The sequence below is a fragment of the Conger conger genome, chromosome 8 (assembly GCF_963514075.1).
Source record: "Conger conger chromosome 8, fConCon1.1, whole genome shotgun sequence".
Lineage (NCBI taxonomy): Eukaryota > Metazoa > Chordata > Actinopteri > Anguilliformes > Congridae > Conger > Conger conger.
In genome coordinates this window covers 8994011-9138189 of record NC_083767.1, presented here as the reverse complement: position 1 = coordinate 9138189, position 144179 = coordinate 8994011, and the positions used below count along the sequence as shown (strand labels likewise).

General features: G+C 42.2%; 6 protein-coding genes across 7 annotated transcripts in view; 3 read left to right on the top strand and 3 right to left on the bottom strand.

Moving 5' to 3' along the window:
• The window catches only part of slc7a2 (solute carrier family 7 member 2), a 23804-nt gene extending 1836 nt beyond the window's left edge, over nucleotides 1-21968 (bottom strand). The window contains exons 1-9 of one of the 2 annotated variants that reach the window (XM_061251467.1): nucleotides 21929-21968; nucleotides 9277-9660; nucleotides 8284-8439; nucleotides 7316-7481; nucleotides 7048-7184; nucleotides 6372-6594; nucleotides 4763-4902; nucleotides 2441-2543; nucleotides 723-940 (exon numbers count right to left, since the gene is read on the bottom strand). In XM_061251467.1, the coding sequence (XP_061107451.1) occupies nucleotides 723-940; nucleotides 2441-2543; nucleotides 4763-4902; nucleotides 6372-6594; nucleotides 7048-7184; nucleotides 7316-7481; nucleotides 8284-8439; nucleotides 9277-9646 (1513 nt within the window). In that variant the 5' untranslated portion in view covers nucleotides 9647-9660; nucleotides 21929-21968. Of the gene's footprint in view, nucleotides 1-722; nucleotides 941-2440; nucleotides 2544-4187; nucleotides 4325-4762; nucleotides 4903-6371; nucleotides 6595-7047; nucleotides 7185-7315; nucleotides 7482-8283; nucleotides 8440-9276; nucleotides 9661-21928 lie in introns of both variants that reach the window. The other variant, XM_061251468.1, reaches the window with a different exon arrangement.
• A 3428-nt stretch (nucleotides 21969-25396) lies between these two features.
• On the top strand, nucleotides 25397-42851 carry mtmr7a (myotubularin related protein 7a). Its single transcript, XM_061251700.1, has 14 exons — nucleotides 25397-25620; nucleotides 26602-26724; nucleotides 27587-27749; nucleotides 28101-28258; nucleotides 29175-29303; nucleotides 31233-31367; nucleotides 32347-32479; nucleotides 35960-36069; nucleotides 36260-36385; nucleotides 38891-38940; nucleotides 39392-39592; nucleotides 40069-40203; nucleotides 40689-40815; nucleotides 40914-42851. Exons 1-14 carry the CDS (start codon nucleotides 25597-25599, stop codon nucleotides 41256-41258), a joined length of 1959 nt encoding a protein of 652 aa, XP_061107684.1. The 5' UTR covers nucleotides 25397-25596; the 3' UTR covers nucleotides 41259-42851.
• A 1653-nt stretch (nucleotides 42852-44504) lies between these two features.
• cnot7 (CCR4-NOT transcription complex, subunit 7) lies at nucleotides 44505-50960 on the top strand. The gene is made up of 7 exons (XM_061251998.1): nucleotides 44505-44634; nucleotides 45801-46009; nucleotides 46286-46479; nucleotides 47139-47300; nucleotides 48148-48292; nucleotides 48785-48895; nucleotides 49388-50960. Exons 2-7 carry the CDS (start codon nucleotides 45893-45895, stop codon nucleotides 49517-49519), a joined length of 861 nt encoding a protein of 286 aa, XP_061107982.1. The 5' UTR covers nucleotides 44505-44634; nucleotides 45801-45892; the 3' UTR covers nucleotides 49520-50960.
• A 1003-nt stretch (nucleotides 50961-51963) lies between these two features.
• Nucleotides 51964-77957, bottom strand: zdhhc2 (zinc finger DHHC-type palmitoyltransferase 2). Its single transcript, XM_061253244.1, has 13 exons — nucleotides 77831-77957; nucleotides 69050-69076; nucleotides 66414-66508; nucleotides 65426-65546; nucleotides 64749-64818; nucleotides 64619-64651; nucleotides 63744-63864; nucleotides 61917-62049; nucleotides 58652-58778; nucleotides 58112-58204; nucleotides 57431-57546; nucleotides 56634-56703; nucleotides 51964-56233 (listed from the first exon to the last, which is right to left on the bottom strand). Exons 1-12 carry the CDS (start codon nucleotides 77955-77957, stop codon nucleotides 56663-56665), a joined length of 1104 nt encoding a protein of 367 aa, XP_061109228.1. The 3' UTR covers nucleotides 51964-56233; nucleotides 56634-56662.
• Nucleotides 77958-78774: 817 nt separating this feature from the next.
• On the bottom strand, nucleotides 78775-103248 carry LOC133135178 (calcium uptake protein 3, mitochondrial-like). The gene is made up of 15 exons (XM_061251988.1): nucleotides 103026-103248; nucleotides 99941-100088; nucleotides 97310-97341; nucleotides 96985-97063; nucleotides 94262-94309; nucleotides 93665-93747; nucleotides 93484-93555; nucleotides 92174-92221; nucleotides 89091-89186; nucleotides 87411-87505; nucleotides 86447-86618; nucleotides 84070-84178; nucleotides 83656-83813; nucleotides 82601-82669; nucleotides 78775-81442 (listed from the first exon to the last, which is right to left on the bottom strand). The coding sequence occupies exons 1-14, from the start codon at nucleotides 103116-103118 to the stop codon at nucleotides 82601-82603; spliced, it is 1302 nt and encodes a 433-aa protein (XP_061107972.1). The 5' UTR covers nucleotides 103119-103248; the 3' UTR covers nucleotides 78775-81442.
• A 2044-nt stretch (nucleotides 103249-105292) lies between these two features.
• fgf20b (fibroblast growth factor 20b) lies at nucleotides 105293-107497 on the top strand. The gene is made up of 3 exons (XM_061252903.1): nucleotides 105293-105569; nucleotides 106300-106403; nucleotides 106816-107497. The coding sequence occupies exons 1-3, from the start codon at nucleotides 105293-105295 to the stop codon at nucleotides 107059-107061; spliced, it is 627 nt and encodes a 208-aa protein (XP_061108887.1). The 3' UTR covers nucleotides 107062-107497.
• Nucleotides 107498-144179: the final 36682 nt, after the last annotated feature.

Here is a 144179-nt window from a genome sequence, read left to right as displayed (position 1 = left end):
CTGAACAGGGTCGCAGGGGGGCTGGAGCCTATCCCAGCATACATTGGGCGAAAGGCAGGAATACACCCTGGACAGGTCGCCAGTCCATCGCAGGGTGCACACACACCATTCACTCACACACTCATACCTACGGGCAATTTAGACTCTCCAATCAGCCTAACCTGCATGTCTTTGGACTGTGGGAGGAAACCGGAGTACCCGGAGGAAACCCACGCAGACACGGGCAGGACATGCAAACTCCGCACAGAGAGGCCCCCGGCTGACGGGGATTCAAACCCAGGACATCCTTGCTGTGAGGTGGCAGTGCTAACCACTGCACCATCCGTGCCGCCTTATTATACCTCTTGCCTTATTTATTTTAATTTACTTAGAATTTGTATTCTTTGTACGAAGTGCCAAACTACAACATTACGGACTTCATCCCTTGAAGAGCAATGTCAATGTAGGGTAGGAGAGAGAACCCAATTTACATTTTACGACAAATAAATACACGTGCGCAACATTTGCATGCTGTAACTTGTCAATTTGGGCTGGGAGAGAGAGAAAATCAACAGCCACAATTTACAACATAAATTTAGATACATGCAAGTCTTGCACACACGTAACTTATTTAATTCGAGTGCGGTCCACAGTAGCGTATTTGCTTCCCGTGGGAATTTAAAGCCAGCGCGGTTCCTAGCGTTCCCTGCGAGGGACGAGTGGTGTGCGGTGAAGACGCAGACCTATGGCGGTGACGGCGGCGTTGACCACGGTGGAGGTTTGCTCGGTGGGCAGGATGGAGGAGGAGAAGACGCAGCGCCGGGTTAGCCCCTCGGACTTCAGCACGCTCAGACACGAATCCGACCCGGTCGCCTCGCACTCCCGGTCGCGCTCCTCTAAGGTCAGGGCGTCGGTCTCGCCGTTGATCCTGGGCTTCTCCTGGGTGTAGTCTGGCTGATACCTGTCACGGGATATGAAGTCATACGCGTCACATCACATCTCCAATTTACTCCATGGCTTAGCTCAATGCTAACCATATGCTTGACTTCACGCACAGTTAAAAGGTTAAAAGCATGACTACCTTGCATTAATGGCATTTGGCAGACACTCTTATCCAGAGTGACTTAGAGTTGATTACAATGAGCAGGGGACAATCCCCCTGGAGCAATGCGGGGTTAAAAGGCCTTGCTCAAGGGCCCAACAGCTGTGCAGATCTTATTGTGGCTACACCGGGGATCAAACCACCGACCTCGCAGGTCCCAGTCATCTACCTTAACCACTACGCTACTGGCTGCTATGACTATGGTGCTGTTTCTATGCCCTGCTGTCAAATCAAATGATGACCAGCTTGATAAATTAGTTGGTCAAGCTGGTCATAAGCTGGTCTAGCTGGGTATGAGCTGGTCAACCAGCTACTGCTGGTAGCTTGTCTGAGCTGGTAGCTGGTCAGCAATGCTGAAGATTAAGAAGTAATAATGTAATAGAACAAATATTAGATGAAGTTGGATTTGGATTACTTGAGTTACACATAAGTTACACATGTAACAGGAAACTCCAAAACTGAATGAAAAAAAATGAAGTTCTCATAACCTTTTATGACTACAAACACATATTACATGTTACAACCACTAGGGGGCATGCAGCTCCTGCATGTGCAGACCAGGGTAAACTGGAATCAGTCCGACACTCTTGGAAATAAATGAACCTGAGTATAACACAGTATAACTTTGTTTGGGCTTAATGGTGGCGTGGCATTCCATAGCACACACACAGTCCATCGGATGGGTGACCACATCGGCTGATCCACGGTCAGCCACCGAGGCAGACTGAAGAAGGCTTCCAAAATCTATTAAAAACTTGATTTACAAATGATATTTCAGACCATTCACTACCCCTCACATAGAGCTGTGTTGTCCTTTTCTCATTCCACATTCCCCACATTCTTGTAATTTCTGAGCATTGCATATTTTTGGGAGGTTGTGGGTTTCGAAAAAACATAAATCACTTCTCTCTATGTAGTCAAATGTGACTGTCCTGGATCAAACCCAAATCTAAAGATGCGCACGCAGTCCGTGCAAAGTCAGGTCAAACCAGCATCACTGTGTACTCAACAGGCCACTGAGATCCACAACGCCTTCACGTTATTCAACAGGATTGCATCATAGGTCTAATTTCATTAACAAGTAAAAAACGTATTTCCGCAGTAGTATAAGGATATTTGCGTATACATGCCAGAAATTCCAGCCTAAACTGGTCACGCTGGTTTAAGCTGCGCATTGAACACTTTTTTGTGGTCAACTGTTCGCCCTCCAGTTTGACCACCAACTTACTCTGCCAGCTAGAAGTGTCGAAAACACAGCTTCAGCCATTTTAACCATCTTAGAATCCCAGCTGGTCTTAGCTTCAATGTTTCAGCAGCGATTACCACAAGCACAGGAGCCATCCCTCCGCCCGCACTCACCTAAGAATGAGAACGCACACGGCCACCAGGGAGTAGGCCAGCAGAGTTCCAATGGACATCATGTCCACCAGGGCTTTGAGGTCAAACAGGAAGGCCATGATGGCTGTAAATGGGACAGCACACAACACAGAGCGTTCCATTACAGCGGCCTCCATCAACTCCCCCAAGACAGGTTTCCACATTAAACGTGCCTCAATCCCCAAAGCGTTCACAGATCACATGACATCATACTAAACCACATACATGAGAACAGAGAAACTAATCAGAACAGGACCAACCACAGAGAGTGACAAGCATGCAATGGTTAAATACATTCAGTGACCTCTTTCTTAAGTATTTATGAGACTTATTGGTCTTCTGCTGCTGTTGCATAACCGCTTAAATGTGTTGTAGGTTCAGAGAAGCTCTTCTGCATGACCCTGTTGTAATGTGGTTATTCGAGTTACTGTCGCCTTCCTGTCAACCAATCTCTCATTAACAAGGCTTTTTTCACCCACATAATTATTTGAGGTTTGAAGGCATAATTATGCGGGGCAGGCAGTAAGAGCAGTCGTCTAGCAGTCGGAGGGTTGCCGGTTCGACCCCCCTCCCGGGCTGTGTCGAAGTGTCTCTGAGCAAGACACCAAACCCCCTTTTTCTCCTGACGAGCTGGTCGGTGGCTTGCATGGCAGCCAATCGCCGTTGATGTGGGAGTGTGTGTATGAATGGGTGAATGAGAAGCATCAATTGTAAGGCGCTATATAAATGCCAGCCATTTACCATTTACCATATTTGTATTAACGAGCTGGTGTATTAGTACCTAATAAAGTGGTCAGTGAGTGTATATGGATCCCCAATCATGTCATTAACATTAGGCTAATAATCATGAAAACATGTCTGCGTCAAACAATACTGTGTACTGTAGTATCTTTAGTTATCAGCCTGAACAATCACTGGAGCAGGAAATGGTGAAACATAGTTCAGGACCCCCTTGAAAACAAGTGCCATCTCAAGGGGCTTATCCTGCTAATAAAAAAAAAAATGCCGGTGGCCTTGGATAAAGATGTCTCGTCAATAAAAAAATAATTCACCTTTGAACGATGAACTGCAAAATACAATTGTGTTCCGTCTTCTATAATACTGCAACACAATAAGTCTAAGCTTGGAGCAAGCTTGGTGTATATGAATGCAATAGGGGTAATCAAATCGGGGACAATCGTACCCCCAAATTCGACACACAATTCTCTGAGCGTGTGCACCCACTGGCAAGAAATCAACAGCTCTATACTGCACATCTACGGCAGCTGCCGCGGTTCCACTACCTATCCTAACTCTATCCAACTTTTCATTTCATAAGGAAATGAGAAATAGTCTCACCAGTTACAGTAAGGCACTGAGAAGATATATTAATACGAATGAAGCTTTGGTCCAAAAATAAATATTACATATATTATTTTACTTTCAAATATATATTTCCCAAGGACATATAACACTCATCTAACTGTAGTTAGGGCTAGCTTTATTGCTATGTAGTATAGAAAGCAAATTCAGCTTGACCAGTGCTTGACTGAATGCCCGCTGGAACCCCAGAGATGAATCTCGGCACACATGAACCGCACACCCCAGGCTCTGATTGGCTCAACCACCTCCACCAATGACGTGCACCCGCTCCCCGATCGGCCCGCGCATGCAGGGGCCTCCTCCATCCAGGGACACACAAGCAGGGGGGGCGCGGGGGCCGTGACCCCCCTCCCTCTCTGGAGCTTACCCGCTGTGGTCCCTGCGGCCATGGTGGCCAGGGCGGGTGACTGGCGCTTACTCAGTTTGGACAGAAAGGTGAACAGTAAGCCATCCCGTGCCATCGCATACAGAATACGGGGCAGCGGGAACATGGAGCCCAGAAGGCTAGAAGGAAAAAGTCAGGGTTCAAACGCAGACATTCCGCAGCACCGTGGCAACCCGGGAGATCCTAAAAAAGCACAGCTGTGAAGGGTACCTGAGTGAGTGAGCTCGAGAGGAAAACATTTAAAGCTGTCTGAGAGCAGCAAACTGAATGTCAGACCAGGGTCAAATACATAACGGTTTTGGATTTAAATATGTTTGCTCGATTGATCTTCCCTGGTCAAGACAAGCTCAGCAAAGCGTAGAAAAGTATTTGAATCCAAAACAATTACATGTTTGACACAGGTCTGCTAAATGTCACAGCTAACATGCTGATGCGAGCAAGAATCATTTTCCTGTGCGGGAAACTAAAGGTCTCTTCTAGCTGATGCTTTCAGGGTCCCAGGTTGTCACAGGTGAACATTTCAACAACGGTCGGTCATCATTCCCCCACAGTCTCACCTGCGACTATTCCAGAGGTCATTGTGGCAATTAGAGGGGTCTTGGTCTTAGGATTGATTCGGGCTAACACTTTGAAAAGCACCCCGTCCGTAGCCATGGCATAGATTACCCGTGGCATGGGGAAAATGGAGCCAAGCAGGCTGTATGAAGATCAGAGACATGCAGATCAGATACAGGTTAGCGGCCCACACCCACAGGTACACACACCACCCAGACCTGGGGCGAATGCGTAACTGTTTTGGACTCAAAAATGCTTTTTCTGTGCTTGACTGAGCTCCCTGGTACAGCTCAGCCAACCAAGGTGGGGTCTGCACTTTTCTCAGAGTATTTAATAGGTTCCAATACACTAGACAAGGTCGGTATAGCAGTGAATCCAAAACAATTATGTATTTTGACCCAGGTCTGACACCATCACAGGCAAAACAGGCTTTCTTTTCAGGCTAACATCCTCTGAAGCAGCAGCTACAGTTACTGTAGGGGCCGGCCCCAAAGGATTCATTATGACCAATTATTTTTGTTTCGGAGAATTGGCTATAAATGCCATTATGTAATCATTCCATTTCCTTTTCAATAAAAAGGGATTAATGAGCACTGCTCTTAAAATAGCCTGGAGTCCCAGACGACTCGGAGGAGAATCGTCAGGAAATTGACTCCATTGTTCCCACCGATTGGAAGAGGAACCAACAGGAAATGTGCTAAATGCTGTTCCACCATGTCTTCAGTTCCACGGTCACCTCCACCACTGGACTGTAAATGAGGTCAATTGTGGTCAGCCAGGCGTTCAGTAATGGAGCCACTAGTACAACCACTGGCCTATGGCTAATGAGACCCTGTTGAAAGGAGTGTTATGCTGCAAAATAAGTTCATTTGCCAAGGAAAGGAAGCCTGTGAATGGAAATATTTCTTCATAAAAAGATCCAGCCCCACAAAATTCATGCATTCAACAATGATAATCACTCCATTACATTAATATTTAATATCAAGAAATGTGAACTCTGTCAGTGCATCACATGTATACACTCAAAACATGATGGACAGTGGTTGCACACAGTATTATTAAGCATATGTGACTTTAACTGATTAAGTCCCATATACCGTGTCTAAACACTCTCCGTCATTTTATTAATTAATCATTAGCGTAGGCTGAAATACATTAACATAAAATAGCAGTAAGTTACTCAGTGGTTCAGGAGTGGCATCACAAAAGTCACATAGTTTAAAAGCTTAAAAGACTGGCTCAGTTTGGAGACAAAGAGAATTTGAGAATTTATACGTTTTTTATTTTATTTGATTTGACAGAACTACCGTGGTGGAAAACTGAGAGAACCGGTCATAGTTTTTCAGCACAGGGCTGTCACAAAACCCAGTATGTGATGGTAAAATTTCATGCCAAATGCACATTCACTTATTTATTAGAATGTGCACAGTAAAATCAACTCTATTGGACTCATATGTAGAGTTGAACTAACACTGGTGATTTTACTGTGTGACTGTTTTTTGTGACACTTTGAGATGCACTCCTCCACTCCAATGGCCATAGTGAGGTAGGACAGAGCCACAGAGCGGGACACAGCGGAGGGGTTTGTGGGTGCGTATGATTGGCTCTCACCTTGTCGACAGGGCGCACAGCGACCCCACTGCCACCACGTACTTGGCGGGGCCCCACCCGACATACTCGAAGGCCATGGGCAGGGGGCTCTTGGCGTCCAGCAGGTAGTAGGGCATCATGAGGGTGAGGGCGGCTGACACGCCGAAGTAGGCCAGGAAGCAGACCAGCAGGGACACCACGATGCCCACAGGGATGGCCTTCTGCGGGTTCTTCACCTCCTCACCTGGCACGGGAAACACCTGCCTCTTTACCTGCGTCTCACTCTCCTTCTCTCTCTATCTTTCTGTCTGTCCCTCTCTCTCGATCTCTCTGTCAGTCTCTCCCTTCTGTCTCTCTCTATCTCTCTCTCTATTTCTCTCTCTGTCTCTCGCTGTCTCTGTCTCTCTCTCCATTTTCTTGGTTTTTTTGTCGGTGGTATGAAAGTTGGGGTTGTTTGGCAGGACAGGATATAATGTGATAATTCGTTTTCTATTTTTTATTTCTAGAGCCCTTTCTTTAATGTTACATGTTTAATGTTTTTAGCAGTCAGGTCTCTATGTCTGTCTATCTCTGTCTCTTTTTTTAGACTTATATATGTGTTTTGGGTCTCACACACTCCCATTTCCCCCCATTGTATAACAGGAAAATCTACCCACTGAGAACATGAGGTGACATGCAAATATTAGCAATAGCATACCTGTGGTTGCGATGCAGTCGAACCCAACGAAGGCGTAGAAACAGGTGGCCGCTCCAGCCAGCGTTCCTCCGAACCCGTACGGCATGAAGCCGCCCACACCGTAATCGCTGGTGACATTATCGGCAAATGACAGATTCCTGGATGGACAAGAAGGCCAGTAATATAATACGCCGATATTGCACAAGCGACGTCAGCACAAGAGAACACCAATTACCAAGGATCTGGTCTTAACTCCCTTTGACTAGTTAAGACCAGTTCTGCCGCATACCTTGTCACGATTGTGACATTGATGAGAGATTCTTCGGAGATCTTCCAGTTGAGGGGGTCACCCTTGACAAATCCCGAGATGATCACGAACATGAGCACAAGCACGTTGACGGCGGTGAAGACCTTATTAACCCAGGCAGACTCCTTTACTCCGAACGACAGAAGCCCTGAGGAAAGAGTGACACAAATCAAACCCCGTCAGAATTCTTCACTCACAAAGTACAGGCACTCAGTGGTGCTGTCAAGAGTATCCCAGGTCAATCGAACTATAGCAGGTGAGAAGAATTAACCAAGACCTGATTTAATGGGAAATATCTTATTCTAGCCCAAGGCACAGTTCAGTTGTGTACTACCGTTCCATGGCTGGGTCTTAGACATGAATGTCATTACATGCTTTAGCTTCGGTGCAAACTCTCCTCAAGAGAGCAGTAAGCTGGAGTACATGCAGCCATAGTGCAGAGTATTTTATTTTCGTCAATAAAATGTCCTTCTGGTTGCTTGACAGAAATGTCTTGTTTACAGCAGCAAAATGTTCTGTGGGAAGACTGAAGCCATTGTACAGCGTGGGACTACATCACCATTTTGGAAAGCCACCAAACCCTCGCCTCTGCATATGAGTGGAGAGGCCTGTTGGCCACCTGATTCCTAATGCTGAAACAATCCCATCTTTTCACTGTCCTTTGGCCTTGTGACATGCCCTCTCTACCATGTGACCAGTACGTGAACGTATTCTGTTGCTTCTTATTAAAATCTGATTTTATTTTTATATCTGCAATGCCAAACCCGTAATATTTAAATTATGAAAGATATTTATGAGCTTGTTTATATTTGCTGTCAACAGAAATTCAAGAGTTCGGAATGTCCCCATAAAGTAACATGTGACATTCGTTCATTTCAGTTCCAGCCTATGTGGTGCTCTGGGGAGGCCATTTTGTAGAACTTCAGGTGACCAGTAAAGATGCGCTGTACCTGAGAGCAGTAAGATGAGGCAGACGGCGAAGAAGTCTGGGTATTCGGCCAGGCCAGGAGAACTCATCCTGAAGTAGGTTTTGCAGAAATGCTCGATGTGCTCGCCGATGAGCTCGTCAAACGTCCCGCTCCACGCTCGGGCCACGCTGGAGGTTCCTGTACGGAGAGAAGCCGATGAGCAGGACCCGGTTTCACAACTCTGTCTGTCTTCTGTCACTAAAAACTGGTCCTTTATCTGACGGGTTATTAACATGAAATTAACAGCGGCTCAGAAACTTCACTTGTACCCAAGTAAATAAAATGCACAGGATCCTTTAACCAAGATCTTTAAGGACTCTATCAACATATTCAAGTTAAAAATAAGGACCTTGGTAAGATCCTAATTAAGATATTTACCAGGGTAGGTATCCAACACTTTACACGCAGCAATGCAGTGGCTATTCAATACTGTATACACATAAGGGCATTCCCAAACCCTGCTCTTTTTAGATGATGGGTCTATATAAGAAAAGCTTTATTTGTGTAAACCAAATTAGACATACATTAGATAATTTTTGAAATGGGGAAATGTTAAGAAAATATTCTTTCAAATGTTTTTGCAGAGGAAAGTTTGGGATTCCCAGGGGATCCCTAAAACCCAAGCTTTATAAGCCTTAAAGGGCATTGTGGTGCCTGGGGACGTATGAAAAAAGTCCTGAGAAATCCCAGAAGTTCATCTGTAGTACATGGTAACACATTAAGGTCACATGAATTGGCATTAACTAAAGTAGGTCCAGACCAATAATTTTTACAGCTTTATTAATATAGTTTGCTAATGTATAAACATTCATGTAACAAATACATTACTTAGAAGTCATTAATGAATGAAAAGTTATTTCATGCTTAATGAATGTATTTTTACATCATTAATTCATGATTAACATCTACAGTAGATAATGCCAGTTCATGTGACCTTATTGTAACGTGTGAGCGCATGTTTTCAGACTAGCTCACCAATGACGTAGGAGAGGATGAGGTTCCAGCCGGTGATGAAGGCCCAGAGCTCCCCCACGGTGACGTAGCTGTACAGGTAGGCGGAGCCGGTCTTGGGCACACGGGCGCCGAACTCGGCGTAGCAGAGCCCCGCCATCACGGAGGCCAGCGCGGCGATGAGGAAGGACACCACGATGCTGGGGCCCGAGTTGCCCTTGGCGACCTCGCCGGCCAGCACGTAGACCCCCGCCCCCAGGGTGCTGCCCACGCCCAGGGCGATGAGGTCCAGCGTGGACAGGCAGCGGCACAGCTTGGAGTCCTCCAGACTGTCCATGTTCACCACCTTCCTCCGCACCAGCGAGCGGCCGAACGAGAGCATGTGGGCCAACATCCTGTTCCGAGGTCCTGTCGGGAACGCCGGGAAAGGTCAGTATTGTCCCATAAAACGGACAGGGAACGCTCACCGTGACACAAAAACCATGGGTGGACAGGGAGACGGAAACCATGGCTGGGAGCGATGCAAAAATCGAGACCTTAGAATTATAAAGATCTAACTGGTGTGAAATAAATGTGTGCATGAAGATTTCCCAAAAAAATCGTTTCGAAGTATGAAAAGATGCTACATTTCAAAGGTTCCATCTGCTTGGAGCCCATTCGTTTTGGTACCTGTGAATAACTCAAAACCCCTCAGAATGCAGATAGAAACATATAGTTCCAAGGTCACGCAATGATGAGGAGAATCACACTTCAAACTCTGTGGTTGGAGGCTTTATTCTCATGCGAGTCACTGCCTCTGTACCGGAAGGTACTTAACCCAAAAATCTAAGTCAGTGTTAGAACTCCATTGCTTTCAGGTGCCTCACACCTTAGTGTTAATAATTTCAGTAAATATGTATAAAAAATTGTGTATAAAGACAGAAACCTGTGCATGTTGTTCTTCATAAGTACTACTGAAACTAAAAATCACAGGCGTCAACCTTTCTGGTGCCTCTCTTCACCTTAATCTTTGTATTTATGCCTCGCTACCTGCTCAACAAGCTTTTTCATTTACTGTGATGGAGGTAAGGAAAGGAACACAGCTAAGCCCTAGCCTAATGATACTCTGCTGCCGAACTCTGAGATACATTGTGAATGTTTGTTTTTCTTTAAGCGGTCTACTTGTTCACAAGCCAAAGCTTCACTTGCAACTGTTTTAACAACTGCCGTCATTGGCCAATCACAACAGTGCCTCCAGCAGGTATTACATAACGCTTCTGAAACAAATAAACCGGACACAAATAGGAAAACAGCTTTAAAACACAATAATGGGAAGGGTATGGCAGATGACCCACTGCTTTAAAAAGATCTACTGTACGTTTAAAAAAAAACCAAAAAAAAAAAACACGTTAAACATTCCACTGTGTGATCTGCTGATCAACGGGACAGGACTCCAGGAGGGAAGTATTCTAAAGGCTTTCTGCAATAATTACACAAACCTCATTATATCCCAACTTTTACTGAAAGGCTTTGTGTGCATATGAAGGATAAAATATCTGCATTCAAAGGAGTGCAATGAGTGTTTACAAAATGAAACACAAAGCCCTTCTCTCTGAGAAAATGCCACTGCAGTTGCTTCCTGCACTAATTGCATCACTTCCAATGGAAAATGTAAATTAAGAGGCCTTCACGGACATAAAGTTTTGCTTTGTTCTTGACAACAATTCCCATGTGCATTGTTTAGCTCACTGGCCTGCATCCAAATGAATTGAAAAACTCATCGAAAGTATGCGGAGATCACCATCTCTGTGGTGACCTTCTGAGACAAACTATTGCACTGGGAAATATGTTAAGCTTGTGACAGCACTGATGCAATTTAACTAAAAGCTTCCAAGGACCAACTATGTTATACAGGCTGCAAAACTGTCTGCACATTAATATCCATTTAATCAAGTCTGGTTTTAAGCCACAGGAAACAGAAAGGCTATCTCCTATGTAACTATGCATTACCATAGAAATTTGAGTTATATAAACACATTCTGGAGGACTGCAGCTGAGCACCACAGGCGGGTCAGAGGACTCTCGTATCCCACAATGCCCCACAGCTGGAATCAGGGGTCACGTGAGTCTCTGGCCGTGAGGCCTGGGTCGAGCCCAAAGGGTTACCTTTCACTTCCTGATGAGTGAACCCCACACTGAACCCCGCCCAGTGATGTCTACTTGGAAGCAGTTACTGCAGCAGAATTTCAGGAAGGTCTTTAATATGGTTTATTTTCTCATACAAAAATACTGTAGGTACTGTAAATGTGCACGTGTGTGTGTGTGTGTGTGTGTGTGTGTGTGTATGCTTATATGTACATGCATGGGTGCATGAGGCAGTGATGTCAAAGGCTATATAGGTCCGTACCACTACATGCATAGTGTAACTCCTTGACGCAGAACCAACAATTTTGCTATTTTGTTTAAGTTTGTCTTTCTGTATAATTGTAAGTGCATTATCGTCCTGACGACAGTAACAAAGAGCAAATCTACATATGTGTTCAGCACCTACCTGCAGAGGATTCTGGTGAGACAAAAAATATTGCGTATTCTGGAGTCACACACAATGGCTGCCAAAGCTGCACATATATTGTACACACAAAGGAGGAACCACCACTGAACCTAGTAAGCTCTCTCTCTCTCTCTCTCTCACTCTCCCTCTCTCTCTCTCTCTCTCTCTCTTTCTGTCTGTGACACAGAAATGGCCGTCAGAAAGGTAAATCACAGTCCAAGATCCAAGACAAGTCTCAAGTTCGTTCAACACTTCTTCAACCAAAATACTTTCTGCTGACATCCCACAACCCAATGCAGCTATATTTACTCTGTCGGTAGAATCTGGCTCTGTCTCAACATGCTCTTCCCCTGTCCCCCAGACCCAGTGACCCTCCCCAGCACTGCTGTGAGAGGAGGGGAAAGGGGAAGAGGGAGGGAGGGAGGGAGGGAGAGAGGGAGGGAGGGAGGGGGGGGGCTGTCAGGGGGGGCCAAGTCGCTCCGTACAGCCTCTGGGCTAGGGGTCACACGAGGGCCTGCACAGCCAGTGCACAGAGAGAGAGAGAGAGAGAGAGAGAGAGAGAGAGAGAGGGAGGGTGAGAGAGGGGGAGGGAGAGGAAGAGGGGGAGAGAGAGAGAGTGAGGGTGAGGGTGAGAGAGGGAGAGGGAGAGGAAGAGGGGGAGAGAGAGTGAGGGTGAGAGATGTAGAGAGAGTGAGAGAGAGAGGGAGGGTGAGAGAGAGGGAGAGAAAGAGGGAGAGAGAGAGAGAGGGTGAAAGATGTAGAGAGAGAGGGTGAGAGAGTGAGAGATGCAGAGAGAGTGAGAGAGAGAGAGAGAGAGAGAGAGGGAGGGTGAGAGAGGGAGAGGAAGAGGAAGAGGGGGGGAGAGAGAGGGTGAGAGATGTAGAGAGAGAGGGTGAGAGAGGGAGAGAGTGAGAGATGCAGAGAGAGATCTATTCCATCCCTCTGCCTCGGTCAAAGCCCCTTATAGTTTATAGTTGTTGCAGTTGATGTGTGTTTGGGCTGTGCCAATAAAGCCATTGACCTTGAATATGAACTTCATGAGCGAGATAGAGAGAAACGGAGAGAGATAGAAAGAGACGGAGACAGAGCACATGAGAGAGAGAGAGAGAGAGAGAGAGATATAAGAGAGGGATAGGAGAAAGAGAGAGCTCCTGTCACTTAAAAAAAAAAAAAAGAAGATTTCTAATGTACACACAGGCCAAACAGCCCCAGCTGCCGGAGTGCTTGCTGAGCACAGATAAACGGTTGGGCAACGTTGACAAACATTGAAACAGACAGGTCTGTTTGCCCAGCTCAGCCTGGAAGAGCTCCTAAAAGCATGGACGCTGATTGGTCCGGGAAGGGTGGAGGAGCAGCGGCCTTGCACAATGTTCCGCTGAGGTCGCGGACATGCGCGATCGGACGCGATTCTGACGCCTTTCGCCTCCCCCCTTTATATCGGTGTCACAGGATACCTTCTGAGAACACTATGATACAAAACATGGTCAGAAACAGCAGCGGCAGACCTGAGCCCCTTTATGGTACCCTTCTCTTTTAGGATGCCGATGGCACGTGACAAAGAGGACTCGCCACAGGATCGCCTGCGATTCTCACACAGAACAGCGACAGGTGACCTACGAAGAACCCATGGGGAAAAAAACCGACCAGGTGTATCTTGAGAATGTCAAATCGTATTCAAATCAAAATGGCCGCCCGACCACAACCTTTAACCAAAACCAGCTTTATGAAAGGAAAACACGTCCGGGATAAGCACAGGCCCCTTCGGGGTAAAAAGGATCAGGGGGCCAGGTGCTGTCCGTTTGTGTCTGCGTTACACTTGGCTCAGGAGGGCCTGAGACACCAGAAAAGGGGTCTGGTCTCCTCTGAGAATGACACCCCCCCGCCCACCCGCCAGTGCCCCAGCTCACCTCTCAGCAGCCTGGCCCCCCGGCCCCCTTTGCTGGCTCAGACACTGGAGTACGAGTAAATGCCAGACGTAATGAATGGGAGGTTTGGGCCACTGATGCCAGGTATCCCCCCCCAAGCCCCACACCCCAACCCCAACCCCCCCCCCCCCCCCCCTGTTCCTTACCACAGCCCCATCAGCTTACTTAATCAGTCTGTCCATTCTCTAATATATCTGCAGGGCCATCGGGCTGAGAGCAACACAGAGTTTCTTTTGCCTCTCAAATTAAGCCAAGACTTGGAGCCGAACTGGGAGATCGCTCTCGTTGAAACATGCATCTTTCAGTCAAGTATTTAGCCTGAAAAATGCGCCGGACAGGAATAGCAGTCCAAACAGTGGTAAAAGAGATCTAGCTTTGGCACCAAACTCAAATTTATTTTATTACAGCCACAGCTAATAATAGTCGTCTGTGGTCACGGCTCTGTTCTGCCTGTGCGGCGGCATTTTCATTTTTCCCTAAATGACCAAAAACACACATACTGACATAACAGTCTGTCCGCCCACCTTTTCCATTCAAACTCTGTCCGTTAGAATCTAAACCTCACGCTGACCCAGTTCAGCACAGCCCTGTTAGTCTAGTAATGTGAGAAAAATGGCAAATAAACTGATTAAAGCATATGACAACAAGGAATTTGAGGGCACTGCTATCATTTGATAAAACAAACAAAATTTGTCAAGGACCTAATTCTAAACCATGCTTAATCCTCCAGAGAGATTCTCACATAATTTTACACAAAAATGTTTGAGAAAGAACATTATCATATTCGTATTACTACAACATATTTTAAAAAAGAAAAAGAAAAAAAAGCTTATAATGAAATTAATTACAACACAGGTAGCCTTAGGTAACCTTAGGCAGCTGCGAGCCTACCAGTTGGTCTGGCCAGAGAGCCAAATTAAGCCTTTTCAGGCCAAACAAACGCCATGGTATCACTCAGGACTTGCACAATACCAAAGCGAATGCTGACGGACCGAAAGGCTGCCATTCGCCTGTGCCAAACTGAGTACGGAGGGGCCAGACAGATTCCACACAAAGCCGGGATCCTTTGAGTAATGTTTTAATCAAATCAAGCAGAATGTCCGCAACTTTACAGGCAAATCAGGGATGCTCTTTTTACATACATATATGAAATGTATATATGTAAGGTTCCTATCTTGGTCACTGATAACCAGGGGCGTGCACAGGACTCACTGTGTTCCGAACAGAACACGGGGGGCGCTTCCATCAAAAATTGATGTCCTTTCAATTGTAGTTTTTATCCTGAGGAATGTGGTTTATTATTATGGTTGTTTATTGACTATCCCAGACACTCAAACACTTTGATTTACGTGAACTGGACCAATAATTAGGCTATAGCTTCCCCACCGCAGTCACAGGGGAGCACCATTACCTTGTCACTGTATGCTGAAACGGATCATGTACGTGACTTTATCAAGTTTTTATAAACACGGAAGGAATGAAACACGTACACAAACAAAAACCAACGCATTTTTGTGCTTTTCCATCCATTTGGAAGTAATCTGTTATTTATTCATCATGAAAGTTGTTCGGAACATCGTGAGGCAACGTGGTGTTCGGAACAGTGAGTTCACATTACTCCAGCACATTGGATAAACATTTGCTACTTGAAAACACAATGACATAAAATACTGTCGTATTCGACAATCTCAAAGGACAGCAATCCGACGGAATTCAGACTTCATTATGGCGATAATTTTAATTTATTGTTGACAACCAAATTTCCCAATTAGCACACCCTCACGCAATGAAAGTAGTGCCATGCGGTTTAGGCTACTAGATGCAAATAACCGGCATGCAAAACAAAACATTCGGTCGCATTTGTCTGAATATTCGATTCGGATATTCATCGCAATTATCCTGGTATTGCGGTTATTGCAAAGCCGCCAACCTGTCCTGATGCATTCTGGAACATTCAGTTTTAAACTGTAGACTACTAATACCGGCAGTTTTATTTTTAGTTGAAGGCTAATACTTTGTGGATTTAATGTATTATGGCAAATGGCCATTTGTCAAAAAGGTTTCACTCGGTCTTTATTCATGTTTTGCCATGTCCCCCCCCCCCCCCCCCCCCCCCCCCCCCCCCACAATGAGCGCACGCCCCTGCTGATATCTAGTGCTTAAAAAACATGTTTATTCCAAACAGTCAGCACAACTCAATATTGTAAGTGAACAGAATCTGGAAAACATGAAGATGGAGTGGTTGCAAAAAGTATTGAACCTTTCACAAATAGGCTGTGAATGCAGATTTGGTCACCTAGTGACCCAAATGACTTAACACAGTAATCTCCTAACACCTATCAAATATCATATCTGCAAATTGACTCAGCAAAGCAGTTGGACAGCAGTGGAACCTGTTTGTTCCTATTACCAATTTACCAATAAATGTTTGAGCTTCTGTGGAGTGATAAGAGGAAAAATGTCAAATGGTCTACGGATCACAAAACAGCGACAACACCACAACACTGCTATGCGCTATGTGTGTCAAATCTTTACAATGCAATTCATGTTTCTTCAATCCAAATGTTGCAAAATATAACAGCTGATTATTGTGGAAAGGCTCAACTGACACCACACTGTTAAAAAGGGTGATTTATCATTCTAAACATTAATATCCATCAAAATACCAATGAGGCAATGTGCCTAAAATGACAACGCACTAAAGTGTAAAGTGTCTCACAGCAGTTTCCTAGTGTGCTGAGAATTTACACACCTTGTGAAAGGTAATACAAGATGAAAGACCGTACCTTTTCCAACAGTAGAAAGTATTTTCCACAGAAGTTTTAAAAAAAACGTCTCAAAAAAAAGTTCCACCTTTTTAAGAAATGTGACCGTTTCAGAAACAAAATGGATTTATTGTCCCACTTCTCTCAAAGCAACTGTTTATATACAATTCTAAAACTGTTGCTTTGTTGTAATTGGTCAAAGGTAGACACAGTCAAAACGGGGCTCCAATCCAACTTAACTGTTTTGTTTAGCAAAGAAAATAAAATAAAGTCCAGCTAGTCCAGATTTTTCACCAAAGACACCATTCAAGCAAAATGCAAACAATCGAAGTGTAACGCCATAGCACAAAGTGACCACAGTGAAGCAGTCTTTTATGAAAATGTCATCGCCAGATTAGATGTCTAGACTTAAATCAGCTCTTCCAGGGCTTGTACAAATTTCACATCCAGACAGATTAGTTCCAACAATTTGAGCAAACTCTCCAAAGATGTGCTATATTGTGGCAGTGCCTTCAAAGGCTTTTATGCATAGCAAGAGCATGCACAGGATCGAGTCAGCATATATCATATTACTATGAGTCATTACTAAATATTTTACAATGTGGACACCAGAAGACATTAAATTAATGTCAGTACATTTCTGGAGGACACTGAGGTATCCTTCCAGTAATCATGCAAAATCATCTCAGTCACTTAAAATTCATATTCCATCATATTCCATCATATTCATGTAATCCGAATCCATGTAGCCTACAGAAATGAATTAATATTGCATTTAATAAGATGGAAACAACTAGACACATTATACTGAAGACACACAATACATTGACAAATGTTGACATAGAATTTGCACAGAAACTCAAACTGACCATTATTTATGATTACGCTTTCTGCCAATTTGTTGAATGCAGAAATAAGCAAACCCCCCCAAGTAACTATTTAGGATGCATTATCAGAACAACCAGGTCAGCAGACAAATCCTCAAGAGTATAAACAACTGCAGGAGCACAGTTTATATTCTTCATAGTAAATCCCTTAGCCTGGGGTGGATGGTGGTATAAGCACTCTTAGTTAAACCTAATGCAGTGTCTATTAAAGGTATTAGGCAGGTAGCTGTATGTCCAAGAATACCTTCTGCATTATTGATATGAATGTCTCCCAAGACCTTCCACAATTTCCTGTATTTACCTGGCCCGTTCACTACATTTCCTGGAATATCGGTCTCCTTTATTAAAGATTATCTCTTTTCACTTAAATCCCAATGGGCATATCATTCAGTTAACCATATCCATTATAACCATATCCATGCATTCGGATGTGGATGCTGACCTAACTGACTGCCCTTATTACAGCCTGCATATACTGTATGTACATGACAGGTTTATTTTTATTCCCACAATAATGTTTACTCCTGAAATAAACATCATTTGAAAGAACAGACCATGTATTCCCTCTTCTGAAGGCTTGTAAACATCCCGAATTAGAAGCATCTCTCCAACAGCTGCACACATATGTGCACATAAGATGCTCTACAGCACGTGCTGTTTATCTAAGAACATTATTTCAGGAAGAGAAAAGCGAAATGCATGGAGTAGCAGTCAAGCACAACAGGACAGAGCACTTGTACTGGGCGAGATTAAATTAAAAGTGTGATAACCCTGAAGCCAGCGGTAATGGGGACACAGAGGACACCGTATAAACAGCAGGCCCAGGCGCGTCACTGATGTGTTCACAGTTCCTATATTGGCTCTTAGATCAGCCTGCTGGAGCAAAAACAACTGAGATAGTCAACAGGTCCAAGTGAGCAAACAATATAAACGTCTTATTAAAACACCCCATCAAGCAGAATCTCCACACTCTGCGGGTGCAAACAAACTCTGAGCCAGGACAGTCCAATATCTATTAACAGAAAACTGCTTCTCTGGCAAGATACAAGACACCACAGTTTTTCAAAGTATTGAGAAGAAAAGATAGCAGCTAGGTGTTTACCTGGTGCAACATTATTGATAGGGAAACTGGCTTTTTGCATTCAAGGAGGTTCAATGGCCTATCATCACTTGCATGTTAAAATATATGTAAAGCATATTAAAGCACATACAGAGTTGCAACATTTTGATGGGATCAAACTTCTTTGTGAGACTTCTTCACCTTGAAATCTTATGATTATATTATATTATATTATATTATATATTTCAAAATATTTGAGTGCCATCATGCCCATCCCTGACTGACAAGCATCTAAACTAATTTTCATGGTCAAATTCATATTTCCCAGAGTAAGGCAATTAAATAAACAGTGAAGACAACATTCAAATCCCTACTGAAACTACAAGCATTTAGTTATAAAATAAAGAATTGCCTTAAGCAATTTCACGCAGTAATTGTATAACTAAACTATTGTTCTTGGTGGTCTCACATGACATCCTGTTTGAACCCTCTGTCATTGAAGAGCATGAAACATCACAGATCTCAAACAGTGAGCTGTTTGCACTGTCATTGATGAATTGATCTCTCTGGACCAAATACTGTTACTGATCAGCTTATTGAGTGGATTGGATGGGTCTCTCGGTCTGGTCTCTCACAGTTTGACGTGGCCTCTGTCCCTGATCCCACACAGATGGTGCTATTTGCAAATGATAAAGCAGGAGCTCGACATCAACAACTTTATCTACTGACCACTTAGGAAGCAATTCTATCCTTCTGAATCCCACTCTTCCTAAAAGATATCATGGCATTCTTCAAAACAGCAGAGGCATTGACCCTAGTATATATTGCCTAAACTGGCTATGCACACATTGATGACTAATCATTCCCAGCACAGCTCTTGCATTCCCCACCTTGATTCCCCAAATTTGGACTTCACTAAACCAAACTTGATGAATAAATATGAATGGAATTGTGAAAATACAATGTCAGCTGCCAAACCTAATCATGTTTCACAAAGGGCCCATAACAAGCTGTGCTTTGGAGGCTCCAGGGGACTATAGACAGGATTCCAGATTTCGCTTACTACCATACTCTGGTCTGACGGTCTCATCACATGATGGTCATCATGAACTGTAGCTGAAGACCATGTACTTTGGATGCTACCAGACCTTTGAGACAATCAATGGCAGTAAGACTATTGGCAAGATGTGGAAATTTCACAGAAGTCTATGAAACTCTTGTGCTTATTTGAAAGCAAAGTTATTTAAACAAAAGTATTTTCCAAAATGAATCATATCTGAATTATACTGGATAAAAGAATGCTTTCTGAAATGCATGCATTATCCCTGCCTTGAAAAATGTCTGTTGAAACAAGCTGCAATCGCATGGTTGAAAATTCTTGGCTCATTAATGTATTAAACTAGTATTAGTGGGAGGTAATGCAATCATAAATGACAGCTTAATCCCAAGAAATATTAAGTTCAGTGGTCCAGAACCAAGGGACTTCATTGAACTTAATATGCCACAAGTTTTTTTCTTCGTACTGGCAAATTCATTCTTTGAAAGCAAGAAGTCCCTGGAGACATGGCTCACAGCCCCTTTTTCAGATTTTTTTTCCTGATCTAATGTAATACAGAAAACCCTGTTTATTATCCGGGTTTTGGAAGAGCAGTTTGGACTTAGGATGTATGAACACTGCACAGTGGGACAGAGGAGAGACAGCCCAGCATCTGTAAGTCAATCACTTTGACTTAGTTTAACTGAAGGCTTTTATTGTCCTAATCTCGCCGTGTTACTCTGTTACACCGCAACAGATGGCTCTTCATTTATTTGGAGAATCTTTTGAAACTGGGAGAAGACGTGTGTGAAATTTTTGCCTCAAATGTCTGATGTCAATCAAGCCACTTGGAACAACAATAGATTTCTGCTGTCCATGAAGCCCTCATTAACTTTCAGTGCATAATTCAAGCATCCTATCACTATGCTTTACACAGGTTCATTTTGCACTGTTATTTTAAATTAAGAACTAAAACTCAAAAAACAAAATATTGGATTATATTATATACTACTCTGTTGTCTTCCCACAAAAAACAATCAAGAGACTTAGACTCTGAGCAGCCACAATAAAGATATCAAATCTGCATATGGTCTGTTTCCAGGTCAGTTCTGCACAGATTTGGCAAGTGCATTCAATTTAGATATATCACCGAGTCTATGAAGGTTGTTTGTCTTGTTGGTCGTAAATTCAAAGCGTGCAACTCAACAGCATGCCTGCATATTTTCCCAAATGTACAGGTACCAGCCATCAGTGCAATTCATGAATATACATTTGAACTTAGTTGTGACTCAAGGTATGGTCTGGTCTGGTGAAACAACAAGATATGAGAAGAAAAATAAATAAATAAATATGTTTTATTTCCCTGAAGTCATAATACAACCCCGAGACAATATTCACTCAGTGAGCTCTTTATGGGGTATTAACTTATTTTTTACACTTACTAACCCTTCTGCTGCAGCCTACCCACTTGGAGGTTTGTCACTGGATGTTTTTTAGTTTTTCACCAGCATGGTCAAAGTCACTTTGATCACATTTATGACATTTGACAGCTGAACCTCTTGATGACATGCTTTTATGCATTTAGTTGCTGTGTGTGTATGTGTGTGTGTATATATATATATATATATATATATATATATATATATATATATATATATATATATATGAATTGATTTTTTTCCCTGGTATTGCATTGATATAAATATATTTGAGATCGACAGCTGAAGAGTTGAACACGACAATCAAAGAATATGAATTTAACTGCAGTATTCACGTATTAACATTTTCACACATCCAGTTTGTATCTGAACGGACGGTGAACCATCTCGTTTATGAGATATTCCTGCGTCTCATCCCCTGTGAAAAATAGTATATACTTCATATAATCTCTAATTATACCAGAAGTATTCTGCATAATCAAAACTGATAACTTACACATGTAGTTCCAACTAGCACTTGTCTGTACATAACACTGATTAAAACGCTATCATCCGAAACTCCTGGGAATGTTATGCTTATGCGGGTTATGCATCCACGCATAATAATGCTTCAGTGTTCGCTTTGCAAGCCGCGAAGCCCTGCAGCTGCCGCTAGAGTCTTTGCATGCAACTTAATTCCTGTGCATGTAAAGTTTGCATGTATATTTCAGCACTCGAACAGTGGATAACATTAGGTAGGAACTAAATATGATTTTTGGATAATAATGATAATGATTTTAGAAAGTAATACAAGTCATCAAGAATTACCAAACCACGAATCACCAAAATTAGAATGGGAATAATGACTCATTTAATGTATTACATTAATGCAACCAAGTTAGACTGACTAGAAAACTAATAATAAGAAGAAGAACATATCAATGCGTATGGTCAAACACGGTCTATTCTACGCTATACCGTTTACGCTGTAACTTCACGAAAACCGACTCGGCAGTATATAGGTATATGCATTACCTTGCCACGAAGCCACTTACTTTGTGAGGATCTCGAAGCGGAGGACAGCGGCGGTCTCAACAGCGGTTCTGAACTCGATTCAAAACTTGTATTTCGCAGCTGTTAAATACTCCCTCCACGTGCGTTCTACTTCGACATCTAAAAAGAGGGTGGGTTTGGCGCGTATGCGAGCGGGCGCAGTAGATAATTGGTAAATATCTGGGCAGGGATCTACAATGTAGCCTATCTGAAGACGACTGAGCATTGCCTTTCACATATTTGGATAAAGGAAGAAGACTTGCGCAGAAAGTGGTATGTAAATATCTTAGCGAAAAGGTGCGACTTGGAGAGGCTGCTTGCTTAAACTTGCTCATTGTTCGCTTAAGTTTAGGGGGAAAGTTATGTCTTGCAACGGGCGGTGGGGGAGGTTACATTATAATGTCAAAAGAAATGGGTTTAGTAATGAAGTGCCAAGCTATTCACTTTAATGTTGTAAGCAACATAAAACATTTTCTTTTTTCCCTTTTACCGTAGGCAAATTGAACCAATTTCCCTACAGTGGAATGAATAGAAATATTTGTATTACTGACCGGAAATTTCCCGGCCAAGTTCCTTGTGTTGGGTTACCGTAGATTCAATATTTTAATCCTTTTGATTTCAATCTATTAGTTATATGTTTAATGAATGCACTGCAGTATCATCAGAGTTTGGTTTGGTGGTGAAGATTAGTGAAGTTATGAGTAAATCAGACGGGTGACAAATGGTAGGAAAAACCTGAATAAATTAGTGGAGAAGCATAACGAATGCAGATGCTTCCAGACAGGTGTACTGCATGATACGATTAAGCAGTTAACATTTTAATGCTCTGTGGCATGTCTAAAAATGCTGCGCACTTGACCTAGATTTTGGATCAAGATGATGAATGAATCATCCTACACCATATTCATAATATGTGGGCGAGCGCATTTGTTGCATACACCAAGAGAACGGTACGGGGGGGGGGGGGGGGGGGGAACCCACTTATCTCTTTAGATTATCTCTTTAAAGGGTCGCTGCACATCAATACACAGTTATTCTGAATGATCACCTTTATCCTTATCCTGTGGTGAAACATTTTCATCCTGATGGGAATGGTCTCTTCCAGGATGACATTGCCCCCATCCACAGGGTCACTGAAAGGTTGGATGAGTATGAAAATGATGTGAGTCATATGCTATGGCCTTCCCAGTCACCAGATATCTCAACCCAATTGAACACTTATGGGAGATTTTGTACCCATATGTTACAAAGTGCTCTCCACTGCCACCATCAAAGCACCAAGTGAAGGAATAACCTTTGGAAGAATGGTGTTTCATGCCAGTCCCAGAGATTTGTGGAATCTATGCCAAGGTGCAATTAAGATTTTCTGGTGGCTTATGATGGCCTAATACCTTAGTCATTATATGTTGTAGGTTTTATGGAATGATTTTAAATGTAAGCCCCATCCTCTCCCTATTTGCTTTCAATTTCCTTAATCCTAGGTGTTTCATTTTGGGCATTTTGGGTAGTAACAGTTTACACACCACACATCAATCTCACTATTAACCTTCTGGAGAGATTATTTCTCTGTTTGTAATAGGGTCAAATGTGTGAATCTATGATGACTGGGTTAGCAGTGACTCACTCATTTGAGCCAATCAAAGTGTCAATCCATTCAATTTTGAATTGTAAACATGCAAAATAAAAGCTGAACTCCTGCAGAATACAATGATTACAAACAAGCAATACAAAGACCAGGACATTAAACATAAATAGATTAAAAAAGATTAGTGGAATGCAACCAAAGTATTTTTGGTTATCATATTTAATTATGAATTGAAGACTATGGAAGAATGACTATTAAGAATCAACAGGTAACTGAGATCTCCTAGCAAGCTGGTCTGTCCTCTACTAAAGAGCTAACTCTGAGAATGATTTGTTTCTGGTGACTTTGTGTCAGGTATCAGCTCTTGATTTTTAAAATAATACAATTTTATTTTAATATCCAGGTATAATCTGATGTGTGGACTGATGTGTATGGAATCTTGTACGTTGTAGCGTTAACCAAAGCACAGTATTCCTGATTTTACAAATGCAAATACTGATTGACAAAGATTCATTGCATCCAACAAGTAATCTGATACATTATAGTATATCTTGTACCGTATTTCTTTTCTATGTACAGTCAGGGTCACTTATTAATGGCAGTTACACTACATCACTGAGCTCAACTAAATTGACACGTCAAGGGGTTTTAGACAGCGCATTACTTGGTTGTGAGACTCGGCATTAACTGTTAACTTCTTTGCCATTATTACTCTGCAGTTTTTTATTCGCCACGATCAGAACTCCTAAGTGCAAGTAATTTCATTGTTTCCTAAGTGATAAAAAACCGCTTCACCGCCCCCTGCTGTTTTGGAACGCTGATTGTCGCCTTCGTGTTCGTCCAGAGGTTTTACATGTTGCAGTCGCGCTCACATTCGTAAACGTCGTGAAAATAATTCACCGATGTCCTCGTGGGGAATGTGGAGTCAGAGTGCAAACAGCTTGTGATGACATTTTACCCCCAGAGTGAGCGATCCTGTTTCCCTCATCCATGTCTTGGGTCCCGGGAATTCCAACAACATTAACTAGCAAATATGGAATCAGTGCGGGTGCTGAGCTGGCACATATTTAAGGGAAAGCATGCACTTTGAGACATTCCGGTTAATGGTGTTTTTTTATTGTTCTGGGCCACTGGGCCTGTGTTCATGTAAGTTCCAGGAAGCTCTGATCCCTGATGTCCTCTCCAGTCCTGACCCTGCAAGCATTGCCAATGTGTCTGTTTTTTCTCAATTTATACATCAGCGAGCTCTCGCAGCAGAAAATAAACATTCCCCACAGTATATTTTGACTTTCTCATAAACCTCATTGGTGAAATATTTTGTAACTATTTCTGCTTCTCATCTCTTTTTCATGTGTTGCCATATAGTTCTCACTTAATAGGTATCCATCGTTTCCAGTTTCTTGCATGCCACCTGAAAAACCGTACACCTGTAGCCCTATCCCCTGCTACCCGGGAAAGGTCATGAACAACATCCACCTTGTATCACTGCATCCCCCACCCTGCACCACACCTGTAGCGATCCTAAAAAACAGCCTCTTGACCTCTTGATTTACGCAGTGAAGCGATTTTGTTCAGTCATTTAGCGATGCAATAAGTCAGGTTTTTTTTTTTTTTTTCAGATGTTTCGTTTCTTCAGATGCTTTTTTCTTTCACTGAATTTCTTTTCCAGGAGTGTTAATCAATCTCATTACGTACACTCAGCATAATAGTGACATTTTTAAAGGTCTACTCTAAAATAAATACGGCTACATTTTTATTATGTGTGCTTTATTACCAACGCTAAATTGACGGCTGGAGAGTGTTCCGAGGGCTACTACATGGCAGGCTTTAGGACCGCGCTATTTCCGTCTTCCGATCCGAGAGGCTGATGGGTGAATCTCACACCGGTGCAAAGAAACCATGGACGAGTTACCTGAGACTCAACCATGCAATAACAAAACATAACAGCCTAGATGACGTGGGTTATTTGATTAAGTCCACAATTTGTACAGTCAAAAAATGTTCACCGTTTGTTTCTTTTAATCAAATCATTGCGTCGAATTCATTTTCTGCGGTCATCTTCCTTGGCTGGTTTGTTTTTCAGTGATGGAGCACATCCGAATGCCTAAGGTAAACTGGTTTCAATAAATGAAAATTAATTTATCTTGTGCCCCTGACGAAAGCTATATCTCCACGCGCATGTAGATTTCTTTCTGCGCAAAATGTGCCTGCACATCTTGCGCAAGTAGGCTATTTAACATTATTTTATATGCTTATACTTTCGTGCATTTTTAAGAGCAATAGCCTATTAAGAAATCAACCTATTGTTTATGAAGTTCGCGTTATCTTTTGGCCGATTGTAATAGGCCTAGTATAGTAGTATTGCTATAGCTATTAGAGATATTATCGCTGTGTGCCTTCAACCGGCTGACGTCATCAGTTCAGGCAATATCTACTATTGCGTGTTTGGAGATGTAAGATGCAGGTTAGCTAGCTAGCTGCCAACAGAAAAGCGAAATAAATATTTGCATTAACAGGCATGATGTTACGTTTTACGCCTGACTGTTGCAGTCAAGTTAACATTACGTAAACCGATGCCACTTTTGTATGGGTACATTTGCTTTTCCTGATGAAGGAAATCCAGTTGCATTCTGTAGCAAACGGTTGGCCTTGCAGTATAACGACAGTAAAATAAATGCGTGTCCATACTAACCATGGTTTTACCTGTTATGCACTTGGCCTACTACGGTAAATACAATTCTGTGTCCTAGCCAACTCGGTGCCCTGCACAGTCCATTCACTATTATTGTACTAATACAGTAGATATTGAACTATGCATGATTTCTTTCTTTGACTCGATACATTCCCCCAATAAAGTATTTTGTCCCATAAAGCACTTTGGTAACATTCCCTTTAGGCAATTTCAACAGAATATATTGTCTGCCACGCATGACATTTGAGAAATGAAACCAAAATCCAGTATGCCAGTATTAAATTGTCATATAAATGTAGAATTAATGATAATTTTAACATGGGACAAGTCAGTGCATGTTTGCAATGCTGCTTTATGAACTAATATGCACAGTTTGAAGTGTTCGATAACATTTTCAGGTGGAGAATGTCCATCTGCTCGACCGGATGAGCTCCAGAAAACTGTGTGTTGGCACACTGTACCTAACAGCAACCCATACCATCTTTGCCGAAAATGTGTCCGAAATGCGCAAAGAAACATGGGTAGGCATTGAGACTGATTTGGTACAATTTACATTACATTACATTAATGGCATTTGGCAGACACTCTTATCCAGAGCGACTTACAGTGGATTAGACTAAGCAGGAAACAATCCTCCCCTGGAGCAATGCAGGGTTAAGGGCCTTGCTCAAGGGCCCAACGCTGTGCGGATCTTATTGTGGCTACACTGGGGATTGGGACACCGACCTTGCGGCTCCCAGTCATGTACCTTCACCACTACGCTGCAGACCGCCCAAAAATTTAACGTTTTCATTTTAAGGGTCTGATATTTGAGCAAGTTATTGTATCTGAATTTTGCTGCTCAATAATTTCAGGTTTGGAAATGTTTTATTTATTTTTTCAAGCAAGTTTCAACCAGCTTTGTCTACATAAATCGTTTGTAATAGACAACATACATTCATCCTTTTCCATTCCTTTCTAAAGCACTGCTACTGTTTCAGAGATTTTCCGTTTGCATTTCCTTCCACCGTAGCATCAGTCGTGGTTGTAAAACATGACTTATTTTCTGAATCCTCCTGATTGCTTGTTTTGAGAGCAGTTTCTTGGTGAGGGAGCCTGGCACTGTACAGGCTGTAAATCTCCTGTCAAGGTACCCCTCGAGGGCTAGTTCACACACCCACCCACCGCCCAGAGCCCGTCGGAGCTGCTGCTGTGATAAACACTCTGCAGTCTTTAGGGCCGCAGTGATCCCAAGGCAGCATGAGCCTATTGTGTGATTTATGATGGGGTCCTTTGGGGTCACAACAACATTCTTGTTTAGTGCCTCCAAAACCCTCCACCTGGCTCTGTTGTCTTGGTTTTTGGGGAGTAGGGAACACCCTTGTCTCTGTATATACCCTTCAGGTGCTGCACAGCCTTGTGTGTGGTGTAGAGAAGCAGTCGACAATCGCAGCGGGCTGCCCGCTGCTCATCCGCTGCAAGAACTTCCAGGTCATCAAGCTTGTCATCCCCCAGGAGAGAGACTGCCAGGATGTGTATGTGTCCCTCATGCGCCTCACCAGACCAGGTGGGTCCTCCTTGACACGCCAGAGCAGAATATTTCATACTCTTCTTTGGTGTTCCAATTGCAGTCACAACATGGGGACAGCCCTTTAACCCTTTAAGGGGTGAGATCACAGATGTGTGGTTAGAATGCTCTTAACTGAACACTCTAATGCTGATGTAACAATCACTATTGGTAACATGGATTTAGAATTTTCAAAAATAAAAACATTCTAAAAAGCCTTCTGTTCAAAGGGTTTATGCGATGTTTATGGAACTGTGACAGCTATTCCCTGGCGTGTTGGCTTCCTGCTGGTTTGTTTTGGTGTGTGCCATATTCACCATGCTCTGTCTGCTTGTGTGTAATATCTTCCAGAGAGATATGGGGAATTGAGCTGCTTCTCCTTCAAACCCAAGCTGGACAAGGAGGCGAGAGGGCTGGCCTGGAGCTTTATAGACCTCAAAGCCGAATACAGTCGCATGGGCTTCCCCAACAACCTGTGGCAAATCACTCACGCTAACCACGAATACAGGGTGAGGACAGCCCTCATACTTCAACCGTAGAAAGTTTAGTCAACTCTGTAGTACAAATTTAAATATTCCTATATATCTTATTTATTCCGAAAGAAGTCATAATATTTTATTTGTTGAACTATTGAACTGCATCTTTAAATAACACCTTTTTTGTATTGTAGGGCAGAGAATATTTTAACTGCAAAACCTTTGAATTCATAGGCCTCTAGAAGAAGGTAAAGCCTAGGAAGAGAGACACTCCCTGGGGAGGCCTCAGAATGTTCTGCTCTACGTGTTTCTAGGGAGGCCTCAGAATGTTCTGCTCTACCTGTTTCTAGGGAGGCCTCAGAATGTTCACTCTACCTGTTTCTAGGGAGGCCTCAGAATGTTCACTCTACCTGTTTCTAGGGAGGCCTCAGAATGTTCTGCTCTACCTGTTTCTAGGGAGGCCTCAGAATGTTCACTCTACCTGTTTCTAGGGAGGCCTCAGAATGTTCTGCTCTACCTGTTTCTAGGGAGGCCTCAGAATGTTCTGCTCTACCTGTTTCTAGGGAGGCCTCAGAATGTTCTGCTCTACCTGTTTCTAGGGAGGCCTCAGAATGTTCTGCTCTACCTGTTTCTAGGGAGGCCTCAGAATGTTCTGCTCTACCTGTTTCTAGGGAGGCCTCAGAATGTTCTTTATTTATGTATTTATTTATTTATTTATTTATTTATTTATTTATTTACTTATTTACTTATTTACTTATTTACTAATTTGATTACCTTTTTTTGTGGATTATGCCATTTGGTCACCGTATGTTGTTCAAGAGGGCTATCAGGTGTAATTATGTTGAGAAAACATTGCGTTTGAAACCTGTTACCTGTGTGGTGTGTGCGGTAAGGTCCAGATTCTTATTTACGTGTCGTGGGGTGGGGTTGGGGGGTGATGTTTTTACAGGTATGCGATACTTACCCCTCCGACCTCTACGTGCCCACCTCGGCCACTCCGCCCGTTATCGTCGGTAGCTCCAAATTCCGAAGCAGAGGGCGCTTTCCCACGCTGTCGTACTACCGCCAAGATAACCAGGTGAGTTCTGCCTCAAAACCGCCTTCCAATCGTTCTCTACACACTGAAGTCCTCCCTCCATCAGCTCCTGTAGAGGTTCACACTGCCCTTTTCAAACTCATGGCAAACAGTTTTAAATGCATTTATTTATGGCCGTGCTGCTGGAGTAGCATATTTCCTGGTGGCTGCCAGAATTGCGTTAATCATATCTTTGAGCGCTGAATAATGTGAACCGTGTGATTTATTGTGCTTTTTTTGGATGCGGTGTTATTTCACATTTTATTATAACCTCCGTGTAGCCCGTCTCTGTGACTGAGTTAGTGACTGAGTGCGTATCCTCCGTGGACCTGGAATGAGCACCGTATATTACTGTGAAGCGCTCTGTGGTGAAATATTATGATATGCAGTTATAATAAGGTTCAGGCTGGGTTCTGCCGGGTGGGGTTTTTCTGGCACAGGCTCTGCTTCTCAAGGAAAGAAAAATGCTCCCCTCAGAAAAATAATATTTTCTTTTAGCTGCATTGATACGGACAGCATGTCAGGAAGATGAAGAGCGTTTGACATGAATTTGTGACCGTGAGTCTCGCTCATATCAGCAAGCTCAGGAGTAAAGTGCATGACATGACTCTACGAAATCACGTATGCGAATAGAGGTCCGTAGACTTGGTTTCTTTAAAATAATTGGTGGTAAAAAATCAAGGTTAGATTTTAGGGTTGAGTGTTGGGTGAGATGCAAGGTCGCACTCCCATGGATGTTAGTGCAGGCTGTGGATGTGTGTGTGCTCATATCTGCACTGCTCTGTGCTGTATTCATGAGCCGTGGGAGGAAGGCCCTGAACGGGGAAGACACAGGGGTTTCATCGGGTTTTCATTTGGCTCTTTGAAATATTAAAATACAAAGTAGCATGGTTTATTGATTACAGATTCCAGTTCGTTTTTGAAAATACATTTCTTTTTCCTTTCCCAACATAGAAATTGCATTAAACATCCTGTCATGATATACTGTATACTGCAAATTATTTACGAGATTATGATGAGAGTGATTTATGCTGTCCTTTTATCTTTATTTTACAAATCCTTTCTGGATTTCAGGAAGATCCATGCATGCTATAGGTGCCTGTATGAAATATGATTCAGTAAAAGCATATAGATAACATACTGTAAGTGGATCTCATGTCACTTTAATATGTGAATGTTTGTTTTCTTAGCTACAGACCTGAACCCAGGGCTTCATGGGCAGAACACATGTGTAACTGACCTACTTACCAACTGGCTGAAAAAAAAAAAAAAAAAAAAGCCCACGGTCAAGAAATGACTGTGCACAAAGACATGGAGCGTCTGTCAGTTTAGCCTAGCTGCACATAAAGGCATATTTCAGTTTAGCCTAGCTGCACATAAAGGCATATTTCAGTTTAGCCTAGCTGCACATGAAGGCATATTTCAGTTAAGGTTAGCTGTGCACAAATACATATCTGGGTTTAATCTGAGTGTACACCAAAACCTCAGTTTAGGCTAATTTGTCAGTTTTGGGAAATTGCACAAATACAAGTTAACGTTTCGGAAGAAATTACAAAAGGTAATTTTTCACTTTATTATGTCAATTATTATTAATTAGTTAATATTATTACTGTCAATAAATATATATTTTAGTTAGGCTGACTGTATGAACCTTAAACTGTAAAAACTTTAGATGTTTCGTTTTATACTGGAGTTCTATTCTTTGGAGCCACACATATGCCCACGTGTGCGGTATGGTTTCTAGATTGAGTGAGTTGCCAAATTGGGAATGAATCAGAGCCGGGAAACACGCACAGCTGGAAGCTTAATTGCAAATGAGGTGTGGCGCTGTCGGAACCGACGGCGAATGGTCTGGTGGGCGGGGACTGAATACATGGCGACCCTAATATGTGGTAGCATAAAACCTGTGCACCGTTTCTCCTTACCCCCCAGGCTGCGATATGTCGCAGTAGCCAGCCCCTGTCTGGCTTCAGCGCCCGGTGCATGGAGGATGAGAGCATGCTGCAGGCCATCATGAAGTCCAACCCTGGCAGCGACTTTATGTACGTGGTCGACACCAGACCCAAGGTGAGGATGGAGAGCCTGGAGTTTGGAAGGGGGCAGCCTGTATTGACCAAAGTACATGACTGGAACCCAGAAAGTTGGTGGTTCAAGCCCTGGTGTCATGACAAGATCCATGCAGCTGTTGGACCCTTGAGCAAGGCCCCTCACCCCACATTGCCCCAGGGGGGATTATCCCCTGCTTAGTCTAATCAACTGTAAGTCGCTAATAAACTGTAAGGGGGCGGGGAACAGGGGGTTATTTTCTGGTAGAGCAACGTTCTCCACATTCTCACACAAAGGAAACGCCCCCCACCCCAAATGACGTCTGACAGATGGTAGAAGTGAGTCACATGCTACCTGTAGGAAATGTATTTTGTATTATGCACTCATTTCTCACTCAAACTAAACTGCAGTTCTGGAATAGTGATCATTGGGTTCTTGTTCTCTTCCTGGCAAATTTTCAGCTGTTTAAAAGTTTTAGATTATTGCCAGAAAAGTGCTTGGCGGCATGTTTTTTATCTTTTTATCGTAACCATCCCCTTGAGTGTCTAAGCCAACAACCATCCGTCTCATCTGTTTCCCCTCCACCATACCACACATTACAGTATGGTTACCCCATTATCTGATGCCTGTAATTAAATGTTCATGTCAATGTCTGATTGACAGCCTGACGTACATTGAAGAACTGCATTAAGTGCCTTAACAGTACAGTAAGTACGTGTCTGTGCTCTTGGGTCAAGCCAGGTTGTCAGGACCTCCTCTGCTCTACATCATTGCTTGTATGTTCACCACACTGTGGATACAATAACAAAAATGTGAGAATGGGTTAATTTAAGGTTCATGCATTGAATTAATTTTTTAATAGTCTCATATATAATCTTGCCAGTTGTAATTTTGCATATTCTTTAAGGCACCCGCTGCGTCTCTGGTTAATGTATGCGGCTGTCAGACTGGTTAGTTGAATTCTCATCTAACTGTGATATACTTTTCTGGGTGTCTCCAGCTGAACGCCATGGCCAATCGGGCTGCAGGGAAAGGCTATGAAAATGAAGACAATTACTCCAACATTAAATTTCAGTTTGTTGGCATCGAGAATATCCACGTGATGAGGAACAGTCTGCAGAAAATGGTAGAAGGTAATACTGGACCTGCTTTCACTCCACTGTGTAAAGGGCATTTTAAAGATTTATTACCAAAGTACCAGACATAAAAGTAATGGACATAAACAAGTGCATTGGTACATAAGAACTTATGCAAGTTATTTGGTAATACAGTAATACTACAAAACCTCACAGAAAGACTCAAAAGGTTAATGTTCTCTGTTGCACCTAAAATGATTGCCACGGGGCGGGGAAAAACATGTGAAACATTTTATACATATGCAACCAAGGTATGCGCAACATTCATTGCATGATGTGAATGTGCTTAGGGCAACAAAGAAATGTATCTGTCTATAGCACTCCCACCACGTGTTTGCTGTTATGCAACATTTAAATCTATCAGTACTAGTTTATCATTCTGGCTTGTTTATATACAAATGTCCAAGGTTATTGTTTTGGATTTTAATGTATTAAAAACAAATACAAATGGGTTGAAAGAACAACATAGTCAGCATAAAGGTGTAAATTTGCTCTCTGACAATTTATAATTTTCTCTGAGAAAATACTGAGGACAACTGTGAAAGTAAATGTTCGGAGGACAACATGTCAGGTGTATTACATGGAAGTTGGAATTTCACTAAAAAGAAGGAAAATGAAGGTCAGTTCGCTGCAGAATTTGTACAGAATGTCTTTGTGCGGTACATGTACGCGTGACACCGGGCCACAGCTGTGCAGGATCTCTCTGCTGTGTGCCAGTGTTTACTTTACTCTCAGCTTTCCTAGCTGCTCCTGCTCTTCTCCCTTCAACCAGAGGAGCATTTCTGATGCCTCATGCTTTCTGTGTTTTTCTTTTACAATATTGAAGACGGGAACAGTCAGCAGTTATCATACCCCAGGAGCATTTCTAGGAAAATGTAGTGCGGAGAAAGAAGGCTTTGAATCCATCTGGATACCATTTCTAGTCTATTTTTGTTCCCCGGAGCAGATGAACAGGGACATGTCCCCCCCCTAGGCATGGATGGAGGGCGTGAGAATGATATGATTGAGTGTTTGAAAAATGTAATAGAAGTGGAAGCTGTGATAACCCCTGACCTCCAAAGCTCTGGGGACCCCATTGGTTGGCCTCAGACCTGGGCATTTATTCAAAATGCTTTAACCCCTTAGATTATCCTTAGATTTATTTCGATAATGTCTGCATTATTAATGGAACTTTAAAAGAAAAATCTATTTTTAGCCAAAAGCAACATTGAGAAATAATAGTTTCACATTTTAATTTTACTGGCAGTACATGTATTTCAAATGAGCGTTTCAAATGAGGCATATACGAGTCCATACTAGTTTATACTAGTGTATACTAGTCAGTCACGGTATATTCATTTGTTGCTCTCAATGCTTATTTGTGGATGGCCCCAGACACCTGTCTTCTTGGTTCTTTTCAGCCTGCGGATAAAAGCAGTACCGTTTAAAGTCCTGTTGGTACAGATCATCAGCATAACAGGCCACCTTCAGTAGTTCTACAGGGATAATGTGAAATCTAGTGTCGTTTAACACTTCATGTAGTGCTGAAGAATCGTAGCATTCTTTAGCAGACACTACCTGATGCAGCCCCGTTGAGATTTGCACCCACACTGTACGTCACACTGTATGTTCTGTCAGACTGTACGTCAAGGCCCTGACAAAGTAAACTGTCATCTGATACTTTGTTCCCAAAGGTATCCTACAAATATTGATTTGAACCTCTTAGGTAGTAAATTACTTTCCTGCTCTGTATGTGTTCCAGGAAAACAAATTAAAAATGCATTTAGCCATCTCAAATTAACAGTACATTTGGACACTTGTTTTCTCGTTCTTCAAAAAGTGTCACATCATGCAGCACAGGGTGAATTCTACAATATCCAAATCAAATATTGATCTAGTCCAGAACAGGCATGTGCATCTCAGGGGGAATGACTCAAGATATTTTAAGAACAATAAATATTTATGAAATATTTGTCTTCATTATACCATATCCTATTTTGGCTAGTGTTCTCTCTGGTTTAAATGCCTGTCATTTTTTCATATGTTCCTAAAATCTGCTACTCACTGTTATTTATGCTGTGATATGAAAAGAGTGTGTGTGCGTGTGCATGCAATGTTCTGTGTAGTCATTCATTGAAATAGGTAATCCCTTCTGCCAATAGAATAAGATGGTAAAGATTTGTGAATGGTAAGTGCTGTCTGCATTCAGTTGCCATAGTCCAGAATAATAATATACTGTTGCAGCTTAAAATGCTTTGATCTCGACAGCCTAGAGATTGGATTTGACTGTGAACAGATTATTTTGACAGTTGTATTTCCTTGTGCCAAGAGATTTTGGAAAGATTACCTGCTCAGTAAATCTGTCATGATGTAGATCTGCAGTCAGTGGTTCACTCCTCCGGTGGCTGGGGGTAAATTTAGGGGAATAGAGGTAATTAGCAAAGAAACCATGCCGGTTACCAATGCATGCCAAAGTCAGGTGATTATTTCAGTTTTTTATTCAGTCCCTGCCAGACACCTGCCTTTTATTATATTGCTTGCTTTGCTGTTTATTTGGGGTTTTCAGTAGAGAAAACCCCCAAAAAAGTAGAGAGTTGTTATTTTTTCCCCTGTTCAAATGATCTATTTGTAGGTTTGTTTCATAGAGTTACTCACAACAGGTTAGATTAGGTGAGGAGGTTAATGGAGGTCAAGTTGTCCTGGCTCTCTAAATATGGCAATGATCCCTCAGTTAATTATTCTCATGATTACTCATAACACTGGTGATTTATCATACTGCTTATTAGAACATTCTTTCTTACCTTGTGCCTTTCCTCAACTTGAGGCTAAAAGTGAGGAACACGCCCATAGCACATATGATAGTGTTACCTCAATGGTACTCTGTGTTTTCTGTTTTCTATTTTCTGATTAAAGGTATAGACATTGAATAAAAATAAACTACAGTTCCCAGAGTTCATTGACACCATATAATTTAGATGACATATTTGTTCATAAGGTGTTCTTATCCAGACCAAGGTCACATTTTGCACATTGTCCTTGTGCAAAGCTAGGTAGGTACTGAAAAGAGTGAGTTTAAGTACAGGGTTAAAAAGTACTTAATTCTGCTGAAGTTTAAGTGATGTTCAACAGCAGGCTATTTGCTTTGTAGTCTGACAGTGCAGCTGTAAGACTACATGAATCTGCATGGGGCCAAAGACCAGGATAAGCCCCTCCAGCGCATATGCTGCACAGTACTGCTTCTCCATGGGCAATCTTTGTGTATCGTTTGTAAACCACGGGGGGTAGGAGTTGGTGTGCACATGTCGGCTCTCTATAAAAAATTCCCCTGAGGGTACATCTGTCTCCAGAATAAACTTATGAATAGTTATTTTAATTTATCTGGCATTTATTTCGTTTGGTTTGCGATTTTGTCGGTTAGCACGGATGCCATCGCTTACAGTATACCTGCATTATTTTTTCCCCCTTTCTTCCTCTGCCAATCCTGCTCTATGTCTGCAGTGTGCGAGCTCAAGTCTCCGTCCATGGGGGACTTCCTGTGGGGGCTGGAGAACTCCGGCTGGCTCAAACACATCAAGGCCATCCTGGACGCCGGCATCTTCATAGCCAAGGTGGGCCTGGGGGGGCTGGGAAACCCCCTGACCGTCTGGCTGGGGAGGGGAGTGGAGGCTGACGGGTTCTCTGTCTCCTGTGTGCGGGCAGGCCATGGTGGAGGAGGGGGGTCAGTGTGCAGGTTCTCTGCTCGGATAGCGGGGGAGGGAGCGGAGGCTGACGGGTTCTCTGTCTCCTGTGTGCGGGCAGGCCGTGGCGGAGGAGGGCGTCAGTGTGCTGGTGCACTGCTCGGATGGCTGGGACCGGACCGCTCAGGTGTGCTCTGTGGCCAGCCTGCTCCTCGACCCCTACTACAGGACTCTGAAGGGCCTCATGGTACACGCTGCGTACACAGGCACATCTGCCACATCACACATGCACGTGCTGTACACACACACACACACACACACACACGTGCTGTACACACACACACGCACACACATACGCACACACATACTCGCACACGCATACACACGTGCTGTACACACACACATTCTCACACACACACACATACACACACGCGCTTGCTGTACGCACACATACTGTACACATACTTACACACATTCACACACACACGCCGTACACACACACATGTACTTGCACATTCACACACACATGATGTACACACACACATTACTGTACACATACACACACGTGCTGTACACACACACATTCTCACACACACACACACGTACTTACACATACGCACACACACACGCACATATACTGTACACACACACACACACACACACACTTACACACGCACCCACACATACACACACACACAAATTCAAATGTAATTTTAAATGGATAATTTTTTTTTGCCAGTGACTCAATAACCCATGATGACTATCTATTAAATCTATTAAAAATCTAAAACTGAAATCCCATTTATATACGTATTCAGACCCTTAATTCAGTACTTTGTAGAAGCCCCTTTGGCAGCAATTACAGCTTCAAGTCTTCTTGGGTAAGTCTCTACAAGCTTTGCACACCTGGATTTGGGCAGTTTATCCCATTCATCCTGGTAGATTCTTTCAAGGTCAGTCAGATTGGATGTCTGTGAACTGCCATCTTCAAGTCTCTACAGATGTTGGGGTTTAAGTCTGGTCTGGGCTTTGGCTGGGCCACTCAAGGTTGGTCAGCGGGTCATTGTCATGTTGAAAAGTGATGACAATGACCCTCTGACCGACCATGAGTGGCCCGTCACCCCATTAATCCTTACCTTAATTCTGACCAGTCTCCCTGTCCCTGCCGCTGAGAAGCATCCCCATAGCATGATGCTGCCACCACCATGCTTTACTTCAGGGATGTTATTAGCCAGCTGATGGGCAGTGTCTGGTGTTCGCCGGATATAGTGCTTGGAGTTCTACCCAAAGAGTCCAATTTTTGTCTCATCAGACCAGAGAATCTTTTTCCTCATGCTCTCAGAGTCCTTTAAATGCCGTTTGGCAAACTCCAAACTCAGGAGTGGCTTCCGTCTACTCTACTTCCAAACCTCTGTTAGATTGACTGTTGGGTTCTTGGTCATCTCCCTGACCAAGGCCCTTCTTGCCTGGTTACTCAGTTTGGTCGGACAAACTCTAGGAAGAGTCCTGGTGGTTCCAAATTTCTTCCATTTCACTATCATTGATGCCACTGTGCTCCTGGGAACACTCAAAGCTTTTATAGTTTTATACCCTTGCCCTGATCTATACCTTGCCAGAATTTTATCATGGAGGTCTACAGAGAGTTCCTTTGACTTCATGGCTTGGTTTTTGTCCTGACATGCAGTGTGAATTGTAGGACCTTATATACACAGCTGTGTGCCTTTCTAAACAATGTCCAATCTATTCAGTTTGCCGCAGGTAGACTCCAGAAATTTCTAAGAACATGTTTTCGCTTTGTCATTATGGGTTATTGAGTTTAGATGGATTAAACCACAATTTTAATCAATTAAAAATGTAATCTACATCACTGTATCCCCATTTGAAATACGCTCCTCTTTTATTTTAGGACTCAAAACATAAAATATGTGTTTTGATTGTATATTTGTGGTGTTTTTTGTATATTTTATTTCTCTTTACAGTTGGTTGTATGAATCAGTTATGCAGTTATCATGATACCAGAATTTACACACATAAATGAAGTGCCCTCAACAGGACTCCATTCCATTCCATGCCATGTACAGGATTGCTGACGTTTACTGACATGCATTCACATTGATGCTGTCTTATTGCTCAGTTACCAGGAGAACATAATTGAGGTCTGATGTTCATAATGTAATGTAAGTGGTCCCTTGCTGTGCTTACATCTTCTTTCCTTTGATCAAAAGGATTACTGTGTCTCACTGGATTTTTGCCAAAGTTCACATCACATAGAGAATTAAATCAATTTAATGAAATGCCTTCCCTTTTATAATGCATGATGGTGTTGGAGTTATCACATAATACGGACTCATCATTTCAATTAACCAAATTAACACTTATACATCATTTTCTCTGTTTGAAAGTGCACGTAATCTGGCAATTCAAATGCTTAGAAGTAGACATTTTATCATTGGATATCACTGGATATTCAGTGGACACATTAAGAAAAGAATCGTGAAGTATACAGTAATTATACAATAACAAAGAATATATAGTATACAAGTATAAACAATTACTGTAAAATCTGGTAGATTCGACCCAGGTTTAATATAAATGATCAGTAATCTATACAAACTTTGTTTCTTTGTGCACTCATTTGGTTATGTGAAGTAATGGCTGGGTAATTCAGGAGCTGAAGTCCTACGGTAGTCCTCCTCCTCCTCCTCCACTGAGTACACTCTCACTGTTAGCTGTTCTTTCCCCCTGTGTGCAGGTACTCATTGAGAGAGACTGGGTATCATTCGGACACAAGTTCTCCCACCGGTGAGCTCACTGTTTCATGTGAACTGAATGTATTTGAATACTTTATAATATTTGGATATTATTGCTGATGTACAACATCAGCGTAGCTATGGTTGGGTGGATTTATATATTAATATCTTTTATATGATTTTTTATTTAAGATTGATATTATCAGCACTTCTCCCTGTTATTCAGCAGTGGTTGAACACAAGAAGACTGCTCTGTTGTTCTCATTTATGTTATGCACAATCAGAACATACAAAAAAATATATAAATACAAATATTGACTCATTCTGACTGACTCCTGAAGCTGCATTGGTTTTTGCTGCAATATCTTTATTCTCTTCAGTTCTGGTAATGAACTATTTCTACAGCTAACCCGGTAGCGAAAGGCCCATGCTGTGTCTAAATGTGCTTCAGACTCCTGGGTCAGGTTCTGCCTTGTTAAATCACCCTTCTTCTGGCCTCTCAGGTATAACCATCTGGACGGAGACCCTAAAGAGGTGTCCCCCGTCATCGACCAGTTCATCGAGTGCGTCTGGCAGCTCATGGAGCAGTTCCCCTGTGCCTTCGAGTTCAACGAGAGGTTCCTCGTCCAAATCCACAGCCACGTCTACTCCTGCCAGTACGGCAACTTCCTGTGTAACAGTCAGCGGGAGAGGAGAGAGCTTAGGCAAGAGAACTTCCTATTTCAACCTGCTGTGCTTTCATCTTTCATTCCTTAAGCATCTGGGCAGTTTGTGGGAAATTTGTGGTAAAACTTAACATTGACGTGACTGTGAAGGAAGAGTGTGATCCATCCCTATGGACATCTCAGTCAGTGGTACACAGTCCAGCTTGTTCATGTGTGAATTTTTGGATAACTATCTCTATGGAAAGGACTGCAGCTCCTTGTTGAGAACATACATTAAAACTGTTGGGGAGACAAGTCCTGTCTTGCAAATGTGCTGTATGTCCAGTGGAGCACGTAGAAATGCAGACATGCCGGTCGACCCAATTTTGTCATTAGCTTGGACTTGTTCATGAAAACAAAGGGTAAAAACTGTGTTGGTGGTTCTGCCTGAGGGTTGTACTTGACATGGTGTGTGTGTGTTTGTGTGTGTTTGTGTGTGTTTGTGTGTGTGTGTGTGTGTGTGTGTGTTTCCTCAGGCTACGTGAAAGGACTCACTCTGTTTGGGCATACTTGTGGAAGAACAAGGCTGACTTCATGAATCCTCTGTACAGACCAGACCACAGTCAGGCTCAAGGAGTTCTACGGCCAGTTACCACCCCCTACTGTTTTAAGTGAGTTACTACATATGCGCACCTTGAATTACTGTTTAACAATGTAGAATTCACCATAGACAAACACATGCTCATTATTTGCTTTATTTTACTTTTAGTTCAAATGAGAATAACGATTAATTCTACATTTTAAAAAAAGATCACATTTTTCTATAGCTTACCGTGTGTACTTGCATAAGTGCCTGTGTGCGTGTGCATGTATTACAGTGTATATATACTCAGTAATTATATAGCAGTGCTATGCTTCATTTTTATTAATATTTCATTAAAATTAGATACGTTTCCTACAGCTAGTCAAAGTATTGTAGCGAATAACGTGAGCCACTGTACATGATATCAAGTACTGTTGTTCACATGTTCATCTATTTGGACTGACTGTAGGAAACTGTCCCTCGTTAGCTGGTTGCTTCGCATAGAAGGGCTTGGGCTGTGGTGCTAGGTCAGTATCCTGCTGACCTAGTGTCCTGCTGCTACCCTGTACACAGGTTCTGGAGGGGCTTGTATAACCGCTTCGACAAAGGCCTGCACCCACGCCAGTCTGCCCTGGACTGCCTGATGGCTGTGGCTGAGGAGACTCAGCAGCTAGAGGAGGAGCTGACCGTGCACCAGGAGGTAAGTTTATTATAATAGTTATTACAATAAACTATTGGTGTTAAATTAGCTATTTGGTGTAATTTTGTTGTGTTGTTTTGTTCCCCCATTCTTCTCAGAGAATAGAAAAGCTGCGAAAGAATCCAGGAATGAAGATCGTCATGGAGACAGATCCAGTGGAAATTAGCAAACATGTCCGGGCTCCTTCCTCGGACAGCACCGTGGCCAACACCCCTCAGGACTACAGTGGCAGCCTGGGCCAGCAGGGGGAGCCAGAGAGCGCCCTGCTGATCCTCCCTCGGGACACGCTGAAGAGCTCAGACCCTGACCTCTCCGCCAACAGTGACCAGGAGTCGGGCGTGGCGGACCTGAGCTGCCGCTCGCCCGGCGGAGGAGACTCCCTACCCAGCGAGGATAGCGCCAAGGACCCGGACTCGGACGAGGCCGTCTACTCCGCTGCCTGAGCACAAATGGGTGGAGCAAATATGCAATGTCAGGGGCGAGCTTCGCTTTGCAAACACGGCTGTGAAATATAAACTTAAGACATAAACTTGGGGCCAGTATGACTTGAATTCACAATTAGAGGTGAGTGGTGTGTATAAAGTTGTATCATTTTATGTGAAATGTAGTCCCCCCCCCATTTCTCATTGGCCATTTTATGTGTATGTGTATTTGTCTTCCATGCAAGGAGAATGTGAATCATTACAGACTGATGTGAATCTGTTTTTGAAGACACAATTGCTCTTGGCTGGGAAAAAAATATATTTGGTCCAATGTCAATTCATTAAGCATTTTTATCATCCACTGAAGTGGGGAAAAATAAATATTGAACAAAGAAGTATTAAATACCCAAATCTTAGAATTTTAATTAAACACAAATAAATGATGACAGAGGAAGACCAAGTTGTGCATTATTTTGTATTTCTTCTGAGGCAGTGCTTGGGTCATTCTACGAAGAGCTAAAACTTTAGGAACATAAAATTTGTGATGAGTAAGTCTGACTAAGCAGTTTCTCCATGGTTAATCTCCATTTAAGTTTCATTTAAAAGTGCAGTTAGAAAATAATTGTCAGGTGAGCTACTATGAAAGAGCTTGTGTTGTGCTTTCACTGTCCTCTTTAAGCCATAGTGTGGACACTGCTGCTGCTCCCACCTGGAAATTTCCCTTTCATCTGCTGACAAAATGTAGCCTAGCCAGGATAGCGCTTTTGTTACCAAAGAAAATGGTACTCTGACCTAATTCTACCTTTCATAGAGGAGTAAATGCAGGACAGGGTGTGCAGAGATTATGCTTGACCCTGCTGTTGTCATAAGCCAAATCAAAGCAGCCAAAGGAAGCCCATCTCTGCTTCATCGTCGCCAAAAAACTAAAAACATATTTTCACTGAATTAAATCAACTCTATGGCCATGAATCTCTGTTATCATCAATGAAAAAGCAATACAATGAGTGTCTTTTTTTGTCTGTTTGCATCTACAATACCTCTTTTACACTGAGGGTTACATAGCTTACATTATTGTTCACTTTTGCCTCTAGAAACTTCTGTATATTGAGGTATGTTATGTTCAGAATACCAGTACCACCGAACAACTATAGAGTCTCTTTGAGAAACAATCAAGGAAATACAACAGAAAAATCTTACTTGCTTATAAGCAAATATCGTGATTTATTTAAATTGACATTGTATGTTTATATGTATTTATATGTAAAGTGGAGAAGTAATATGTTATGCACCCTGTGGTATGCTGATAGTGGATGAGATGAGGAGCATTCTTTTGACTATTTTGAGGTCCTTTCAGAAATATCACAAGTTTAATTCATGTATTAGCAGTGTTTATGGTTGCTCTGGCATATACATGTAGAAACGGCAACAGACTTCCAGGGGTCTGTGTGAATTAATAGAAGTAGACTTGTTATTTTTGGACATACAATGTAACATCAGCCAAGAATGTCTGAAATGTTTACTACACATGCAGGATCAAACACATATTTGTATATAATGTATGCAACATAATTTGTCTGATTATGTATATAATTAAATAAAATGAATACCTGTTAAGTTTGTCTCAGACTTTGCAATATGGTACACTTCCACTTAAACTTCTTTCCTTAAATATGTTTCAGCGCACACACACTCTTAATATTTGTCGGATTCAGAAAAAGTTTGACATACATGGGAATATCATGTTATTGCTGAGGACTTTTTGGAATTTTGACATTCTTTTTGAAATAGCATTCAGAAATAAATTGTGGCGTTTCCATAGTACCTCCCGCCCCCTGTGCTAACTCTGTATCACATTTCAAGGTAAAATGGCATTACGTGTATTCATACCTCAATGCTCACTCATTGTCTAATTGGGCGGCCTGTAGCGTAGTGGTTAAGGTAAATGACTGGGACAGGCAAGGTTGGTGGTTCAAATCCCAGTTTTGCCACAATAAGATCCGCACAGCCGTTGGGCCCTTGAGCAAGGCCCTTAACCCTGCATTGCTCCAGGGGAGTATTGTTTCCTGCATAGTCTAATCCACTGTAAATCGCTCTGGATAAGAGTGTCTGCCAAATGCCATTAATGTAATGTCTATATGATCACCAAAAAATGAGAAACCACTACAGCAACATTCTCATTCAAGACATTTTGAATTGTCTTGGGTATGGCATACACTTTGAACAGACACAAAAAAGAAGAAGCCTCAGTATGTCTGTTGTATGTATAGAATCTAAGCATACTCTGATGATTTCACTGGTTGAACAACCACATTCAATTCTTAGGAAATACTATTGAACTTTTGTAACTGAAGAAAATTGGTAACATAAAAAAGCTTTGAAAGTATTTAGGCATTGTTAGAACAGTTACACGTTAGGACCCCTTAAACACAGACTTTTATTGGACAATTGGATTTGATTCCTCTGTGAATGATCTTACGTACGTCTGTTCTAACACAAAAATAAGGTGCAACTAAAGGTATAAAACACCTTCATTTAAATTTAAACTAAGCTGAGGTATGAGGTACATTCAAACTTGCTGCTAAGATAAGGGATGAAATAAGGTCTTTATTTAGGGATTGCATTTTCCTACAGAGTGCAGTTGTAGCCTACTTCGTGGGCACTGCTACAGCGAATGACAATGACCTTGCCTTTTGTGTTATTTAGAACAACATATGCACGATAAGCAAATTCTCGTATGCTTAGATCAGTGCTGCAAGGACATTACATTATTCTCCAAATTCAGTTCAACCCCTTTTTCAAACCTGTTCCCAAACCTCAACCTATATCACCGACTAAAATAGTACATTTTACTCGTGTCAAAAACATTTGGGACCACGCCTCCTCTCCTGGCAACGCTATCCAGCGATTTGTGTAAAATATGCATTCTGAGATAGCTGTCAGGTATTAGCATTTAAGTACCCGGTCAAGTAAAAAGATGATTTTTTGAATTTGCGTAGTTTTGACTAAATATTCCTCTGAACAAAATAACTAAATTTAAAGTATTTTCTTTCGGAGCATAATGACGTAGTTACTGTCCGATTTTCACATAGGTTCGACGTCATTCTATTTCTAAATTACATTGTAAATACATGCACATTATTAAACAATTTAACAAAAGTAGCTTACGTTATTTTTAAAGACAATCCAATAACAATGAAACCGCACCAAGAAATTCGAAATAAATTTTATTTAACATTCCTGCAGTTGAAAGGTCAATGCTTACAAGTTGCTGACGTCACAGACTTTAGTGGTTTTGGTGTAATGGAAGTTCAGTGGTGGAAGCTGAATGTTGATTTCGTGATATACACAATAAAACTATTTAAAAGTTAGATACCAGACCCGGTCCTATCTAGGCAAGGTAACTAATTATTTATTGAAACTGCATTTAAAGTTACATTTAAAATGCCATTGTTATGTTTGGCAAAGGTAAGTTACAGTGAGCAACAAGCTAGCTAACGTTAGCGAACGTTATCTGCCTTGAGCTCCCTGTCGCAGCCACGCGAGTTCTTTAGCTTGCTAGCTAACTTAGCCAAACAGTGCATGGCAACATTACAAGCAACATTAGTTTGCTATTTAGTGCAATATGTCGTTGCTTGCTCATCTCAGTATTGTTAACACGACTGTGTTAGTTTACGCTAACTATTTTAAATAAACCTTTAGAAAGCTAAACGTTTATTTGCCATATTCGTTGTTCAATGGATCTATCCAGCTGCCAAGTTAGCTAGCTTGCATACCTTGTCAACTTAGCAAATTATTCTGTATGAGATGAACACTAACGTCATGTAGCATTCACTTATTTCAAGTAATTTCCTGCTAAGTAACTAACATGTCATCATAACATTAGCGTTGGATATTGCCCCGACCCTTAGCTAACGCGTGTTGACCCCACCCATTCAATAGACCTAGCTAGCTCTCAAGCTGCATGATCATCTTTTGTTGAAGGTAAAAGTTTCTAGCCATCTAATAGTGTCATTTGATCACGATCAGTTAGCTAGCAAGTTAAGTGACAGACTAGATTGCACGCTCGTTTGATCTACTTGTCATTTTTGTTGGAGCTGCTGCTTAATACGTTTCCATAATCGCAAAGAGGACTAAAAACAGCTGCAACTGTTTCATACACACCCACCCACCCAGTTAGATGCTACGGTGATGCTTGCGGTTGCAGCTGTTCATAACTATTTGTCGTGAATACCGTGCTATTATGTGACTGCAGTTTTGTTGATACGTCTGTTTCTATGGAGCCCGACGAGATCAGTAGTTGGTGTTAATAAGCGTTGTCTACAGGTATTGAGAAACGTGAGTGCTGGTTTGTGCGACCTACTATCTTTGTGCAATATATTGGGCTAATATGATGCTTAATATTAATCCGTATTCATGTCTGATGCCTGGCAGGTTGACATTCAAGTTGATGAGTGTGTTTATCTTTTATATGTGGGCTGTAGCTGTTATTGTGGACGATTTATGGAGCTAACGGCCTACTGCGAACAATGTATGTAACGTAGTTTGTGTTCCCCCCCATTCAAGGTCGTAAAGAAGGATCGGGGCCAATAATTCCATGCAATTGTCCAGACCAGAAGGTTTCCTGTTTTTGATGCCTTGCATCTGAACCTGGCATTATGCCCGCAGCAACTGTGGATCATAGCCAAAGAATATGTGATGTTTGGGCATGCAACCTAGATGAAGAGTTGAAGAGAATCCGGCATGTCATTCGCAAATACAACTACATTGCAATGGTGAGTTGGAATATTCGGCATTAAATACAATATTCCAGACTGATTTATGAGTTTGCTCTGGAAAGGTAGTGGGTGGATATCTAATGGGATTGGCTACATATATTATGATTGTGTAATGTACAATTTAGCCTGTCTTGAAAAGAACAAATATTCTTTAGATGTTGTGAATCATTTTCTGTTTCAGATGTTCTACTATCTTCTTGACCTGATTTCTTGTATCCAGTTATTTTACATTTATGAAGTAAATATACTGTGGATTTCCCATTTTGTTTGTAGGATACAGAGTTTCCAGGTGTAGTTGCGAGACCGATTGGAGAATTCAGGAGCAACGCTGACTACCAGTACCAGCTGCTCAGATGTAATGTAGACTTGTTAAAGATAATCCAGCTGGGATTAACGTTCATGAACGAAGAGGGGGAATACCCACCAGGAACATCAACATGGCAGTTCAATTTTAAATTTAATCTCACGTAAGCACCAAGCCTTCTGTAATCGTGTCTGCTTCTTAGTTTTCCTGTTAGGGCTGAAAACGGGTGCTTGCTTAGTCTCACTCATTTGTTTGTAGTCTCATAACTGAAGTAAATGTTTGCAAAGTCATGGTGACCATACTGGATTGAAATATTTCATCATTAGTTCATTGTAAGTGCCGGTACTGAAACAGAACATACATGTCTTGCAAAATGATATTACTGAAGTAAACTGATGTTTCGTACAGGAATTTGATGTAAATAAATAAATAAATAAATAAATAAATGAATAAATATATGTCTTGCAGTGCATAGGCCGATGAGAAATCTGTATGTATCTCCACCACTTCAAGAGTTATGTTTTTTCATTCAATAACTATACAGGTCATGTCTAGATTTGCTGAGAAACAAACATTATAAATATTTAGATGATTGAATAATTCCTTTTTAAATTTATGATTTACTTTGTGGGTGCTGTCTGGACCTGTCTCCCTTGAAAAAGAGTTTTTTTTTAAAGCACAACTTTTGAACTTTCTGGTTAAATATATATGAATGCATACTTGCAGTCTACCATAGGCGGAGTTTGCAGAAGTAGCTTTGCGTGTGTGGCGCTGCGTTTGGAGTGTCAGTCTGGGGATGCGTGTTTGTTTTCCCTCCCGCAGAGAGGACATGTACGCGCAGGACTCGATCGAGCTCCTGACGACGTCAGGAATCCAGTTCAAAAAGCACGAGGAGGAGGGCATCGAGACGCTCTACTTCGCTGAGCTGCTCATGACCTCCGGGGTGGTGCTGTGTGAGGGCGTCAAGTGGCTGTCTTTCCACAGGTACGACGCAGTCACAGCGCTTCACTGCGTTCAGCTGCCTGTTTCAGAGACACGCACCCACAGACACACACACGCACACACACGCACACACATACGCACGCGCACGCACGCACACAAGCGCACGCACGCCAGAGTCAAACACGTCATCTGTCTCCAATCCTCAATGCTATTTTACATTAACATTCCTTTCCTAGTAGGGCATTTTTATTGTTTATGTTTCTGTTTTAATCAGGCACTGTAATGGAACATAAACTCCAACTGTCATGTAGTTGTTAATCCTGTGCGGTGTAAGAGCACAGATATTTGTCTATAATGATCTTAACCGAACATTCTAATACTGATCTAACACTCCCTGCTTGTAATTAAAAGCAATAGAGTTCTAAAACAGTTCTTTAGAAACAAAAGCCTTCCAAAAGACCTTCTCTTCTTAATATTAACATATCAATTTCCTGATTAGAGGGAATAGAGCTAAACATAGCCCAGAGCACTTGTTTTCTGTAGTGTTGCATTAATTAGTGCAGAGATTTCAGCAACGCTCTTTTGACTGTCTGTTCACACCTCAGCCCCCAGTTTCCTGTCTCTGTGTCTGAAGCTGTGTCCAGCTAGCCACACTTTCAACACATTCTCTGCCAGTTCAGTTAAGGCTACTAATCCACTGAGACTTTCTTGTCGTTTTCCTTTTTAAGGACATATAAATCCTTTACCCTTTGTGTCATTAAGTGCTCTAGTGTAAATGGCCAGATTCTCTTACTGTAGTTTAATGCATTACAGTCTTCTGTACATTTGTGTCGTTTTCCTTTCCGCGTGTTTATGGCATTTTCACATGGTTCCTTCTCTGTCGTTGCAGCGGCTATGACTTTGGGTACCTAATCAAAATTCTGTCCAACTCCAACTTGCCGGATGAAGAGGTGGACTTTTTTGAGATCCTCCGGTTGTTTTTCCCCATTATTTACGATGTGAAGTACCTCATGAAAAGCTGCAAAAACCTAAAGGTGACTTCAGCTCTCCCCTTATATGAAGATTTTTATCAGTAATAATCTTGGTGAAGACTCTAGGGTCTTTGTTGGTAACAATTTACTTGAGCACCTCACCATAAGGCTGACATAACATTGTCATACACCTGACATAGCAGCTGTCACAAGATGGCGTAACAGATGATGTCAGTTGATGTCAAATGATATAAAGCTTTTTATCGGTAAATGTTATGACATGTTACTGTCATAAAATTTACCAATAAAAGTATGCCAGTTTTATATAATTTGACATAACCTCACATCATCTGTTATGCCATCTTGTGACCGCTTTTATGTCAGGTGTATGACAGTGTTATGTCAGCCTTACGGCGAGGGGTTCAAGTGTAAAGTGTCCTTGCAGAGTGCAGAAATATGGCATCTGTTTGTACCCGTGGATTGGTTGTTTGGTTATCATTGATAAAGATCCGTTTTCCGTTCTCCACTCATGACCAAGTGCTGTTTGGTGGACAGGGCGGCTTGCAGGAAGTGGCAGAGCAGCTGGAGCTGGAGAGGATAGGGCCTCAGCACCAGGCTGGCTCCGACTCCCTCCTCACCGGCATGGCCTTCTTCAAGATGAGAGAGGTGACACACAAAACTAATAACACTGCCTGCCATTGGTGCAAAAGAGATATCATGACCAATCATTGGTCATGTTATTGGTTTTGTGTAGCAAAAGGCTCACATATGCACTTCCGCTGAAATGATAATGCAAGCCTATTTGAATGCCACTTTTCATGTGGAATTTTCTGGAATGAAAACCAAAGACTTTGAGAATTCATGCACATTTCTGTTTACTGGATCAGTGGACGATATGGCTTGCTGTATGTTGTTTTTCGTAGTAATTCTTACACTCTTTAGGGTTTTAAATGAGTTCACACATGGAAGCAATGTAGTTAGCAAGGACATTTTTCCTAAAATTACACATTGGCTTTCTTTTTCTGGAGAAACCGACTCGACCCAGATACGAATCCTGTGTGTCCCACCACAACACTTTCTGTACTGTGAACCTTTCAGGAAAAAGAAATAACAACATATTTTAAACTTCCTGTCTGAACGCGTTTGATTTTTCTGCAGATGTTCTTCGAGGATCACATCGACGACGCCAAGTACTGCGGGCACCTGTACGGGCTGGGGTCAGGCTCGTCGTACGTCCAGAACGGCACGGGCAACGCCTACGAGGAGGAGGCCAATAAGCAGCAGTCCTGACACTGTGCAGAGCCGCACGTGCGTTACGCTAGAGCTCTCTGTTCCCCCGGCGGTGCGTACGGAAGCAGAGAGCAGGGGGGATAGGTAAGCTCTTTCTGGGTCTCCTGTGGGAGAAGGGCTGTGCCACAGCCTTCACTCGTTCAAGGTGTTCCATGTTATCTTCTGTAAAAAACGAAAAAGGAAAAAAAACCCCAAAGAAAAAACAACATGAAGTGACTGGTTGGTTAATTTATATATATTTAAATAAAAAAAACTTGTGTGTAGCTCTTCAAGTGTGACCTGTAAAACGGTTTTTAGTTTTTCAGGAAACAGACGGTGGAAAAATTGCACTTTAAAGGCCGAGGCAGACTACCTTCCGGAGCAAAGCTAGATCGTTATTTCTTCCTTGAGAAAGAAATGTAAATTGCAGATTGCAGACCGTTCACCCCTTCGTTGCCTTTTGTACATGAACATTTTTTGCTAAATGCATATCATTTACAGGTGGAAAATGTTCTCGGGCTTAAATTTAATTTTACTACAAAACTCAGCCTTAATATTACCTCGTCTTTTACGTTTTCTCCTGTTTTATTTTATTTTGATGGCTTAAGCTTGAGATGGAATGGTTGGCCCATTCAAATGGTAATATGCCAGTCACTGTCGTGTACGGTTTTTCCCTGGTGAAAAGGGACGTAAGAGTATGGTTGATTTTTTTGCTCAATCCATAAAATGAGCATCTGTAGCTCACCTTGACACAGGCACAGGTAAACATGTGGTTAGCACAGGAGATCTGGTCTTGCACTGATTTTACTCTATAAGTTTAATGTTCACCAATTTTACCATTACAATTAGGCTAACTTAAGAGAAGAAATGCTTACTGCCACTATTAAATTGAAATGAGGTAATCCGGAATGTCTTTATGGAGTTTTTCATTTGCATTGTTTTAAAGTGACTGGAAAATTTGCAGTGTTTTAGTAAAAAGTAAAAGAAAACAAAAGTCTAGAGCTTTTATTCGTTGAAGAAACGATGGTTCTTAACGTAGCCTAAAATCTTAACCAACTCGAGCACCTAATTTCAGCGGAATTATTTTTACCTGTAGTACTGGTTTTCTGAATGCACAGTTGAGTGCCGTTTGTTCCTTTGTATTGTATTGCTTTACAATTCCTGTCCGTTTCCTACAGCTTGTGCATGTACTCATTGCGTTTAATAATGATTTACACTTGCTGTATAGTTTCATAGTCGCTTGAGCTTGTATGGAGATGTGAGTTGCATGAACACAGGTTGTGATCTGCTGTTGAATGTTTTTTTTTTTTTCATTGGAAGATTATATAGGAAATATTTCCCATTTTGGTTTCATTTTATACTGCTGTGTAGAGGATTCCCGTTCAAGACCATGAGAAATTATGCAATATATAGGGTGTCTGTTTTTAGAGCTTTTGTAAATAAAGGCTTCAGACTTTTCTTACACAGGATTGGATGGCTTGTTTGTAATTGTGACTAATTTTCCTGTAGTTGCACCAGCTTTTTGTGCGCATGGACCTGGCTTCGCACACGCAAGTTAAGAGAAAGTTTTTGTAGATTACACATTTTCAACATTGAGATTTAAATACTTTTTCTGTAAGAGTTTAATACACCTGGAATCCATCTGTTCTCCGTGGTAATGTTTGAAGCGGTTGCCAGGTTTTGTTTGCACTTGCATGGGAAGGCCTTGCTGCCTGTTTTGTACACACATAATTCTCCACTGCATTGGGGTTCTGTTTGGGTCATCAGCACTCTAGCAGTGGAGTGCTGTCTCAGCTGCTTGCACAGTTATTCAATGCTGAAAGCCACAGCAATGCACAACATGAGTCAGACGTGTAAGAAAATCGTGAAGTTATGCTAAAGGCAGCGTACCTGATGTCACCGCCCATTTCCTGTTGGAGACAAAGAGCCTGATTGGCTATGCCAGTGATTATCACCCTTCCTGCCCCCAAGACCCCCTGTGTCCATGGAATATTCCAGAGCCCCCTCAACATTGGAGACATGATAACCTGTCTGCCTGTCCTCATCACCACTGCATCTATACTCACTCCAATGTAGTTGGTCAAGCTTATTCCATTCAACCCTATACAGCGATTCTAAAAATGCCATTGTAGAAATCTCCAAATATTTACAAAGCAAAAAGTATTCCTCTTCCTCATTCATAGCAAACATATGAGAGTGGGACACCTACAGAAAGGAAAAAGGTTATTATATTTTATGTACTATGAATTGCTTGCATTGTGTTATTTATTTAGCTGAATAATTACTCGTAGGCGGATGTTTTGTGACAGAAGATTTCAGTAATTTCCCATCATCTCAAGGCCCCCCTGGCAGCTCCCTGAGGTCCTGGGCCCCTGTTGAGAACCTCTGGTCTGTACCAACTCGGAAGGAATCTTTATTTTTTTTTTTCACACATGGTCTATTGAAGAAGCCTGGTGAAAACAAAAAGTTTTTAACGCAAACTTTATTTATTATCTTGACGCAGCATTCACATTTTACACAGTATTCACATCGTATTCAAAGAGATAAGCATATTCCATATCGCCAGCAAATTAATATAAAAATATATATATGCTATACTGTTTACATAATACATGGGTTGCATCGATTAAAAGCATACACTGTAAGACATACATTTCATAGAGATAAAATGCAGCATTCCCAGTCGACAAAACGCCAATTAATTTCACCAGTTACATTTATGCTGTACATTAGTAAACTTTCAAATACAAACGTTTTGGGCTTTTAAATCCCCAGTGTTCATTTTTTGTTTACATTTTTATATAATGGTGGAGCAACACTGAAATAATTGTATTCAATTTTTTCTGCTTTTCTCTGACAGTCCCTCAGCCTATTCTGTCAGTTGTTACCATGACACCTTAAAGCCCCAAATGCACATATATGAAATTAGCATATCTAACTTCTGCTTGGAGCCACACTTTCAGGTATGCTTAGAATAAAAAAATAAAATAAAATAAAAAATCTGTCATTGCAAACACTTAAATTCATTATATTGGAACAGTTGTCAGATTGGTTGTTTGTACTAATGATGTTTGTATTTCTACAAAATGTTTTTTTTTTTAAGGCTAAATTCAGAATGTCTATTTATTTAATTACTTTTCATATTCAGCTACTTCACAATGCCATTTCATGAGTCAACGTTTCCCTATTGGTTGAAAAACAAGCAATTGGCAAAGACTGTCCCAATACTTTTGCATTCATGCTGAAATGGACTCGGTCTTAGATGTTGTATCATGCTCTTCGGCATTAGGCTGTCACTGGAACAACAGCAGGACTGCTGCCCTTACAGTGAACTATATGAGGCAAGCCACTCCCATCGTGATCTTAAATCATGATCCAGCCCCGACCATTAAAATATAGTGGCAAATCGAAGGCAGTTTTCTAAACCCTCCTCCCCACTAAACTACTGCGCGTGAAATTGCTACATGAAATGCATAGAGGATTGACCTCCTACACGTGCGCCGGATTACCCATTTACTGGGAGGTGTACACTCACTGAGCACTTTATTGGGAACACCTGCACGCCTACTTATTTGTGCGATTTCTGCCTCAGAAACTGCTGATCTCCTGGGATTTGCGCCCATAACACATCTCTAGAGTTTGCAGAGAATGCTGCGAAAAACAAAAAACATCCAGTGAGCAGCAGTTCTGCAGGCAGAAATGCGTTGTTAATGAGTAGTCAGAGAAGGGCCAGACTGTTCGATGCTGACAGGAACGTAACAGTAACGCAAATAACCACACATTACAACAGTGGTATGCAGAAGAGCATCTCTGAACAAACAATGTGTCAAACCTCTTAAGTGGACAGGCTACAGCAGCAGAAGACTTATGTCTCATAAATACCTAAGTGCTCACTGAGTGTATATCGTTCTTACAGGGCTGTAGGAATGGTGGATTTGTCATACAGGCACAGTTCCCTGTATCCATTGGTATTTTTTTCCCCTTAAGTACCAGGTGATTTCATTCAACATTTCCTGGCAGTAATAAAAAATAAATAAAAAAAGATGACTTCATAAAACTGAATCACACAAGGCCGTTCTTCCCGAAAGAAAATGAGATCACATAAGGGAAATGAACAGCATTTTCTTGAGATGAAACATGAGTCACAACGTGCTGCAGGTTTGGTAACAGTCGTCAGATGACAGTGCTTCGGCCGTGTGTGAGAGGAAGGTGACAGGAACCTGGGCTGAAATTCTGAACATACTGTATGCAGGTAACCAAGGAAGGAGGCTCTGATGTGGGTCTTAGCCTCCATCTGTCTGCATAGCACACAGATGTAAATGAGCATAGATGGGGTTACTCAGGCTAACGCTGCATTAGCCGCAGGAGTGGGTTAGCGTGGGGTTACTCAGGCTAACGCTGCATTAGCTGCAGGAGTGGGTTAGCGTCAGACACTGGGGTTACTCAGGCTACCGCTGCATTAGCTGCAGGAGTGGGTTAGCGTCAGACGCTGGGGTAACTCAGGCTACTGCTGCATTAGCTGCAGGAGTGGGTTAGCGTGGGGTTACTCAGGCTACTGCTGCATTAGCTGCAGGAGTGGGTTAGCGTCAGACACTGGGGTTACTCAGGCTACCGCTTCATTAGCTGCAGGAGTGGGTTAGCGTCAGACACTGGGGTTACTCAGGCTACCGCTGCATTAGCTGCAGGAGTGGGGTAGCGTCAGATGCTACCTCTTGTTCTAGGTGTGGTTGGCACGGCAGCAGTTTGAGAGGCACAGTTGGCAGTTATAGATTGGGGAGACAAGGGACCCAAGGGGGGAAAAGAACACATAAATGACCAATTCAGATTCTAAAATTATTATTTTATTTTAATGACCTTTGACCTTGAAACCTTAAACCACTAGGGTCATGAGGAATAGAGGTTGACAGGAAACCCAATACAAGATCGGCTGAGTTACAAACTCTAACCACAAAGGGCTAAGCAGGAGGAGCCTCTGACTTGATCGGATTCGGAGGATTGCTGTGGGCGAGCTTAGAATCGCATTTGTATTGATTTCAACATATTTCTGACCGTGTTTCAAACTGAAAACCGCTTTTCATCCATTGGAAGGAAGACCCAGGAGCGCAATTCCCCTTTATACCCATTTCATCTGTCAAATGGGCAGCGGTGTACAAAAGTGGAAAGGAATAATTTGTTGCAGTGCACAATAATAAGAATGAGGCTAGTGTATCAGTTAGCATGCTACCCTTCAGTGTACTAATGTATTTCTTTGCCCTAACTTTACTGCAAAGAATGAACCCTATTTCATTCTTCACTTTTAAACTGACCATTGTTGACAAAAAGCACACTGATGAACTGTGATAAATCTCTGACATCAGGTTTAAACCTGGGCTGCTGATATCCCTCACGGAAGTATAGAGGGGGATTGTGTCAAGAAAAGAAAAACACGAGGAAATCTAAATGCAAAAAATGTATTTTTCTCATTTAGATGGTTCTTTGTCCCCCTTGGCCCGGTGCGTTAGACAGCTAATCCATCAATCACAGTCTTGTGGGTGGGTGTTTTCATTCTATCCTTCACATTTCATGGCATTGCACTTTATTTCTAAATTTGACATAACTCAGCCACTGCAGAGGAGGTTTAGAGGCTAAAGTGACGTATAGATTTGCAGTGAGAGATTCTAACCTCTGAGATACCGACATCCTATTTCATACTGCCACCTTATTTCATTCAAATACATAAATCATAACGCAGCCCTTATAGTTCACAGCATTGTGTGCCTGTGGGTATCCCTTCAAAGCGTTAATGCTCACTGACGAGATCAAAGCCTGTATGTCACACAGTACTGCATATACTGATAAATACAGCATTGAGAAAGTGCTGTAAAAAAGTGCTGTTTATTACCGATTTAACTTTCATTCAAGTCTTATACTCATACAAAATGTTTTTTAGGTATCTTTTGGCATGCCGTATAAAAGCATCCCAACTGCATTATGTACACCTCAGTAGTCACAGAATGCATAACTTACGGTCAACTGTACAGTTATCTTAAGTATATTTTATTTTTCTGACAAATACTGTAACTCTTTAAATTGTTGGTCCAAATAAGACTCAGATATAGTGATAACTTCAATGTGAAAGGTTCTCTTTGCAATATTTGTATGTATTTTTCTATACTCAAAGGCAAATCATAGACAAAGGCACAAAAAGTAAAACTTGGAAACCTTAATAAGAAGCGTATTAATGGGAGTTATTCAATGTTCCACAGGTCAAACACTCAACTTCAGAGCTCTTTTGGTAAGAAAAAGGTAAAGGTACATTCTCAAAGCTATCACCTTATATCCACGTTACAGCAGCAGACACTCAAATATATATATATATTTTTACTTTCTTGCTGTGCTTTTTTCAGATACAAACTTTAAAAACAGTATGAATACTTGGAATGCTGCTTTGTCATTGTAACTCTGCTTAACTTCACATAGTTTTTGGGCCACAAAACGGCTGGGTATTTTTCGACGTGATCAAGTATAATTCCATATTTCTCAGGTTCCCATGTTTTCATAAATACACGTTATCGATAGAAAAATCAGCTCTTTCTTCACAGGGTAATGGACTGCACCGTTTTGGTTTTGAGTCATGAGGTGGATAATGGGGTTTGGCTAAGACAGCACACCCACAACTTCTTAATCAAGGCCCCACTGAGCTCAATCAGAATATGCAGGCCAGACCTGTAGAAAACAGAGAGGGACCATCCAACCCTGCAACAGGGGGAAAGAAATCAAAATCAGAAATGAAAAGTAGTGACTTGCACTAGAGGATTCATCCAGTGTGGGCACCAATCTTTACTGTAGACAGTAATTTCAAACATAAAAAAATACAATAAACCATTTTTAATGTCGTTGGGTGATCAATCATTTATCCTGCTTAGTTAGAGTTAGTTAGTTATAGGCTGTATTACAGTAGTAGTACCCAACCAGCAGGTGGCAGTATCTCCAGACGAGACTTGGCCCATTCATAGCATTACTGCTGAAAATGCTATTTCAATGAGTTTAACTTATCAAACAGACACATGGTGATATTACAAGTAATGCAGGACAAAGTAACATTTTAATAACATTATATAAACATATTTAAATGTAAGTCAGATTAGTTACCAACCTTTACTTTTGTATGTAAATCCTTTAACTTTAAGTCTCATTTTCTACAGTCATTCCCGGGTTGCTTGTGCCTAAAAGAATAAACAAAACGATGATGTAAATCTCTTCATTTGCCTTTCAAATAGTTTCTTAAGGTGATCATTTTTGTAGCAGCTGAAGTTATTAATACAAGTGGCCTACATAATATTTAGTGCGTACAACACTGTTGGGGGATTAACTGTGATATTCACTGAAAACTTTTTTTCAGAGCATGAGGATTGTTACCCATTATAAAATATGAAATACAGTTTGATATTATTTGACATTATTAACATTATTTGATATTATTATTTAAGATCACATTATTTGTGATCTGAAAAATGTTGGTCACATGGGAGGGTGCTGAGATCTAGTTATGACTAGTTTATCCATCACATGTTCCAGGAAAGGTGCTATAGAACTGTATTTGTCCATCACATGTTCCAGGACAGATGCTAAAGGACTGTATTTGTCCATCACATGTTCCAGGACAGATGCTAAAGGACTGTATTTGTCCATCACATGTTCCAGGACAGAAGCTAAAGGACTGTATTTGTCCATCACATGTTCCAGGACAGATGCTAAAGGACTGTATTTGTCCATCACATGTTCCAGGACAGATGCTAAAGGACTGTATTTGTCCATCACATGTTCCAGGACAGATGCTAAAGGACTGTATTTGTCCCAGGCAGAGCTAGGCTGATGCCACAGCCCGTGCCAGCCCTCTGCTCGAGTCGCGGATCGTCTGCGTGTAAACCGAAGTGCCTCGTCGTCTCTCACCTTGCGTGTCCTTGTCTCCGACCCCTTCGCTCTCCGGCCAGGGCGGTCCGCTGTGCAGCAGCCGGCTCTGGGACTCTCTCAGTGGCTTCGCTGGGAATGCATTCGGTTCTCCAGCACTGCCCAACACACAAGCACACGCTACACGCTATCCTGTCTGCTAATCGGGTATAACTGACCTGGGCAAATTACGTGTTCCACATGCAGTATACCTACACAACAGCAGGCAAGCACACAAGACACGCTACATGCTACCCTGTCTGTTATGACTTGACATGGCTGTCCTGGGCAAATAGTATGTCCTATTTGTCCTTTAGTATGTCCTATATGTACCTACACGTATGTATCTATAAACTAGGTTCTTAGTGAAACAATTTCAGTGAACCAAAATAAAAATAAAAAACTAACAGATTGATATGTTGTCTCCTGTATGTCAAAGATTCAAGATTCAAAGATTCATGATGTAATGATTTTGCATACCAAAGAGGAAAAAGTCAAGTCATTCATCCAATTTTGAATGCAGACGATGCGCATTTTAGGAGCCTCATTTACACTTCAGGTGAATTAACAGTGCTGTTTGCATTGCTGGCAGCCTCCAGTATGGCTCAGGGCACACTGGCCCTCAGCATTGACGTAGTGCAGTCACCCCTGTTGGGAAGACAGGCTGAGTAAGAGGTGACTCACGTCTTGTTTGGCGGGTTGTATCCGCCCGGAGCTGGCGGCTGCTCTGGGTCCTGGTTCACGAGGCAGGCAGGAAAGGAGCAGCCGTCACCCTGACTGCGTTCCAAGCGCAAAAGACAAGAGAGGAGGCTCAGTTCCAACTCTTCTTCTGCATTTTCCTCAGATGATGTGTAAAGCTCCAGCTCTGGGGACTGACAGGGTCCTCCATCGCTGCCAGCTGGTTATTATTTATTTCTAAAAGATATGCTTGTTTCCACTGGATGGAAAGCCACATACTGTCTGTGTATGTGCTGTAAACCAGGGCTGCCCAACCCTCTTCCTGCAGATCTACCGTGCTGTAGGTTTTCATTTCAATCCTAATTTGGTTCTAATTTGATTCTACTAATTTGCAGGATGGTACATCTCCAGGAACAGTGTAGGCCAGCCCTGCTCTCGAATGAGGCTTGCTTTGTTAGGGTTGGAGTGAAAACCTACAGGACGGTAGGTCCCCAGGAACAGGGTTGGGCAGCCCTGCTGTAGACTATGAGCGAGTGGTCGTTCTACCTGGAGAAAATGGGCAGGGGCCAGAACTTCTTCTCCTCGCCAAAGACTTGTCTGAAGTTCTTGCTGAAGCCCAGGCTGAAGCCATTTTTATCTGCTCCGTGTCTGAAGGCGGGAGCCCGGAAGGCCTCTGCAATCGGAGATAAAAGACTGATCTTCCTCTGCTGCAGTCAGAGATGTGCATAATAAAACACTGATCTCACTCAGCACACAGACCCACACTGGATCACTATGTACGGCCTTGTACTAACAGCTATATACAATCCTGACTATCCTGCTGGCTCAGCTGATGAGGGGCTGACCTTAGCTTAGCTAATTAGTGTCACAGTATACAGTAATGATGGTCTTTGCAAAATGCATCAGTTAATGAAGCAACATGTTCAGAATATAATTGTATGCTTCAGTTAAAAATAATCTTATCAGACAAACTGTTTCTATCCTGTTTCTGTCAACCGAAACCTCCAATTTGTGAGATATCGAGTCTTGACAGTGAACTCAACAACCATCTCTCATTTCTCGGACTCGGTTGTTGTTCGAAGGTTGTTAGCTAGAAGTGGAGCACAAATGCAGTCTGTCATGTTTACAAGCACAACAAAGAAATTGAATGCATTGGTGAACTGTGCTGTGTTTTTCAAGGGGACATATGGTCATTATTATTTTATTTCACTGCAAAAATACCATTGTGTGACCATTAATCTTCCATTACATTATCTACAGTTCTGGAAAAAAAGAGACCACATCAGTTTTCATGTGTCTGTACAAAAGCTTTTGATATTCAAATGAAAAATGTTGTTACCCATTGAATAATGCAAACTAAACAAGTTTAAACATACAAATATTAATGTCTTCGCTGAGGAAGGGTTTAACAATCAATATTGGCAGAATAACCAAAGAATGATTCTTTTTGGTTTTTTAAATGTGGACATTTTTTCCAGAACTGTATATACTGTATGCCTTTATTTAAAGGTACAATAGGTAAGATTTCTGTGTTCAAATATTGTTACAAAACCAACGTGAATCCCTTCCTATCATTGAAAAAGGCTCAATGACATGTTGACTTGCCCTCTACCTGTGTTTATAGTCCGTAAAAACGGGTTTCAAAATATGCAGTTGACGGGCCGGCACTCTACCAAAACATTCTATAGCTGTACAATAATTCAAGTTGGTTGAAAATTGGTTCTAATTGGCACAGCCAATGGCGTTTCAACTTCAATGCGTTCACAGAGAAGGAGTGGGATAAACAGTGTTGTGGTTTGAGCGTATTTGTTGCTGCAATTCCTCTCTTAACTGTTACAAGTCCAAAATTACCTATTGTACCTTTAATAATGTATAAAAAAAGAAACAAGTTCTCTCACTATTTCATAACTACAAGGAACCATTTGTACTGGCCACCTGGAAAACTGGAATGTTTTGTTACATATTAAGAGATTGCCTGTAATGTGTTCTTGTTGGAGAAAACAGATGCTGTGGAGAAAAACATTATCTACAAAAATGAGTGCCCACGCACACAATGAGGAAGTAGCTAACAGCATCTGCTATCTTCAGACTAATATAATGGAGTTCACTTATTGTGTACTTTTGACTATATGGTAAAGCAATCTTAACTTATTCTGCTGTTTTTAAGATCTATAAGAAATGCTTCTGCGCAGTTCCGAAAGTGAGAGCCTATCTTTCCTTTGAATATGCAAAGCACCCAAAATAAAGTGTAGGAAAACAATTTCTAAGATAAAATAAAAAGTCAGGCTTGTGAGGAGGAACAAGTGACGAGGAATCAACTGATATCAGCAGCCCAAAATCATTACATTGACATTATTATTGTGAGTAATTATTCTGCTTCCCGAAGCCCTCTTCCTGTGGAAGACATTCCGCAGTCTGCTAATTGTGCATTCAGGTGTACCTGTTCTCTCCCATCAGCTGTCCTAGCTGCGCACCGGTTATCGTCCAATTACTAAGCAGCTTACTGCTCTGCGCTCCTTTGTGACACTGTAACCCTGTACCTGGATAATCCAGTCCGAAACAAGACAAGGATCGGCACTGTGCATGCACAGTGACAGCCTCCATAAAGAGGGCATTAATATGCCATATAGGGACGAATCCACAGAAGCTTTAAATAATTCTCCCATATTTTAACTATTTAATTAGGAAAGTGATTAATTCAGTCAGCTGTTATACTATAAATTAAATGATATGAAATGTGAGTAGAGATTACATCTGATGCTCTTCCACTCAAAAAGTATTCCAATAAGTTGCATCACATTTCATTCATTACAACAGAAATCACGGCAGATATTTTACTCAAAGAGTAAAATCCGTTTTCCAGCCGACTTCAGCTTTAGCCATCGGCAGTTTGTGTTCTTTCCATTTATTTCCCCCCCCCCCCCGTTGGCTATTAGGGAATTATCCCCATGTAATAATACGATATTGTTGCATACATAAAAAAAGAGCACTAACACATAACTCATAACATTTCCTGTTTTCACTTGCTAGGCTCATCTTGACAGCAGACAGGCGGATGGAAGTGCCACAGGGATTCTCGTGCGGAGAACAGCCCGTTTGACTGCGTGCAGTCGCGCGTGACGCCCTGCCTCGGCTCGTGAAAGCTCGTCCGAGGAGACGGCGATCCAATCATGCGACCGGAGGCTCGCTCACATTTCACCCTGGCGCCGTCGTACGAGAACACGCTCAATTCAAACAGGCCTCGCAGTCTACACACATCCCGTGGCCAATGTTAGAGGATCTCTGGACTGTTACTGCTATTGAAATAAGCCCGTAACATTAAAGGGTAGTGATACGAAATCAACATGCAGCATCATTATACATAATAATTTACACAGCAATAACATGGTTACACACAGTGCAAATATAATGGTTCATACACCAAACTAATAAAGCAGACTAAACTGGTGAACCATGCAGACCATTTTAAAGCTTTTAATTTTTTGATTGTCCACTCAATTTTATTTCACTTTATTCACTCCATTAACTGAGCTAACATAACTCCCTAGTAACCCACTAAGCTAAATAAAATTAATTGTGGTTAATCTAGGTAGCTAATTATACAGAGTAGCAACTAATTACTGAACATTAAATAAGACAATCAAAAATGGCACTTTTCCAGTAATTACAGTGAGAGTACAGTGAAGAAATTTACCGTTTTGACTGCTGCGGTCAGAGTAGGGACTATCACTGCATGGCTACAGCTCCAGGCAGTTCACAGAGACAGTAATGACACAGCTCAGTCAGCAGGGGGTGGGAGAGAAAGGCTCACCCAGAGTGGATCTGTTCTTGCCGACCAGCCAGCAGTGGTACCCGAACAGAGAAGACAGGCTGACCGAGAACATGGAGGCCGCAAAGAACAGGAACATGATGTGAAATTTAGCCTGGGTGTCAGGCAGGCCGTTCTGAGGAGTCAATCACACAGAGGAGACAACCCTTTACACACGGACAACAAATACAGGGAACAGTTTCACAAACAGAGACCGTATAACACAGAGCAAAGAGACAGGCACAGAGGATATTTTCACACATATGGGAGACGTTGTCACAGGGTACTTTCATACACATACACACACACACAAGACACAGTCACATGCATAGGAAAAAAGGATAGTTTCCCCACAAACAGTCACACACTATATTCTTACAAGCACAGAGAAAATCTTCACACAGTCAGACAGTAATGCAGTCAGGAGGCTTTCACACCTATGAAGAAACCAACTAACTTTGCAGCTCTAAGCAGCACACAGTATACCATAATTGCTGCATCTGTACACTTCCCACAGAGCTCTTTTTTTACTTTATCTTTTTTTAAAATTAATTTCAATGCCATCATTCATCCAGCCATCATCACGCATACTGGCTGTTATAATTAGTCCCTCCATAGTGTTATAGGGTATAGTGGTATATGGTATATTTATATTTGTTGCTGGTCTGGAATCAAATTAATTTCACTGTAAAATGTTGGCATACACTATCTCAACAAAGACACATAGTGGAAGAGAGTCAATGCACATAGTATTCCCTCCAGGCCTGTTCAGTCATTTTTACATAAAAATATTCTCTGAGCAATTTATGAAGTGTTCAAATCGGAACACTAATTGGACGGGAGCATGATTTTTCTGATATTATAACTAAAAATGTGGATATCAACTCACTTGATATCCTTATTACTATTCTGTATTGATTTCCTAGCCAGAAATGTTCTGGAAGATAGCTTCCTCATTAAACACACTTCAGCTGCAGTGAATCCTCGTTAAGCTGTTCAATTTTATCCAAAGCACGCTAGCTGTACAAAGCACATACTCCAAAAACCACATACATGTACTTCAGCTGAGCTCTCCACATTGACAGCCAGCATTAAGGGCCTATCAAATACAATGTCACTGATTGGCTAAGGGCGCTGCCACCTGTTCTCTGAGATGCATGTACGGCAACATTACCTTTGACCAGATTGGTCCATACACTGTCAAGTGAATTCATTCAGATGAACCCTATTTGAAAGGCTTAACTGAAAAGTCAGTAATCCTATTTTGTCTGATACTGCATGTAGAGAAATAAAAATGCAAAATGAGGTGAACTGGAGGCCCCTACATCCTCTGCTAAACACTAAGGGTCAATTGCAGTGTGCTTAGCTGGAGTTTAAACCTCCAGACCACAGATCTGATCACAGATTTCAACTGGAATAGCTAAATCTTAGTCCAAATCTGCTCCAGTTGGCATGCAGATCTGTGGTCTAGAGGTTTAAACCTGCAGTTTAAACTCCAGTTTAAAGCACAGTGTAATTGTACCTAATGGTTTATTGCTCTCAGTGACTCCTTTTTTGTTTGGAAGAGTGCCCCCCCCCCAAAGCTCCCTTCCCCAGCAAAGTAATATATCACAGGAGTCCTGCGTGTTTTTTCTTCTTCTGTCCAGGTATAAAGATGGGTGAAAACTTAAAAGGTTTCAGAGAATTACAAGTGCTTGTACTTCTCTCCATGATCATGTAATAAAGCCAAGATTTAAGTCTGCGTAGGCCTGAACTATTCTGAACTAAATTATTCCTCGACACTGCATAAAGAATGTGACAATTAGCATTAAGATCTAAAAACAAACTCACGGTCCAGAATTTAATGAAGTACTGTAAGTCTGTAGCAGCAATGAAGAGGCAGTACAGCAGAGAATACAGCAGGAAAAGCATGAAGAACTTGTAGTTGGAGAAGCCCACACAGTTGTTTACCCTGGAAAAAACACAGAACAAGACGGCATATTTCATTATGCGAATAATAAATTACAATATTTCACCAGCATTAAACAAACTCTGCTTGTACTGTAAGGTCTGTTAATATGCTTTGCTCCGACCACGGCCTATGTAATGCAATAAATATCTACTGGGACCATTTCAAATGAAACCTGACCTGCCTCACTTTAGTAAATTCAGGTCCTGATACGCATATTATTACACTGTCTCCCCCTCTCGCTCCTGGTCGGTGCTCACCTACCACCTATATAGAGATAACAGAAATAATGCTATTTCTGTACAGTCTTCTGGCAGACTGTCTTTAGCTGGATTCAGTCACTAGGCTCTGATACAGGAAACAGGATATACCACACGAGTGCTTCCTTTGCAGGGAATTACTACTGTTGTAGTTATTATTGCAATAAGAAATTCTCTCAATCATGTGGACAACTACAGGCCAGTTTACAGTGATGGTATTTACTCTACAGGAAAAAGACCAAAGTGTTTGATGAGATGCATCCAGTATACTGTACAGTACAGCACTCGTGCAAACACACCAATATTATAGATACACTTAGCTTCAATGTCATCTCATTTGCTGCCATTTGACAAAAACATTCTGTTCAGTATATCAATATCATACAATGTAGTTTCTGTGTTCTCTTGTTACTAGGAAACCACAGCAAATCTGCACCTCTCACAGTAAAAAAGAGGTTGAGCATGATCTAAATGTAATTAAACGATGGGCGACATACCAGGGACAGTGATGATCCATCTTTAAGATGCACCTGTAAAAATCACCAGGGGGTTTAATTAGGCTGCAGTTGCTGCACTCCGTCGTAAAGGTTAATAAGAAAATCTAAATTAATCAAGTGCAAGTCATACTTATCGCAGACTGAACAATGATGACATCGATCTGGCTTCACCAGCTGACAGCGGTCACAAAAACGAATAGCTGTAAAAAGGCAGTGAGAAAGTGCTCGCTACAAGCACAACACGAGAGCAAGGCCAGACTCTGCACAGCAGAGCCTGCCATAAAACAAACTCCAATAAAAGATAATAGTCTGTATGGATTCTCATGACCTGTGTGTTTCACAAAGATTACTGTAAACCTGTTTATACCTGTCTGCCTCTTGGGTGGAGCGATTGAGCTTGTTTTAGGTTGGTTATTTACTCGATTAAAAATATGTTCTCATCATACCTCATCAGGTTCAAAGTGCTAATTTCATTCTTGTTTCTTTTCAAAAATATTTTATTAAGTACCTCCAGGAAACAAAAACAAATCATTGAGATTATGATTACCATCTAAATCAGGTGTCAGACTCCAGTCCTGGAGGACCATTGTGTTAGCTGGCTTGGGGTTTATTTGGAGCTTGAGTACTTAATTCAAGTCACTCGTTGCCTAAAGAGTCAACATACCTTGTTTGTTTCCAAGGTGCTGCTGATTGGAAGAAAAGCAGAAAATACTTTGCCCTCCAGGACTGGAGTTTGAGATCCGAGGTCTACCGAAAAGTCCTACTGTAATCAGACTGAAAGTAAATAAGCGTCCTGTTCACACGCACCTCCAGACATTGTCCTGGTGTAGATGGGTAAATCCTTAGCTATTCTTCTCAAAATCTCCTGCTGCGATTCTCCTCTGTCTTCTCTCTCCAGCACTTCTTTGTCGACATATGACAGGTGGAACTACAGAGAACACAGAAGAAACAAAACAAACACAACAGTACACCCAGCACAATTTTCTAAAACGGTAAAGTAAACCCATTCCAGAAAGCACATTATATTGTACAGTATATCACATTTGAATCTTTCAGAAGATTTATAGCTGATTCAAGAAATACTTTTGGGCAGTGATCTCAAACAGCAATCCCAAAGGACCACTATTTCCGCTAGTTTTTCATGCGCTTAATTTAACTGCTTAATTTAAGCCATTGATTGGCTGAAAAACCCACACACCTGGTTTCCAAGGCCTATATTTGCTTCTGCTTGAAAAGCAAGCCCAAAAACCTGCAGTCACTGCAGTCTTCCAGGACTAGAGCTATCCCTGTTTTAAAGATTTAAGCAGGAGTGAAGTATGGCCTTGCTATTGCTAGGATACCAGCACTGGTCTGTAATAAATTCCACCCTAGCAGAGATAGCACATAGATAACTAATTTTATTAGACTGATCTTTTTCATGATTGAAAACTGAAAACCAATAAGCATGAATATTACTTCTGCTTCCTATGTGTCTGTCCTGCAGTACTACAGTACAAATTTATACCTGCGGGGCAAGAAATGCATTTTGTGAAAAGCATATGCTACATACATATTATACAAACTTTGATTAAGTATGAAATTTGAATGTGTCGAGACTATCAACAGTACTGTATTCTGGATCGGCTGCCATGAAAAGAGACTGCAGAAACCCCTCCATCAGTTCTGTGTAAAAAAAGTCATTCAATTTCCATTGAAACCGCAATGGTTTCCAGAATCGTTTAACCGGAATTGGAGGCCTCAGGTTTAGCTGCTCTGAACTGTGTATCATTGCAGTGCACATCTAGCAGATACTCACCTCCTTCAGTGGATTCATTGGCTTTGTGAAAATGGTCTGCCAGTAGGCCCAGGCAAACATGAAGAAAAAGATATGATATGCCAGGAGACAAACGACTGTAATAAACACAGACACAGACAGGTCAAAACCCACATTTGTCTGGGGTTAAATATAACACAGTAGCACACACTGAGTGGGTCCCTGGGTGTCTCGAATTCTTTAGCTGTAATAACAAGAAGCAAAAAAAAAAGTAGAAATAATAAAATGGTGAGTTATATAAAATGTAAATACAGACTTCTCACAAACTTTGCCTTGCTGGCTCACTTTAGTTCACCTGAGAACTGTCCTTGCAGAGTGCTGGTAGAAAAGCCTGCTCTTCAGACTCTGCATTCGGCCTCAGTCCCCTGAGAGCCCTTGTCGACCTTGGGCAGACGTTTCTTTTCCTTTGCTAAATCTGATATTCCTTTCACTAGGCTCTGCGGCTGTGGAATGAACTGCTGGATGACTTTAGTACTGCATTGTCAGACACTTCCCAAAATATGTCTCCTAACGGCACGGCACAGCACATTTTACTTCTACAGTTCTTGTGCTAGTTAGAGTATGCACACCTAGAGCTAGACTTTGATCATTTTCCATTATATAAAATTATTTTATTTTTCCTTTTTGAGATGTTTCAACAACTTTGTTTTAACCTTTATTTAACAAGGTAGGTCAACTGAGAACTCGTCTCTCTTTTGCAGTTACTGCATGGAGGTAGGGGTGCAAGGGAGAGTTTATCATCGCTTCTCTTTCACAAATTTCCATTGGATCTTCCATGAACATAGTGACAGTGCCAGAAGAAGGACAGTGGCTTCTACAGCATAGTGCCCACATCACTTTGCGGGAGCACTGGGCATTCTATGTTGTTCAAAGGGACGAGTCACCAATACGTTTTCCAGCAGCAACTAAGTTCTCCTTGGTCTCCCATCCATGTAACAGCCAAGCCCACACCTGCTCAGCCTCTGCAGTATTAGTCCTAGTATTAGTCTGGCTACCACTGCTTACTTTAATAATGATTAGTCTGTAGGAAAAACCTACACACTTCCCACAGACTGAAATATGGAACTAACAATGCTTCTCATTAAATTACACCGGCAAGATAATACAAAATGTATTGTACTGTATTGTACCCTCATGAATTAAGGAGGTCTTTCTTTTAGGTCTGTCCAATAACTGAAAAAATTAATAAACTGACACATTTACACCTTGAAAATGGAGACATGTTGTTTAATAATGTCACACTTGAAATTAAATGCATCTCTTCAGGTAACACTTGCTAATCAGGTTGCACGGAAGAGGGGCATTATTTCATGAGGAAACGCAAATGTTTTTGACTCTGAGGAAGACGTTGTTTGACGTTGAAACGTCCGTTAAACAGAGCTCTGTGAGCTCCACCGTCTCTTGTTTCAGCCTAATCCCTGTGGAGTTGTGCGGATAAGGAGTCTCATGAAGCCTATTTGTCCTGGATGTAGAGCATCTATTTGATCCTCCTCTTCTTAGCTGGCTTGCAGCACGTTGGGTATTTTCCTTTCTAAAACGGAAATGATGTCATGGTCATGGAACACCGGTATATCTATTATTCATCCACAAAACCTTCTTTGTTTTCAGAGCAGTAGTTCATTTGTATGAGGAGGACAAACTGGGAGAAACTGACTAAGACAAAAGGCTCAGGGGAGCTGTCCGCACAGTATCGATGTCCTTGAGGATATAAACGCTGTACGTAGTTCTGGAGAAGCTGCTGAAACAGGAAGCATCTTGTCACAGCACTTTGTGTGAGGGCCCTGGAAACTGTGTGGCTAGCTCAATGCTGACACCCAGCAAAAAACACAACAAAACAAAAAAAAACAGCTGATTTGTCTTTCCCAGCATCTGAAGACAGACTGTCAGAGATACCGAAGGATAATTAGTTGCACATCCAGGAGAGACTAGGCTAGGACGAGTCAGCAGGATGGCAGAATCCTGTTTATTTGACTTAAGAGCTCAGATTTCCACCCATGACATTTTGGTGTGTATAGTAGTACATTCTTAACACAAGTCCTGCCAGCTGCCGGCCTGAACACAGAGAATAAAGGCAGAGGATCAAAGTGCCCTCATAGCAGCTAGACAGACGCTTGTCCACACCATTCCTCTCAATTACAATGACAGATAGAGGAAGCACAGCTCCGTGCTGTAAACCTGCACAAACGTAATTACAAGATGGCCGCCATAACAATTACATGAAGACACCTGTCCCCCCCGGGGCCTGTTTGTCATATATCTGCATATTGCGAGGTTTATGATCTCTCCGGGTCTTTCCGCCGCCGCCCAGGCAGACAGGCCCGATAAGAGCCCTGCCGCTGGCGGACAGGATGATTTATCGATCAGCAGATGGGTTCACTATGCCTGACTTCCCCCATGCAGGCTGAGGACAGTGACCTTAATGGAGGCTGAGATATGGGCCTCCGCTGCATCGGCAAGAGTGATGATCTGAGAACCCAAACTCCAGCCCTACCAGTTATAGGCCTATCCTTTCTCTGCAATAAACAATCTGCATAAGTGCGACGCAAAACAAATCACTTCGGATAAAGACTGCACAAAGCTCATAATTAATACCCATGAGATTATCGTGCAGTACTTACTTTTTTCCCAGATGTTCTCCACAGACTCTGAAAAGGAATGGGAAATTGTGATTAGATCTCTGTAATGGGGTCCTTCCTACCCATGTCTGCTGAGTAACTGAGGAGGCTTGTTTCTGTCTGCATATCAAACCGTGTTTGTCATATTCTGTCATATTGCTCTGTCATAATGAGCAAAGTAGATGCTCTTATGAAAATAATATCTGTCTCCCTGAAGTAATTGTTATGCAAGATATTCATCCCACTCAAATCTTCAGTTGCTTATGTTTATGTATTCTCTCCTGCAGACAATCCCCCATCTATACACAAATTTGATTAGACCTGTTCACTCTCTGGAATCCTGTCAACATTTCCATCCAACAGTCCGCCTTCTCTATGTGATGAATCAGAGTGCGGAAAATGGCGCACAAAACGCACTTCAAAGCTATGATATGAAGCGGAAACCCGACATTCTCAACTACAGAGCACAAGCAATAACATGGCATTCATTCTTCATTCCATTTTTTATTGTTTGATACAGAGAATGAGCCATTACAGTCCTTTTGTCGACATGACACCTTGAAAAATATGCCTTATACCAAACCCATCAGATGGCTCAGAAAACCTGAAGCCATTATAAAATTGTGTCGATGTGAATTGTGACAGAGAACACCGGAATACAAGGTAGTATGACAAAATGTATACCCGTAGTGTGCTGAAGAAATACACACTGTTTTTGCTGAGTACATTCTTTAAGATCTGTTTCTTTAAAAAGACTGGGGCTATTGAGAAGCAGCTGCTGTGCTGTCCAGAGGGAGCTGAGCTACTGACCAGCTCCATGGATCAATGAGCCAAACCCAGGGCACTGTCACCTCCTCACACTGCACAGAGGACAAAGCCAGCACAGAGAATGCTGTCAGCATACAGAGAACACTGCCAGCACAGAGAACACTGCCAGCACACAGAGAACACTGCCAGCCCTCATAGAACACTGCCAGCACACAGAGAACACTGCCAGCACAGAGAACACTGCCAGCACACAGAGAACACTGCCAGCCCTCATAGAACACTGCCAGCCCTCATAGAACACTGCCAGCACACAGAGAACACTGCCAGCACACAGTGAACACTGCCAGCCCCCATAGAACACTGCCAGCACACAGAGAACACTGCAAGCCCTCATAGAACACTGCAAGCCCTCATAGAACACTGCCAGCACACAGATAACACTGCCAGAACAGAGAACACTGCCAGCACAGAGAACACTGCCAGCCCTCATAGAACACTGCCAGCACAGAGAACACTGCCAGCCCTCATAGAACACTGACAGCACACAGAGAACAGGTCAGTTGAGAGAGGCTCTGTCAACACATTGTCAGTTAAACCTAACCTAGCCACAGACTGTAGGCTTGCTCTATTGTGGAATAGAGTGGACACATTAAGAAAAAAGGCTTTTAGTACCAAATGGATGAGTCTAAATGCTTGGTTCAGGGCAATTTAAAGTCCCCAGCAGCTTTGGCATAGTGGTTGGCATGAGTGTAATTATACCATCAGGGGAATAAGGCAAGCACATACGGCACCCAAAATCCTTTTTTCTTTTGGTTAAATAAATGGGTCAAGCACCCACTGGTGTGAGGCACTCAATCCCTATGCAGTAGTTCACATTTATTTCCAATACATTAAACGATGGCTTAGAAATGGCATATGATTCTCAAAAGGCAAAATTAGTCATTTTTAGAGGGCAATGGTCCACATCTCACACATTAGCAGGTCCATTTGGATATCCGTTGATCATATTCAGCAGCAAGGCTCAAAGCTTACCCAACATCCTATTGGTGTTAGCCTTACATGCCCTTGTGAAAATTCATGGAATGGGTTTTCTGATTGCTTTTATTGTGGCTTACGCTACGCAAACTTTTAAGTGCAGATGATGCTACCATTGCAACTTCCCATTCACATCAGGCACCGGATCCACAAATGCATTCAGCGCTATAACACGAACCTCTTAGCCATATCATTTGGTCAGGCACCGTCGTGAATCACAGGCAGTGGTGATGGAGTTTGCTAATGGCTGGACTTTGCTGATATACTTTGCTCCTGCTCGTGCAATCGGCTGACTTTGCCACTGACATCGGACAACAGAAAATGGTGTCATGACCTGGTGGCTGAGTTGAATTGAGCTGGTGGCCTAAATTAACTAACATCCATCCAGCCATTATCTGGTCAGGGTATTGGGGGGGGGTTAGGCTCTCCCAGCATGCATTGGGCAAGAGGCAGGAATACACCCTGGACAGATTGTCAATCCATCTCAGAACTAATAGAAATGTCAAGATATATCCAATAAGCAATACATGGTGCTTAGCAAAGAAAATAAGGATCGCAAGGGCAAAAAACCTGTGACTAAATGCATTTCTCTGCTGCAATGACCATCTGAGTAAATCGATCAAGTACCTTTATTTTTCTCAAGTTCTCATTAGGACTCAACCAATGACATCGGGACTCACTTATCAGGAATACTGAATACTGAATTCCATAAAGGAAAACTGTTCAAATGGACAGCACTCACTGGAATATCTGAAATATTTTAAACTGATGTGCGGTCACGATGGGAACAGAACCTTCAGCCGACGCCTTCTTCTCAGTTTGACATATGTATTCTAAGATGGTCTCTTTTTTGTTATTTAAAATACAGTTGAGAGGCCGGACCCTTTCTCTCCACTCCTGGCCCCTGCTAGTGAATGCTGAGGAAGGCATTCGCCCAACTGTCTCTCTGCATCATGCTAATGTATCACTAACTGTTAATAAAAAAGTTCCATTGCCTGCTTTGACATTTATCTTTAATAAAACAGCCATAATGCACATGAATAATGGAGAGATGGACCAGTCAGCAATGCTAAAGGATTTCACACATTTGCTTTTCTGCTTGGGTCAGTTTGCTAGCTACGTATGTTTTTTAATGAATCGATTTTTGGTCTCTACAAGATGTAACTCCTCAAGGACTGTAGGTGCAGGTCAGTATGACACACAGTATGGATCCAAAGCCCCTTGTCTCTCACCATAACTGAGAATATCGGGTGGTTATGTTTTTTCATCATCATACATGACAACACTAAATGATCACAACAAACGTTGCAATTTCTGCGGAAGAATGCACATGCTCATTATTTCTTCTTCATAAAATTGCAAGTGTGCTTTAAATCTAAACACTTATGAGACACTAACCATGTGACTGTGCTGTCGTTCAATGGTGCCATAAATTATGCACAGTGATATCCTATAACAGGGCATCGTATGATAACACAAATTTAAACACCTGATGGACTTCTTCTTTATTTTGTAAACCAAAAAAAAAACTTTCCTTACTCATCATTACCATGAAAGTTCAGAAAATGTCTGCAGGAAATATTTGAAAAGCAGTCTTTAACTACAGCACAGGGGGAGTCACCTACAGGCCCTGTGCAGAGGTGAGCTTTAGTAACAGCAGATATTCACTGCCAGGCTCCACTGGTCAGACAGAGCAGAGACAGCATTCACACAGACAGGATGTCATCTGTAATGTGAGGGGAAGCTCTCTCCTCTCAGCGTGTGAAGACGCACTGCAGCCCTGCTCTCAGGAACCAATCAGAGCTGAGCCCTGCAGGTACACCAGTCCGCTCATCACTCATGTCTGTGCTCCTCTACGGGGTTATTCTGCATGTTAGACGAGCTCACTGTCACACACTGGGTATGATACAGAGAGAGGATGGAGTGTGGGCGTGTGTCATGTGTGTGTTTGCGTGTGTGTGCGCATGTGTGTATATGTGTGTGTGTGCCTTTGTGCGTCTATATGTTTGTGTGTGTGTGTGTGTGTGTGTGTGGCTGTCTATATGTGTGTCAACATGTGTGTGTCTATATCTGTGTGTATATATATGTGTGTGTGTGTGTGTGTGTGCATGTGTGTGTGCGTGTCTCTGTCTGTCAGGGTGAAGTGTGGGTGGGGATTTGCTTGGGAAACAGCTGTCACTCCAGAGCTTGCCTTGGTGCTGAGGGAGTGTGTGTGGGCATCAAACTGATTATAGAAATGTATCTATCTTAAATGTATCTAGTTGATTATGTCATGTTCTAAATCGATTTGAATGGTAAGGTCTTGACACGAGCCCCATGGGGTTTCTGTAACCTTGCCTGCACATTCTGTTTGCTTGTATTTCCTACATATTTGAAGTTTTCTTACCTTTTATTTTGTGTAAATAAATGAGCCAAGCCAAATCAAATCAATAATAAAGGTTTTAGGAGATTAGGTCTTATTTTAAATCCCCTCTGAATTTTACACTATGACAATATGACTAAACGTTCTGTCTTACTCTTATCTTAGTGCAGGATGACAATCCAGCTAGAAGCTGCACTACAGTTCCCAAAGGCAGCGTTTACAGCCTAGGGGGAAGCTGTCTGTGTCTACAGCGGAATAAATGAGTCCCGAGATATCACAGAATGTAAAGGAAAGTTTCAGCTGGGGTTGAAGAAATAACTTTAAAATAAAGTGGATAACAATTGTCATTTAGACTGCCATCTTGTTGTTTGTTAAGAGAGGGGAAAACACAATTGGCATCTCCATTGTCAATTACCCCTCGCCCACCTAAAACACCCACACCACAAAGGAAATTCACCAGTGCCAAGCGCGTAAGACTGAAATCGAGGAGGCAGGGCAGAACAGGGGTCACCATTTTGAAAGGCTGAGAAGAAAGAGATGATTGTGTTTTAGAAAACGAATTCAAAGACATGGAAGCAACATAATTAGTTTGCAAAACTGAACTAAAGACTAAATAAAACCTTGTATGTAAGAACAGGATAAAATTAACTTACTTCCATGATTATGGAACGCTAGTTGACTGGCTGAGGGAAACAGTAGTTAATGTAGCACCACGCATTTCACTAAATGAAGTCGTTTACTGTAATGTGTATGAGCCTGAGTGTGTACAGTAATGGTTGTAAAGAATCCCTTGAGCTGTGAGAAGCCGTGTGGGTAAGTCAATGATGAGAAAAATACGTTAAAGATTTTCAGAGCCAGAGAGACACCCAGCACAACTGCTGCTTTTACTACAAACGCTTCTTTTTTCTCGACAGGCCTCAGCTACAACACTGGGACTGTGGGAAGGAATTTCAGCAAAGACCCAAAAAAAACTGTGGGTGCAATGCGGGCTCAGAGACAGCACAAAGAGATTTTTCAGATTCTTAACCTTTGGGAACCATGGCCAACTGTTTAACGACGGAGTTGTCGGTTTCAGCCGAAGTGAGAAAAAAGAAGATGGCTGCTGAAACAGTCTGACTGAAGCCCAGTGGAGGCTGGGAAATAGCCAGGGGCCTGGTGTAGGTGCTCCGAGTCCAATAGCCGGTGACACATCTGACACATTACTACAGCGCAATACCCTGCAGGCGAATTCTCCATTACCACTCACGCGGGTCACATCCCATTCAAGATCAACATCAGAGCGTGGGCCAGGCAGCTCTGAACGGAACAAAGATGTATGAATATAAATAATTTAAGTATAAGAAATCTAAGCGAAACAGCTGTGATTTTAATACCAGCGCTAATGTCACCCATTAAATTAGATTGCCGAAACCAAATTAGAAGAAGAAATAGCTTCTTTTTATCTGGAGTCTGTAGCCATTATCCACAATGTTGTCACATTCAGCTCAAGGCTTTATCAAACTACAGCGACAGCATAGTGGAATGATTGCTGTACTAATGTACTAAAATATTTGTAAACTTTTTTTTTTTTATCGAGAACAAATTATGAAATGAGACCTGCCATTCATTGTGGCCTTTAATATCGCTGGGTCAGTGCCCTGCAGAAATCGCTTCAGTTAGGTGTACATATGGTTATACTCAGAATGAAACGACCATTTCACAGCTATGAACACATTTGCCATTCATTATTTTTCTCCTCCATTAGTCAGAACTGATCAAAGCCAACATGGTTGAGGAAACGATCGTGTTCCACTTGATTTACACCGTTTAGTACCTGTCTGCTCCCCATGTACTGAGACTGTCCATAAATCTAAGTCTAATACGGAAAGATGTGTGTAATGTACGATATAACTCAGTATAGACCCGCCTTGCAGTTTTATGCCTCGCAGTGCTGACTATTTTCATTTTTGATATTTGCAATTACAGGATGTTCTCAGAGCTGCCTGAGGTTTGTACAGGCAATAACAAAATCTATTTCTGGACCAGTTTCATTTAAAAAAAATATTAAACTCCATCAGATTTCAATTTGCAACCTAGATATGCAAAAAAAAAAAGAATTAATCTTGTGCAGTACTAATGTGATTTCAATATCATTTCAAGAATGATATGAAGTTGTCAACATAGGTATACAAATGGACATTACTGTAGCTGTGAAAATGCATGGGAATTACATTTAATGGGCACAGAAACACTCAAGAATAATTACACTATTAATAATTTACTTTGAGTAAAAGTTCAAGAGCAGGCACTAGACCCAGCCACAGGAGAGACAGAAGAAGCATCTTTATCCAACATAATGTTTTTAAATGTTTCATGAAAGCATATTGGTCATTTTCCATTGAAAACATTCTACAAAGGCCCCTAATCTGTTTGCAGTTAACAAACCCTGGGCTTGATGCATACTATATATTAAATTGCCATTGCCAAAAATAATGAGAACATTAATGCAACCCATTTATTTGTCCATAATGTTTTGTATTTTTACAGTCATATTATCTCTGGTCTCATTCTCACACATCAAGCCTTCAGCTTACTGTCTGATTAGATTTGCTGAACAAAGGGTGAGAGCTTTTGATTACTATCTAGGACCTCATTGGCTGTCTGTCAGAGCACCCAGCAAGCACATGCCCCTGTCTTATTTCCCAAAAGTGCTTCCATGTTTAACCCTTTGACCTGTTTTTTGGTGGAAACGACTTTAAATCAGTATTCTAGAACATTAAGAATGGTCTAATCACACATTTGTGATCTTACACCTTAATGAGTCCAAACAGCTGCTAACGGGGTTCTCACTACACAACACGAAAGAAGATGAAAATCTCAGAGGAGTTGTTTCTTTTCCCTTTATTACACATTAATCCCACATTGGCTTCAAACACAATTTAACACTTTAAAACACAGCACTGCTCTCAAATTTTAAAACACCGCTCTTGAATTGAGACATATTCATTTGCCTGCCAATGAGATCCATCCATACTAAATATTTAACAGTTGGGATCCAACAATATAGGCAGCCTCTCTCCAGACACAGTGTTTTAATAGTAATGCATAATACCCTCTATGAAACACACATTACTGGAGAATACTGGACTGTCACTTGCACTGGAAATACTCACAAGGCACCACTGCCCTTGCACCAAACAGGAGTGAAGGACAAGTGTAGCCATTCAGCTACAGAAGACCGGAGTCTATCTGCCTGCCGTGTCTATCTCAATTACATCTGGAACCTCCTCACAACGGAAAGCGCCGACTGGCCAATGCCCTCTTTAATCAGAGCGATGGATCCACATACTACACAGCAGCCCCTGATAATGCTCTGAGCCGATTCCACAGAACATCCCAATGACGTCCTTACACTGGGGATATATCGACCCATACGCTGGGATCCCCTGTCCCCTGATGACCTCACCTCCACAGCGAAAGTAAAGGGAAGCCACGGTTCCTGTGTTTCTGTTCCAGCATATTTTAGCCAGCATTATGTTCTTACATTACAGAACAGGTGGAGTTGGCTTGAATGGATCGTTAACTGGAACCCATACTTAAATAAAATCATGTTAGAAGTTGTTGCGGCCTATTGGTTGATTAGACAAGGCCATTTCCAGGATTTGGGTGATCTCACATTGGTGAGTCAGCCTGGCCAGGCTCAGAGGACTATAAAACTATGAGGTTGATAACTGACGCTATCAAATTGGACACCTTTGATACATTATGCTATGAATGGATTAGTCAACCATATTGTAATATACACTTGAACTGTAAAACCCCCTTGGAAAAACATATTTGATTTCACATCAAACCAATTAACCATCAATGTCAATTACAGACTTAAAGACATAGAACCATCGGAACGGTTGTTACATTTTACAAACAGAATACTTGCAAACAGGAAATTACTAATATTCGAACTTCCCAATTACACCTACGTAACGAGGAAATTAACATACGTAATGAAATACACCGCCACTGGATAGACATCTGCATGAATATTTCACAGTCACTTAGGTTTATTACTGGCAATATCCTCCATTCTCATGAACAGGCACAAAACGCGCATAATCTTAAAATAAAACGTCACATTAGGTACTTAAGAGAACGAAGTGAGACATATCACATCTATCCACGTTTACGCGTTTTGTCATTAAACGCGCCAATTGTTCCTGAAAGAAAATCTTAAAACCTTTGCAAGTTGTTTACACGACTACTGTTGCTATGACTCAACATTTCTGCTCCCTGTCTTCCCTGGACCTTTAATTTAATTAATAGCCATGACATGTCAGTTCATTGAGAAAAAAAAAATCAATTTACACAGTCTGTCGTATTCAATGAGATGCTGATTTCATTAACACCTTATGCTACGAGGAACAAATACAATTTATCCGTAAATAAATAATGCACTGCAATAAGCCACACTACTTTCCCCAAAAGCACACACGCGTAAGGCTGAATTTAGACAGCTAATAATCACTACAACTAAACAGCACGCAGACGGCGCAGCAGGGAGACCGTAGACAGCTCGTACTATTCCACGCTATTCCAACACAAGCGGGCGCAACAACGTGACTGATGTGTGGTATTAGTCTTACCTATGCAGAGCTGAACAACATAGGCGTAGTAGGACCAAGCCACTATGATGGTAATGAAAAGGACTGGGATCCAGTATAAAACTCTCTGACAGCTCCTTTTGATACGGCCTGAGCCTGACGGCGCCATCTTCTATACAGACACCATAAAATAGAGCTTAATCAGAAGTTTTTTTTCCTCCCCTTCACTGCATTTGTGCCGGCCAACCGCGTCCAGGGAGTAGCGGCGCGCAGTACATTGGCTGGCGAGCTTCCCCACCTCCGTCCGCAGCCTCCGACACAGGCAGCGAATGTGTTTGTGGTGCAAAAAAGCAGCGCCACCCCTTCTCAACAGACAGGTTGCCATGACGCTTGTGAGATGCTGCCCCTAGCAGACCAAAACCTTGCTTTGCCGTGTGCTTTATTTATGTGTCCACGATGGGAAAACAAACGAAAGTAAAATAGCATTCACCAAATGAAAAATACCGTATTAACCCAACGCACTTTCCATGGGCAACGTGCCAGTGAAATACGACGGAAAATCTTTTATTTCTGCAGTCAATATAAGTTTTCAGAACAGTCATTTCTTTTGAGGTGATTTCTATCAATACTGACACTGACATTTTCACCGTCCAGACAGTAAAGACGTGCTTATCATACTGCCCAGCAAATCAATCTAATCGTTTATATGGTTTTGAGAATTATCGCGTAGGATACTTGTTGAATATGAGGAAAATGAAATGAAAATGAATTATTGTATAGCTTCGGCCTGTAATCCGATGAACAAGCCAACGGATCCTTCTTGTTGTTTGAATTTGCAAAGATGCCCACAACCTTTTGGCAAAAGTACAGTACTCTTCTGGTAGATTATGGTGAATGTATTTAGTGCAGTGCAGGTATCTCTTCATAATGTTATGCAATCTATATTGTATACTGTGTTGCAGACAACAGTAATGAGACAACAGCAGTAGAATAAATCATTTATTTATACATTTGTCATTGTATTTGTATAGTAACATTTCATACCACTCATTCATATTTTCCCTAAACTGTTGCACTCAACAGTTTATGAAGATCTACGGACAATGTACCGATTTAAAGGTTTGCTACAAAACCTGAGTTTTAACTAATTTAATATTTTACCATAATTTTACTTGGTCACCATAAAAAGGTTAATGCCATGCATACAGACAAATAAATAATTGAATCAATAATTTAACCTGGGAAACAAAACACAGAGACACAGTTTTACTCTTGAAGGCTACCCATAATCCAGAGTAGCTAAGTGAGGAACAAATAGGATGAAAGATGATTTTCTAATTTAGGATCATATCTACCTATTATCAATGTCTATCTACTTTTTAGGTAAACTAAGCATTAGGTACAGTTTAGTGAGAGGAACAAAAACACGCATTGCAGGGCTGAACGGCCTGTTGTTATGTTATGTTATGTCAATAAAATTATTTATATGTGAAACACACACAGGCATATCAAAACATTTAATAATTAATCAGCTGCTAACATATCATCATTATTTAAATTACATACTTGCTGATTATTCAGACTGATAATGTCTGTCAGAGTTTATTCATAATTGAGAATTTTATTGTATGGCTATCAAGTAAAGCAGAGACACCGCCATACTCTAATTCTGCTTCTACACTTATGTCTACACTGAAGACACAATTGCTGGATTGTCATTGATTTCAAATGACTAAACAATGGATGCTCAAACCTGGCCCTGAACTCCAAATCCAGCCCTGGTTTTCTTCCCTCCCAGGTAACTGAGTGCTACTGATTGGCCAGCCTATCATCACACCTGACCCCCAGGTAAAGGGATGGTGGAAAACCAGCAGCTCTTGGTCATTGAGGACGATCATTTGAATAACAGGGGACTACATGTATGCTAACTGAAGTTGAACACAGGGCACAGATACCCGTGGAAACTGTAGAATACCTGCTTTAAAAACTATAATCTATAAACTATAAACTATAATAATAATCTTCATAATAATCTTAAAGTAGTCTATCTCTCCTAATCACTCCTGAATCACCTTTCAAAGATTACCCACAATTGTTTCTTTAAACACAAGACAGCACAGCTGAATGAATGAATGAATGCCACAAATACTACAACAATCACCTTTAAAGTTAATAATTTAATAATTCCAACTAAGCAATCATACTAGTGAGCTGCTCTTCAAGATAGGTATGGCTATTCTGAATTAGAGAGAAATACAAAAGTGGTTAAGAGGTATCTGGGGAAAATTAGATGACAATGTCCGTATGTTTTTTGTCCCTGGGTAAACTGATCCTGGGATAGCAGAGGGCCAGTAGGAGAAACTATGTTAGCAATGTGTTCACTGCTTAGGCAGATTATATGGCTTATTCCAGTCTGTCAGCGCTAACAATACAACACCACCATTGAGCAGATACCAAACAAGAATAAGGCAAAAGCACAAACAGGTTTGGCCTCTTTTTAAACCACAATTAAGACACAAATAAATATATGGACCAAATGAATTCATAAATACAGTATATGATAAATAGCAGCAATAGGAACCAAATAAAACAACAACATAAATATGCAGCCCACAGTAGGTTCATGCAGGCATGCAGCAATACTTTCCCTGAACATTTAGCTCTAGCAGTACTGTCAATACAACATTTGTAATCCTCCTATGCATTTAACTTGTATAGAGCTGAAATAAATAAAACATATTTCAAATGTATAAATACAAAGCAGGACATCACAATTCCTACATTAATGTTAAAGTTGAAGAAAACTATGGCATTAATTAGTGTAGCTTCCTGATTACACGTCTGCCCTGTTCCTATATGGCTATCAGAGGGTCCATACTTATTTATAACAACATAACCAAACAATATTTTACTATAATTGTATTTATAGTGCATAAAGTAAAACAAATAATTTAATCTGTGAAAACACTCTTGAATAAACTATAGGCTTCCAGATTAGCCAGATGAGGAACAAATAGGATCAAATTTCTCATTTAAAATCATATCTCCGGCACATTAGGTACACTTTAGTGGTAGGAAAAAGGCAAGCATTGCTGGGCTGAATGGCCTGTATTTTTGGACGCTTATGCTATTTTCTTGCTATAATTTACTTTTACTTTCATCATATACTTGATGTGTTTGCACAGGTGTTTGGACAGAATTTGTGTTATATTTTTGGTATGAGGACTGCTGCACCTGGTAGCAAGAGGGAAATAATCTTTTTTATTTGTCTCTTGCAAAGAAAGGCACAGGGAAGATTGATTTTGCAGCATTACTGTTTGTGCCGATGTGCATTTGTGTATGTGAGTTTGTGTGAGTGTGTGTGTGTGTGTGTTTGCGTGGGTGTGCGTGTGTTTCCGTCGGTGTGTGTGTCTGCATGTGTGTATGTGTGTGTTTGTGTGTGCACGTGCTCTGAGATGCTTTGTGTTTTATGAGATGTCACTGAGTTTAGCTGTAGATCCTGAGTGGACAGATTGTGCCATGTGCCGTCCTCACTTCCTGTTCCTTCCCTCCTGCAGCAGAACCCATGAGCCAGTCCCTGGGCTCTCTCCCCCAGTGTCTGCAGGTGTTTTCCAAAATGGACTCCCATAAGGATATGCTGACGACGACATTCATCTGTAATGCGGAAACAAAACCCTGATTAGGGCCAGAATGCAAGCTGAGAGACACAGAGCTCCAATCTACACACTGTAGCATATTGTAGCCAAATAAACAAAGAAACATGTCTCCATTTTTATCATAATATCACATCAGGACATCTCTGCTGCAGGAATACTGCATAATGTCCTTTTAGGAGGGCCTCCAGCTCCCCAGCTGATGAGAGTAACATGAAGCTGGCAAGAGAGTAACCTCTTAACCACTTTTGTGTGCACTAATTTGTCTTCTATGTACTTGTGTACTGTAGTAACACTTTGAGGAGTAGATTTTTTGGAATGGGTTTTCAAATCAGTGTTCTCAAACCCCATTCCTATCGATTACCAGCAGTGATTGTTACATCAGCATTAGAATGTTCAGCTCAGAACATTGTAATCACATAACAGTAATCTCGAACCTTAATGGGTTGTAGTTTACAACAGACTGGGAGTAACATAGATATGAGAGTTGCTACAATACATACAGCTTCCACATGACTTTAGCACAGCGAGGACATCATAATACAAGCGGTCTCTGTTCCTTTTGGGTGCTATTAAGGCAATGGGTTGATACCAGATACCAGATACATGCAGGTCCCATTCAGAGCCACACAGAGCCAGGATGGCCTAGAAAACACAGGGTACGCTTCAATGAGTAGGCCCACTGTTTGCCTCTCACAGTGAGTTGCTGGGGAGGCCTCCAGATCCAGGTAAACATGCATAGCCCTTCCAGCAGCACTGCTCCCTGCCATGGAAGCAGCGCTGAGAGCTAAGCTGGTATCTGGTATCAGATCATCGTGTGTTAATATTACAGTGTAACTCAACACTCAAGGAAAAGAGCAAGGGCCCCAGCTTATTTTCCTCAGCTGAAATACCTCAGCACTGTGCTGTGCACACCCTGAAATTAGCCATTATTGCTCAACCTGTTATTTTTTTTAAATGTATTTTTTCCAATAAGCTTTCACACTCTGTTCAGAACTATTGAGGCCATGTACACTCATTGCTCTTTGGTAGCTACAGCGCAGTACTAAGCTCTGTGTGATTTTTCACATTTCGTGGGAGGAAAGTGGCTTCTGGGAAGAGTGACATATTTGCGTTTACTGTACACGGTTGGGTAGAAGTTTTGGTGAGGAGAACATACTTATCTGCTGGAGAGCTCCTTCTTCAGGCAAACTTTAAATGAAGGTATCTTCTCCTCTGTTCTGTATCCCTGAGGGACAAAAAGGGAGTGTGAAAAAGAGAAGGAAAAAAAGCACTATTTCACAGAGGAGAGGAACGAGAAACCTTTATTGGATGTCTCTGAGATCGCCTCACCATAAGCTATTTTATAACCGGGCAAGGAGAGGGGAAAATGGCCACTTTTAATTCCAAGCATATAAACTTTGTATGAATACTAAAGATGAAACACCTGATCCCTTTCACCCTGAGATGAAACTTTAAAAAAATCATCCATGCATGAAACAAGGAAGTAACTAGTTTGGATAAGATGTCACTTCCCACTAGGTGGCAGTATTTCACTTTGGACCGAGGTATTTGACACCCAGTGCGTCTCCTAAGCCTTTGGGTCTGCCTCAATCCTGCTGTCACTTCAAAGCACCGCATAACAATAACTAAATCACAGAACTGTTTTTGACCTGCGTGGCACAAATAAGGAAATTTTCTTTCTGTCTACATCTTTCCCAGGATTGCCTGGCCTTTCATTCATTTTGTGGAAACCAGGTCTGACCAAATATTTACATTGTTAAAGTAATAGTAAAGATAGCTGAAACTACCATTGCGTGTTGCCTTTACAGCATGTTACTCTTATAACATGTTACGAGCAATAATAAAAGTATACATTTATAGTGCTTTCCTATAAAATGTTGCCATATTGCTTACTCCTTGACCAGCGGTTAACGGTTTCTGAAGAAATGTGCCCACAATGCAGTGCGGCGCACAGAGTTTAAGTTGCCTTGAGAGGTTAACCATTCACAGAGTGTCTATCAGATAAAGCGGCCGGCTCTGACAGAGATGGGCAGCGCTACTGTTCGGCCTACAAGTCTAGGCTTCTGGGCTGTCCGGTGTCCCCATAGAAACGGAGCTGTGCCTCTTTCTCAGGCTGATTGCGGCTTTGCGCCCCGTCCTGTCACCTCCGCCGGGGTAAACAGGGAGATACAGGGCATTGGCACAACCCCGTGCGCCCCGCCCTGCCCTCACCCGAGCCCGGCGGTGCAGCCGGTCCTGCATGATGCCGATGAACTCCTTGTAGCTCAGCTTGTCGTCGTGGTCCACGTCGAAGATCTTGAAGACCGTGTTGACCAGGTGGCGGGTGAACTTGTGCCCCGTTGCCACGTAAACCGCACGTGCAAACTCATCTATGCGAGGGGGGGGGGGGGGGGGGGGGTACAAAGGGGAGCGACGGTCATTTAGCGTCCAGGGGCACGCTAACACAAGCTAAAAACAGTATCAACTCATCCCAGCCCTCAACAAAACTAGGCGATAATTGCCACTCATTCCAACCATCAACACAAACTAAGTAACAGAGTCAACTCATCCAAACCATCAACAGACAACATGCAGACCTAGGTATGGGTAATGACTCAATAAGAAGCATTGGTAAAGACAACAAACCTTGACCTATAGAACGGCTGGCAAAGTTGTACATCTTCATGGCAATGGCAAAATCCTCCAGGTTGTTCAGGAACTGGAAAAAGGATCTAAACTCGTCGAAAGTAATCCCCTGCAGAATAAAGAAAATCATTCAAGTTCATAGTCAAGGACCATAAAACATCAATGGCGAAAATCTAATCTAAAACAGCCCAAAGGCAGTTAGTGTATGTGCAGCAAATGGCATGATGTACGTGCCTGTTTGCTCAGCTAACTGGGTTTTTCGTATTAAACGTACACATTGTCATTTTCCTTCGTTCAAGGTCTAATGCATCATGGGAATGAAAGCCAACAAGAAGATAGAGCCAGCAATGCATTCTGACAGTGGCACTCTGCCACCCAGCGATATTAGTGTTCCGGTCACAAACCTGTTGAGTCAGACTTTCTGACAGCTTATTAGAGACTTACTGATAAAAGCCCTTAGACTGGACTGTTCCAGAAGGTTCTGTTTCACTTTATTAGAATACCTTTTGAGTTAGACCAAGGACGGTAATTAAATCTCAATTTCTCACAGTTAAATATCAGATAAAACCAAGTTAGTTAGTCTTTCCTATCCCCATGGGGCAATTTGTTCTGCAGCATATCGGGAGAACCGCATTACAGTAATTGCACCCATGGCAACAGAAATATTAAGTGAGTTAATTAATTGAATGAAGTAATTAAATAATAAAATCATGAAATGTGTGAAAGGAAAGTTACCTCCTTAAAGCTTAGATACATAGGGAGTAAGTCCATGCCAACCTCAGTTGTGCTATAGCTTATTTAAAAAGCCAATGACACTTGGGATAAAGGTGTTTGGTCTTATTGTTTTTTCTTATATTTGGAGCTGGAGTTAGACCAGAGAGGGTAATTAAATCTCCATTTATTACAGTTAAATATCAGATAAAACCAACTTAGTCTTTACTATCCCCATGGAGCAATTTTGCAGCCTATTGGGGGAATCACATAACAATAACTGCACCCATGGCAACAAATAAGCATTGAAAACATTAAATGAATGAATTAATTGAATGAACAAATTACATAATAAAAGTGTGCAATGTGTGCAAATTGGAAAGGAACAGAAATTGATTAAACATGACAAAGCAGCACAAGCGATTCTCTGTAAAGGGTGATTAGAGGAAGAATATAATGCTATGTTTCATACAAACTTAATTAAGAGTGAGGCTAAACTAAACTAGCTAAACAATTCCAAGCAGCTGCTAATTACTTGCCGTACGTAATGCCAACTCCATTAACTCTAACACAAAAAATCTTTTTATCGGATGTCATTTTTTTTAAGGATGAGTCTATAATTTACATTTTTCATTGCATATCTGATATATAATGACAAAATGCTAAATCCAAAATTGAAAAAAGATACTTTTTATTCACCAGAAGAACAGTGACGAGCCGAAGAATGCGTAAAGGATGGAGCAAATAAAGCAGTTAATCTCAGCCTTTACCAGCCAGATAATCTGTTCCACACTTAACTGTGAACATCAGAGGAAGCCCGTAGTGTCTGCAGGACCTTGAAGATAACAACCCCAATGACAGAAAGGGCCTTAGCCAAACAGCCAGAGCACACACAGCGTTTTTTTCCCCTTCTTTCCCCTGCTATGAACAAGTTGAGCTGTCAACACGGTGGAATTGTAGCCATTTGGAATGGGTCAACCTGTTTGCAGTCTCCTCTAAAGCAGATTAACCTGATACCTGCATAAACACAAACAAAGGGGATGTATCCAAAACATCTCAGGGGTTGAGGATCGCTCTCCCCCCGGCCCTTTTGATTTTCACTCATGCGTTTCTCCCACAGAAGATCCTTCTTAGGCTGAGGGGCCCTTCCGACAGCCTCCGCCGCAGCGCAATACAAATGAACTAATGAGTTATATGTGCTGCTTTGCTGTTTTTACTAGGTGAACCCAACGATAAGACCCACTTCATTATCAATGCCAATCCACCAACAGGCTCCTTGAAGGGCTGAAAAGCTGGCAGCCTGGCCTCTTCATGTGAAGGCCAACATTACGGGGAGAAAAATGCAGCTTTTCATTATGGACCAACCTCAGACTTCTCTCAGTGGATGTTAAAGAAAGAAAGGTATGTACAGTGTATTCCACACTTTTGAATTTACGCCATATCTTTTAGTGAGTAGAAGGCTGGACAGGCTTCTGAAACCCAATATTCCAAGAGAGTATCTTAAGAGTATTCCAAGAGAATGGCACTAGAGCAAGTGTGTGGGTGGCGATGTGTGTGTGTGTGTGTGTGTGTGTGTATGTGTATGTGTACATTTGCATGCATGCATGACGGGGATCGGACGGTGTGTGAGAGAGGGCAACAGGAAACGGAATTGGGGAGGGAATACCTTCTCGTCGGGAATGCTCTGCCGCACGTTCTCCAGGTAGCTGCTGATATTTTCCACGTTGGTGTAGCGTAGCAGGATCCGGGCGAAGTCCTCCTCGCTGATGGTGGTCATCCCTTCGGAGTAGGTGAGAAACTCAATCTCCAGAACCTCTGTCTGCAGGTTGTCCATGAATCTGTGACACAGGGAGAGTGGGAGACGAGGCGATGACAGGGGCTGAGCGCGGCCACCTCTCTGAGACTAACACAGGGACGTCTGGTGCTAGAACATTCTCACGTTCCACCCCAAATTAAAATCCTTCTTAGACACAGTACCAATACACAATAGTTACCATGTCATTGGAGAGAGTGACACAGCTGCCTGTTAGTGTTTTTTTGTTTAAATACAAATCTTTCATAGCAGCAAAAACAAAAAAGTCAGGTTTGTGTTTATATAGAATTTTGCAAACAACCTTAACCAGAGTCACTTACAAAAGTACTTCAGTATGATAAGCTAGCTACCCATTCAAGTAATAAGCCTGTAAAATTATTAAAGTTTTTATTTCCTATTTTTAATTGCAAGTGTAATCACGGTAGGAAACATTAGAGGTCGGGAGGTTTTCATTTTATTGAGGATAAGTGCTGGGCAGGTAAGTGTGTAAGGCCCTGTTCGTCATATCACAATCCTCAAGGGCCGAAAACTGCCACCCGCCCTATACCTGGGAGTCAGGTGTGACGCTGTCTGGCCAAACAATAGGACTAACTGTTCAGTTAATTACCTGGGAGAAAAGACAACCAGGGCCAGATTTGGATTCACGGCCCAGATTCCCCGAGTGAAGTGATTTGTGGGAGTCACATATAACAGAAGCTTTTCTGTGACAATGGTGTGATGTTTATGACAAGTGTGTTACGGAGCTCTCCTACAGCTCACCACAAACATAAACATCGGCAGTTATTTTTATTCACGTGACGGAATTATGAAAGCTCACCTGTAGAAGTCATCAAATGTCAGCTCAGCTTTCCCTTTCCTTCCGAAGAAATGCACCAGGAGCGTTGTGTCTGTGGTCAGGGTCTCATCGGCCAACTGCCCAGGAAAAGCATTTACACCACTTCAGCTCCCATTTTTCACTTTCTCAGAAGAGGGAGATAGACATTTGGGTCGTGCCACAAGCAAATCAACGTAAATTTAAAAGACTGATTCACGACGCTTACAGAAGCAAGGGTGCTGGCATCTATAGAGGACACACACACACACACACACAGATTTACAAACGCACGTGAACACACAACTGCGCAGACTGCGTGACAGAGTGAACGTGAAGCCGACACACCCACGCACATCCATGCTCAGACACGCGTGAGACATGACAGCAGACCACACCACCTTTTTCTACATACTACACAGTCTACGTCTTTGGCTTTGCCTTTGCCGTATGTTTCTCAGTGTTGCAGCATATCTGTCCTTGAGTGGACAAAGCCCCACAGGATGGATGAAGGTCAGGACCATCGGTCAGAATATGGAGGCTCATTGCCCACTGTGAGCCAATGACAAGACCCATCAAAATTTTGACCAAACTGCCCATCACAATATGCAGCCCCCTTGCAAATGAAGGGAAAAAAACCCCAGCAATTAAGTCATTTTCTTATCAGAATTATGAGGTAATTTCCAATATGTCCTATTTGATTACAGGTGTGTCAAATCTGGAGTGCTGAAGGGCTGCAGTGTCTGCAGCAGCCATCTTCAACCTGAAGGATCGTGTGAAGCCAAATAATGAGTAAAATGGCAAATCACACCCAAAGCCAGTAGACACTGCTCCCCTCCAGCACTGGAGTCTCCGGGATTACAATTTGGTTCAAAATGTGGCCTGAATTCCAACGACAAACAGAGAAAGAAAGAAAACAACAGTTCGTAAGTGATCCAGCACCAAATCTAAGGGATTAAATTGTTTATTTGCAATTGGTTTGTAATCTGGCAGAGAGCGGGGCCTTAATCCTTTAGAAAGACATCACGCAGCTCAGAAAAAGGTGTTTTTTTTACCATTTTAATGAGTTAATGGCGTTAATCTGCACTGTTAGAAACTGAAAGCCAGTCATTTCACATTGTAGAAAGCATGGGTTGAGTGAGTCCATTCAACACACTGGTGCTCCAGATACCTCTAGTCTATGGTCCCCATGGGTGCAGAGCTTAAAACAAAAAGAAGACATTGGTCCTTGACTGGCTGCTCATCTAGTTCATCTGGACTGAAACGGTAAGGAAATGCAGCACAGGAAGAAAATTCAAAAGTTTGCCTTCAGAGTACATATTTTTCAGTGTAACACGTTTTGTACCGTCAATATATATGTCCCAATCCACTCACTGTACGACAAATCAACAGAAGCCACTGCCACCCATTCACAGAAAGCAGAGATAAAACAAACAGTCGGAATAGAAAACACGACACAGCACAAACACGCAGATATGGATGGGGAGCGGGGAAGGAGGGAGGGTTACATTTAACCTCATTCATAAACACAGAGGAGTCCCTATGGAAGCAGCAGAGGAGTCCCAGTGTAACGGGTTACGGCAGAGAGAGAGAGAACACGACCACGGACTGGGGAGGGATGGAAGGGTCGGTGAAACAAAATGGATGCCCGTGTACTGAGGGGGACTGGACTGACGGCACAGCTACCTCGGCCAGGTCTGAAAAGAGCACTTTACTGGTGCTGTGCTTCACAGCCTCCCAGCAGCTCTTGGGCACAAAGTCCTCAGGCTCTTTTTTTACAACCTGTAAGATGTGTGTAAAAATGAGCACAAAAAAAAAAACAGCTATTAGAGGAAAGTGGTAAGAGCCCATTCTTACATACAGTACGTACATTATTAATAAGATACTTTACCATTGAAAAGCAGAGGTGTGGATTCAATTAGCACTCGTCCTTAACGTTGCCTCACGGTTGAACACAAGCTCTGTTCGTGTTTGCTGAGCTGAACCAAAATTAACACACTAAAAGTGTTTGCGATGCAAAAAACAAACATTTACGTGTGTCAAGACCAAGATAAATTATAATACATAAGTATGAGGTCAATGTAAGTCAGTGTTACTTGTCATGTTTTATTTTGTTTTTGGGTTTGAATTAACAAAGCAAGTGAGCCAGCATCCATTATTGAAGATTGAGGTCAAACCAGAGATAGGACATGGAGTATGAAACTGCCATTGTGAATGTACAGCCATATGGAGGATACCTAGTAAAATTATCCCCAGTGCTACGCAGAAACACCAGTGTGACTCTGAACACTGCACGGTGTGAGGCTTAGAGAGCAGGGGTTACAGCTGAACTGTTGAACTCGCCGTCGATGACAAGGGTGCAAAAAAACCGGCAACAAGCAATACCAGTCAGTCAAAGCCCACCCCGTCCGCCGCCCCCCTGTGTGAGATGATAACCGTGTGTTTGCGAAACACAGCTGTACGAAGGCCTCCATCAAGCACCCGGGCACCTCTGCAATTGAGCGTGCAGCCTTCAGCAAGGAATTCCGTCAGATCCCGCTCGGAGACAGCTGTGTCCCGCCAGACTCCACGGGATCCTGAGGCTCGCAGCTGAGTGATGACATCGCCAGGTTAGCCGTGTCGCTACACCGATAGATCTATATGTGCGTGCAAGTCCAGTCTGTCGTCTGAGGCCTGACGGAGACACCGTTTTAATATAAACACAAAGCTTATTCGGTTTCCACATCTGATTTATCTGCCACAGGTGCTGGGATTGTTTTGAACCGAGTAGCCCTGTCGAACTGGAGGGTCCGCGGTTCGTTCCTCTGTCAGAAAACCCCCAAAAAACCGATACAGTGCATGAGCTCATCATGGAGTCTCCTAATTTATCATTCTGGAATATTCTACATTCTGAAAATGCCACAGTGTAAGTTTACCTGTCCATTAAATTACATAACTGAAATTCTCATGTTAATTAAACAGACAAATAAATGAACCTGTACATAAATAAATAGCCCTGGAACGTTACAATAGCTCAGGTACTCACAGGTACTCTCTTTCCTTTCAACACCCCCTTAAGCAGCTTCACAGGTAAGCTAAATACCTGAACACCTTTTTACCCCAGCCCGACGGAAAGCACTCTGGTCCGCACCCTGAAGGGTACGCCACTGTGATCTGTTGAAGGCTCCGTCGTTACGTTATTTTTTTTGGCTTGCAGCAGGTGAGCCCTTTCACGGGGAGAAAGCCCCTCATGTCTCAACACTACTTCACACAGATCATCAACAGCGGCCAGGCAAGCTAAGGGGCTGGTCCTCCGACATGTTTCTCTGCTTTCTTCGACAACATTTATTTATCTTTCCCTCCTTCCTCCTATCCCTCCTTTTTTCGTCTTTCATTCCTCCAGGGAGAAGCCGAAAGCTGAGACACCGGATAAAGCAGGGCTCTCCCTCCTCGCTTGGCGGCTCGAACTAGAGACGGATTTACAGCGCAATCCCACAGCTAATTAAGAGAGCTGCCGTGAGCATGCTCCACTGCTCCGGCTCAGCCTGTAAAACGCTGCGCGGTTGGGATAGAACGGAGGTGGAAAACCCAACCGCGCTACGGAAGAGGAGCTCTGAGCGAAAGCGCTGCCTTCGCCCCGCTAGCCTTCACAGCGTACGAGGCCCTGCCGCTCATGCACCTTGACTAACAAGGCGCAAAACCAGAGCGCTTCACGCATTAGCGCTCCAGAATCTTACACCGTGAAATGGAGGAGGGGGGGCGGGGGGTGCCACCCTGCCTCGCCCCCCTTCACACGCAGACTCCCGCCCCCCCGAAACAGACCCATTCCTGAGGGGTTAAGTCGTTCTCGCTGGCATCATGCTCATCATGGTCCAAATATCACGAAAGGTAACCTGAGCCTGAATACCACTTTTCAAGTAACTGTAAAAATAAAACATGGGGGTCTGGTAGAGCTGTGTCAGTCTCAGGCAGAGGAGCCTTTTAAAGCTGAAGTTTGGGAGATTGTGCCTCAAAGGGCCTCCACCTGACACAAGACAAGTAACATAAATCATCTTCTCCTGGCAATAGGACAGTCCTGCTCCCTCTCAGACAATGGGCATGTGTTTCAGAGGGTGTTTCAATGAGCCCCATTAGGACCGCATTGTCCTCTCCCTCAGGTACTGAGGCACGAATGAGGGTCGGGGAGTTTTGCTTTTATCCAAACATTACACATTAAATGGAAAAAGGGACCTTTGACTCCTGCTTGTCACAAAAGATGAGGGGAGAAATGAGAATATAATAAGAGATCCAGTAACCGACAGTTTGACGGCTACCAAAAACACAGGGTCATCCTGATGTTAGCTTTTTGTTCATCGTAAAAAGGGACTGAAGAATATAATTACTGTCCATTATGAAAGGCATATTTAGAGAATTATTCTGGAAACCTATTTGCCTAATGTTGCGGCTTTGTAGCTCCAGTGTTTTCACAAACATTCAGTAACTAAATCCAATTTTTCCCCTTAAGGCCTGCAAGTGAACAACTCATTTTATACCAAACAATTGTTGATTAGTAGTCATTGTATTGAAGTTGTGGGTGTCTGCAAAAGCTCAGATAGTCTGAGTGTTTTTGAGAAGTTGTGACGATGTTTCCCTTACGCAGGGTAAGAGCCTCCCCTATACACCCTTCTTTTATCTCTGACTGACTGAATTAGCATGGAAAGCAACAGTAACACAACTCCTCACCGATATAAAAGTGATCCATACGCGTTACACACAGGAATAAGTACATGCACTGTGGATGCCATACGTACAGGTATGCTGCTCACAGGAGAAGCTTGGGATCCATAAAGCTGCAGAGTCTTACACCCACAGGGAAGGGAGGATGCAGAGATGAGAACAAGGGGAGAAGAGAAGAAAAGAGGAGTAGAAGAAGAAGAATCAGCATTAGAACAGGTAGAGAAGTTCTTGAATTCAATTTGCACAGGTACAATAGTCATACAGATTCTTTGCTTAAAGCAGAGATCATCAAATCATGGTCCTTGAGGGCCAAGAACTGCTGGGTTTCCACCCTCCCTTTACCCGGGAGTCACGTGTGAACACATTGTTCCGCTGATTCCCTGGGAGAAAAGAAAACCAGGGCTGGATTTGGACGACACGGCCAGATTTGATGATCCCTGGCCTGAAGATCTACAGAATATGGAATAGTTTTCTATGTTTTCCCATGTTTCTGATGGGTTTCTTCTAAGCTGGTTGCCATGGGAATTACTAAAACATTAAAACACAGTAGACAGAGGAATGCTGGACAGCTCAAGATGCATGTGAAATGGATGGAAATGGATTCCCAAAATCTGTACACCAGGCTCTGGACCATGCACAACATAAGTATGTAAGTAACACAATTGTTTGGATGCTTGAAATTAACTCTGAGGTGAGGATAATAAGCTGTAGCTAAAAATGTAATGAAAAAAAAAGTACATTGTTCTGTGCCTTGGAAAGGCTGTTATTGCATACACATGAATAACACTAACATTTTCTGGTTAAGAACTTTAGGTTACAATACAGGTTGATGAATGGCGGATCATTTTTTATCCGAAGGCCTAATTTACCCCGAGACAGCCACAGTGCATTTCCTGTTATGTAAGAAACCACTTGATACAACTTTAGGGCCAACAGCACACCAAGGTCAGTAAGACAGTCCTGTAACAGTGCTTTATCCTGTATCGCTAACGTGATAAAAAAAAAGACGTTGAGGGCCCTTCTTCTCTCTTCAATCAGATGCGTTTGTTAACACACGCCTGCATACGCTGCTCAGAGATGAAAGCTGCTCCACCAGCACCCCCATCCTGCACACAATTTGGGTCGTTCAAATGGAAACACAAACACCCAGCGCACACACGTCACAGCCAAAAGGCCATTACAGATCACCTGCACAGACTGCCGTCGCACTATTGGGTTCCGTTCCTCACCGTGATCGCTTCAAATCGAGTTCTCTGAACCCAAAGCTTTGCTGTCATTTCTACAGGAGCGCACAGCACGCCAAACAGCAGCAGCCACACTTGTGTGCAACGCTCCTAAATCCCGCTAGGGGACCGGCGTTGATCGAACATGGTGTCAATCTTACCAGCAGCGCTGATTTCTCCATGTCTCCTTTCCTCTCCTTCTCCGCGTTCTTCTTGCGGAAGATTTCCTGCAGCTGAGGGGAACAGAACCGTGACCCAAATTATTTCAGGTGATGACAAACTGCAGCTGGACTACGTTAGAGGTTTAGAACATGGCCGTGCACAAAGCAGGAGGACCCATACCACCAGGAACTCCCTCTTGTCCACTACTTGGTTCCCGTCTGCGTCAAACATGTTGAAGGCGATCTTGAAGCCAGCGTGAGGCTCTGGGGAAGGACATTTCGTAAGAATCAGTACAGAAGCACTGAACATGAAAAAAAGATTTCTTGGCACAACATTTGGAGAAGTCTGATATTACATACTGAAGACCACCCATCTGGTGAAACATTTACACAGTGTGTTCATGCACACAAAAAACACAACAGATATGTGTTGGGTTCATTTATGCATTGTTGCGCTCATGCAAAAAAAAAAAAATTCCTGCACTATGCTCAAATTGTCCAGTCTCAAATCTACAGAAAGAGCCAATTTAATTTGTGGGAACGCCATTTGATTTTTGTTCGTCAATACTTCATAAACATTTTGCCACAGCATAGAATATGTTATGTTATTACTATGTTTGTGTGTGTGTGTCTGTGTGAGCATATATGTGTGTGCATAAGTGTGTGTCAGCATGCATGCGTGCCTGCATGCGTGCATGTGTGTGTGTGTGTGTGTGTGTGTGTGTATGTTTAATGAGTTCAGAGTAACAGGTTCATTTCTGAATAAATGTGTACTCACTGGTCAAAATGCAAAGCAGGAAGAGGTATTCAGTGTAAGCGATGATGCCTGGAAGAGAGAACCCAAAGGCTGTGTTTAGAGCAGGTTTCTGATGCACAGTGTCAGAGCTGCCCAAGACATTTCCTCAAGCCAGCGTGTCTGAGGCCAGGCTTAAAATGTTTACGCCAGTTTAAAGCTGGGCTGTGAAAGATAAATCTAATTACCAAGCTTACCTGGGCATGGTGCATGCACAAACACCACACACACACACACACACAGACACACACATACACAAACTAGACACACACACACACACATACAAACACACACCACAAACACCCACACACAAACCACACACAGAGATACACACCACACAGGAGAAAAGCCCGGTGATCCTCGCTTTGGGAATGATAAAAATCTAAAAAGGTGTCTCTTAATTCACGCTTGGCGTTCTCTCCACACAAACAGAAACTTTACAACATAAGTGACCTATCTGGACACAAACCCAAACAGAATTAAAGCAGGCCCACTGGCTCCTGGGCCACTGGCTCCCGCGCCTCCCCCCGTGTTTGGATAAGGAGGTGTAAAACATTCTCCAGCGATCTGTCACTGATTCCCGATGCCTGATTCGGGTTTGTGTTTCTCTTTGTTGTGCCCGGCCCGCTTTGTTGTGTGACGGGGTGGGGGGCGGAGGGGGGAGGAAGGGAGACTGTCAGGGAGCATTTCGGTAGACTTAGGGAAGCTGTCTTGCAGCCACTGAAAGCATTCCCTGCCCTTTGTCTGGGGAGGAAGATAGTGACCAGAGTGCAGATAGTTCTGGGTGACTGCTCTGAGTGTTATGGGAGAAGAATCCCGGAATGGGGCTTGCTCCAGGGAAAGGCACAAAAAGAAGAAGAAGACACTCGTGGTAAAGAGGTATTACATGGGTATCGATAGCCAAGCAGGAGAAACATAGAGAGAAGCACTTCGTTTCCGCCCAGACATAATTGTATCTTGCATGTGCTGCTGTACAGGTGAGCTTGATGCCTGAGGACCTGAGGATATTATTATTATTATTTTTTTTTTTTTGATTTAAAATAAAATTTTCGTAGAAGTAACAAAATAAAAAAAGGAAACAATTGAACCATTCCATTTGCAGAAACTCCACAGCAAATTTGGGCCTAATCCGGCCTGAACTGTTCATCACTCTCCAGAGAACCACACATTAAGCTTTCTGCAGGAAAATCTTTCACATTCCAGGCACATTTCATTAATGCCACACACCTTCACTCTTGAAGAAACAAAAAAAAAACTTCACATGCCCAACCCCAAAGCTCAAATAAATGTTGTCAGACAATACAAAGAATTCCACAGAAACACTTCATATAGAGTGTCAGTCACGGAGATGTAATCCAATGCCATTCTTAGAATTCATACTGTCCGCAGCGAACTGGGGAGGAGGCTTGGGACGTGTCTCGACATCGCAGAGTTCAAACAGTCCGGTGCGTTTTCTAAAGCGCAGCTTTTGTTCCGAGATCAATCCAATCCTTTTCTTTCTTTCTTTTTTTTTTTTTGGTGGGGCTTCGACATTTAACAGCAGGATTAAAAGCCTAAATCCCAGCATTGGCACTTAGCTAAAGCAACAGAAAAAAAGACGAAAGAAAACATCCATGCCAGAGCACTTCAAATGCAGGAATGGACTCTTCAGGCTAGCAGTGACTCCCAGCAGCCAATGGACCACCACTCCACCACATCGTTCAGTCCAAAATGACACATGGGATACAAATGGTCAAAGAGGGTGGCATTCATAAACATAATAAAACAAAGTCAAACAGACCATTTTAATTCCACATATTCAGGAATGAATAACCGTTGTCAAAAAGGTGTCCTGATTATTTATATGAAGGGAAGCTATGGTTAGTTAATGTGGTTATTTAAGAAGTAGGATTGTAAAACATGCATTAAAATGAATGATGTGGGTATAAATATCAGGAGTGCCCTCACACTGCCACTGTGCTGACAGCAGAGGCTGTAATTGCAGGCCTGTTTGCTGAAACACACAAACACAAGAACACTGAAGAGCAACGTTATCTTCAGGATCGTGCACTATAAGCTTATTCCCCTTTCCAAAGGCACATAGAGGATACATATCATGTCCATTCACACCAGCAAATGATCTAGAAGAGACAGGTCCCAGAGATTATGCAAGAACACAGTGATCTTACTGCTAGATTGGGGGAATGCACGCAATTGCAAAATGGTTTCCCAAAGTGTTTTCATGTTTTACTTCTGGAGGAAAAAAACCTGGAACCCTGAAGTTAGCAGATGAAATGTTCTTGTGTGACTTCCTGTACAGTAAGTACATATCCACTGACCCAGTTTTCAGATTTTGCAAGCTGCTCCTAGAAATTACACAGATGTCATCTTCACCTATTTATACACTGAAGTTGTCTGAAGTAGAAACTTGGATAAGTTTGTGGAACACATATATTGGTTTTCATTGTTTAAACAGCAACCTGATCATCATATTTTTCTAATAAAGCAATAATTTAATTCTGAGATTCTGTGCTGGATACTAAATTCTGTAATAATGTGCCATGTAGCTGTGGACTATAGTTCAGTTGGATGCATATTCACTTGTTCTTGACATAGACCACTTTTTAAAATATACAGTATACTCAGTATTTACGTTGCCTCAAATGAATAATAAGATTGTAGAGTTTCCTGGTGATATTCAAACATAAAATGCATTGTATATACCTCACCTTGGTTGTTAAGATTTCGGAAGAGTTTGGATGATCCCTTCCAAACAGGAGGAGTCTCTGACAGAATCTTCTCCAGTTCCTACAAATGTATAATGTATTCAGTGGATTTGTATAAACTCCTATTTTACATTTTATTCAGCACAGATAAAATTTACATAGAAAAACACATCAACGTGTGCATTTTATCGCAGCAAACTGCAGTAAACTCTTGCCATGTTTTTGAAAATATGTATGTCCTTCCCAGAAACATCAACAGGAAAGTGATTAAATTACAGCCGCACATTTTTATATGAACATTGTGACACACACATAGCTTTGATCATACCTGCTTTGTAAGAGGCTTCCATGGCTTCTTGTCTGGAGAAAAAAGGGAGAAAGAATGAATTCATTCATCATTCGTTTTATCTGAAACGTGGCAGCTTTATTACTGGATGTGGCTGTGTTGTCACTACTGTGCTTATTATGCACTGCAGGAATGCTATTTGTTGACCACGTGTGACTCAGATTTATTGAATGTATAGAGGAGACAAAACTGGCTGATAAGTGAAGATTCTCAGACAGGAACCCACTGAAGCCCAAGTCCGCACATCCAGGAGTGCATTCCACCATTCAATAAAAGCCTCGGCCCACAAGATAAGAGATGAGGATTGTAAAGCTGGCTGGATACTTCAGACCTCCACTATTGCAGCAGGCTGATAACAGTGACAATGACCCTTCACTCCACACATTGGGAGACCCGTCCAGATTTATACTGCTGAGCTGATAGTCACACACACACATCAAGCTGATCACCATCATAATACAGGTGTCTGGACAAAGGGTAAAGACCAGTGCACTTCATGCTGAACATAACAATTCCCCATCGCAGCTCTTTTTTAAATAAGGTTTATATTTACAGACATTCATTTTTGATATGCCGCTGTAGCTATCTTGCAATCTGTGAGGACGGACCGTCCATTTCATAACTGGTTAACCTTTATTTAACAGTTTAACCTTTTTAACCTATTTGTCTGCTGAAAGGGACCGCAACAAACCACAATCAGTCTATTGCTACTCAGGTAAAATCACAAGGAGCGTTAACTTATTTTGGTTACCTCAACATAGTTCTCTGACCAATATCATGGAGCATAATTTAGTATGCAGTTAAAATTATGATCATAATTAACAGACAATTTGTTTATAGAGAGAACTTCAACCCTAAAATATCTGCACAACCCCTGCACAGGGGTATATAGGCAGGTTCAATCCACAAAGGTACAAGAGAAGTTCCAACAATCTCTTCAGCATTCGATCTATGTCTGACAATGTATTCTGCTGCCTTTCCCAAGGCCATTTAACCATAGTCTAAACCCTCCCTGCATTAGCTCATTTGTTGCGGCTGGTGCTTTGCTGAGAGCAATCCTTTAAGAAACCAGAAAGCAAGACCATTTACACTGGCAAAATTTAAACCAATACTATTCCAAGCAAACAGATGATTCTCATGGAAGTCCTTGAAATGTCCTCTTTCCTCCACAGCAACCGACTTGAAAAGACTTCAGAGTCTCCCAGCCTTGTCTTACAGGGGAATTACAATAAGATCCCATAAGTGAACCGGTGAATATAAACTAATTTAATCTTTTAATCTAATTTTGCAAATGAACCTGATAAAATATAACCTTTAGTTTCATGGGACATGTGCAGATGTGAAGGATAACCCTAAATAGGAAATTAAATAGCAATTTAAACAGCAAGTCCCCTTCAAAATCTAATAAGAGTGAAACCAGATTAATTTCAAAAACATGCTTTGCCTCTTTACATAATAAATGACAAGGTCTTATTTGGTAGTAATGCTATTTCAGAAGGCGTTTCCTGAATTCACTGAGTACACAAAAAGAAAACACATTTTACAACCTCAACATAAAACCATAAATTTCATTATCCCATTTCACAACACATTAGTCATTAAAGATGAGCGGAAGTGAATGATGGTGCAACGCAAGCTATTTGCACTAATGCTCAGAATGTTTCTCTTTTAAAGGATGCTCTCGGAAATCAATCTTTCAAGAGTACTCTCAGGCAGAACTGACTTTTTTACTCAATTTGAAAAAGTTGGAAAATCCAGGTTCAGAAAGTAAAGGTCCACCACAGTATTTTGTTCCAACCACCTGGACTTGGTAATCAGCACAATTCTTCAGCCAGGAGGTAGAATAAATTAGTGAAATCAGCTGGCTGAGTTTATAGGTGGAAGAAAGACATGGCAGGACTTTAATTTCTGACCCCTGGACTTTCCACCTCTGTGTGTGTCTAAAAAGAAACAGGAAACCCCCCCCCCCCCCCCACCACCACCACCTAATTTTGTTTCATTAGAAGGGAAAAACCACACCTGAAGCAGAAGGCCTGTCCTTTTGTCTGTGTGTATCTTTCTGTCTGAAAGTCTTCTTTCTAAAGAAACGTGCGGTAAACGTGATGCTGGTGTAGATGGCTCTCTCCATGCAGGTGTTATGACTGCTTGGGTTCTGGCCAATCACAGCTATTTTTATAACACTCATGAGGCCTTCCCTTTTTGAGATAAAAGGGAGCCGTTACGCTCCATAAACGCCACCAACAACCACCTTTTCAAAACTCACTATTAGATGCAGGGAACAGAACAGATAGATTTGCTCCGCCAACAGAATCTGGCTATTTTTAATCTAAGAGACAACAGTAAGTAAAACAGCTCACTTTAAAGCTCATTTTGCATAAACACAGGGTGTTTAGTAATCGTCTTATAGTGAGCATTACTAATGTCAGCACTGTTATTTAACTGAAAAGGAAATAGCTACTGTATTACTGGTCCTATTCCTGCAGGGATTCTGATACCTTGTTTCAGTGACAAATAGTATAACTTTTATTCAGTGAGGACTCAAATAAACGATCTCAGAGTTGAATAGGCATTTTCACTGTATAGCGGCTGAAATGGTTTTGATATGGTACTTACGTTTGGGCTCGTTCATGGTGACGGACTCTATGAAGTTCTGAGGAGTCATGTACAGCTGCCCTTCGTACTGCACCGAGCTGAAGAGACGAAATCTGTGCTCCTGAGATGACATGAACATGTCTCTGTCTTCAAAGTCAAATTTTCTGGCCTACAACAGAACATGAAAAGAGCATAACATTTTTCTTTCTGCTCGGAATTCCCTGCATTACAGAGAACAACTACGTAAGTGTAATCTCACTCGAGAAAACAGAAAAGAGACAACAAGCAACACAACATTTATCTCCAATCAATTAGCTTGGGAGGCAGAGCCAGTCTTTTATCTGACAAGATCAAATGAAACACAAGTCAAGATCCACACATCAAAAAGGGGTACTTTAAAAACGGCCCTGAAATCTGATATGCATTTGTTGTGTAATAATTTAGTGCTGTTTTTCCTGGACTGCCGTGGTTTTGTTTGTATGCATGTATGTCTGCCACATCAATGAGCAGATTTAACACGCTCCTCCTCGTCAGCCCATGCGTGCAGGAACTGAACTTTGCTTCAAAAAGCGTGCGAGCGCTTATGTCACCGCGGATATTTAATTCCAGCCCAGGGAAGATAGTGTCCCAACAAATGTTAAAACCTGGCGATACCAGGGTCTGACCCTGTGAGGACAGAAAGCCTCTCTCTCGGTGATGGCGGGCTGCCAAGCCCAATGGGTACGGAGTAGACACCCTGGAATGCGTGCCGCGTCTACTTATTACCCTGATCAAATGTCAGCCCCGCTGCCAACATACCGTGTCCTGTTACCTCGGGCCTGGATTCCTTCGCCTCAATCCGCAAGTCAAGGTTACGTTTTCCCCCCCGAGTAGATAAGAGTGCTCGGACAGAGAGGGACACAGAGCCGGTGGAGTTTTTTGCGAGCTGGAGGAGGTCAATTCCCAGCGCTTCGCTGTTCCATTAACGTGATGAAGGCATTTCTCCCGGGATCCCACGGACCCCCGACCCGCAAACTCGTCGGACAGGTCCTCTGCCGACGTTCAGTGACTCTGCCTTCTGTTTCCTCGGCTAAAACTGTGAGAGCGCTCTGGAAAAGTCCAGCTCTCCACCTGAAATTCCAGCAGTGCGAAATCCTCCTCTCGTTCTGTTAAACATGCTTGGTCCTGGTACTTACATTACTGTGTATCAGATCATTATTGTTTCTTCAAACTGTGTCCAATTCTGGTGTATATTGCACAGGGGCCAGAACCCTGTGATTCCACAGAAGAACCTTGTCTAGTTAAAGGGTTCTTTGTCAGGCAAAATGTTTTTTTTTGTATATGAGTTTTCACACGCCACACTTATGAGAGATGATTCCATAAAGAACTACAAAGGGCTCCCCTATGGAATCAAGAACACTTTTTTCCAAGAGTGTATAGCTTAGCACTGGTTCATGACCTTCATAGAAAAGCATGCATACATACACATTAGGGCCGTAGGTAATCGGACATTAACACAATTTTAAAGGGCTATACTTCCTACATTGTCCATATGAATGAAAATGCCCGCAAATTGAAGCTGAAAGTTCACCCTTTAATTTGAGTGTATTTACATCCACGGAGAGTGAACCATGTAGGAATTACAGCCCTTTGAAATGGAGCCACTGTGCAAATAATTATGGACCTTATACTGTATATACAGAAATACATACATACACACAAAGCATGCTTAGCATGTTCTTACATTTGCATACTATTATCGGAAATGGTAATACACTGGTAATTAAAACACCGTTACTGTGAATGAAAACAGAAGTTTGTTATAGCATTATTTTTTACAAAGATGTGCAGACTTATGACAAGACAACCGCCTGTGTTGCAGACACTGTTTCTTTGTGGACACAATCATTTGTCTTGAATTCGACACTTCAAACGCTTTTCTTAGCTGCGGTTCTATTTCCATCTTTCTAAAAATAACCATTTAACCAGGCATGGAGACAGCTGACTGATTAAAACATAGTGACGGTCTGTAGCATTGCATGTATTATAAATGTTGCTAAAAATATGCAACCAAGCTGAGTTTTGATAGGATACAGTGGAATTGCACAAATGCTGTTGTTCCAAAATTCAAAGAAAGTAACATTTTGGACCGAAAAAAAGCATTAACAGAACTACTACGATCATATTGGTCTTAAAATGTGGACTTTAGCATGCAATATACATTGAACAAAATTCTTAAATTCTAACGGGCCCATTTAAATCCAGTTGGTTAATTTCTATATTAATTACTGTTCGGCTAATTGCTGATGTACTTCTGAAGTGCCTCAATACAATACAAACTTAAACACTGTCAGTTTAAAAGGGATCTAAATAATGTATGGCATTATGCAAAATCTAATATTTTGCGTAATATAACCACATGCTATTTTATCGCTTTCTTAGAATACATATAGTGACATTAATATTTTCCAATGTTCAGTCATGATAACTCCGATACAGTTCGCCAACAACAGAGCAGTTTGATCTAGGCCAAACTCAGCAACGCCAACTGCTTTGAACTACGGTTATTCATTGCTAACAGCATACGAATTTTGTTTAATAATACGATTAAGAACGATTCAATGTGTTCTATTGTCTACTCCATGAATACCTCTGGTACAGTATATGGCTTAATGAACTTCATATGGGGGCATGTTATGATATCTGAAACGTAGATTGAAGATCGTTCTATTTCAGCACCTCCACACAGCGGATAGCGCTTTTTGCGACAACGTTACGAAGATAAAAGACAACAGACGACATTAGAACGAAACTCACCCCCACCTATTTCCCGGATGCTACATAAACCTAATTATGGCCTGCCATGTAAATACTTACAGCAGACTCTTTCGTGGTTTAAAAGAGCGCACACAACACAATATGTATAACCCATGTGGTATTACGTGCATACGGTTTGAGAAGATGTATCTTTCCATTATCATTCGTGAAAGTGGTTGTTTATGTAAATAAATCAATTCGTCAGAAACTTTCTTTAGTCGTCGAACTTAAGTAAGTTTGTAAATGTATGAGAGCGATCACGTAACACAAGCACATCCAGATGAACATTACACGGACACAAACATGGTACCTTTCCTTTCGCAGCCACTGAGGGTAGAGATGGAAGCAGAGATCGACTGCTACTTATGTGCCCCGGTCCTCTCCTGTATTTGTGGTCATACATTTCGCTGAAGAAATAATATGCCACAGCACCTCCGGTAGCGACACATATACCAGCCGCAGCAACCTTAAGTGTGCTCGGTTTCTTGATTCTCTGTACCCCGAACTTTAAATTGCACGGCAGAGATCTGAAATTAAGCCTCGCAGACGTATGTACCATCAACACGAGTTTGCGTAAAGCGGCCATTGCTCTTGCTTTGATACTGTATACAGGGACCGTGTTCTTCCCATGCATCGCGAGATGTGGATTTCACCCCGTTTCACCTGAATACTGAGAGGGTGCACAACCCTGATATATTAGCGATGTGTCGGGGCCTGCAATCCCAAACTTTCAGCCCAACCTCTGCTCCTGGTGCTTTACATGAAAACGTCAGGAGAAAGTGAAAGAGATTATAGTTTCACACTAATATTTGCTCCTTCAGTATTATTATGGAATAGACCTGTATATATCTGTAGAAAATATATTTACAGATGGAAACAGGCACTTGCAATATTACGCAACATAATCTACGGATTTATATGCACACACACACACACACACACACACACACACAGGTACGCACGCGCGCGCGCGCACACACACACACACACACACACACACACCCACACACACAATATCAGGCCCCAAAATGTGATGTCTGTATTGTGCACTATTGATTTTAATGTGAATTGTTGTTGTTTCCTTCATTGGCTACATTGATTTTGTTTGAAACTATTTTGGCAATCATAAATACTAATGAGCTTGGGGATATACATGGGGAAAACACGTCAATAGAGATTTCACTTGATGAATCACCAAGGTACCATGGGAGGTTACTAGCAATCAGCCCATTTTGGTCAATGCAAACGCTTGTTCTACAAATCAATTTCAAGTAATAACATGCGCATTTATCTGCTAATGTTCACTTACAGGTATCTACATAAATTATAAAGCTAGTGACTCCACGATGTTAGTCACCTCTTTTAAGTAGATGCAGCGAAATGGCAGTTTGAACTTTGAATAACATATGCGCTTCAAATAGGTTTCTGCCTTTTGTTAGACATCCTCTTATGTTGAAGGAGAGCTACTGGCCCGAGTTTCTAATCTTTGATCGCATCTCCTTTGATTTTGTTTCACGGCACAATTAAGTTTTTTTATGATTATTTTTCAAAGAAAGAAAAAGATCAGTCGATCCCTGGCCGTATGATGTTTTTAAAATCTTCACTTTGGTTGTTTTTCAACAAAACACGAGAAGTAGAAAATGGTTAAACAAATTCACAAGTGTGGGACATATGCTTGACATTTGTTTTATTGTAACTGTTTCTTATTAGACATTAAGTATATTATTAAGGATATTAAGTGTGATTATAATATGATGGTATTTGCTAAATGTAAGCCTACATTAAATTCAATTCAATTACATTTAAATTATTCATAGATTGAAAAAAAGAGGTCGTCACAATGTCATAATCGGAGAAAACTGAACTTAAAAAAGGAACTTTGGGACCTCTCTGTCTCTCTTTCTCTACCTTTAGAGAAAAAAAAATCTGTCAACCTAGGCAGGCCTAAACTCAGAGCACCGCCCATAGTCTTACTCGCATTTTGCACCTGTCACGCGTCTTCCAGGCACTCTCAAAACACACCATCCTATAGGGAGCAGTCTCATACCCGGGTAATCACCTCTTGTGTCGCTCACCCTCAAGGAAGAGGCCAGGGAGACGTCTTAAATGAATATTATGTTTTTGAAAGGAAAACTCTTTTGCACTTTTCGGCACACTTTTCGTAATTCGCCAGTGCAATGACCCTGCGAACAACCTGAGTTTTAACATCAAAGGCTTGAAGACATCAAGGATCAAGGATAAATATTGAAAAAAAGAAACATCTGAAGAGCCCAATTAGCATATATCAGGAGGGCATTTACATGTCGTATGTATTTAAACGGGTGCCTAATCTGACCAGTATATATCAGTACAATAGCAGTAGCCTACTGGAGCATACCGCTGAACACAATCGGTGACTAAAGGGAATCCTGAACACTAGTCACAAGGAACAGTCAGAGAGAGGGAGCATGTGTTAAGTAACGGACGCGGATGTAAACACGCAGTAAGCAGCAAATCGTCTACTGCGGAAAGGTGTTTTCTCCAGACCTCTCGGCTGAAGTTTTCTTATCTGAAACGGCAACGACGGCGCATTTTGCGATGGCTCCTGTTGGCGAAGTGGGAAGCTTCTTGCACGGTATCGAGGGCTTCGGACACGTCGGATCCCATTTTGTTCTGACGCCTGCCGGAGAGAGTACAGGTCTGTTGGGCGAACACCTGGTCCCAGCGGAGAGACTTTCCCGGAGTACCTCCGCGGATTTAATGCATTTAAAGGGGATTCTGCGGAGAAGACAGTTGTACTGTAGAACTGGATTTCACCTAGAAATACACCCAGATGGAACAGTGCAGGGGACGAGAAAAGACCACAGTCGATTTGGTAAGATTGTTATTATTATTATTATTATTATTATTATTATTATTATTATTATTATTACCATGCAGTAAACAGACTCTACTTTTAAATATTATTTCATAGCCATTTAAGTTGCCTTCAGCATGTATGTTCTTTACGGCAGTGCCGCGTGAGGAGGTCAGCCCACGGGCAGTATGGTCATGCCACAACAACACTGTTATTGTTTACTAATATCTAATAACGTTGATAATTTCTGAGAGATGGCGATAACCCAACATCGGCTTCGTACTTTTCCTCGGTCTATGGCTTGTTTCGTTGTGTAGGGGAGATCTCATTCGAACTACGTTCTAGGGGTTAATTGTGGTTTTGCTTGGTCACCTATAGAATATAATCACAAGTGCATTCCACCATCTCTCAAGCGACACTCGCCACATAAATCACTCTGTGGGCTTAATGAAATGACAAAATCAGTTGAACAGTAAACCTCCAATGGAGAAGGTTGATACACCTTTACGTTTCACAATTTGGGTATACGATCTTACGATGTTCTTTTGCGCAACAGCAATGCACCATCCTCTACATTGTGATAAGTGTGTTTTAAGGAGATCGTGAACTCAACGGTTATACTTAAAGGTTGCATTTCAGTGAAGTTACATTACCCACCGCTCTACTGAAGAAAACGATTGGTCATTGCTCTCAGAATAACCAACCATGGGTAAACAAATAACACGAACGTCACATTATTCTTTTACAGGTATTTTGGAATTTATCAGCCTTGCAGTTGGAATGATAAGCATACGTGGGGTCGACAGTGGACTGTACCTGGGAATGAACGACAAAGGAGAACTGTATGGCTCTGTAAGTATCTGTCGTCAATGTATTTATTATATAGTTATTTATTATATAGTTATTTCTGCATTTATTCTTTACTATATATTAAGATGCACACCGTACTGAAACTATGCAACATGCAGGTCAATCTTGAATTCTTTCACCTTGAATGAAGGAAATAGTTGTTTCAGAGCGCTAGGCTTTTTGATGAAAGTGCCCAGGCGAACTTATACCAGCAGGTGGGGCAAATGATTTCCCTTTGCTGTACGTGTACATCAACTGTGAACTGATATCACAAATATATATTAATTCTAATTCATAATGTACCCCGCTGATATTGATATTGCTCTGTATAGTACTTGTAAATAATATTGCAGGAAGCATCGCTGTGTTTTGAGCATTACTCTGTGCTAATAAACGCATTTCATTTTTCTGTCAGGAGAAATTAACGGCGGAGTGTGTCTTCCGGGAGCAGTTTGAGGAGAACTGGTACAACACGTATTCCTCCAACCTCTACAAGCACGGAGACAAGGGCGCCCGCTATTTCGTGGCCCTGAACAAAGACGGAACTCCCAGAGACGGGACAAAGTCCAGGCGACACCAGAAGTTCACGCACTTCCTCCCGAGGCCCGTGGACCCAGACCGTGTGCCGGAGCTGTACAAGGAGGTGCTGGGACACAGCTGAGGGGCGGCGGGGCCTTCTGTTCGGCGGAGAATATGTGCTGAAGTCCAGGCTTCTGTGGAAACAGGGATGTAAGCGTGTGTGGGCCCGGTAACAGGACTGCGGAGGGCCGACAGCGGAACGGCGGCACGGTCAGGGCCCTCCTGGGAGCGTAAAGGAGAGGGCTCTTAGAAGCACGAAGGACCGTCTAGAATGTCAAGCTTCAAGCCCAGAGCCAGGAGGCCATTTTGTGTTTGAGGCCGACGGTCCCGCTCGGGGCTGGAGGGAAAGGCAAGGGCTGCGGATAAGCTGCAGAGCTGCTGGTCTGGTCTCCTGGAGCGCTGCTTCACCAGGAGACTGATCAAGGCCAGGCAGGACGTGGAGGCATGTCGGTGGATCTGCACCATCGGGACAGATGAGAGACTGTGGGATTGTCTCTCTCTCTCTCTCTCTCCATCCCTCTCTCTCTCGCTCTCTCTTTCTTTGGAACTATAACGTGATGGGACAATATCACTGAGCGCTCAAGAGGAACTGTGAAGGAATTATATTGCTGTGGCATCATGTCTGGGGGGCTGTGGGGGTAAAAAACAGAAATCAGTTGTCACACATTTTTCATTTCAAGTGTTTCTTTTTTATTTATGCATTTCTAGATACATATATTTATTTTATATATTTATTTATTTCAGAATATATTTGTATAGATAAATATGCAGTATAGACAAGAAAATCACCTGAGACATTGTTTTTGGCCCAATAGAAGGTGTATCTAAATAGAGACCAGAATATCCGGAATATTTCTTTTAACCAGACTGAAGATAGTATTTTCTTATATTATTTTTAGGATATTATTTAGGCGAAGCCCTGCTGTGCTATTTTGTTGAGATCTGTGAAGAAAACCTCAGGCCTCCATGTTTTTCATGTTTCTTACTCCTGAGTCCTCTGAGATGTATGCAGTGCAGTACATATCCCATGGGGAATTAAACTATTTAAATTCACCGAAATGTCTAAGCCTCTTTTATGTGAATCGTCTCTGAACTGCACTTTTACCTCCAAAATTGCGTTGAGCTGTGAATCTCCAGACTGTATATGGCACTGATGTGAATGCAGGTTGAGAATCAATTTTAAATCACCAGTCCATTGCAGGTGCCAAGTGGCATCAATTAATAAGCCAGACGGTTTGTGTGAAGACTAGATTTTGGTCACAAAAGTGTACATCACAAATAAGCAGTAGAATTTCAATGGTGGTTCTCAGTAGTGTTCACCAGAGACCTCAGCTGCAGGGAGATTCAGAGCCAGGGAACAGGTTTTGATTTATTCTGGCTCTTGGTACACAGTAAAATGTCCAGCGCTAATTCAACTCTTAACAGAGTTTATATGAGTCCGCTCTGGCACTCTAGTAGACTCATTTAAACTCTATGAGTTGATTTAAAGCACTGTGTATCCAAATCTACAACCTGAACATCAGGGTCATGTCAAGAGAGGGGTGGGGGTTATGAGGATGGTGGGGGCAGAGGGGGTGCAATGGTAGCATTATCGCGCCATCATATTGAAAAGGGATTCTTCATTAAACACAGTAATAAGTTATTTCAATACATATAGCTTGTATATGAGTGCACTGGTGATAAAAATATATAGTCTATCAATGTAAAATGCATTCCCTCCTACCATTGAATCACCACCATTGATTTAATCATTTTGTGTTGATATCCTTCTTCTTCTTTAAGCGGTCTTTATTAGAACATCTGCTCACTTTGCCAAGGAATGCGCACCATTCCCTGTTCGCAGACAGGATTTCAGATCTGTAGATGAGGGCACAAGATTGCCGCTGTGTTTCAAAATACTTATTTTACAACAACAGTTATCCAGAAGGAAAAGGGCCATCGTGCAAACAACTGGTTCAGAGCGACTCCCTGCAACCTTCTCGGGTAACGGCTGCACAATGACACGCTCACAGTGGGAAAAAACACTGACCTTTAGTTTAGGTGTAGCGAATTGGCAGCCCTGTAAAAAGTGAGGTCAAAGCGATAAGGATTAAGTAATCTCTGTTGACAGTTTCAGAGTCGTGTGTCTTGATAAATACGACGATTAAATGAGGACTGGGAAGGCGACCAGCACTCTTTATAGGGTGCTAGGGTTTATGGCCAATTCCTTCTTTTATGACATTTCAGACTGGAAACAGCTTGAGGTTTTGTAGGAGGCCTGAAGACAAGCGTGTAATATTGATGATACGTTTGCTTTGTAAAGGGATTATTTTACAGCGCCCTGGCCTGAACAGGGGTTCTGAAAAGGGAGATGCAGTACCTGAGTACCAGCATATGCAGACAAAGTTAAAAATCACAGTGTGGGGGCAGGGGTTGGGGTGGGGGGATGGGGGGGTGGGGGGATTGTACAGAATTAGGTGTTTCACAGTTTAAACATGGCAGGTCGTTTTTTTTTGGAGACAAAGCCACCTAGAAATGGGTCTGGAATTACTGATTTTATAAATCTGGCTAAAATAAGTGATTTTATAAATCTGCCTGAAAGAAGTGATTTTATAAATCTGGCTGAAATGAGTGATTATAAATCTTCACAAACGTTCATGTGCACGTTTCCCCCCATGGTTGGGAGGGATCTCCATGTTGATGTGTGAAAGCCTTGTCTGATCTGGAGCAGCTGTGTGATGGTGAGCCAGGGACTGCCTTCACTGGGAGTCTGACTGCTGCCAGCTCCTGCCTGCATGGACTGTGTTTATGATACCATGGGGCTTTCCCATCTACACACCTTCAAAACCAACAAGGGAGTGTGTCAGGAAGAGGACTTGCCAGGAACTTTATAGAAACCAACAATATTATCCTCCCCTTGTGTATCTGCCCACTTGTCTTTTATAGCGGCTGTACCACATCCGTTCAGTGTTGTATTGACACCAGCACTATCATGTGAAACCTGCATGTTCATTGCTCCAGCGCTGGGGCCAGAATGCATTTTCCCTTGCCTGTAGAAAATAAAAACGTTCAACAAATCAATGCCCATATACACATGTAAACCCCCACACACACAAACACACACACACATACACACACGTACAAACACACACGTACAAACATGTACACACACACAAATGCACACACACACGATGAAAGAAATGTGTAACTACTATAGTACTGTTTAGCAATCTGCTTGTATTCTCTCCCCAATGCAAAAGTTAGAATGCCACCCCCAGCCATAGTAAAAGCCGCAGGTAAAACGCACATATCTAGATGTCTCTGGACCATATGATCTGGATGACAGTTCAAACAAAAACAAAAAAGTTCAGGTCTATTTGCTGACTGACTTGGGGCAAGCACAAAACACTTTAAATAACAACCTACATGTGCCATTTTGTCTCCAGTCAGTTAAAAGCACTGTAATATATTGTTGGGCAGGTGGTAGCCGGCAGACTTTAGTTAAATGTGTTTAATAGTGGAGTATGAGACAGGTGTTGCTGTCCAGTGTATGTCAATGTGCGACAGGCTAATACCTTGCCTCGTGCGTTAGAACACACAGACATCAAATAAACTATACGGTGCAGTGGAGAGGGCACCATCGAGCATGAGCAGCTTACTATGGAGCAGAACATTTGGGTTGAAATCTCAGGTGTGCCAATGCTATTGCTCCAAGTGGATTTACCTTCAGCTGCATGAATGGGTAGCTTGAATGGGTAGAGAGTGAATAGAATTTTTTTTAGAATAAGAATCTTATCAGAATGCCAGGATTATATGGCATCCTGTTTGAAGAAAGGCGAAGACTGAATAAACAGTGTGATTTTTACATAATGCAAGTCTTGGCACACTCTACCTGCTGCTGAATCCAGGTGCATGCCATGTTGCAGAGACGCTCCCAACAGCGACTGTGACTCAGGCTATAGGATATGACTGCACAGTTAAAGCATCCTGTTACAGCTGACTTAGGGTTAGTTTGTAGTCCTGCGACAATGTCGCTCGATTGTAATTGCAGAATGTTTGTGAAAGTTCTATTGTTGCCCGACTGCGGTCGTTGTCCTTAGCAAAAATATATAAACGCACTGCAGTCACCCAGAGTATAAACCAAATGTCGCTGTTACTAGCAACATCCATTGCGCATTGTTGGTTGCAGCGATGCTCTGTCACTGGACTATAAACTGTTACAGAACTAAAAACAGTTAAGTGCTTAATACACACCCATTTTGGGGTACCCACATTTCAAGTCTCCAAGATTTCCAATGTTTCCCCCAAAGAAACACCATCAGATGTTGGTCCAGTGTGTGTGTGTGTGTGTGTGAGATAATCTGAGTCAGTCTGTTTGTGTATTTCTGTGTGTTCCTGACTGTGTTTAATTATGGCTCTGCTTTTTGTAAATAAGCATCTGTATCTATTTGTATATTTACATGTTCAGCAAAACAAGTGTGTGTGTATGGGTGTGTGTTCATCCGCGTGTGTGCTCATACTTGTGCGTCTGTGTGTGTGTGTGTTCATATGCGTGTGTGTGAGCTCATACATGTGTATACGTCTGTCTGTCTGCGTGTGTGAGCGTGAGTGCGAGCAGGTCTGCATGCAGGTGTGGAAGTCAGTGATCTCCCTGGTCTGTCTTTGTGGTCCAGTCAGACAGCACAGGTGTTCTCCCAGCGCCTGTCAGCGTCTCGTGCCTCTCTGATCTTCAGCTCTTGTGTTTGTCAGCTGGGGGGGGGGGGGGGGGGGGAGTGGTGGTGAGGAACCAACAGGGAAACACACTGCTTTGTTGTCAACCCCAATTATGGAAAAGCATAATTTATATCTTCAGTCAGCGCTCTTGATAAACACAGAAGGAGGAGGCAAAGACTCACCTGTTGTTTTAATTCCTTGACTGCACCTAAGTGGGGGGTTCCTGTTTGCACAGGGAGGGTCTGCTAATATGATCTGCAACTATTGACTCAGGACTCTTTGTTGTTCTTATTATTTTAAAATAAATTACAATGTTCACCAAATCATGTGTTATAGGGGAGATTGCATGGATTAATGACATGGACTCCTCTGGTCTACAAAAATAGTTATAGTCAAGGCATGTTGCAATACAGTGCAATTGATCTTTTAGTCAACCATCTTGTTAATTGGATGGCAGATCATTTTGAATCCAGATAATTGACCAGACATATTGTAAGATTCCCATTTCTAGTTTTGCCATTGTATTTCTTTCACATCTGAAAAGACACAACATTTCGATAACAGTTCATTCAACTATCCCAAATCAGTATCTGAGGACTACTTTTCAAACTGAAATTAGGCCCGTTGCCATGCCTCAAATGGAAAATTGACTCCACTATTTGGTTGTCCATTGTGATATTGAGGAAATATCAACACAGCACAGTAAGGAGAGTGGGATCATTTAGGACTTTTGTTTCCCATACCATTTTGTATCAGTTCAAAAAGGTTACACAATGCAGTGTAAAATCACATGACGTCTGGATTAAAAAAAAGAATATGAATCCATGTAAATACATGGTAAATTTGACATGGTAATTAATTACACGGTTCTTTGCATATTTCGGAGACATGTAAACCATGGCTGACGAGTAACATGGCAATTAAAGAAGGAACGAGGCTGTTCAAAAAGCTAACCAGAGTCAAGCAATATAAAAAAAGCCTTCTAAGTTAGTTCTTTTTGCTCTTAGCATTTTTACTGATGTGTATGTTGGCTGTTTAAATATTACTTTATGTTTAAAACTAGCATTCTAGATCGACTCTTTCATACAAGGAAAATTGCAAGGCATATTAGTTACTCATATCGCCTCCTTTAAAAGTTACGTTTAATTTACGTTAGATTGGATTTTATTTCAGAAATTGGAACAATGGCCATTGGGAAATATGCGTTCGAATGCTTACGAAGACTGTGCAAACGAGGAATGGAAGACAGCTCAGCCAAATTTGAGGTAGCTACAACGTGCTTTCACAAGGTAGGTTGTGTAACTTCTAGATTGACATTAACATGATATAATAAACTAGGCTGTAAAATAGCGTAACTGCGATAGAAGTGTGATTAGCCAGCGCTAGTCTGATGTTGGCTAACCTTCAAAATTGATTGCTTTCGTCAGTGGTCTTGGTAGACAGATCTGCGTAGCTTTACCCTGTTTCGGTTCTGCTTTCCCGGTAGCCAGTTTGGGCTACATAAAGCATAACCTCTCTAGATTTCCCTTGCATTTAACACACAGTGATACTCCAGCACATTGGATGTGAAGTAAAACAATTAGTAAATGAACAAGGTTAAAGTGCCGACTGTTAGCTTTAATTGGAGGGTATTTACATCCGTTTTGGGTGATCCCTGTAGAAATCACAGCCGTAATATACGTATCTGCCAGCGCCAGGTGTTGAGAGAGATGGGACAGCCAGCTGGAGAGAGGATGCTTGGACAGGGACATTCTGGTTGGAGAGTTTCATGCTCTGATCATTATCTGAAGAGAGGGAGAGGCAGGACCATTCGCAGCTTGTTGAGCCAGGGCGAGAGATCAGAATTGGATACGGGTAGCCAATGGAAGCCAGTGAAGGGTGTTTAAAAGTGATGAGGCATGTGTGAATTTAGGCAGGTGAGCAGTATCTGGACCAGTTGCAAGAGACAAGGCTTTACAGTACTCAGTCCAGACGAGCTTACAAGGGCTGGTATAGCAGCTGTGTGTCCTCTTGGCGAGGAAGGGGTTGCAAACACACACACACACACACACATTCCCCCTGCCACCCCACACTGTTCCAGGAGGTCCGCACCACTCCACATCTGTTTAACAAACCTCGACCGCCGTTCCCAGCGGAGCACAGCAGCAGCCGGTGCTCTGCGCCCATGTGTCCACATTACAAAGCCACAAATTAGGTCTTGACATTTGGGTGCCATAATTGCCCCAGAAAAGCATGAGGCATCAATTACCCTCTCAGCGTCGTGACAGGTTCCCCCCTGAAGGAGTCGGTCGCCCCCGCTGGATTTGCAGCGCAAAGCGGCCGTCAGGGCGGGGCTGCATACCAATCCCATCACCCCCACATCACATTCAGTCCCCTCCAGTTCACATGTAAGGGCTGTTTCAAAAGCCATCGGGCAAAGTCATTTTATTAGGACAGAATGACCGTCGGATTTGGCTGGCTTTTGACATTTTGGTGTAACTGTGTTGCCATATTGCCAAATGAGGTTGGGGTTTTTATTTCATAATCTGAAAGAAATTATCGTAATATAACATTTGTGATTGATGGCCAGTGTTATACATACATACACGTACAGTACACATAAAGTACACAAACGACTTAAATGCATACGTGTGTAAAATAATACTAATTGTAATATTACACTGATTGTACCCTCAGACATCAAACTGAGGGAAGTGACAGTGAGTGTGAAAATGAAAGAGTATACATTCAGAATGGGGTTAATGCGCGGAGACGGTGGTGTGTGTTTGTGCGGCTCAAAATGGCCTCATATATCTCCCTGGCTCTCTGGCATTAGCCGGGCTTGACAGAGGCTGTTCCCACCAGACACTCATGTCCTCAGGGCAGGAGAGAAAAAAGGTCAGTTGGTTAATTTGCGCAGTTTCCACCTAAAGCATTTTCTGAGCGCTCGGGAGTAATTTAATCAGCAGTAAAAACACTGGCTAACTGCCACGGATACTAAAAAATAACAAAAATCATTAAAGATGCAACATGTCGGCCTCTGCTGATACAGTGGCGGGGACTGGGTCTCGTACATGAAAGAGCAACATACTTTGATTATTAAGAAGCATTCAAAGTGGTAAAGTAAATAATTGTGCCTAAACATTTCAGGTATTCAAATGTACACACTATCCACAGTGATACATTTTAGATTAACCTAGCCCTCATGTCATATTGAAATATACTCATACTCACACTTTTAAACCTTTTCCCAGGACACTAAGACATGAAACTATAATAATGGAATGCATGACATCACATCTCAAAGCACTGTAATCTAAATCCCATAGCAATCTTAACAAATAAATGTTAATCTTTAATGGGTAACTTTTTCAGTGAACTCATGTGAGGGTTTTAAATGTGTTTTAAAAACATGCTCAAAGGTATATAAATACACTTTTTAAAAATCCAGTAGCAAAGACAGATGCCTTGATGCAGCATACATTTTTGGAAAATATATAGCCTTGAAGTAACAATCTTCAATCAATTGATTAAAAATCAATAAGTTTAGAGTTTGCCTTCCAACACCATAGCAGAAACAAACAAACGTCCAATAGCAGAGGCATTCTGCGGCATTGTGAAGCATTTTCTTAATCACTGTTTTGTCACCTGAAGACGTCCAGTGTAAAACCAAAAGCAAATAGAGCCCGGGTTCCTGCTGTGGGCCGTGGAGTTTGCTCAGGTAGAGAGTGGAGAGGTGCACAGGGGGACCGCTGGCTGTGAGTGAAAGTGGAAATGCCCTTTGTTGCCCCTAAGTCAGGCGGAAAATTGCTCACCTATTTGTCATTGTGTACCGTGATGTGGAGGCCAGTCAACGGATTCTTTCATGACAAGCTTACCGAATTGGATGTTTTTTTTTCTCCACCACCTCGCCCCTTCACACCTGCGCTGGCAGGTAAAATAACAAAAAAACAAAAAAGAAAGGGGCGAGAGAGAAAAGGAGATTTAGAGAGAGAGGCAGAGAGAGGGAGAAAATTGATAGGGAAAAAGAATTTGCCATGTAACCTTGCACTTTCCATGAGGCTATATCAATTCAATTGAACTTAATTTACACTTCGCACACAGTGTCAGATGAAATGGCCTGCTCTGGCCATCTTCCAAGCCTGCGGAATGTTCGCTAATTACGCCTGCAACCACAAAAGAGCCCAATAAGCCTGCTGTTGGACTTGTTTGGTGTGCATTATCTTCAAGACTGGAAACAGTATTTAGTCCGTTTGAGGGCAAATACAAAAACTGTAGTTCCTTAGACCTCTGGGATGTTACATATGCAAGATTCATGCGTCTGAATGTGGCATGAATGTGATTGACTCGCTATTCCCAGAGGCCAAATGTCTCAATCTAGGACCAATATGCATGGTTAACTGTACACTCTGGATGTCAAACCCAGAGTCTGCTTTTAAATAGTTAATAGTCTGGAAAACATCCATCACTCTCATAGCAGATGTAGGCTGAATCTATTCCATGAACAAAGCCTCCAACAAGGCACTTTTCTTCTCTCCAAAGACGTTTTATGTGATTAAACCGCATATCCGACTATTCATGATCATCATAATAAAATGTTAAGCTGCAATTCATTTAAGTTTATAAAAAAAAATGAATCTCAGGTTTCTTACTTTTCAAGCACATTCTGTATGTAGGCCTAATAATACATGTGTTATGATTGTCTGTTGTGCAATCAAATGGAACTGTAGAAGTCAGGAGCAAATGAAATATTTATGCTACCAAAACACAGAAAAGAAATCTGTCTTAAAAAAGGAAAACACATTTTCTGTCACTTCTCGGGTACTGGTATGGAAGTCTGATATGAAAACAAGATTATGTAAATTGAAATGCATTTGACATGCATTGTACATTGTCCTGTAAGACTTTAATTATTTGCTGCACGTTATTGACTACATTGAACAAACCCCCCCAGTGGAAATCTTGAGAAAGACGGTTGATGGATAACAGTCAGGGATGCAGCTGTCCTGACGGATTTTGTTCTCTATATGTAAATCTTTCAGCGTACTTATGGGGCTTCTGCCCTTCTCCATCCATCTTGTACCTGTTTAGGGATCTTAACTGCACCCATGTGCTACTGTACCTTTCAGAATGACCTTCAAAGTATGAGAACTACCACTGTGTGATATTGTATTTTCATTTTGTTTAAGAGGAAAACTTGCAAGCAGCTTTTTTCGTATTACAAAATAGCTACAAGCCACCTGTGCAACTGTACATTGACTATCTCAGTCAACTCCTCATCTGAGTTTATTGCAAACGTTTATTTGAGAAAAACCTTGGCAACACAAAATAAATGAAAGAGTGACCATGAAGAGGGCATGGTGTCCTTCCTGCTATACTAAATTGTCACTTATTTGTCAGAGAACATCAAAAACCTGTTAAACCATGCAAAAAACAGAGGAGCCAAACAGTCTTTCCATGTAAAGCATAAAATTATGATCCTTGCTGGTTTTGTGATGACGGGATCTGTGCCCTTTGTTTTAAAGTCACAGACCATAACAGTTCTTTACCGTCACAAAGCGCTATGAATTGAGCAGAGAGTAATTACAATGGACGCAGTGGTTTCTCAGGGTCTGCTCCACTGAACTATCATGCTAAAATTGCAACCTTCAGCCATTGCTGGGCGTTGTCTAGCCATTCGGTCGGTGCAGGAGACAGATCCTTTGACCTGTTATTACTCTATGTTTATTGGAACTCTTACAATCCAACACTGTCCATCACTTCAGCCTATTGAAACTATTTCACAGGCATGTTTTTTATGATCCCTGTCTCCCACCATCCATTCATTTTTCAGCAGATTTGATGTTAATACTGATGTGTTGTCGAAATGCATGCAATTTTGGTCAGGGCTACCAGTAACCATGTCACGAATGAAATCATAAAAATCAAATGGTTTCTGCAATGTTCTGTACAGGACACACCCCATAGTGTTCTAGCAACCGTATGGCTTGGCTATACCCCCTAAGACCAGGAGCTGTTATGTTGTGGTTCAAATCCCAGCTGAGTCATACACTTGATAATGGTACACACTGCCGATCTTTAGGGGAATTAAATAAAACATTAAAAGCTTCACATCATAGAATTCCAGGCTTAGGCATGGGCTCCACCATAGAGCACTTGTAGTTTCATGTTTAAAAATATTCAGTCAGTCATATTCCCCACTAATCATCACTAACTTCAATCAGTTATAATACGTTCCCTTTGCTTAGCTGGTATTCTGGATGTGACTGTGTGAGAGTCAGCAAAATGAAGATGCAATTGTAGCCATTGTCAGTTTTAACCATTGATCTTATTCAAGAAGGGCTTTGAAATACGCTGCGTCATTGCGTACTTGAAAAGGTGTATCATTCAGCCGTGCTCTCACTACATCAATGACTCCCTAATGATCCATAATCCAGGTTTTTTTTTGTTCTTGTATTAGGTGAAATCCCGAATGCGGAGAGCCGATTGCGCTGCGAATGCCCGCAGTTATCTCCTTTACGAGATCACAGTGCGGATATCAAACGGGTGGACCCACCTGTCAATGCGTAAATCAGCAATTAAAACTCGCACATGGGGACGTCAAATAAATCAGAGCGAAACAAGACAAGCCCTGGCACAGCGCTGTGTGTGATGTGTGTGAACGACCTGCCCTACAACGCGTGTGAAGACTGCGTCTGAATACTTACACATCGCCTTTAACCCTTTCAAGAGTAGGCTTTTTGGGATTTATTCTTGTGTGTTCTGTAACGCCATTGCTTTCAATGACTACTTACTAATTACTAATTACTACTAACAATTAATTGTTAGTGATTGTTACATTTACATCTGCATGCGATTGTTCAGTAACACTTCATTTGAAGGGTCCTACGAAAGACCTATGCAACTCCTCCATAAGGTACGTACTACATACATAGGTACTACATAACATTCATAACCGCTTATGTAAATATCCGCAAATAGGCATGTCAACATGCAGCATGTGGCATTACCATGACATACTAAATCAATGGAAAAGATCCTTTTGTCGGTTAATAAGTGCTTATGAATGCTGATGTAGTGATTATGAATGTGCTATTTAGTGTTTATGATACAGTAGATCTTATGTAAGACCCTTCAAATAAAGTGTTAGTGAATGCTCAGTGAAGAACATTGTAATTGCATATGAAAGGCTCACAAGTTAAGGGGTTAATGCATGAACATTACAGCAAAGCGCTGGCTATTTAGAGAACCAGGGCCAACAAAGGACACCTGGGGATACACCGTCTCGTTTTACACAGTGAGGGGCAATTAGGGTAGTACTGAGCCACCAGCATAATCTACAATACAAAATGTACAGTATGTCAGGGGTACAGTATTCACCAAATCCGAGAGGCAGCGGACACTCTATCAGCAATCATTCTGATTCTTTAATCTGATAGATTACAGGAGATTAAAGGAGGAAGTAGCTGTAAATGAAAGGAAGGATCACGCATGCACGCACGCACACACACACACACACACACACACACAAACTCATACACACACACAAACAGTACACACGTGCATACAGAATTACAAAAACACGCACACATGCTTGAAGACACACATACAAACACAGAAACACACAGAAACACACAGAAACACACACACACACACACACGCACACACACACACACACACACACACACAGGTGATAAGTTCATGCGCTGTTTGACTGACTGGGCCTGCAGACCGTAGTTGGGTCTGCTTTACCTGCAGGAGTGTAAACAGCACAGTACCTAGGGTGGGGAACTTCAAACACACCCTGCATTACGACACACTGCTACCCCCAAAGACACACGAACAGCTTCTGAGGAGAGGAAATCCCCTAACAGGGAAAAATCACATCGCCCCATCTCAACACTTTTAAACCTGTTGTTTATTTGATCAGAAATGGCCCTAGTCCTTGAGGCACTGCTGTAGATTCAATGAAGAAACAATTTAATTTCAAATGAATTCACTGAAGTAATTTACTGCATCTGAAACACCTGTACTGCTGCCAAGGATGTAACAGCGCAGTCACAACTGGGGTTATATAATGCACGTTCATTCATATTTCCACTTGTGCAACTACAGATTTCAGATATGGCTTTATTCATAATTGTGAGTTTTACCCGGAAGAAAATGACTAGAAACCTGCTAGGACTGCATTGCCAGCTTGATAGAAGGACACAATAATGTGTATTGACACACTCTTCTAGATGAATGAGTCTCACATTGTATAGGGAGCACAGTTTTAATAAGGATAAGGAGTTTTACTCATATATGCAGATTTGTGCTGTTTGTGTTCATAAGCGCCTGTCTTCTCAGCCAAGCGGAAAAAAAACAAAAAAACAGTCCGCCATAGATTTAGCAAAAAATACATCCAAATATATTTGTAATGTAATTTAACTCCTTTCGAAGTAATCCGCAGTTAAGAACGCAGCCTGGAGCTGGTTTAATTTCCTTTGAAACTTGATCGCTGACAAATTAAAATGGCAGGGGATCAAACACGGGCCAATAGTGTATCAAAGGCATCCATTTCCCCTTTGCAGTCAGCTGATCTGCTGGGTGGTTGTAAATATTAGGGCTCATAATAATCAATGCCGCCCTGCCACCTGCCGTACGAGTTGAAGTGGGTTGAAGCCCATGTTGTGCGCTGTTGAAATGGTGTGCCACTGCATAACAACCTGTCAATAACAATTTAGCAAATTAATAGCAATATTACAATGGACTTAAGGCATTTATAATATGTATTTCACACATGACCTTGGTGAAGTTTGAAGCTGAGCACTTGTCCACTAAGTTGTATATGGATTCTAATCTTTGGAGTGGGAGGAGATAAACAGATATTGCTCAAAACTCAGATAAAATGAAACTGAACAAATTAAAACATTAAAAGGGGCGGCTCCTTCGACAGCACTTGAGCGCGCTCGAGTCGTGAGAGATTTCTTCACCCTATCGAACGCCACAAGTAGAGGAGTTAATCAAGGAAAGCACAAAGGGGCTCTTTGTCTTCCGGAAGCCTCCATGCTCTCCGATATCAAAGGCAAAGTGCGCTAGCACAACAAGATGCGGCTGTGGGTGATAAGATATGGGCCAGCCAACAGCTGAAAGAAATAGCAGGGAGAGAGAGAAATGATATTGAATTAACATTCTGAGCTAAATTAGACTTTTGATGTTGTGAGAACATTGAACTTGAGTCAGTTTGCCTCCTACGCAATATTTGCTTAGGTGAATTTCCAGACCCCCGGCACGTCAAAAGGCATTCCAGGTTACTGTGTCACAATTACAAATGACATTTCTTTTTCTTAACTCTATTTATATCAACCTCATGAGAATACATTTTCCACTTGCTGGTTAGCACACACACACACACACACACACACACACACACACCTGCACATTGGCTACATAAAAGAGCATTATCACTCATTTACCTCTGGTGAAGCTATGGCACGCTTACCACGAATAGAACAGACACAGTTAACCAAAGGAAATATTCCAAAGTTGAAAATTGACTGGGATTGAGCTGTCTGTCCTCTTGCTTTTCTTTTATTGTGTGTCTGTGCGTAACTGTGCTGTCGCGTACAGGCTGTAGACAGCCCCTGTGACTGGCTCCGGAAGCCAAGAAGCTGCAAACGAGCATGATATGGCACTATGAATGAAAGAAGGCAAGCGATATCCACGAGGGAATTCCCGACCACCCTGGAGGTTTTCCATTTTAAAGATGAAATGACAAAGAGAAATAATTCTTTTACAGAGAAACTTGTGATGAAAAATCCTGCCGAAGACATTTGTGAATCTTAATAACTTAAGCAGAGTGCACTGCTTGCAATCAACACAGAGTCCACGAGAGACCACATGCACACTCATAGAGTTAAAAGTACTGAACAGTGTAACTACGGAAATAAATAACTCAAAGACTAATAATCACTCTTACTTCCAACACTCTCCAGCTATTTGCCTTTTGACTGTGCTCTATTCGCTCATAAAACTTGACTGTTGAGCAAATGCTACAGTACATTTGCTACATGTACCCTAAACAATAAGAACATCCCAGCATGCTCCCTGTTATTGAATCCCCTGCCTGCACATCTAAGTGGACAGCGGTGATTGTGTAGATAATCATTGGGCTGGCGGTATTAGCGCAGTTCCCACAGACATCTTCCCCAGTCAGCAGGACTAGATGGCCATTATAATGACATCCTGGCCTTTTCTGAATAGAGACTGCAAATCAAAGGCCATTAAGTTGGTTAAGTTACATTTAATCTTTTAATACCCTTCCCATATAGATCCAGCGAAGATAAAATGATTGATCAAAGGCTGGCTGAACGTGGAGAATGCCAGCGCCAGCATTTCCTGATGAAGGAGAGGGGGGGGGGGGAAAGATACTGGCTATCTTTAAGTAATGCATACGCTGCAGGCCTGTCTTCTCCACAGATCAGTGCAGTTGAACTAAACTGATATGAAGAGGACGGGAGCATTTAGTAGATTGTATCTGAGGATTTCCAATCTCCTGCATACATAGGCTCTTGAGGGCCATCGAGGCTGTAATTCTCAGGTGACCATATGAAAGCCGGTGACCACTTATTTTAAAACGATGATAAATATTGAAATATTGTACTTGTATTTTCTATTCCAAAACACACATGAAAGCACTGTGAAACACCCAACCATATTCACAGAAACATAGAATTACTTGTAATACACAAACGGCAATTGCTGACTGTAATACGGCCATAGTATTGCGAAACAGAAACTATCTTCCTATGATTCATGTCCTGTTTTGCGTACAGGAAATCTGAAGAAACGAGCGACTGTCTCGGGTGAATACTCTTGGTCATTTGTTGACGGTCGGCTGAGGTTGGGTTAAGGTCGAGTCAGAGCTTCCACGCAGGAGGTCATCAGAAGGGGTTTCTGTAATAGAACTCACTGGCCCTGGCAGCCAGTGTGGCCTCACACAGACCACAGTTCTTTAAAAGAATTTCATTACAGTAGTAGCACAAAAAGGTCTTACATTGGAAAAGAAAAAAAAAAAGCAAGAAGTTATTACTATTCCTATTCCAGATTAAAATCAAATATCGTACTAAGGTTTCTGGCTTCTGTAAAACAATCTGTCATTTGATCTGTCAGAATTTGATTAAGGTGACAGTTCTCTCTTGTTTATTAGTTGGACAACAGTAATCTCTCTCTCTGCCTCTGTCTGTCTCTGTCTCTCTCTCTCTCTCTCTCTCTCTCTCTCTCACACACACACACACACACACCGCTGACAGCCCTTGCTGTGTGCATCTAGAATGTAGGTACATTGTTTGAATGATTTGCAAATTGCTGTTGTGAACTATGTGAGATGCATGTTTCATCCAATGTTGGACATACTGTACCTGTACATGCAGTGACATGTATTCAGCCGAAGAGTGTATACTGAGAATGCCGCTGAGATTGATTCATTCTGTCCATCCAATTATGCAGGATATACGTCATGAGAAGGGACTTTTTCAGCTTGAAACTTCACAACCATGCATGCATGCAACACTAAAAAGTACTACACTTTACAGCCTACCTGGATGGTGGGCCTCAAGAGTGTATTTAGCAAGTTATGCATCCAATGGGACCGGTGCTTTAACACCAGGCCTGCAGTACAAGAACTTTACTTTACTTCCAGAACAAGATGACTGCAGCTCAGACAGATGAAAGCATTGCGTATTGGAAAAACACACAGGCTTATTTTAAGCTCGCACGGCACAATAGCAGCGCTGCCATATTAAACTCTCACTGTCAAGAGCTTGACAAAGACATGTTGCGGAGACGGGTGTGTTTTCCGCACTGCGTTTAACCTGCGGTGACCAAGTGCAGCGGCAGACCCAGTCCTGTGCCTGAAGGGGAACAGAAAGCAGCTTTAACTTGCCACCGTTCCACATTCAAAGCCGTCGTATTATGCACTTCATCGTCAATGTTTACTTAATAGCTGCCCCTTTATTCTTTCATAGCCTGAAGAGATGACTACACTACGTGCCAATCAGGGAGAATACGGTAATGTGCAAGAATGCCGGTGGGGAGAACCGCAGTGACAGCCGTGAGAGACGCTGTCATAAAAGGATACAGCAGTTTGTACGATCTGCGTAAGCCCTGGCACAGCTAACGTGAGCCAATTACTCCAGTCTAGCACAAATTGTTGTGTTTCTGGCATTAAAAGAGCTAGCGATTAGCCAAGATGCATTCCTTTTATGGATTAAGAACATAATAGTTATAGAGTTGATTATACGTTCCAAGTGTGCAATAACAGATTTTTACGTAAGTACAATGTTTGATACTTAAGTAAGTAAAATGTTTTTCACATCTAAAGAGTTGATGTTGATGTTCCCGCTTCTGTTGACTTTCGACTTTTTAAAATTTTATTGCACCTCAGGTGCCTCAGTGCAGCCAGTGAAATAGATGGACTGTGGAGATTACCCTGAGATTACACCTGCTGTCCATAGGCCCTCTGCCTGTGCGGTCTGCCCCCGGGCTACGCATTACAATGCAAAGCACACTTGAAACAAGACCACATTGGAAGTGTCAAACTTAAGTCCGCTCTGACAGTGAGATTACATCACAGAATGGCTGCCTTTAAACCCGCTCAAATTCTGCACCCTACACCAATACTTCAGCACAGGGAGGAGGGGGTGAATGTTTGGGAAGAGACAGTTTGCTTTGAAGACGTTCTGTTTATACACTGAGTGTAGGAAAATGGGTCATAAGGTATATTCTGACACTAAGAAGTTTGACTGCGGAATAGCGTTAGTCTTAATTGATGAGTTTGTTGAGTAGCACTGGATATGGATTTTTTTGCCCAGTGTCAACAGTTCACTTAAGTATTATCTTTGAACAAATGCTTCAGTTTACAACTTGATAGTCATTACAACATCGCATAAAAACATGAACCAGATAATTAAATCAATAAATCTTCATAAGCATTCAGAGGCACCATTGTCTTCACCCAAGATCATGTTTTCTATGAGCAAATATGCTAATCAAAGCTGTAAGTGAAATGGTTAGCTTGAGTATCATAAATGCTAATGCATTGTTATTCAAAATATTGAAAATAACTTAAAAATGCTTAAAAAATAATTTGTGAAATATAAATGTAAAGGAAAAACCATGAAAAATCAACCAGTGTTGTGTACAGTATTTGTCAGGAGTTTACTGAAAATCTGGTGGGATTACAGTGAAAGTCATTTAGCATAAGAATGTCTGCATCAGCACCGAGGGAAGCCCTCTGTCCTCTGATTGTGTAATATGTGTGAGCAGCGCCGTGTTTACAGGTAACCATGGAAATGTAATACCGGAGAACCGCGTATCGCAGCCGAGCGGCTCTCTATGTGACAGCAGCAGCGGTTCAGCCGGGCTCCGTTGACCTGGAACCAGACAGGTGTCTGCACAGCTCCTGTTGAGAGAGCCACCATCCAGGCAGCGAACGAAGGCATCGACACGCCGTGTAGCGCTAAACAACCACTCTGTACGCACTGCTGTACCAGTGGAACGACAGGTGCTACCAAAGAAGAAGAGTCAGATAATGTTACTCTCTGACACTGTGCACCAGTTAGCGCAGCTACATTAAATAAACAGTAAATAATAAGACAAGTTTTCTCACGTTGGACAATGGGTGAACAGGGTGGAAAATGGGCACAGGGCTGGGTGGACAGGATGGAAAATGGGCACTGGGGTGGGTGAACAGGGTGGAAAATGGGCACTGGGCTGGGTGAACAGGGTGGAAAATGGGCACTGGGGTGGGTGAACAGGGTGGAAAATGGGCACTGGGCTGGGTGAACAGGGTGGAAAGTGGTGGATGTCGCTCGGACGGAGAAAGTGAATTGTACCGTGTTAAAGGGGCCATATTGTGTTCCTTTATCCTCCACGCTCGGCGCACCTGAGAGCCGAACAATGTGTGACTTATCAGCGGAACAAAAGGTTCCTTCATTACCGGGCTGCTGGAGGACATGACAGCTGCAGTGAGGATAGGTAACATGCTAGCCCGGAGGAAATAGCCTTTTCAGCCCCGACATTGACGTCCAGTGCTACTTTGGCCTGATAACACAAGATTAGCCTACTTTAGAAAGGCTATAATGGGTAACATTAGAAGGTATTAATGCTGAACTGCACGGTGCGATTTGTGGAAGGGGGTAGACCGTGGTCGGCTTTGCTAACATATGCTTTCTGGCCAAGTACCTTTACATTCAAGATTGCTGCCCTGAACCCCTAATATACCGTGTTTCTGATCAACTTGAAAAATAAATAATAATAATAATAATAATAATATGGTACAATGAATTACATTTTTTAAAATTACTTTTAACTTTTAACAGCTATGATCAGCTTCAAATTTCCAGCTACCAGCTCTCTCAAGACATAATGTGATCTGGTCAACCCATCTTGAGTACAGAGCTGATCTGAACTGGTCAACCAGCTGTTTCAAAACCTAGCTTGAGCAATTTATTTCAGCAGCTTTGGCATTTGTCTTCCACTGTCAACTGGCATTATTTACGTGTTCCATTCTCTACTAGTTACTGGTAATGTAATTTTTGTAGCCAAAAGTGTTGTGACAATATTTGTACATATCCATCAGAAAAAGATATTGGAGATATAATCTGCATATGCTGATAAACATCCGATGTGTGTCCTTAAACATTGTTTTCAACTCAATCCTCGACTGTAAATTACCTGTAAATTATTCTCTTGTATAAAGATGCAAGGTATGAGTAAATATAAATCATCTTTTCCTGTTTCTTGATATTTGAATAATTTATTCAAAAAGAGGTGATATGATCTGCAAGAATATGACTCATAGCATTTGGTAGGGGAAACGCAATTTCATGGCACGAAGAAAATAATGTCTGATGGATTATTCTGCCTCATTAGACTAGCAATATACTTTTTTCTTTTGAAAGTGTAAAAAGGAAAAAAAAAAAAACAACAACATTTATAACACTGTAGAATGCAAGCTTGTTAATCTGATTTAAATGCTGTTTTTCCGGGTCTCATCCATTGAGTCTACAAAATGTATGTTGAGAGTATAAAGTACATATATAAGTACAGTCAACTCCAATAACTGTACATGACTGGTTCCAAAACCATTAGCGCTACAAAAAAATCAAAACAATTCTGGTAAAAATGATTTATGGAAAGCTGCACCTAAGGTGATGACCTAAAATGAACTCCTAATCTTAAACGCGAATGTGCTTCTTTCTTTTTTCTCTTGACGTCACCACTCCCTTTTTTCAGAAGTGGAACACTCCCCTCTCCCCTTAGCCTTCCCCCTGTCCTCACTGCCGTGTTTTGGGACTCTAAAAAGGCAAACAAAAGCTGATGACAGGGCCCTTTCATGTCACTTATCGTCCCGTAGTATCGCGCAGATCTGCGCGGCCCAGACAGAGTGCCACCAGGCCCTCACCTTTCGCAGAGTTTTCATCTGTTTGAGCGCGGCGCGATGGGCCCATATCGCTCCCGCTTTATTCTCCGGCGGAGATCTGAGCCCGGTGGTCCGCGTTTGGCCCCCCGCGGCCGACCCGCGGAGGACGGGCTGAAGAAAGAGCCACGGCTCCCCGCCGCAATCTGAAAGAAATCAGGACGGTTTAATGTTGGTAAACAAACCGTAAGGAGGGGGGGAAAGGGACAGGGGTACTGTAAGAGCTAAGCTGCTGTGTCACGCTATGCTACACGCTTATCAGATGTGTGTGTGTGTGTGTGTGTCTGATTATACAGTACTGCTTGTCCATACATTGACTGCAGGATGTGCATTATGAAAGGGGATGGGGAGAAAAAAAACTGAACACGTCCTGCTTTACTGTTCAGTTCTGAAAGGGACACCTGAATAATGGGAAGATTAAAGTCTCCCCCGTTGTTGTGATTACCAATCCATTGTTGCTTACATCATAATGCAAACACGGATTCAAAACGTCAAAACAGCTATTATTGCCCTGACATACCGGTACTCTGAAAGTTCTGGAAGGTTCTCCCTGTGAAAAACTTGGTGCAACATCACTACATCAAAGGCAGGAGGATCACATGAACAGCTGGCTGAGACCATTTCAAAGGGAGCCCAGACAGATCTCCCTGTTCCCACCCAGCAGGTCCCCTCCCCAGCCCTGACAATACATCACCATCTACTAACACAGTCATACAAAACAGTCACGCCGTCTCGAGTGTCTGTGGGCGTGCGTCTTAACTTTCTGTAGAGAGAGAGAGAGAGCGGGAGAAAGAGAGATTATGCAATAACAATATTATTACTCTGATATAGCCTCGTGGTTATTGTCGTTACCACATGTTGTTGTTACATTCATGTGCTAATATACTTTCTATATTTCTGTGTGTATGCTTTGGCAATATTTACAAATGTATTTCATGCCAAAAATGACATTTTGAAATTGAAAGAGAGGAGAAGGGAGAGAGGGTCCTCTTGGGTGATCAGCAGTTAAGGAGCCACCTCTGTGATTGGTTTGTGGTTTTGGAGCTCAGAGGTTTTCTCCATCCTATCTCTCGCCCTCGCTGCACCACAATCCCCCAGCATGCACCATTGATCCTCCCCGGCGTTTAGAAGATGCGTATCATAAACAGTGAACGGGAGATGAAGGCGATGCGGTGCAGAGGGTTTCTCTGTGACATGCGTGTACCTTTTAAGGCTGAGACCTTTGGAGTCTGCTTTCCTTCTCTCTGCAGAATACCTTGATGTGATATTGACTTGCCTTCAGGTGGTGTTTCAAGTTCACATGAAGGCCCTTTTCAACTTAATCCCCAAAACAATAAAAGAGGCATAGACAAATCAAGGTAAAAAATGTCTGCATAAAAATGCTCAAGCATAAATGGTGTCCCCCCTAATGATTTGGAAATATGTATTACCAGAGTTTTATGTGACAGAATGATGAAGGTACCTGGTTTTCTTTGTTTACATATTTTAAGAAAATTGCTGAACTACTTGGGAAGGCATATACACAATGGGGTAATATATATTCAGTGAGACCTTTTCTAGGTATTTATGACTTATTTTTTAGACTTCTGTTGCTGTAGCCGATCCACTTAGACGTGTGATGTGCTGTGTGTTCAGAGAGGGATCTCTCCATGCATTGTATTTCAGTTTTGTTGAATATTGCCCTCAATATCGCAGAATTCAGTTTTACTGTCTACCACATTGTGAAATATTGGAAAGCACTCAATTTTGAGTTGACCCCTAGCAGCACAGCAGGGTACTGAAAATTTAAATTGCTGCAGCTGACTCTGAACCTGTACAGCATATGCCAAATTCCTACACTGCAGAGATAAGGATAGACTATTCTTTGCATACTTGATGAAGGGGCCCCATCAGTTCATAAAGACTCACATCTTAAGACCATCTGACTGTTTAACTTCCATGTAGTGAACTCAGTCATATCCGACAAGAGCTAATCATCTGTTGATTTCCCTATGAATTTATATCTTTCATCGTCCATGTTTACTCAGTGGGAATAAACATCAGTTTCCTACGTGGGAATGGGTAAACAGAAACAAATAGAGTATTTTTAGACTTAATGTGAGCGACTCTCTATTTTTAACATCGACTGACCTCCGAGAACAGATTGACCTTTGACCCATTAAGTTCTTCCTGATTTTGAGAGGACGAGAGGGCAAGCGCCTGAAGAGAGCTGAAGAACGTCCTAAGGATTAGGAGAGCCGGGTGCAGGAGTCGTAACCTGCAGGCCCCGTGGGCCCCCCCTGGGTCAGGGCCCCCCCCCACAGGGGAATAAGAGGTGAGTCACCCAAACAAGGGCAAACACGGTATCCCGGGGCGACCGAGTGGGTCGTCATCAAGCCCCACCCCAGGCCGGGACGGCATCGTTCAACCACTTAATAAGGCGCCGATCTAGTTAAACAGTGAAACGAAACGAGAGCGCTGTTGGAGGCCCGTGTCTTTAGCTATTAAAAACAATTTTAAAAATGGTCATAAGCTCAATTGCGGCTGAGGCAGGGACAGGAGAAACGGGAGACGCAGGAGAAACAGTCTCAAGGTTTCCAGGGAGCTCTTGATGGCCTACCCGGTGGGGGGACAGTGTTTTGTGAGTAGCAGAAGAGCTGTATTGATTTCGCTGTCTGAGCTGCATCAATGAGACTGATGTCAATTGGGGCCTCAAGTTGCAGTGGGAGTCTCGGATGCGTTGTGGGTCTTTATTTTTCCGCATAATGAGATGGTTGTGGGTTAAATGGCAGGACTTCACCCCCCCCCCCCCACATCCCCAGTTAAAGGGATTCGGTCTCTGTTGCAACAGGGATTCCTCTCTCTGGAAGGGGGGGGGGGGGGTGTAGGGGGGTTGAAGGAATGCAGAAGCAATGGTGGATGAAAAACCCAGAACAGAAAAATCGAACCGGGGGGACAGAACTAAGCACTGACCACAAGCGCAGCCAAGTGGCGAAAATAAAGGGAGTCAAAATGGGTGAGAAGCAAGGGGCCTACATGAGCTATGGCCCTGGAATCGCCATTACCTGTGTCCATTTGTCAGAGGGGTAATGCGCTAGCCCTCATAACGGACTCTTCAGCATTAACTCATCTTTAGCCAGTTGCTAAATAATAGTGTTTTCCGAGGATTTTCTCATATTGTGGGTGAGCCTTTGTGCGGAGAACCACACAGTCCGCGGACGGCCATCTGATTCAGTGAGCAAGGCTTGTACAGTGCACCCCTGGGTGGCTACCGCAAACATTGCTATGGCCCCAGCGAGAGAAACCGCCTTCAAAAGAACGAGTAAATAAAGCAGCAGTACGTTATCCTGAGCAGGCCTCTGCAGACAGGAACTGAAAAACAAACTCTTAACACGACAGCATTTCCTTCTATTACCTCTTATCGTTAACAAACCTTCATATTCTTAAACTTCGCCCTTCTGGGATCCCCAAGGAACCATATTCTATATATCACACATCAAGTGATTGCGAGGTAGATATGCTAAGATAATATTTTCCATACTTTCTACTTAAATCCTTACTGGGCAGTTTTAAAAGAGAAGAATGTGTGACGTAATGACTGAGAGTCCTGAACAAGCTTCAGTGGCACAAGGCACAGTTTTCAACATTCTTTATAATTTTTTATTTATTTTTTTACCAGTAAATGACTTGAATTCACTTCATTTGTGTTTGCTGGTGCACTAGGTTTTCAAGGAACCAAAGTTCCAGTGTAGGAAACTATATTGCACTGGCTTAGGAATCTGTGTAAAGACCGCCATTGTTCAACAGTTCCTGCAACTGGCTAAGTAACACAGAGGGGAAGAACAGGTAAAAGCTGCACCTGACCGATATCAGGCCCTCAAAGAATAGGCTTCTGATACTCAGCTCAAAAATGAGAAGATCCCGTGTCAAACATAATTGTCCTTCATGGAAAATAAGGCAGCAAAGTCTTGATTTGATTTCCTCCTGATGGAATTACTTCCTCTCTGCTTTTCATGAACTTCCATGGAAGTTTAGAGACACTGGTTGTGTTAAGTGACTTTAGTGCTTTACTGCATGCAACCCGGTGGAATTGGTGTCTTAGGGCGAGTCTCCCAAAACATATATACATTTGAAACAGCGACTTTTATTGAGATACTGCTTCAAACGTCAGTGCTTTGGAGGATGAACAAAGACCTTCACCACCAAGACCTTGTGTCTGCGCAGCATCGGTTCCAATAAAGACTGACATGCTTTTGAAGACACCGCATACAATATAGGGCCTGTTTCACAGACGCAGATTAAGCTTCGTCCTGGACTAAAATTAGTATTGCATGGAGAATCACCATTCAAACTTGGTGCAACTCTTGGACTATCAATCCGTGTCTGAACCCGGCCCCTAATGTGCAAAGCTGGTCTTTGGTGGTCAGATGGAAGGCTGTGGCAGGACTGGATTCCCGGCTCCGTCCTGCCTCCCGGAGCCTGCCCTGTCCGTCACTGTGGCCCTGGAACCGCATCCAGCTGCCCTGTCACTCTGTCAGTGCCGCCGTCTCCGGCGCCCCGAGATTAAACGCGCCCCCAGAAGCCGCCGCCACCGCGACCAGCTCGCCCCGGCCCTCGGGACTTATGTCAAAAATGCCTCCGTCCGCAGGTAATTTGCTACAGTCAGGACTCCTTTCCTCGTTCACTTCAAAGCCTCCACGGAAAAAAGGAAGGAATGAAAGGAAGGGAAAAATGGTATTTAGCTGTGGGTAGCGACGGACAGATCTACATTCTTGCAGACTGACAGGGTCTCCGTGAGAGGTGTTTCCCTCTCAGCGCAGCGGGACTTGGCTCCTGTCTAAGGAACATCTCTGCAGCCAGTTAGTCTGATGGGAGATGGACTCGAACAGGCCTGCACTCCCAAAGACTTGCAAAGACAAGGTATCGGGGACACTTGCCATACCCACACAGTGTAATGGACCCACACAGTGGATTCAAATCTAACAGTTGTAATAGTAAAACGCTATTTCAGCAGTGACTCACTTTCATACTGCTGATGTCCAACTGCTGTATAAACAGAAATGGTTTCCACAGCAATGCACTTTGCAAGAATACAGTAAATACTTATTTATTATAAGCTACTGAAAGCAGCAGGGGAACACGACACAAGAACAAGCTGTAAAAGTGTTTTTTTTCTCTCTGAACATTGATGCAGCCACTTAAAAAAACAAAACAAAATAACAAAATAATAGACTTGGAAATTCAGTCTCAATTTCGAAAACTACTTACTTTCTGACTCTGAGCATTAACCTTGCGTGCTTGTTTACCGCCTTCCAAAAACCGGGAGACATCCAATGCTCTTTAGTGCTTTTTTTTTTACTGTCGGCTTCAGTAGATGTTTATGCCAATCCAATTTCTTGACTGACATTTTGGCAGGGGACCTTGAGGGTGGCTGTCAGGCAAATAATCCTTGACGCTGCACTTGAGAACAAAATAATTTGTAACCACAGAATGTGGAAATGAAGGAAAACATTTCTTCAATGAAATCCCAGTCTGGCGTCCTCCTCCATGACTGGAATCACGAACAGGGAGACGCGGGTTACATAAGCTCTGTCTTTTCTGACTGGAATTCCAGTTAAAGTGTTACCCTTCAGAGTGGACAGTTATGGATTCAGAAGACAGGGTTGTCTGGGTCATATCCACTGGTAAAACAGTTACTGAATGCCACTCTGTACCAGCTGGGTTTAAGGCTTCTGCACTGTTCAGGATATGTACCTGGTCCTATGACCTGTGTCCTGTAACTTTTCATTATTCAGCTTTTCATTCAATCATAAGTTTGTTCATCTTCTCATCTCAAAATAAGATGAAGTTATGAAAAATCGCCAAAACATATTAAAAATGACCAAAAACTGAAAATAGAAGAGTAAAAAAGTTTCAGCAAGTGGATTTTATAGTTTCTTGATACAAGGCCCGTGGTGTAAACAAATAAAATCTGTCTATAAAAGCCGGCAGCAGTGTCTGTAAAAATTGTAATTAGTGTTGAATATAAAATTGCAAGGCACCCAATATAACAAAAATACTAGGCAATTTCAATGCCATTTTCTCTTCATGGAAGGAAAAGACACAAGTCTAGTTTAAACAAGTCATTTATCATTCTGTCTTTTAATGGATGTAAGGTAGAAAGCTAGAGACATCTTTGGGAGTCCCTCCACCACATCCAAATGACACCATATGCACCCTTATGCACTCATGACTGTGCTCCCTTCTCCTGTGTGTGTGTGCCTGTGCATGAGTGTATGTGTGTGTGTCTGTGTGTGCACATGCATGCGTGTGTGTGCTTGAGTGTTTGTGTGTGTATGTATGTGTGTGTGTGCATGTGTGTGTGTGCCTGTGCATGTGTGTGTGTGTGTGTGTGTGTGTGCATGTCTATGTGTGTGAGCCTGTGTGTGTGTGTGCATGTTATGAAAGCCTCTGAGACCAGCTCTGCCTCAACGAATTAGATTTGAAATGTGCCAACGTGAACTTGTTTACCTCTGTTCTCCATGGAGTGTGACAAAACCATGACATCTCCACTTTGGATCCTCCTTAGTGTTTTCTTAAGTCGGGCCCTGTCTGTTTCGGACACATCTGGAATGCAGGGGGAGTATTCATCAACAACAAAACGATGATCGCAGCAGCTAACAGGATCAGCAGCAGTCAGCACGCACCGGGAACATGCCCGACGCAGTGGGCTGAGCTTGCTGAATGCTTTTTATATTAATTGCGTGCAATGTTATGGCATTCCTCAACCCAGCACAGAATGTCCTCTTTAATTTAATGTCCTCTCTTTTCAGGCCACTCTTTATGTTTGAGAGATCAAAACCTGTGGAAAGACACTGTGGAAATCCAAACTCGCAGTGATGTGCCTTTTTACCTCACCCTCAATGAACAATGGCCACCTCATAAGTAATGGCACTAGTACAGAGAAAGCTTCTTCAATGCGAAGATGAGGGAGTGGGTAGGTGGGGGGGTAGGGGGGGGATAACCATTATCCAAAGACATGTTCTATCATGTCAGAAAGTCTGTTTTCTCTAGCCAAATCCCACAGTGCAGTGCACAGAAAATATTCTAACCCTGTAATAGAGATTTGGAGGGCCGATAAAGACGGGGCGAACATTTATCTAGGGCAGAGATTGAACACTGTGGCACAGACTCGACACACTGCTGCAGCTTGTCACAGGAGCAGTGGGACTGTCAGTAACAGTACAGTAGCCTCTTTAGCTGATGGTGCCACTCCGCACTCCGGATGGCAGGAGGTCAGCGTCGCAGCGCTGTGCCTGTCTTGCTTTAATTTAGCCGATGTTGCCCTCTGCTGGCTGAAATGCTGCTAATCCGAACACGGAGTGAATCGAAGGTGTTCGGCCACTGATGCTGATAACATTGAAGGCTGAAGCTTAAGCTCGGTTTCCATCAACAGAGAAGCTTATGGGTGGATACAGATGCAACCCTTGCACTGGGTTGAACTGAGCTGTGGCAAGTGAAATCTGTTAAACATAGCATAAGCCTTCAAGTACTTTGTTGCCAGTTTATCATGACACGTGACAGGACATGATATGATATGTCACAGTGCAAAACAGGAAAACCCATTAACGAAAAATAACTGTCCAGAATAGAACTGTTATTTTAAACACCATGGGCATTTAGCAGACACGGTTATGCAACTTTTTACATAGTATCCACTCATACAGCAGGCTATATCCTGAAGCAATTCAGGTTAAACACCTTGCTCCAGGATACAACAGCAGTGTTATACCTGGGAATTTAACCTGCAACCTTTAGGCTATAATCCCGGTTCCCAAACCATTACCCTGCTTTGATTGAGAAATAATCCACTGTTAAATTGCTTTTGAGAGCAGTACTTTTGAGACAGAAATGGGTATTGTTCGTGCCAAAGAACTATACATGGTATTGCAGAGCGAGACTTTTTTACCTGTTATTCTGTTAAGAGTGTCAGTGTGCAATATGCATATGGTGGATATGTGCCACCCCTGACTCTCGTGTTAAATGCATGTTCACAGCAAACAGCAAACAGCAAAACCATCAGGTTCCAGTAACGTTCCTATTTGACTGGGTTTCCACTCCTGCATGGTTTCCCACCGCGTATCAATATTGTTGGCCGATCAATCAATTTGATCAATCAATTAGATCAATCCCTTTCCAAAGCTGAACATGACTCTTCTGTCAAACTCGGCGGTTTCAATAAAATGAACCAGGTTAAAAGACAGTGGCGCCCCAGTGTGAGCCGTAATGGCTTCCATCAGTGATTCTCAACCCTTCTTCCTCTGCCTTGTCCACGGAGATATCCCAGGGCCCTGCACAGGAGACGAGATAACCTGTCATCGTCACCACTCCGTCTCTCCATGCAGTGAGTCAAGAACATTCCATTTATCCGCCTAAAAGTATAAATGTGATTTTTTTTTAAGTAAATAAAATTGCAGGCATCCACCAAATATTTACCAACCAAAAACTATTTTTTTTCTCATACATAACAAACATACTGTATAAGAGTGTGACATTTACTGAAGCTAAGAAGGTTATTATATTTTGTGTATTATTAATTGTTTGCTTTTTAGCTTAATTTAGCTTAATATTTGTTCTTGATGTTTTGTGATAGAAGATTTCAGTAATTTCCCATCATCTCAAGGCCCCCCTGGCAGCTCCCTGAGGCCCCCTTTTGGGCCCCGGACCCCTGTTGAGACCCCCTGCCTTAGATAACTTGGATTACATGTCATCTGGCTGATGCTTTTATCCAAAGCGACTTACAGTTGATTAGACTAAGCAGGGAACAATCCTCCCCTGGAGCAATGCAGGGTTAAGGGCCTTGCTCAAAGGTCCAACAGCTGTGCGGATCTTATTGAGAGGCGCAAGGTAGGCTATTGGGTGTTAGTCTGGTGTGCGTTGTAGCCCAAGTGACAGCGTAGCCTGATGAATATGAACACAGGCGCAGTGGAAATATGCCTTTGTTTTGTCAGAAGACGATGAGCCTCAGTGACTCTCTCATGCAGGATAGACTCTCATTACGATACAGTGCGTGTGCAGCATGTCTAAGCACCTTCCGCTCCCCCTCCGAACGCACGGATCGTGTTTCATGGGAAAGCCCTCACGTCATCTCAGGGGCTGAGGGAGATCGGCACGCCAGATGTCTGCCGTTGCAACAGCACCCCATCCTAAGTGCTTCTGGATCTTTTGATATTGGCTGAGCGACCTTGACAGTTATTTAAAGGTAGCAATGCAGGCAAAGTCTTTCATTTACTTAGGAAATTGTGACCTTTGAATAAATCTGAGGCATGGCATATTGAATTTAGGCCAAGCTTTATGGGATTTAAATGCACTGAAAGCTTTGTTCAAAATGAAAGGCAGGGGTTAGTGATCATTACTGAAGATGCCATGGTGGGACTAAATCAATACAGTGGTTTTTCAGTGGACAGACTGTGCTCAAGTCATTGAATTGAAGTTTTTTAATGAGCTGTTATCAGAATTGAACATAGAGAAGAGTACCATACTTCATGTCATTTTTTAGCAAAATGTCTGCAAGAAGCTCAGCAGGCTACTACAGGAGTGCAGAGTGAAGCCTGAGCAATGATCCCATGGCCTGGGAAAAAGAGGCTGGAGATTTCAGTTAGTCTCAATTAAGTATGCTTCTGCTGACTGGGAGCAAGTACAACTACCCAGAATGCAATGGAGTGCACTCCAGTGACAGGTGACCATAGACACTCTTTTGTTCCCCAGGACAGACTTGGCAGCCATTGCAGACCCCTTATGAAAGTGGATGTCTGAGGAGATGAAGGGAAACTGGACACTCTTTACAGATGCCAAACCCCAATGTATACAATGTACTCTACAACATTTTATGCAGTAAAACTGCTTTTCTGTTTCAGTTTACATTAGGTTCTGTGATCAGGGTAACTTACCTTCAGCATCATGATACTAAATTAGCCCAAATACTAAATGCATACTGCCATCCAACATAGAAGTGTAACTGCAGTTACCAGCAAATATACTATTCGGCTTTAGCGATGATTTAAGAAGAACCTTAATGTCCATATTCAAATCAACAAACTAACTTAACTACATAATGAGGGGTAAAATCTCCACAGAACAAGAATAAGAGTGAAAATATATCGTGCCCTCCTTGGTAATTCCAGACAGCAACATCTCTCCTATAATTTTACGACTTTGCCTCCAGTTTTATGTCAAACTATTTTTGTTTTACATGTTCCACAGTATGTGGAACTCAAGACAGAGATTACAAAAACAGAAATATCTCCGATGCGTAGGCCAATGCAGCAAGTAGGACACCACTCCACATTTCACACTAAACTAAATAAGTTATAATAATCATTATAATGTTCACAAAGTTGCAAAGTAGCTGTAGCACACAGAATCATATAATGGTAAAAAAAAAAAATCAGATCATGTGTAGGCTACACAGAATTTTAAACAAAGTTTTTTTCATCTTTTCTCAGCCATCTCTTTACATTGCCTGAAATTGATTTCAGTGATCCTTATCAGGTGTTTTAGGGGGTGTCAATTTATGCTAATCATAAGTTGTGCACGCAGTTTTCATATACAATTGATTGGTATTTATGAACATACGCACGTGGATATGAAAAAAAGCTGTGTCTGCACACAAAGTTTGACACAAAATACTGATTAATGGGGCCCAATGGAGGGAAACTCGATGTGCAAGCCACCGCATTTGTGATGACAATACACATTTATCACATTACTCCTATGGGTAGAATAATCTTCTTTGAGTGATAATCTGAGTGCTGAGATGACCTTTTTGTCCTTGAACGTAGTAACAGATTGGTTGAAAAATTAATGGAAGCATTTTATAATTGCTTGAATATACTGTAAACTACCTGGTCTCACAGCGACGGGGAATTTTGCCAGTGAAAGTACAGGGTGTACCACCTTGATTGATGCTTTTATCACCTTGACACGTTTAATCTCATAACTCTGGGTGTGCTGTGCCTCCTGCCTCCTTCAGACTCTGTTCACTGGAGCCTTGCAGGACCATCGACTTGATTCTGTCAGCTGTCAGAAACTCTAGCCAGTTTAGTCAGTGAACTTTGGTCAGGTTGCTACCTCTCTCTGATGTACACGGCTCTACACAGTCCAGTCTTGAGAGGATTACCAGCACAAAGGCAGAATGGCCAATGCACACATTGATTCAGGGGCTTGTGGAATATTTCATGTTATTTTTTCTGATGCCAGTTAGTCTCAGTTATAACCCTCATATTGTAGATACTTCCCACTAGATTCCTCATATACAAGCCCTAACTTATCGAAACATGGTGCTTAGTTGATTGCAAGGAAATGTTGTCTTTTCAGATTCAGATCTGTATGTTAAGTTGTGCACTTGGGAGTACAGTATCCACAACGAGAATCCATGTCCATTGCATGTACTGATTTGCAGAGCAGGGATTACATGCATGCATGTTATCTAGTGATCCAAGGGTCTTATTTAACAGTACGTACGTGTGTGTTTAATGTGAAATCCAGCTCAAACTTCACCAGTGTGAACTGCACAAACCATTCTGTGCATTAACCTCCCTTTCACAGCTTCTGCCGACGAATACAGCGAGAGAATTAATGACCACATTTGCACAGAGAGATTCAGAGTCAGGAGACGAAGTGGACGGTGACACCAGTGTTTTTACACATACTCTGCAGTGGGACCGTGGGGGCTGACTGGCTGAAGTGACTGAGGACCGCGTTTCATTGTTTCATTTTGACGATTCCTCACTGAGTCTGCGTCTTCCATAGGACTGTGCGAGGCCATTCGTTCTTGTCATCTGGTGTCCTAAAGTAACGCCAGCCTACGCGCAGTAGTTCCACTGATTCCTGGATACGGTATTTCCTTCGCACTTTCCAGGAAATGGCCCTTGCGATTGCTAACCAGGTCTGTTCTGCAGCAGGCAGATGGCAAAGTGAAGCAACCATATCGCACAGCCAAAAGGAGGAAACAAACGCTTAATTCAAACAGCTGGCTTCTACTTCAGCTCTCGGCTCAACCGTTATCGACACCGGTCACTGAGTCTCCATCAACAGTGGATTTTTAAACATTTATTTTCAGATTTTTCCCTTTTGCTCCCAATTTGGTAGCCAATTGTACCCTGTCTGATTCAATTAGAGCTAGTATTAAATACACCACCTACACCCTGTCCCTCGGCGGTCCGAAGGAGAGCGACACGCCGTCTTCAAGCCGCCTCATCTCATGCTCGTGACCGTGATTCCGAGGCGCCCAAGGTGCTTTATTGTGCAGCGATCTACTAACCCTGCCAAGTCCCTCCCTCTGGAGCAGCGAGCCAATTATGCTGCTCCACTTGAGCCGGCCAAACTTGGCTTTTGGCAGGACCGGGAATAGAACACCGGTCCCCGGTGTGCAACTGCGGTAAACTGCAACCGCAAGTCTGCTGCATCTTAGCCTGTTGCGCCACCGCAGCCCCCGTACAAGTTGTGTTTTATAAAAATTTTCCTTAGAATATATTTATGGACATCCCTTCATTGTTTTTTTGTGCTGTATAAATTATATTATGCTGGTAAGTGCCGTTTCATATCTGGGCTCATCACTGCCACCTGTGCTGTTGATTCTAGAGAGCACCGATAAACACAGGCTCTCGCCCTCCTGAGCCATGCAAGGCCAATTCCTGCTTCTTATCACACTACAGCTGTGCTCACACAGACATGAGTCAGCAGAAGACACTTAAAGCTCGGGTAGGCTATCTTTGGGCGTGAGCACAATCTGGGCAGAAGAAAGATTTTGTATACAGCGGTGAAAAACCCACCCCTTCCTCTCCTGTCAGCCTCTCAGGGATGCACGCCCGGCTACGAACTGCCCTCATTGGATGTTAGCTACCAGGAGCCCTGAAAAGCCCCTGAAAATCTGTCCTGGGACAGTCACAGATGTCGGATATTTCTCCCGAAGCAGGTGGTTTAGCTTTGCTAGCTGTCGGAATGTGAAAAGCATTTCACCAAATATTACCAAAAGAAATTGCTTACACCAGCTTTAAAGGCCCACTTAGTAATTTCCACAGAACTTTCAATTGCCTTTGGAGGAACGTTACGTAGGCAGCATGGATGGTGCCGTGGGTAGCACTGCCGTCTCACAGCAAGGAGGTCCTGGGTTCGAATCCCCGTCGGCCGGGGCCTCTCTGTGCAGAGTTTGCATGTTCTCCCCGTGTCTGTGTGGGTTTCCTCCGGGTGCTCCGGTTTCCTCCCACAGTCCAAAGACATACAGGTTAGGCTGATTGGAGAGTTGTAATTTTTTGTGTGAGTGAATGGTGTGTGTGCCCTGTGATGGACTGGCGACCTGTCCAGGGTGTATTCCTGCCTTTCGCCCAATGTATGCTGGGATAGGCTCCAGCCCCCCTGTTCAGGATAAGCGGGTTGGGATAATGAATGAATGAATGAATGAATGAATGGAATGTTACGTGGATAGCAACTCAGTACCTTGGTGGATCATGGTACGCGTAGTATTGTCATGGTTTCCCCAGCCTACATTGGGAAATTGGGTTTTACCTCTCTAGGCCACAAGAGGGCGCTCCGGCCATGATGACGTTTCATCATGATGACTGCCTTATGCATGCGGAATGTGGACATAATCATTCCCTGTCTCTGTCAGTTGTGTGGAGGCATATTTAAGCCTCGTCCTTGTGCTGCTCTGGGCTGTGGTGTTGCATTCAGCTATGTGCACTGAGCCGGTAAAAAGCTAGTCGGAGGGCTGGATTGCTTGTATCCTTAAAAGACATTCAGGAACCTCCTTAGAGATAGGCCAAGCGTAGGGACTGCTATTCCTGTTTTTTCGTGGTCGGGTGGTTCACCCCGAGACGCGCTGCCTGGCATTTCGGCAGTCCCCGCTCTCCCTTTGAGATTCGCTCTTGTTTGTTTCTTAAACCCTCCTGGTAACGGAGGAGTGACAGGTGGTCTTTGCCTCCGGGGGTTATCTTCCACGTTCTCGCCTAATCGAAACTCTTCAGCCTCATCGGGAGTTCTCGTTTAGACTGTACCGACTCTCTCCAAGCATTGTTATGGGTTGATTTCTGTTGGCGTAACGCTGGGGAGTTTTTCTTCTCCTCTTTTCTGTTATTTCCTGGAATAGAAACTCTTCTGTCTCTTCGGGAGTACCTCATGTAGTCTGTACCGGCTCTCTTCGACCATTTTTATCGGTTGATTTCTGTTGGCGTTACGCCAGGGAGTTTCTGATTCCCGTTTTCTGTTACTTCCTCTAACAAGAGACTCGTCCGTTTCCTCAGGAGTTCCTCGATAGTCTGCATAGACTCTTTGACTGCTTTTAAATGTGCATTTATGCATTTTCTTACTGTAGTGTTTATGAGCGTGTTATATGGTGGTTATGAAGACGTTATATATAGCTTATGTGGAAGACCATTCATAGAAAGTGTTAACAAAAACATTCTAATTTTATTTGAAAGTGTTCATTCACTGGCCTCTTTTTCAGGCTAAAAACAACTGATGCAAATGAGATGTCAAAACTCAGCCATCAGAGATAAGCAGCTGTGATTTTTACAAGACAGGATTATTATTAGTCGAAAGAAAATGCATGGTAATGTCTCCGTGATCATCATGTTGACTGTTTCAGTGCAACAGGCCTTACAGTGCCAGGTGTTTTGTGGAATTTAGCCACACGCGATGCCAACAAAACCTTTGTATCCTTCATCTTTTCACTCGCAACATTCAGTTATTCTCAATTTTAATCCAGTGCTAAGACATGAAAACACATTTTCGACACATGTCTCCAGAATGTGGAGAGATTAGTCAGAAGTCAGCCGTAGATGCTGAACAATGACCCCCCCCCCCAGAAAGGACACCCACCACACACCAGTGGCATTAGACACTTCTGACAGAGAACAGCTGCTATGTGTCTGTTCCAGCGTAAGCGCAAGCCTCTTGGAGCGCACTCGTATTCCCACTCGAACCCGAGACGCCTTATTCAAATCGCTACTTCAGCCGGTGCTTGTGGTGCTGCAGTTATATCTCTTGAAAACACTGTGAAATGTGCAAGACTATCTGCTGAAATTAAGCATAATTATATGTCATTTAAAAAAAAAAAAGAAAAAAAAAGAAAGAAAGTTATAAAAAACTGAAAGAAATGCAAAAGCAGTGTAAATAAACCAGATGACTGCTTGATCGAATTCAAATTGGCTCCAGTACATTAAGAATGAGTTTTAAGAGTGCTGGAAATGTGCAACTCACAAAGGACCTTTTTGAAGTATGGATTCTCAAGAGGTTCTTCATATCTGTCTGATTCAAAAAGGCCCAAATTAAGTCTGTCAGTTCCTCTGTTAATTCAGGGCTTTATGAACTGGCAATGTGAAGCGGAACTACAGATAGGCACTGTATTAAAATGAGATTTTATTTTCATTGATACTTAAGCTGTCCATAGTAAAAGCACTTGTGGTCATTTCAGCTTTGCAATAATTCACTGATTGTTTTGCTCTACATGAAAATGACTCAAGGTAGTCACAGCTTCATGATGTATGTTTATTTATTTTTTTAAGTCATGACCTGATATCACTAGATGGCAGCAAAGGGAAGGGATTATTTTGGTTTTGTTTTATGATAAAATGATTGCATTTCAGGTTGGAGCTTTAAGGGCATACCGTAATATTTGCTCTGATGATAGAAAATCACTATCCTTCAGGGCAATAATTATTCTTTGTGAGACATTGGCGGGCATAACTTTTAATATATGGCGCTGTGATCACAGCTCCTGCTTCTGTGCCATGTTAATGCAAATCAAACACCTCAGTGTTGTCAAAATAGGTTGTAGTTAAAGCTAGATCTCATGAATCCAGTTCGATTTTTAGGAATCAAGAACTCAGTTAAAGACCGGCATACTCCAAATCAAAGCCTACTCTAGAATCTGCATGCACTCTATACATGGCACTGTCATTGATCTAGGAAGTGTACTGTATTTTAATTTATTTGTGGGGTGAATCAAAAGTGTGCTTTGTCAGAGTAATGATCCGAGACTGCAGTGCAGTCACATGGAGAAACACTCTCTTCTTTCTTTTCTCTTAAAATTATGCCTCATTAAATTTGAAATTAAGCCGATAATAAGTTCAGTTAAAGGAATTTTCTGGAAAAATGACAAAGATGTATGGTACAGATGAATCCAGTTAACATCACCTTGCTTAATATCAGAAATGAATGTCACATTTGAGTTTATAAACTGTATTATTTTGTATTACGGATATTATATAGTATTTATTCACTCCTTCAGAGTAGCTAAATGTCTATTTTCTCTCTTTAAACATATAGTTTTAAAAATAATGCAGTCCAGTCATGCCACAGCAAGTTGAAAGGACATTCAGAGCAGGATGGTGTACAAGAATGCACATTCTTGATGGAATACAGTCAAAACTCACTCACAGTGCTAAGGCCTGAGTGTAATAAACTACTTATCCCTTGAAGACCAAAGAAGTCTTCTGCAAACCTTGGAGTAAATTGGTCTATCAACTAAATATACAGTATGTCTAAGAGTCTATGGATATCTACTGTGCCCACCCACCAATGAGAAAGGGGAGAACCATCCTAAAGCTTTTTTTTGGATGTACGGTACACATTGGGCTCTGACGTTTGTGGCATCTTCGTCAGCACATTACTACAGTATAAACCAACACTCATAGTTGACATGAGTAAACAGACATAACTTGGATATATACTGTTTGTGTCTTACAGTAGATATTTTGCTCTCAGATACAATACCTACTTTTTGCAGAAAAAAGAAAAAAATACACAAAAACACAATCAGGAGATTGAATAGATTGCAGACATTCTTAATGAATAAATTAGACGTGATAGCTCGCAGTCTTGCCCTTTAAGCTCACCTCTTCGATACCAGCACCAAAGAAAATTAGCCTAAAAGGCAATTGCATCCTATGAAGTGAAACTGACATACACTAAGTATATTGGACAGCGACCAAGACAGGTAGTACCAGGCACCCTCAATCATGAACACTGCCTGTGAGTGTTAACAGTGCAGGCTGGGGAATATAGAATGGATTTCCAATAAGCTCATTAAATAGGCAAATCAATGTAGG

What these genes read in the sequence shown, in the direction of transcription:
- fgf20b (XM_061252903.1), top strand. Translation starts at nt 105,293, where the DNA reads ATGGCTCCTGTTGGCGAAGTGGGAAGCTTCTTGCACGGTATCGAGGGC. An exon ending in AAAAGACCACAGTCGATTTG is followed by an intron (nt 105,570 to 106,299) that starts GTAAGATTGTTA and finishes ATTCTTTTACAG; the next exon opens with GTATTTTGGAATTTATCAGC. An exon ending in AAGGAGAACTGTATGGCTCT is followed by an intron (nt 106,404 to 106,815) that starts GTAAGTATCTGT and finishes TTTTTCTGTCAG; the next exon opens with GAGAAATTAACGGCGGAGTG.
- zdhhc2 (XM_061253244.1), bottom strand. Translation starts at nt 77,957, where the DNA reads ATGGCGCCGTCAGGCTCAGGCCGTATCAAAAGGAGCTGTCAGAGAGTT. An exon ending in TGTTGTTCAGCTCTGCATAG is followed by an intron (nt 69,077 to 77,830) that starts GTAAGACTAATA and finishes ATTCCTTTTCAG; the next exon opens with AGTCTGTGGAGAACATCTGG. An exon ending in CAAGAACAGATCCACTCTGG is followed by an intron (nt 58,779 to 61,916) that starts GTGAGCCTTTCT and finishes CTCCGATTGCAG; the next exon opens with AGGCCTTCCGGGCTCCCGCC.
- mtmr7a (XM_061251700.1), top strand. Translation starts at nt 25,597, where the DNA reads ATGGAGCACATCCGAATGCCTAAG. An exon ending in TGGTCGACACCAGACCCAAG is followed by an intron (nt 31,368 to 32,346) that starts GTGAGGATGGAG and finishes GGGTGTCTCCAG; the next exon opens with CTGAACGCCATGGCCAATCG. An exon ending in TCTGCAGAAAATGGTAGAAG is followed by an intron (nt 32,480 to 35,959) that starts GTAATACTGGAC and finishes CTATGTCTGCAG; the next exon opens with TGTGCGAGCTCAAGTCTCCG.
- LOC133135178 (XM_061251988.1), bottom strand. Translation starts at nt 103,118, where the DNA reads ATGTATGACCACAAATACAGGAGAGGACCGGGGCACATAAGTAGCAGT. An exon ending in TGGAGAAATCAGCGCTGCTG is followed by an intron (nt 92,222 to 93,483) that starts GTAAGATTGACA and finishes TGTGGGTGTAAG; the next exon opens with ACTCTGCAGCTTTATGGATC. An exon ending in CAGCCGTTCTATAGGTCAAG is followed by an intron (nt 83,814 to 84,069) that starts GTTTGTTGTCTT and finishes CCCCTCGCATAG; the next exon opens with ATGAGTTTGCACGTGCGGTT.
- cnot7 (XM_061251998.1), top strand. Translation starts at nt 45,893, where the DNA reads ATGCCCGCAGCAACTGTGGATCATAGCCAAAGAATATGTGATGTTTGG. An exon ending in AATACAACTACATTGCAATG is followed by an intron (nt 46,010 to 46,285) that starts GTGAGTTGGAAT and finishes TTTTGTTTGTAG; the next exon opens with GATACAGAGTTTCCAGGTGT. An exon ending in CCTTCTTCAAGATGAGAGAG is followed by an intron (nt 48,896 to 49,387) that starts GTGACACACAAA and finishes ATTTTTCTGCAG; the next exon opens with ATGTTCTTCGAGGATCACAT.